The sequence below is a fragment of the Barbus barbus genome, assembly GCF_936440315.1.
Source record: "Barbus barbus genome assembly, chromosome: 45".
Lineage (NCBI taxonomy): Eukaryota > Metazoa > Chordata > Actinopteri > Cypriniformes > Cyprinidae > Barbus > Barbus barbus.
In genome coordinates this window covers 9,037,665-9,181,843 of record NC_136723.1, presented here as the reverse complement: position 1 = coordinate 9,181,843, position 144,179 = coordinate 9,037,665, and the positions used below count along the sequence as shown (strand labels likewise).

The 144,179-nt window shown below is 37.3% G+C and overlaps 4 protein-coding genes across 5 annotated transcripts in view; 2 read left to right on the top strand and 2 right to left on the bottom strand.

Annotated features, from left to right (window-relative positions):
* Nucleotides 1-51,757: 51,757 nt before the first annotated feature.
* LOC306864380 (pannexin-3-like) lies at nt 51,758-61,056 on the bottom strand. Its single transcript, XM_079408383.1, has 5 exons — nt 60,983-61,056; nt 59,768-59,959; nt 56,216-56,358; nt 54,859-55,073; nt 51,758-54,760 (listed from the first exon to the last, which is right to left on the bottom strand). The coding sequence occupies exons 2-5, from the start codon at nt 59,949-59,951 to the stop codon at nt 53,929-53,931; spliced, it is 1,374 nt and encodes a 457-aa protein (XP_079264509.1). The 5' UTR covers nt 59,952-59,959; nt 60,983-61,056; the 3' UTR covers nt 51,758-53,928.
* Nucleotides 61,057-64,212: 3,156 nt separating this feature from the next.
* Nucleotides 64,213-131,605, bottom strand: LOC306864238 (homeobox protein PKNOX2-like). The gene is made up of 12 exons (XM_079408090.1): nt 131,551-131,605; nt 114,173-114,244; nt 85,958-86,066; nt 83,822-83,958; nt 72,541-72,712; nt 70,735-70,920; nt 69,489-69,624; nt 68,973-69,070; nt 66,815-66,934; nt 66,515-66,591; nt 66,169-66,347; nt 64,213-65,531 (listed from the first exon to the last, which is right to left on the bottom strand). Exons 3-12 carry the CDS (start codon nt 86,042-86,044, stop codon nt 65,290-65,292), a joined length of 1,434 nt encoding a protein of 477 aa, XP_079264216.1. The 5' UTR covers nt 86,045-86,066; nt 114,173-114,244; nt 131,551-131,605; the 3' UTR covers nt 64,213-65,289.
* A 909-nt stretch (nt 131,606-132,514) lies between these two features.
* LOC306864073 (transmembrane protein 218-like) lies at nt 132,515-135,878 on the top strand. 2 transcript variants are annotated; one of them, XM_079407781.1, is made up of 4 exons: nt 132,515-132,682; nt 132,916-133,114; nt 133,205-133,307; nt 135,381-135,878. In XM_079407781.1, the coding sequence occupies exons 2-4, from the start codon at nt 133,005-133,007 to the stop codon at nt 135,513-135,515; spliced, it is 348 nt and encodes a 115-aa protein (XP_079263907.1). In that variant the 5' UTR covers nt 132,515-132,682; nt 132,916-133,004; the 3' UTR covers nt 135,516-135,878. The 2 variants fall into 2 exon arrangements, with proteins under 2 accessions (XP_079263907.1, XP_079263906.1); XM_079407780.1 differs by having other exon boundaries at nt 132,534-132,682; nt 132,981-133,114.
* A 7,948-nt stretch (nt 135,879-143,826) lies between these two features.
* The window catches only part of LOC306863721 (roundabout homolog 4-like), a 14,047-nt gene continuing 13,694 nt past the window's right edge, over nt 143,827-144,179 (top strand). Inside the window, exon 1 of the mRNA XM_079407233.1 lies at nt 143,827-144,063. Coding sequence (XP_079263359.1) covers nt 143,994-144,063 — 70 coding nt within the window. The 5' untranslated portion in view covers nt 143,827-143,993. The remainder of the gene's footprint in view (nt 144,064-144,179) is intronic.

The window sequence follows — 144,179 nt, the reverse complement described above, 5'->3', positions numbered from 1 at the left end:
GATGCAAAATCAATCAAATAGGCTAAAAGTTTAATTACAACGCTTATAATTACAAAAAACTCCAACTTCAGCAAGAAAATTGTCTTAATGATTTGTAATGAGCATCGAGTCTAACAAAATCAAACCATTGGGCCTCCCAAACCTTTGGAAATATATTATGTCATTTGGGAATTGAAAGACAAATTGAAAATTACTTTTTAAACTTGTTACAGGTATTTGAAGGTTCTGTGGAAGGAGCAGCTAAGCCTGCTGACAGGGAGACAGATGAGGCCTTCGTATCGAGCTGTAATGACATTTTCTGCTTGCTTAGTTTGCTCCCTGTTGGCAAAAGTTCATCATGCCCACCCGGTGGGGAAGCTGTCATCCAATTTAGAAGAACATCCCAAGTAGAACAATTATATTTATAAGAACATGCGGAAAAGATTATCAAGTTTAACAAATCAAGCTGTGGATATGTAATAGTCCCAAACAATATTATAGACAAGAACATTTGGCTATGCCAAAGTCATCCTGTGTGTCAGACAGGTACATAATTTGTTATCTAGATGGAAACTTGTAACTTCAGGCTGTGAATTGTATCTGTCTGCACAGTCAAACCCCTTTTGAGAAGTTTAATTCAAACCTCTTCGTTTTTACTTGTCAGAATTTTTTAAGGGTGCAATTGCCTCAAAGCAATTTTTGCAAGAACGTGTGTTTTATAGCAAGAACTCGGTGCAATTATGAATGCTGTGCACTGCAAGAAACATAAAAATGCCTTGAATCAGAGCTTGTTATAAAAATGTGTTTTTTTACTCTGCACAAGATATGTGATCCTTTAACCTGAATTAACATGCCTGTCTTCAAGAGTTTGTTTGTGCATTAAAAAAGTCAGTGAGCATCAACTCTGCAAACTAACATTAAAAAAATAGGTCACTATTTCATTAACGCTGGCACATGATTGACAGACCAATTAGCACTTGTGTTCAAGGACATATAACAAATGAAAGTAAAAAAACAAACATCGCAGTAATAACGGTAACACTGATAATGACATTACTTATGATTAATAAGGCACAAACGTGAAGCTGCTGTGTCAGTGAAAGGTCTGCGAAACAATCAACTTCCATTTTCCAGGACCAACAAAACACCCAAACACAAAATGCTATTACTGCAAGATATCATCTACTGTCATTCTCTTGAGAAATCTCACCTAATTTTCTGGACATGCGAACAGAAATGAAACAACAGAGAATTTAATTCAGTTGGCTATAGATTGGTTGACACTAACAGAGAGGTGTTATTGGTAGAACTGATGCTTGTCCTCTGGAGAAGAGGAGCTAAAAAAAAAGAGGAGCTGAAAACAAGAAAATTATTACAAGCTGCAGTATGTGTCTGAGCAAAACAAGATGCTCTTTTGGTCACATTCAGGTGAGCGGTAACACTTTAGAATACTGTTTCTTACTTACTGCATAACTTATAAGGAATTATTGAAGAACTAACAGGTAATTATTCATTACTTAACTCACTACTGTTAACTACTAAGGAAGATGTGTTAACTACTCAGTATGAAATATAATTTTATGATTGTGTTAAGGAACAGTTAGCTAATCAATAACTAATGTATTCTGCCATATCTCCTGAAGAACTACTATTAATTATCTACTAGTTAAGGTTCAAGAAAAATAACTATGAAGTAACTACTAATGAACAGTCATACACAATTACATTGAGTTGTTTCCCTTTCATATAAATATTATTAGCAGTATTAATAAATGGGGACATGCAGACCCCAAAAAGACCCAAACTTAATGTGCACAATACAATTATGTAATAATAAAAAAATGAAATCCCCATTCACACCAAGAAGAATAACTATATGTCCACATATTGTTCTGTTTATTATAGCCATGCACAAGTTTTGTCATCTGCCACTTCAAATGCTCAAGCTCATTAAAAGTCGTGGATTTCGATTGGCTGCCATTGTTTTTATCTGTTTTCAGCTGGAAAATATTGTTTTGAAAGTGATTCCAACAATATTATATTACTCTGTTATAGTAATTGTCCTTGGTCTGAACAAGCCTGCCCTTATGGAAAGAAAATATATTTTTATTATATATGAACAGTCAATATATTAAAGAATTTTCAATATATTGGTAATTATATAGAATAATACATTGTGGTATTATTCATTGAGGAATTCCCGTTTTCCATATGTTGGTGAATATGTCAACATTTATGGTGCTCATATAGTCACATTTATATGGGAAATTGTATTAGCAATATATGAACGCAATTCAAGGTAATTTTTTATTTTCATATATGGAATTATATATTTGTAAATATAAATATTGGCTACACATAGAATTTAACATATATGCAGTATAATAATGCCATATATGTGAACATGCATGCAAAATATATGTATCCAAATATGAGCAAATTTATTGTCTCATGTATGTGTGAATATATATATATATGAAGAATTATAAATATTAAAATTATATATTTAATTTTTAAAAAACGATAAGTGCCACTTTAAAAAAAAAAAGGATTGCCGTGCATTATTCTCCACACGTTCACGTTTTACTGCAGAAGCCGACATTTCCCTTGTTTTTGATCAGAAGCTGATAAGTCCATTTTAGCGAATCAGCGTGCTGTATTCAGGTCAGGTGACAAGGCTACTTTCACTTTGAAAAGACCTGCTACCTGAGAGGAGTTTCGTCAAAGCTGACTAAAAGTGATCGAGGATGATAATTTCGATGAACCTGTGATATCTTCTTTAGGGTGAAAAAGAAAAATAAAAGCTGAAACTTTTTCACTGAGCCTTGCATAAGCGACGCATTATAATGGTGAGGGAAAAGCTCTGTGTATTGTGTGTAATCACATCCATAAATCTATGATCACAACAACAATGTTTGTCAGGCATCTACATTGTCATCTGAGGAAATTACAAAGATAAAACAAGTGTTTTTTTAAACTCTAAAATATCAAATGTGCTTTTGCCAAAAAACAAACTTCTAATATGTTAAATCATTCTTTCAATGAACTTTAATTTTGTAATTTTTTTTAAAGTTATTATTACTTAATCAAAACAACCCAACTGCAGTTTGATTAACATTACTTGGAATGCACAATAAAAAAATAAAAAAAAAGGTTTTTGCAAATTAACTCTTCACATACATACATATACACATATATATATATATATATATATGTCACAGAGTCACCACAGTCACCACTAACGACACTCACCAGATCCCAATCCCCTGATTTCTAATCACCGCCACCTGTCAGCACTCATCAACAGCACTATATCCCTGTACTCCTCCCGTTCACTCACTGTCTGGTCTCAAACTTTCCATGTTGACTAACCTGACCCACTTACCCTTTTGTCTACCTACCAGTTGCTCCAGTGTTCCTATACCCGTTTTCCACTGCTCCAGTTCTCCACCGTCTCCATGCTCCACTGTTACCTCCGGATCCCCTGGAAAAGGAAAAAGGACATTCACACTCAGATAAGCCCCTAGAGATATTCCCATTCCCCGCCTGCTAACCTGGACATTCTGCTCATCTCTTTCCCCACTGCTACTACTCAATAAGCCTGTTGATTGTATTAAACTTACCTCTGTGTCTTGTGTCTATGTGCTGACAGAAGACCAGACCAGAACCGACAACCAGAGATGGAGTTCCCGAGTGGATGAAACGAGGTAGCGCTACTCACTGCTTATCGTCAGGGCTTGGATCCACAGATCAGAGCGCAGATGGCGATCTATGATCTGGAGTTCCTTGTGTGGATGGAACGAGGTAGCGCTACTCACTGCTTATCGTCAGGGCTTGGATCCACAGATCAGAGCCCAGATGGCGATCTATGATCTGGAGAGCTTTATGCAGAAGGCCGTTAACGTCTCACAGCTTGTCAGCCGGACATAACTGCTCATTCTCCGTCCTTACCAGCTGCCTGTCCTCCGGTACCAGAACCTATGCAAATAGATACTAATCGCCTCTCACGCACGGAGCATGCTCGACGTCTCGCCACGGGGCTGTGCCTCTACTGTGGAGTTCCGGGGCACTTCATTCGGGTGTGCCTCTCTCGCCAGTAGATCAGCAGTTTTTGAAATACTCAGACCAGCCCGTCTGGCACCAACAACCATTCCATGTTCAAAGTCACTTAAATCCCCTTTCTTCCCCATTCTGATGCTCGGTTTGAACTTCAAGTCCTCTTCACCACATCTAGATGCCTAAATGCATTGAGTTGCTGCCATGTGATTGGCTGATTGGCAATTTGTGTTTTAAAAAAAACCAAGCAATTGGACAGGTGTACCTAATAAAGTGGCCGGTGAGTGTGTGTGATTATTTATTTATATATATATATATATATATATACAGTGCCCTCCAAAAGTATTGGAACAGTAAAGACATAATTGCTCTGTTGGCTGTGGAGTCAAGACATTTACAAATATGATTAAAAGATGAATATGAGACAAAACTACAGAATGTCACATTTTATTATTGGGTGATTCAACACATAGATGTTTTACCAGCTAAGAAGTTCAGCACTTTTAGAGTTTCATCCCTCTATCTGATGTGAGCATAAGTATTGGAACAGTTGCCTCACAGGTCTTTCTAAGTGATCAGCTGTGTCCTGTTGCATTAATTCTTCAGATATTAAAAGCAGGGAATGTGTCGTATCAGTTATATCCAGAACTTCTGTATTCTGAATCTTGCATTCGATGATGACACACACAAACCAGGATGAAGATGAGGGAGATGACTTTGAGAGAAAAGCAAACAATTTGGATGCAAAAAAAAAAGGGGAATTCAATTAGAGCTATAGCAAAAACAAAGGGCATGGAGAAATCAAGAGTTTGGAAACCACCAGCAACCAACAATGACCTGATCGGCTGAGAAAACAACAGTAGTTGATGACAGACAAATCATAAAAGCTGTGAAAATGAACCCTAAAAGATGTGTCTGTAAAATCACCAACAACTTCCAGAAAGCTGGAGTGATGCTCTGACAATCTACTGTCCTCAGGAGACTTTGACACAGAATTACAGATGCTACACAGCAAGATGCAAACCTCTGACCAGCACCAAAAATAGAAAGGCAAGAGTAGAGTTTGCCAAAAAGCACAAAGGTGAGCCTGAAGAGTTTTGGAACTGTGTTTATGGACCGATGAGACAAAGATGAACCTTTATCTAAGTGATGGGAAAGCAAAAATGTGGAGAAAAAAAGGGAACTGCAATGATCTCTAGCATACAGCCTCATCTGTAAAGCATGGTAGAGGTGGTGTCGTGGCATGGACATGCATGGCTGCCTCTGGAACAGGCCCTCTCAACTTTACTGATGACTTAATGTATGATGACGGTAGCAGAATGAATTTGGAAGGGTACAAAACCATCTTGCCTACCAATATTCAAGAAAATTCCACCAGATTCATTGGGAAGTGCTTCATATTGCATCAGGACAATGACCCAAAACACCCTGCCAGTTCAGTCAAGGAATTTATAAGGGCAAATAAAAAGTCTTAGATTGCCCAAGTCAATCTCCAGATTTATATCCGATTGAACATGAATTTCACCAGCTGAAGAGGAGAGTAAAGGCAGAAACTCCCCAAAACAAGCAACGATTGGAATTGGCTGCATTAAAGGCTGGGAAAAGCATTTCAAAGGATGAGACAAAGAGTCTGGTGATGTCTATGGGTCACAGACTCACTGCTGTGATTGTGCGCAAGGGATCTGCAACTAAATAATAGCTTTTAATCTTTTATATCTGCCTTATGTTCCAATACTTATGCTCACATCAATGAGTGGGATGAACTCTAAAAGTGCTGTTCTTTTTATTTGGTAAAACATGTATGTGTTGAAACGGCTAATAATAAAATGTGACATTCTGTAGTTTTGTCTCATATTCATCTTTTAATCATATTTGCAAATGTCTTGACTCCACAGCCAACTGAGCAATTTTGTCATTACTGTTCCAATACTCATGGAGGGCACTGTATATATATATACTATACTGCCAAAAGTATTGGGTCACCCCCTTCTAATGAACAGGTTTGACTACTTTAGTGATTTGCTTCTAATTTTATTGCAACAGTTTGGACAGGGCCCTTTTCTATTCTAACATGACAGTGCCTCCGTGTATAAGGCAAGGTTCAAAAATAAATGATTGATTCAGTGAGTGTGGAAGAACTTGACTGGTCTGCATAAAGCAAAGTCCTGTTGCAATAAAATTAGAAGCACACAATTCCCTACAATATCATTATATGCTTAAACATTAAGGTTTGTACTCATGGAAATGACTAACGTAATCAAACCTGTTCATTAGAAGGGGGTGACCCAATACTTTTGGCAATATAGTGTGTGTGTATAATATATATATATATATATATATATATATATATATATATATATATTATACACACACACATATAGCTTGCTACGTGTACTGCATTAGGCTAACCGAGACTTGTCACAGCACTTGGTTTGGTTTGATTGCTATTGTCCTCATTTAAGTTGCTTTGGATAAAAGTGTCTGCTGAATGATTAAATGTGGACGTTAATTTGCCTGAAACTGTATAGAACTGGGGACCTTTGTAGGCATATTGGAAATGTATTTTTGGGACATTTAATTTTGTTTGTAAACCCATGTGTTAATAAAAAGGAATGAGTGTTTCAATAAAGCTATGTAGTAGTATATTGTTTCTGTCTTATTGCTAAATATATATTTAATATGTATCAATATATGGTTCATGCATATATTGCAGAATATTGAAAAATATAAGCACTAGAGTCCCATATATTAAAATATATAATTTCATATATCACATTATATCTTCCAATATATTCACATATATTTTTGTTTCATAAGGGTGCTGCATCACAAATGCTGTTAACGTTAACACACGTCCAAATTATACAACTTACCAGAAACTATGGCTCTGTTTCCCATCTCTTACGCCAACAAAAAAATAAATAACTTGGCTAAAGAGCCAAGGCCCAATAATGCTACGGTTCCAGTCTGTTGCTGTGTGAAATATCATGACGCCTAGCATGGCTTGTGTCCAACATTGTTTTTTTTTTTGTTTTTTTTTACAGCTGCTGGGTGATTGAGGAAATTCCGTTAGTATAACATTCACACTAGTAAATTTGCTGAAATGAAGTGGGGCGGGTGGAGGAAAAGCAGTGAGATATAGAGAGAGGCATTGGAAATTGTATAGTCATTCCAAGTTGGAAAACAAAATTGTATTCTTGGGTGTTTTTCTCAGTTTCTGCACAGCTGGTTGATTGGGATTCAGTTTTTTTGTGGCACATTTCCTCTTATATGCATAATTCACAAATAAATTTGCTCAGTTGTTCAGCCCTACAGTTTTGGGTCACTATCTGCTCTGACTCTCTCCAGATGAGCTTGGTGACATGCCACACATGCTCATTGACACCTGAGAGAGAGATGGTACTTCACTTTGTGTCAAAATGGTTGATTTATTACCCTCATAAAAATTCCACCCCCCCCTCCCATAACTGGACATCTGTTTGGACACCTGTTTGTACACCCCTAGCCCCCACCCTCTCTAAGCGGCCATTTTATTGACCTTATGGTGAACTTAAGAATTTATGACTGTGTGTGTGTATGTGTGTGTGTGGGGGCGATGTTATGTGGTTTAAACTTTAAATGATGAATTTGTGTTAAATGGGGTAAAGGGAAGTTTTTATTAAAGTGTTTTCACATACACATCAAGAAAAAAAAAAACATCAAACATGTGTGTAAAACGTACAAAGACTGTTTATTTCCCTACAAGTGTAGACTTAAAACAGGAAAAACGTAGAAAATAAAACAAAAAAGCATTAGATACACTATCTTAAAACTAGTTGTTTGACAACGTTAAATAGAAGAAGTGAGCGCGTTCGTTTAAACCTATTTTGCGGTTTTAAAAAGTTGTGACTTTAAAACAGATACAAAGTTAAATAATATAGATTCGTTTTTATCTTACGATGGTACGTGTGTTTTTCCCTTACAAGTGGACACTAGTGTTGTTAAAACAGTTTTAGGAAAAACTAAAACAAATAAAAAAGCATTAGATACGCTATTTTTCCTATCATTAGAATTTAAAACTAGATCGTTTGACAAAGTTAAATAAATAGAAGAGTTGCGAGCGCGTTCGTTTATCTATAACAAAAAAGAATCGGATGCGTTAGTTAAAACAATAAGATATTTATCAAAAAAACTATGTCTTGCTTTTTTTTTTTAAAGTTTGACTTTATAACAGACATAAAGTTAAATAATATAGAGACGAGTTCTCTTACCGTGAAGTGAAATAAAAAATATCAGACCGTTAAAACACCAGCATAAGATAGCTGTAAAAATCTTCTCGCATTACAATTGAAAACCTAGTCTTTGTCCCAACTTAGAAAAGTTAAACAAATGTCTATCTTACGCAGCGTCCGTTTACACAACCTCACGCTACGGTGTCAAAACTGAGAATGAGCTCCGGGCCGCTGTCAGGACACACCCACAGTACCGCCCTCTAACGCTGTAAGGAGAGACCGGTCTGAAGATTTGCATGTTAAAGAAATTAAAGTAATGTTTTAACATTAGAACAAAGTTATTTTATAAATATTTTACATTTCTCAATTAATGAAACCGTTCACCATTCATCATAAAACTTTTCACTTTAAAAGGTTACATAACCTTCTTGTAAACAAACGCCCCACAGGGGAAAAATGTTGTTTGTTTGTCTTATTTTATTTTAGTTATTCACACTTAACACCTTTTATTTATTCACTCTTTGATATTGTCAATCTTAAAACTTCTAGTGTGCTGCGTCGGTTAAAATACACGTGCGGGAAGAAACTGAAATGATAACAAATGTTTTGGATTTTCAGTCATAATTAGAGGGGTGGTAAACTTTTTTTTTTTTTCTACAACATCTTACGAATGTAAATGTATGTCTCACGCAGAGCGACCGAATGAGAAAGTTTGCTGCGCGTCTGGTCGCACGGGCACTGAAACGGTGTTATCTGATCAACGTTGTAAAATAACTAAAGTTTCTGGGATTCAACTCATTTGCAATCTAATGAGTTTTGAGGGGATCTGGTATCATAAACATCGTTAGAACGCGGTCCATTGATTAAAACAGATGGTGTTTCTAACATGTTCAACGATCAAAGGATATCCGCTTTAAGCATTTATGAGGCACGCCTGGGTGGTTGTGTGTCTGTGCGTCTCTGTCGAAGGTTTAGACAAAACTACCCAACCCGGTCAAAGGAAACTTTTTATGACACACGTCTGGCGAAGTTAGACGTAGTTGAGAATCGTGTATTTATAATGAATTTATAATCTATTCGAATACGACTTTAAAGTAACCTTTAGGACGTGATGAGATAGTCAAAGAAGGTGGTAACCACAAACTTAAATACATGTCCCACAAAGACGACGGCGTATGCTGCAGGAAAATAATATTTAATTTACTTCATTTTACCTAGTTTTATTTCTTCCCAACATAAGAATTAAATCAGTCCCTGCTTCAAACGTGTATTTGAACGGATGGGTCACATCATACGAGATCAATAAACAGATATTCTGAGATTTTGATGGTTAAAACCTCTCGTCGAATTTAAACACTTCTAGATAAGGAAAGAACAGGGTCTACACGCGAGGATAAGGCGAACTAATTATCTTGTAAAGAAAAAAAGAAAGATCTAAAATCCGTTTCAACCCATCTCCAACAGAGTTCAGTAAACTGATGAAGACCAGACGGGTAACTGCGGGTGATGAATTTGAGCGGGACTGTTTTGATTTATTACAAAAGTCAGAATCTTTTTTTTACGATAACGGTTTACGATACAATTGCTGAAAACGTCACACTCCCTGAAACGTTAAAAAACCACAGTCTATTACATCTTCATTATCTGTAAACTCTGTTTCTCCCACGACAACAAAATACCTCACCGACCTAAGGACAATGGCTAACAATTACAACGGTAAGTCTGTGTTTTGTTCACAGATGATATTTATGATGATATTTTTGTTTAAAATGAATATTTTAATGTATATTTGTTTAACACTATGTTATTATCTTCAGATACTTTCGAGAATATCGAATTTGACGAGGGTTTGGAACAAATCCTTGAAGATATATGTAAGTCTTTACATCTGACTATTGAACAGTTTAACAACTAATAACCGCCCATAATAGGGTAATAACAATCCTTATCATTTATACAGTTGATGAAGCACAACTATTTATACATGGTGACGAAGCGGGGCTTAATGGTGAGTTATACAGATTTTTTCTTAACATCTTAAAAAAGTTCCAGGGTCTCAAACGGTCTCTAATTATTTGACAGCCGAAGGGGATGATGACGTCGCGGTCGCGGCAGAGGAGGTTGTGGTGAGAACGGATTTACGTCACGAACCAGATAATGTCACACAGTCCGAGCCCTCCCACGGTGACTGCTCAACAGAAAGAGTTCACACGCTTACCGGCTGTGAGAGTGGACGCAGGACAGAGACCGGTTCTCCCAGCCAGCCAATATATGGTTGCGGTCAAGGCGTAAAACGTCTGAGATTACCGGAACAGGACGCTGATGCGCCGAGCACTAGTCGTTTAAGGAGTTCAGAAAATAATGGTATGTATTAAAACAGAAAATCAGATTATTCTTATGTTCCGTTTTTATCTAATAAATTAATAAAAGCATTATTGTTATTCTTTTGTTTTCAGAACAAGGTCATGACGAAGGAAGCCTAACAGCCTGGACTGATTCCATGATTAATGCTTGGGATCAGGGTTCGTTCGCTGATACGGAAACGGAGGAGGAGGACGATTTACCCCAGGAACTGTTCCGTGAATGTGATTTAAATAGGAGACTTGATCGCGAGGCGCTGAACCGTCTTAACCGATACTTTGAGAGACTCTTCGACCTGGCTGGACAGCCCTTATCATACCGGGAAGTAGAAGAGATTGCATCTAACAGTCAAGGTGATGTAATTTCGATTTTAAGAAACGTAATCGAATGCCAGCAACAACATACAGACGCCTTAAGACACGCAGCTGAATTCTGGAGAAACTGTCACGAACAGTTGTATAATCAATTCAGAGAGTTTCAACGCGCTATGATTCATGTACCGGATTCTGTCCGTGAACATCAAGTGGAATTATCTCTTACTGTTAACGCCTTATCATTGTTATCTGAACGTTTGAATCTTTTACAAAGAATGTTAGTAGAATTGCATGATCGAATGATGGGAGGAAGATAAAAAAAAAAAATATATATATATATATATATATATATATATATATATATATATATATATATATATATATATATTTTATATATCTTACATTATTTGTATGTTACAGGTATTGATTTTTCATACAATTATTAGTATTTGTCATTGACAACGGATTATTATTGTTTTATTCGTGTTATTAGTAGCTAGTTCATGGTGAAATGTATCGGATTTTTCATACAAACATCACCATTTGTTATTGACAACGGATTATCGTTGTTTTATTTGTGTTATTAGCATGTATGACAATTTCTTCTCATCATTGATTGTTTGATTTATATCATCAACATTTCATATGTATTGATTTGTATTTGGTTATTATTATCTGTTTCTGATTCATTTTACAACCGGTTGACATATCTGCTTACGCTATGTTGTGAACCATTGTGATGTTTTCAAGAGGGTGCGTTTGTCTTTAAGGTTGGACTGTTTTTGTATTTACTGATTTAAAAATAAATTTTCAAAATGACCAGTAAAAGGTGTCACGACGATTTACATAACCATGAGTCAGAGGAGGAACAGAGAACATCGAGACCCAGACGCGATTTTCAAAATAATGCAGGTCAATTACGCGATCTGATTCGTAATCAGTTACAGATGTTACAACCAGATTCGCTTAACACGATCGAAAGATTACACGAACTCGTAGATATTCAACATGAATGGCTAGGGATGTCTATAAACGACTGTGAACAAACCGGGGCGGGTCCGTCTAACGACGACTCCTCAGGTTATGATCGGTTTGCTCCAGAAATGGGTCTCAGTCAAAACTTTAGAGACAGACTAATAAATGAAGGAGGACGTGTTGGTGATTTTACAATTATTTCTAGACCGAAATTTAACGGGTTAGAAATTCGTAGGACTTTAAATTTCCGTGAAATTGACACTGATGATTACGCCGCGTATAATATCTTTTTGCAAGATATTTTGAACGAGATCGTTGATTTTTCACGACTGATGGGTGGTGAAGACGGATTTATGAACGTGTCTCTGCAAGGAGAGAGTCTCCCCACATCAATTAATGCGGTTCTAACACCGGATAATAACCACGACGTCGCTACGTTTCTGGATCAAATCGAACGAGCCGCTCAAAGCAACGCGGACGTGGGGACCGATTCTGCACTACAGTTATGCGTATCAGTGGCGAGGAATAACCGAGGAGGGGGTCGTAGAAAATTAACCGATTTGGCACATAACATGGTCATCCAAAAAAATAAGATGAACCTTTTCATCCCAAAAAATATATCAGACAATATGTGTTTCAGTATATGTCTAGCCCGTTTTTTAAACCCGCATACTCCTGACCAGGAGTTGTACAGAATAGCCGACGACATACACACAACGTTGGGTTATGGGGTGCAAGATAAAATCGCCTTTCATGACGTATATAAATTCGAAATGATGTTAGACTTGAAAATAGTAATCTTTCACAGACCGTGTTCAGGTAAATTGGATGTGTATAAAAACACAAATGAAACCCATCAAAACACCGTGCATTTATATCTACACGACGACCATTACTACATGATAAAAAATTTGAAAGCATTCTTAGGATACGGGTATGTCTGCCAGTACTGCTATCAAGGCTTTAACAATCCTAACTTACATTATTGCAAATTTACATGTAACACGTGTAAAACCCCTCAATGCTTCACGCAGGGTAAGAAATGGTCGCAATGTGAGGACTGCATGAAATATTGCAGATCTGACTTCTGTTATCAAATGCATAAACAACCGCAAATCGACGGTGGGCGATCTAGGTGTGACCTCCTGAAATACTGCGATAAGTGTTGCAGACAATACAGAACAAAATGGTCAGGCGATAATCTATTACCACATGTCTGCGCGCCGTCCAAATGTACGAATTGCAACGAGATTCTGGTAGATGAAGGGCATCACGCCTGTTATATACAACCCCTAAAACCTGACGAGCATAGTGAAAAGTATATCTATTATGATTTTGAGACAATGTACGAAAATGGTAAACATGTAGCAAATTACGTGTGTGCCATTTCGCAAGACGGTGAGGAGTTTACTGCTGGAGGTATGGACTGTATAGACAAGCTGATTAAACATTTCAGAAGGGCAAAATATGCTGACTTTACATTTATAGCTCACAACGCATCGGGGTTCGATTCTTATATATTGCTCGAGTATTTTACAAATCAGGGGTTGACGCCAAAAATCATACTGCAAGGATGTAGACTGTCCTATATGTACGATCACGTATTTAAACAGCGATATATTGACAGCTACAATTTTTTGTCTATGAAATTGTCCAAAATGACAGCCGCTCTAAACCTAAACACAGACGAAAAAGGTTTCTTTCCCCATCATTTTAATCGTTTGCAAAATGCAGATTATGTAGGTGTGTATCCGCCTAAAGAATATTACGGATATAGTACGATGTCTGGTTCTGATCAGATAAAATTCGACAGCTGGTACCAGAGCGTGGTAGGGCAGGTGTTTGACTTCAAAAAACAACTCGCAATGTATTGCAAGAACGATGTTGTTTTGTTGCGAGAGGGCTGTATGAAATACAGAAGGGAATTTATCGAATGCACAAACGTGGATCCCTTCGGCTGTGTAACGCTTGCCGGTTGTGCAATGAAGGTGTTTAAAACCCTTTTTTTACCCAAAGACACCGTAGCCTTAACTCACAGAAAGGCGTATCTTAACCAGTACAAAGCTTTTTCTACCCCGTCCATCCAGTGGTTGGAATACCTTAAAGCGACCAAAAATGTTGATATTCATCATGCCTTAAATCACGGAGAAGTAGGATTTGGTGCTTATCATGTGGACGGATACTATGAGATTAACGGAGATAGAATAGCTTTGGAATTCCTGGGTTGTTTCTGGCACGGTCATTGTTGCCGTTTCAACCCTAACGAGTTAAATCCTGTATCAAAAATACCCTACGGTGTACTCAGAAGACAGTCTGATAATAAAATGGAGGTCTTACGTAAAACTTACAATCTCAAAGTTCGCACTATATGGGAATGCCAGTGGGAGAAAGCCAAACAAAACGACCCTGATGTTATGGCTTTTATGAGTAATTACACAGCTCCTGAACGACTGAACCCTCGGGAATCGCTTTTCGGTGGCCGGACGAATGCCCTAAAACTTTATCATAAAACCGCAGAGGGCGAACGCGTTTCATATCTGGACTTTACGTCGCTGTATCCTTTCGTACAGTCGCGTAAAACTTACCCGATCGGTCATCCTGAAATAATTTTAAAAGATTTTGAACCGATCGAGTCTTATTTCGGACTTATTAAATGTACTGTACTACCCCCACATAAACTGCTTCATCCTCTCATTCCCTTTAAATCGTCACAGGGGAAACTATTGTTTGCTCTGTGTCGCACATGCGCAGAGCAGCAACTACAGGAGCGCTGTCAACACAGAGAAGAAGAGCGTGCGTTTTCAGGGGTTTGGACGAGCGTAGAACTCACACACGCCGTGGTTAAAGGATATAAGGTTGTCAAAATTGTGGAAGTGTGGCATTTTCCGCAGACCTCAGACAGTTTATTCACCGATTACGTTAAGACGTTTCTCAAATTCAAACAAGAGGCTTCAGGTTTTCCTCCGCACGTGGTGACAGATGACGAAAAACAGTGCTACGTCAAAGCCTATTTTGAGAAGGAGGGTGTTCATCTGGACATCGACAAAATCGCCCTTAACCCCGCCCGTAGATCTATAAATAAATATTTGTTAAATGCTCTTTGGGGGAGATTCGGGCTTAGGTGTAATTTACCAACAAGTGAACTTTTAACTGAACCTGAAGATTTCAGCCGTTATATATTTGGAAACAGTCACGACATTAAACATTTCTCATTCGTGTCAGACACGGTGGCCCTGGTGCAATGGTGTTGTGCAGAGACGGACCCCGCCCCCGCGAACGATGTTAACGTGTTTATCGCTTCATTCACCACCGCTTACGGTCGTTTGGAATTATACGATCTTATGGACAGATTAGGATCTCGTGTTTTTTACGTAGATACAGACAGCGTTATCTTTTCAACAAAAGAAGGCGAATGGATGCCTCAAACAGGATCATATCTAGGTGAGCTGACTAACGAGCTTGACGTAGATGACAGCATCGTTGAATTCGCCGCGACCGGCCCGAAATCGTATGGTTTTAAAACTGCGAAAAATAAAGTCACCCTTAAAGCTAAAGGCGTGACCTTGCATTTTTCGAACGCCCAAATCGTTACCTTAGAAAGTATGATTTGTCTGGTACATGGTTATGTGACATCACGTGACACGACACACCTGCTCACACGGACAGAGACCATTGTGCGTGATAAAAGAAAATTCACATTGCATAATAGATCAGTTTTGAAAAGGTTCAAAGTGGTTTATGACAAACGGGTTCTTTTGACCGACTACACAACTTTACCTTACGGATATTAACAACATGTCTGGATCACACCATGTGTATGTTGAAGAACGTTTTGATTTTCGTTTTCAATTTCCTTTTTCCGCAGTGATCTCCGGACCCTCCGGCAGCGGAAAGACTGTCTTTGTAAAAAATTTGTTGTGTAATGCAGATAAGCTGATTGATGTAAAATTGGATAATATTGTGTTTTTATACAGCTGTTGGCAACCTTTGTATGATGAACTCTTGTCATTGTTTGATATTAAATTTATTGAAGGTATTCCAAAATCTTTAACGGATGAAAATTTATTACCTCCTAATAAGAAATCTATTTTATTTTGTGATGATTTAATGGAATCAGCATATTCGAACGATGAGCTCTCACGTGCATTCACGAAATATGTCCATCATAAATCATTTTCCATTATATTGATAACTCAGAATCTGTTTTTTCAAGGTAAAACCAGCAGAACTATTACACTGAACACGCACTATATTATTTTGTACAAAAGCCCGAGAGATTCCATGCAAATAATGGTTTTAGGTCGTCAGATTTTTCCAGGGAATACCAAATATTTTATGGAATGTTATCAGGATGCGACCAATCAACCCTTTGGTTTCCTTTTGATCGACTTTAAAGCTAAAACGCCCGAGCGCTTTCGTCTCAGATCAGGTCTGTTTTCAGATCAGCAGGTGGTGTACGTGCAGAAAAGAACGCGGTAAACTTTGGTGGAAATAAGAAAGAAAATGAGCGAGAGGCTTTGTAAAAACCTACCTCTTTTAAAACTGTTATATAAAGCCTCACCAAGGCAGCGACGTGTCATTTTACATACGGCATCGGATCAACTGATTTTATCCTTGTGCGAGATAGCTCTTAACGTACTCCGCGGTACCATACCTCTAAACACGGTGCAGTTCCGAAGATTAAAAAAGAGAAAAGATGAAATCAAATACGCTGCGAATAAAAAGATTAGCGTCATAAGAAAAAAACGACTGATTAATCAGAGAGGCGGTTTTCTTGTACCCCTGTTAAGCGTGGCCATACCATTTATCACAAGTTTAATAACATCCAGACAACATTAGGAATGGAATATGCTGAAAAGCATTACGTGATTCCTCAGAACCAGTTGGATAAATTAAGGTCCGGGAATATTCGCGAGACGATCCAAGAAGTTGTGGAGAACAATTTGGACGAGGCTATAAGAAAAATATTACAAAGAACCGATTTAGATCCACACGGGAAAGCTAAACTTTACGCCAACGTTCTGCAGAGGTATTTAACTATAGTAAAACAGGGCGATTTGGAGAGCGGTGGTTTAACTCTCACGCTCCCGAAACAGGACACCCCACGTCCCGACGCACCTGCTGAACCACCTGTCACGCCGAGTACTAACGCACCTGCCCCGGGGTCTAATAACGGTGATGGAGAGGATCAAATCGTCGACGAGATCTTAAACAACGTACCACGAAGGAGTTTAAAAAACATTAAATTCATTTTGAATAAAATGTCTAATGCTAAGCAATTGTCTTCATGGACAGAATCTGGAGAGTTTGTGTTTAAAGGACGTGTAATCTCCGGATCACACATATTGGATTTGGTTAAAAGTATAACAGCCCCTCACACGATCCGTGATGAATACAGACCTCGCGGTTGGAACGAATTTCTGGACGCCTTCGCCCTTTTAAACATACCATTTTCAACTATAAGCAATACGCAAGTTAAACGAGCTGTCGAGAGCCTGAAAAGAAAATCACCCACACAGACCCACCAGATGTCGCCAAAGACACCCTCTCCGTTGAAACAACTGAGAGGTAAAAAGAAGTCTGCGGTTACGTCACAACCCAATACCCCCATCGGACCCGCTTTTAATTCGCCGGCTCTTGATGCTACCGCCTGGTTGTCTTTTTAACATAATTTCTTTGTAAACATGATTGAAATGTTTGTATTAAACCTGCGCTGAATTATCAACATGACTGATTACGTATGTCTTTTATTTATACACAGACTCACGCACACACACACACACACACACACACACACACACACAGATACATTTGTGATTACATCTTTTTATTTATTAATCACATCTTTCATTTATACAGTACGTGTGTTAATACATTGTCTTTTAGTTATTAAACATGAAATTATAGAAACGTTCTAGATGATTTACAGAGATTTACAGATCTGGACGCACTGATTACAGTTAAATGTCTCGCAGAGTCTAGGTTTCAGTCTCTTTACAAAACGAACAACCATGTCATCATTTTTAATCGAATCATCATAATACATTTTAACAATATTTTCATAATCGACCCCTTTTGATATGTGATACAGAAAAAACACACAATGTTGTCCACAGACGTCTGATGCAATGTTTTGAACCTGTTTGTTAGAGTATCGTACGCAAATAGAATTGTTTTTTAAAAAGTCTTGGACGGTCTTTGGAAAACGCTGATCTTTAGGGTTTCCACCGAAGCTGTCAAAAAAACAGCTAATGCGATCGTTGTTTATGTAGATGGCTACCCAGTGTTGACCCGGTTCTGTGGATGGATCCGTGTTAAAAATAAGCATGACAGGTAAATTCTTTAAAGGTGATTTGGGGAGGTGATCGGACGGAAGCACTCCTAAAAAATACGTGTTGTGTGCGATTTTATCCATGACTGCCGTTAGTTGAACCGTATTCATTTCAACTCTCAGTAATAATCGACCAGCACCTGTCTTCGATTGGATATTTCGACGATCGAATCAAAAATCGCATATACGATGATGGTTATGGATTGTCTGAGAGGTTGTCTGAATCGGGCTTCCAGTCTGATGTTCCCCGATCTGATTAGAGAGACGTGATTCGAACAATCTTCATCGGGCGCTAAATTAAACCCGTAGAGGGTGTATCCGTTGAGAAAATCCTGACGATCTATCGCCAGAGGATGATTTTTAAGATGTCTACCGGTAGATAATACCAGTTGATAAAAGTCCCTCACGGCAGATCCTCTCTCATACTCCGGTTGCAGGGGTTTGGATGGGATTTGGACACCGTCACGATATAAAGCCAAAAATTCCAGATTAAAATGTTTAAAAGCAAAGGGGTTTTTGTCGTATGCACCTGAAAAAGCTGAATTTTCCGTCATTGCTAAAATGATGGATTTCGGCAGCGTTCCGAGAAAAAGATTTTCTTGATTAGACACGCGAGATCCTACAGGGATAGAGAAATTCTTCAGACACACGCGTTCTATAGGGTATTTAGCGGTGGTCGATAAAAGAGCTTGCGCGTGTCCTAGCCGTACACCCGGCGAAACCGAAACTTTTTTCACAAAAAGAGATGCTGATATAATATTGAGTTTATAAGCGGTGCCGTCATCACGCATCAGACAGAACTCGTCTTTACCTCGCGTCATCCGTATTTTTATATCTACACCGTTCAACATTAATTTTTCTTGAAAGAATATGTCGCTATGGATGGGTGCTAGTAACTCTACAACGTTGCTAGCGTTGGTAAACGCGGCTCGTTTCATTAAACCCGCATTCTCTCCAGCAGGGTCTGTAGCGTCCATGTGACCCGCTGTATCTCTGTAAAACAATCCTGCTGAAAAGACGCTTTCGAGGGTATCTTTTCCGAAATTTATCAACGCTTCGATCAAACACCTATAAGGATAAGTGCTAGAGCTCTGCGTTATCAGACGATCGCCTAGAGAAACGTCCACCTGTGAGAATATACACGCACCCGGGTAATTTATTAACCCGACGGGTGCACCGTCTGCAATATCGCTGCCGTCCGGCCTGGTTATTTTGATCCGTGTATATAACAGAGTGTTATTTAGATCGACGTAATCTTCGCCTGTCCCCGCAATAAAAAATTCTAGCGGGGATGAGTCCGTTATCGCGGATAGCGGTGGTATTTCGACGTATGTATTTTTTTCGATAGATGTCTGAGTCATAGGAACGGTAAATAAATCCAATTCGGATTTAATACACTCCTCCGACATATTGTGAAATAGAGACATGGTTTAGAAAATAGTGTTGAGCGGTCTTTTGCGCCGGACAGTTTTCTTTACACGTTTCGCACGGGAACGTCTTGAGCGTTTTGCGACCGTACGTTTCTTACTAGCCGGTTTACCCTTCTTCACCCGGCCACTCCCCCTACGCATTCGCACTCCGGGCGGTTTAAAAGACCCGCGTGACATAACCATTAATCCGTTACCGTTTTGGACGTCGTTGTTATTATCGTTATACGATCTCGATAGAGCTGTGGTTACTACGTCGCTAGCTATATTTCTCGCAGCGGCTTTTAGATGCGGTTTTGCTATACTAAAACCTCTTTTCAACAGAGGTAGGGCTGTTCTGAAAAGCGCTTTGAAAATACCACCTATACCGGAACCGTACATGACAGAGCCACCGGCGTAGCCGGGTAATCCGTTACCCGCTTGGTTACGGTAGTAAGCGATATAGCGTTCGGGATCCATAGTCGTATAGTTTCGTTAAACAAAACAAAAAACAACTATTTCACGGGTCTAAAGTGGAGTTTAGCCACAACTTTGCCGTAAGTGAAACGGACGTGTTTGTTCTGATCGTCTTTGACTTCGATGCAAATGTCTGTAATATTAGACTTATTCACAGGTGCGTAATGCGGCTTATCGAATCTAACACTAATGATATCGTTAGCCGCGCCCTCTATATGTACAGTTCTCAGTAGCGGTACATACGAATCACCGACTGATTGATATTCAATCATGTCTGTGTATATATACATACTATAAAACCCTCCTCTTATGTCGGCCTGATGCGGGGCGTACGTCACGACAGGTGCGTCATCAGTACGATCTTTGCGAGGTTGATTTACAGAACCTAGAGATGCGCCAGGTTTTAAACCTAAAATAATAGCCAACTTTCCATAAAATATCAAAGATGTGTTCGTCGGTGCTTTTAGAAATATCCTGTTTTTGACGTGATCGTAACCGAGGGTCACTCTAGGAGGTAGATTCACATTTATTTCTCTAACCAGAAACAACACATCCTCATAATATCCCGGTTTTAAGGCATTACACACTTTAGATATGTTTTGAAGGTTTTTTTCTTTAATATAGATAATCATGCCCTCAGTCTCTTCGTGACGATCCTCATGATACCCCAGTATACCGGGTGTCGTGTTGATAACAAACGCCGCATCCTCCTCATTAAACGTATACCAGGATATAGGATAATAAAATTCGATCAACCCCACCTCCCATTGACCTTTGAGGTCCATACTTCTGGCAAGTCTTGTTTTGTAATTAGAAATACGGTTGTCAGGATACACGTCCATTGACGCATTGCAAGGAAGCGTAACGTAAAATCCGCCTTCGCTCATGATATAGATTATCACGAATGATGCTCATGATCGTGTCATTGTCACTTTAAGGATTTTTCCGTATGTCCAAGATGTCCCGTTCTGCCAACCACGAGGAAAATTTAGTCGGCCATCCCCACCATTTCACGAGACAGAACACCTGTTTCCCTCTCTTTTTTCGATCTAAAATCTTTTCTATTTTAAACGATTTATCTTGATTCACAATAATTTTTTGTATTTCTTTTTCATAAAAACATCCTTCGATAATATCACCGTCATAGTCTTGTAGCCTGTACACCGGCGGGGTCCGGGGTATACAGGCTGCTATAGTGAAAAACTCTTCCGTGTAATTCTGGGCATACCCCTTAGAAAACACATTTCTGACTTTAGACACTCTAACCACATCACCGATTTTATACCTAAAGACAGGTGCATCTTTACGCATGCTTCCGTACAGATTATTAAACACCACCGCTTCGTTTTCTTTATGAACGTCCAGAGGTCGCATTTTAATACTTTTGTGATAACTCGCGTTATACCCATCTATAAGATCTTGTAAGATGTCATAATAACGCTTTGAATTGACAGCTGTTAAAAATCGTGACATTCTTCCGCGAAGCGTTCGATTAAAACGTTCAATCACAGACGCCTTAACGTCGCTCGCCGTAGCAAAATGATGTATGTTATGCTTTTTCATCAATTGTTGGAAATGTCTGTTAAAAAATTCGGTGCCTTTATCAGTTTGTAATTTTTGCGGTATGCGGTTTTCTTTGAGTATAGATTCGAACGCTTTGGTAACCTCCTTCCCCGTCTTATTTTTCAGCGGTCGAGCCCATGCGTACTTACTAAAGATATCTATACACGTTAGTAAAAATTTTATATTATCGTTTTCTTTCGAATAAGCAGACATATCAACCAGGTCTGCTTGAAACTGCGCATCTTTTCCGTACACCACTACCCTATTGCGCTTGTATTTGACAGGTGCGGTTCTGTGTAACGTATAGGCGTCCTGAGATGCTAACCAATCCGTCACTTCTTTATCCTTCAGAGCTACTCCGTATTCCTGTAACACTCCGCGTTTTAACCGTGCTTTACCCCCCAAAGATCCTGGATCTGAAGGATTGTAGTACACTTTTTTCATTAATTCAGACATCTTACCCCCGTGTTTTTCAGAAAATAATGACAAACGCTGTTAGTGTCATGGATTTTTATTTACAACAGTTGTAGAAGTCATAATCAAACAATAAATATGATTGGTTACACAACATCTAGATATTGAAGGAATTTCACACACATTACAATATTTTTCTCAATCATATATTCAGTTAATACATCGATAATTTCAAACACATCCGTTGCTTCTTTTCTTGACAAGGTCATCACACACACATCGGTTACATAAGTACAAAGACACAAAATGTTACCAATTTTAAGACTTTCTTCATATTCAGACATATTTTCAAGAATGTTTTTAACAGTCGTCTGGATATCGTAACCCTTTGCAATACATTGACGCAGCATAATGTTCCACTCAGCCGACATACGCCGTACAATACTCATTTGATTTTTTAATTTCGTTAAACGTTTATTATCCACATAACAATCAGCCTCATCATCGATAATCTTATACAATAAATGTATTATTTCTCTCTTAATGTGTCGTTTAAATAAGAGTTTTGTCAGACAGACTGTGTTGCAGAGGTTTCCCATGTTCCCAGTTAGTCGGAACCTGCCGGAGCGCTTTTCTTCCAGTTGTCAACAGCGTCGTAAACAGCCTGTTCACAGGTTTCGTTCACAAGTGTTGTCCTGAGTTCAGCCAATCCTCCGACTATGAACATTTCATCCCTGAGCTCGCACAGTACAGCATCGACAACACCCTGAATCCTTTGGAGGTGTGGGGTTAAACCAAACAGTTTCAATGTTCGGGCCAGAATGTGTTTTAGGTCAGGTTTACACACTTTATCCCTTAGTTCTTCAAAACACCCGAGAAAATAGTACGCAGGAGCCTCATAGAGACATGAATGTTGGGTTTGCGATGGATGATCCGTCGTACAGCCATAACAATCTTTCTTTAACTGTCTGTCTACCAGATGTTCCAGAATGATCCCGACAACAGCTTTAATGATTTTATGCCCGGTTACACCGATACATCCGTCGACGTTGTCCGTGACGGTATCAGAGGTTGTACCATCGCCCGCCGTAGATTGAGACGGTCCGTACTTCGCCAAGAATGCGAGGTTATGGTAACCCAGTTCTTTACAAAATTTGTCCAACCAGACGATGTTATCCGTAGACGTCCATGCGGCACACGCATTGTCATCACCTGCAGAACTAGGTGCGGTTGAAACGTTTTCTTGGGACATGTTGCCACAGTTAGCGATCGAAGTTTATTACCTCTGAGTCCTGTTGGGGAGGTCTGTATTTAATGGTTATAGAATGTGGGCGGTGCTACGTGCGCGCCTCTCCGACTGGTCACACACCATTCAGGGTGAAACAATTTCACTTTTATGTTGTTGTATCTGTCAAACGCGTCGCACCACTTAAACAATTTGTCAATCTTTCCGAATATGTCTTCTAATGCAGGCACGTCTTTCCATTGAAACAAGAATTTAATGCTGTAGTATTTGAGATGATCCTCTTCAGATATCGGCCAAACACGTTCGGGCAGACCTTCTGTGGTATCGCTACAAAGTATGTAGATGTAATCATCGCTGTGTTTATTAACCTGATCCCCTAACACTCTGTAACGCATTCCAGGCGTAACACCGTTCCATTCCCCTATGAATAGAGGGTCATCGCATCCGTCTTTTAAATCACGCCAAACGTGGTTGTAAAATAAACACCAGTCTTTTACTGTGAAAAACAGTTCGGGGTCTTCGTTGGTGTCGTACGTGATTCTTTCATCGGCGTCCACGGTGCTCAGCCTGACCTCCCTGTTGGTCTTGTCAAAGTTGTAACCGCATATGCGATTACCGGATAAATGAAAGTCGCGCTTAACGTCATCCAAAGCTTCGTGGAGGAAATTGGTCAAACACGGACCATGTTTCATCTTCCTAGGTGCTAGAGTGAGATCATCCATAGCATCCACGACGGGCTTCTCGGGGGTTTTAGGTATTGACGCCTCAGCCATTGTAGAATAATTTTCTGTTTTTCCAATTTCGCAAAAGCTACGTACGTATTTTACGTCTAGGTGAAGATAAGTTATCCTCAACATCGGTTTTTAAACACGACGTTACAACAGGGGAGCTATCGCTACGCCCACATTAGGACGGTACTGTGGGTGTGTCCTGACAGCGGCCCGGAGCTCATTCTCAGTTTTGACACCGAAGCGTGAGGTTGTGTAAACGGACGCTGCGTAAGATAGACATTTGTTTAACTTTTCTAAGTTGGGACAAAGACTAGGTTTTCAATTGTAATGCGAGAAGATTTTTACAGCTATCTTATGCTGGTGTTTTAACGGTCTGATATTTTTTATTTCACTTCACGGTAAGAGAACTCGTCTCTATATTATTTAACTTTATGTCTGTTATAAAGTCAAACTTTAAAAAAAAAAAGCAAGACATAGTTTTTTTGATAAATATCTTATTGTTTTAACTAACGCATCCGATTCTTTTTTGTTATAGATAAACGAACGCGCTCGCAACTCTTCTATTTATTTAACTTTGTCAAACGATCTAGTTTTAAATTCTAATGATAGGAAAAATAGCGTATCTAATGCTTTTTTATTTGTTTTAGTTTTTCCTAAAACTGTTTTAACAACACTAGTGTCCACTTGTAAGGGAAAAACACACGTACCATCGTAAGATAAAAACGAATCTATATTATTTAACTTTGTATCTGTTTTAAAGTCACAACTTTTTAAAACCGCAAAATAGGTTTAAACGAACGCGCTCACTTCTTCTATTTAACGTTGTCAAACAACTAGTTTTAAGATAGTGTATCTAATGCTTTTTTGTTTTATTTTCTACGTTTTTCCTGTTTTAAGTCTACACTTGTAGGGAAATAAACAGTCTTTGTACGTTTTACACACATGTTTGATGTTTTTTTTTTTCTTGATGTGTATGTGAAAACACTTTAATAAAAACTTCCCTTTACCCCATTTAACACAAATTCATCATTTAAAGTTTAAACCACATAACATCGCCCCCACACACACACATACACACACACAGTCATAAATTCTTAAGTTCACCATAAGGTCAATAAAATGGCCGCTTAGAGAGGGTGGGGGCTAGGGGTGTACAAACAGGTGTCCAAACAGATGTCCAGTTATGGGAGGGGGGGTGGAATTTTTATGAGGGTAATAAATCAACCATTTTGACACAAAGTGAAGTACCATCTCTCTCCTGAGCACACCCAGCGGCTGTCCAAATCAGCGCTACCTCGGATGAATCATGAATGCGCTGAGCCATTCAGCTAAAACCCAACACTAAGATCAACTTCACAGTGTCATTCATCAGTCTTTTGGTATTGAATATAATCTGTATGAACACTCGAGGATTTGGGGGAGGAGACTGAAGCAGTGTGACAAACTCAATTCCTCTGAAGTTTTCTCTGGTTGAAGTATCTGCAAGTCTGAGCTAGCGGAAAGAAAAGCAGAAAGTGTGATGCCCCCAATGGTTGGGTTTGCTCAATGGTACACCAGCACAGAGACGTGTGACATTATGCTTTCAGGTTGGACAGATATAATCAACGGTGTCTAACCTACTAATTAAGCGCACAATGGGCAAACCTAAGAGTGTGGTGTGCTTACAATGAATGTCACTTTGAGTAAAAGGGGGCTCAAATAATCATGTGTTCCATGCTACCAAAGCAGCAATGAATAGTAAGAACACAAGCGCACACAGGAGACCCCCCATAAACTTAGCACCGCTAATAGATTTTTCACCATGTGTTATGTAGAAAACTCCTGCTGTAAAATATCTAATGTACCATAACTAACTTGCTGTGCCGTTAAAGCGCCTTTTTGCCACTGGGGAACATGGTACGCTTTGGTGAATCAAAGGCAATGAAAAGAGTGATAATCCAAAAAAAGGACCATTTTAAAACATGTGTACAAATGGCCTTCACAAGCAATAGTTTATATTAATGCAATGTCACATGAGGTGGCCCTGTCCACACTGAAACCTCATTGGAACAAAATCCTGCTGCTCATATTTATAACTTAATCATCAAATTAGGATGAAGAGATATAGACTGTATAAAGTTGAGAAACATTGCATAATAAAACAAAAATATCAGGTCCACTGACAAATAACCTGTCTGTCAGATGCTATAAAATGTTTAACACTCAAATATCCAACAACAGTTGTTTAAAGCAATTAAATAATACCTGTTTTTAGGTTTAATGGGAGTTAAAATTGCAAACATGTGGCCTACATGCAAAAATGTATGCTAAATCAAATTTAGCAAAGTATTTCTAATATTTTACCATTTAAATATTAGAATAATATTATATATTATATAAATATTAGAAATATTAGAAATACCTTGCTAAATTTGATTTAGCATACATTTTTACATGTAGGCATTCTTTGGATGGCTGAAATTAAGATCAACCTGTACCAGAATTACAGGAAGAAAAAAGTATGGAGAAGGCTTGAAACAGCTCATGATCCAAAGCATACAACATCATCTGTGAAACATGGTGGAGCAGTGTAATGGCATGAGCATGCATGCATGTTTCTTGATGACATGGCAGAGGACAGAAGCAGCCGGATGAATTCTGAAGTGTATAGGGATATACTGTCTGCCCAGATTCAGCTAAATGCAGCAAAGTTGATCAGATGGCACTTCATAGTACAAATGCACAATGACCCCAAACATAAAGCAAAAGCAACCCGGGAGTTTTTGGAAGGAAAAAAAGTAGATTTTTTATGCAATGGTCAAGTCAATCTGCTGATCTCAACATGATTGAGCATGCATTTCACTTACTGAAGACACAACTAAAGGCAGAAAGACCTACAAACAAACAACAACTGAAGTCAGCTCCAGTAAAGGCCTGGCAAAGCATCATAAAGGAGGAAACCCAGTCTCTGGTGATGTCCATGAGTTCCATGAGTGACTTAAGGCAGTCATTGCATGCAAAAGATTCTCAACAAAATATTTAAAATGAACATTTTATTCATGATTATATTTATTTGTCCAGTTACATTTGATCCCCTGAAAATGGGGGGACGGTGTATAAAAATGGTTGTAATTCCGAAGCATTTTATGTTATATTTTTAACCCCTTGATTTAAAGCTTAAAGTCTGAACTTAAATTTCATCTTGATTATTTAATTTTAATTCTATTCTGGTGGCATACAGAGGCAAAATTATGAAAATTGTGTCAGTGTCCAAATATATATGGAACTAACTGTGTGTGTGTGTGTGTGTGTGTGTGTACATATATACACAGGGGCATCTCAAAAAATTTGAATATCGTGAAACATTTCAAAAAGGGGCGAAACGTTCATAAATTTAAGATTCATTAAATGTAAATTAAAACCTTTCAAAAGTTTTTTTTTGTTTTAATTTTGATGATTAGATATTACAGCTCATGAAAGTCAAAAATCCAGTCTCTCAAAATATTAGAATGTTTCCTAAGAGCAATCAAAAAGAGGATTTGCAAAACAGAAAAGTTAAAGTTCTTTAAAGGGGTCATATGACGTTGCTAACAAAGAACATTATTTTGTGTATTTGGTGTAATGTAATGTGTTTATGCGGTAAGTTTAAAAAAATGCATTATTTTCTACATACTGTACATTATTGTTGCTCCTCTATGCCCCGCCTTTCTAAAACACGTCGATTTTTAAAAAAGCTCATCATTCTGAAAAAGCGAGGCCTGCTCTGATTGGCCAGCTATCCAGTGCATTGTGTTTGGCTGAATACCTCAAGCGTGAGACAGGCATGTTACGCCCCTCCCCGTATTGTGATGCCGTGTCCCAGCGCGACGACACAAAAACAATAAAACCCACTATAAACGAGGCATTTGTTGCATCCAGTTGGGACATAATTACTGATTATAATGACTTCTACTGTTTTTTTACGTGTCGCGTTACATCGTGCCGCATAAACGTTACCATGTCTGCATTTGTGATCGAAGGAACGACAAACAACAAGCACTACTCTACACTCCTCAAAACTCACGTTTGAATTGTCAGTAGCAGAAACGCTGAGAGTCATAAGCGCCAGATTGTCCTTGCAAAGTTGGAATTGCCCCACTTTATAGAAACAGCCTTTGTGCAAGCCAGCATTATAGGCTACTCTTCCAAGTTCAGCAAATAGTCCTCCATAAAATGCGCTGCACACACTCTAATATTTGGGTTAAACTGTTCTAGAACAGTGTTGTAAATACAACTGAACCACTGATTTCTAGTTGTGTCCTCTTTTGGAAGCCCAAACAAAGTACTTTCGCTTTCACAACAAAACACAGTGTCTCCAGGACATGGCGCCGATGGCAGCAACGATACTACAGTGAGAATAAAAGTTACACCCTCTTTCATTATGTGTACGTTTGGGTGGTGTTTTGAAAATCTTCCCACACCGTGACGTAGACATGGGGGGCGTGCATAAATGAGCCATTTTAGGAGGGCGTGGTCGAGTCTTAACTTTTATAAAGAGCATCTCTTTGGTTTTGAGACTTTAGTCTTTGCAACTTCAGGGATCTTGAAATCGCATCATATGACCCCTTTAAAGTATGTTCATTTATGCACTCAATACTTGGTCGGGGCTCCTTTAGCACAAATTCCAGCATCAGTGAGGTGTGGCATGGAAGCGATCAGCCTGCGGCACTGCTGAGGCACTGTTGAGCCTTCAGCTCGTCTGGATTGTTGGAATGACTGTTTCTCATCTTTCTCTTGAAAATATCCCATAGATTCCATATGGGGTTCAGGTCAGGCATGTTGGCTGGCCAATCAAGCACAATAATATCATGTTCAGCAAACCACTTAGAAGTGGTTTTGGCACTGTGGGCAGGTGCTAAAGTCCTGCTGGAAAAGAAAATCAGCATCTCCATAAAGCTTGTCAGCAGATGGAAGCATAAAGTGCTCCAAAATCTTCTGGTAGACGGCTGCATTGACTTTGGACTTGATAAAACACAATGGACCAACACCAGCAGATGTCACAGTACCCCAAATCATCGTTGACTTTGGAAACTTCACATTGAACTTCAAGGAGCTTGGATTCTGTGCCTCTCCAGTCTTCCTTCAGACCTTGATTTCCAAATGAAATGCAGAATTTACTTGTATTTACTTTGGAGGACTTTGGACCACTGAGCAACAATCCAGTTCTTTTTCTTTTTAGCCCAGGTAAGATGCTTCTGACATTGTTTCTGTTTCAGAAGTGGCTTGGAAACCCTTTTCCTGAAGATGTCTGAGCGTGGTGACACTTGATGCACTGACTCCAGCTTCAGTCCACTCCTTGTATCCTTGAATCAGCTTTGCTTGACAGTATTCTCAAGCTTGCGGTCATCCCTGTTGCTTGTGCATCTTTTCCTATCCAATTTCTTCCATCAAGTCAACTTTGCATTCAATATGCTTTGATACAGCACTCTGTAAATAGCCACACCTTTCAGTAATGACCTTCTGTGACTTACCCTCTTTGTGGAAGGTGTCAATGTTTGTCTTCTGGACCATTGACAAGTCAGAAGTCTTCCCCATTATTGTGGTTCCAAAGAACAAGAGATACCCGGAATTTATACTGTAGAGATGGTCATTTAATGAAACTCAAATGTAAATATTCTAATATTTTGAGATACTGATTTTTGACTATCATAGCTGTAAGCTCTAATCATCAAAATTAAAACAAAAAACTTTTGAAATGTTTTACTTTGCATGCAATGGATCTAAAATATGAAACTTTCACTTTTTGAAAGTTACAAGAAAAAATGAACTTTTTCACGATATTCAAATTTTTTTAGATGCACCTACACTCACCTAAACGATTATTAGGAACACCATACTAATACTGTGTTTGACCCCCTTTCGCCTTCAGAACTGCCTTAATTCTACGTGGCATTGATTAAAACAAGGTGCTGAAAGCATTCTTTAGAAATGTTGGCCCATATTGATAGGATAGCATCTTGCAGTTGATGGAGATTTGTGGGATGCACATCCAGGGCACGAAGCTCCCGTTCCACCACATCCCAAAGATGCTCTATTGGGTTGAGATCTGGTGACTGTGGGGGCCATTTTAGTACAGTGAACTCATTGTCATGTTCAAGAGACCAATTTGAAATGATTCGAGCTTTGTGACATGGTGCATTATCCTGCTGGAAGTAGCCATCAGAGGATGGGTACATGGTGGTCATAAAGGGATGGACATGGTCAGAAACAATGCTCAGGTAGGCCGTGGCATTTAAACGATGCCCAAATGGCACTAAGGGGCCTAAAGTGTGCCAAGAAAACATCCCCCACACCATTACACCACCACCACCAGCCTGCACAGTGCTAACAAGGCATGATGGATCCATGTTCTCATTCTGTTTACGCCAAATTCTGACTCTACCATCTGAATGTCTCAACAGAAATCGAGACTCATCAGACCAGGAAACATTTTTCCAGTCTTCAACCGTCCAATTTTGGTGAGCTCGTGCAAATTGTAGCCTCTTTTTCATATTTGTAGTGGAGATGAGTGGTACCCGGTGGGGTCTTCTGCTGTTGTAGCCCATCTGCCTCAAGGTTGTGTGTGTTGTGGCTTCACAAATGCTTTGCTGCATACCTCGGTTGTAACGAGTGGTTATTTCAGTCAAAGTTGCTCTTCTATCAGCTTGAATCAGTCGGCCCATTCTCCTCTGACCTCTAGCATCAACAAGGCATTTTCGCCCACAGGACTGCCGCATACTGGATGTTTTTCCCTTTTCACACCATTCTTTGTAAACCCTAGAAATGGTTGTGCGTGAAAATCCCAGTAACTGAGCAGATTGTGAAATACTCAGACCGGCCCGTCTGGCACCAACAACCATGCCATGCTCAAAATTGCTTAAATCACCTTTCTTTCCCATTTTGACATTCAGTTTGGAGTTCAGGAGATTGTCTTGACCAGGACCACACCCCTAAATGCATTGAAGCAACTGCCATGTGATTGGTTGATTAGATAATTGCATTAATGAGAAATTGAACAGGTGTTCCTAATAATCCTTTAGGTGAGTGTATATACAGTGCCGTTTTAACCATTGGGCTAGACGAGGCTGAAGCCCCGGGACCGAGTAAGGAAGTGGCCCGTGATTGGCTGTGGGGTAGATTGACTGGCGCAACGATCGCCACAGCCACCACGCCCCCCACTTATTAGCGCTGTTATTTAGTCAAGCTTTTCCGTAAATTCCATGCATTACCATTTGAGATTGAAGCGTAAAGTCTGAATTTGGTTTACTAATCAAATGCATTTATTCTATATTTGACTTTTCAACGATATGTGCAAGTATCTATCAGGTGATCACTGCCCAGTATGTCTCCATTCACCTCCACACTTCACTTTGCTCTGGAGTAATATGGAAATGGTCGCGCAAAGAACAATATTCGAGAAGTAAAAATGTCAGCAATTCTGATAGAGAGGGGCTCAAAAAAATGTAAAACTCCAAATACAAAAATACAAAGAACATAAAAAAAAAAAAAAAACTCAAGTTAGTCAGTAAAATCCCCAGCTATCGGGTAATTTTACTAAAGTTGATGATGGAGTGGAAGTTGTTGGAACAGTGAGTGGACCACGCACATGGAGCAGAAAGAAAAAAACCACAGCGTCATCGTCCACACAGACTTTAGGTTAGTTTTATTATTAACTGGACGTATATTGGTTTTGTGTTTGAACAAACTCAAACTAACGGTTTCAGCCCGATTTCGCACGGTGCGCACCTGCTGGTATTGCGACTGAAACTTTTCGCTCCTTGTGCTTAAACATTCAAATACACAGTTATGTGTCAAAAATTATCATCTTTGCAAGTATCCTTGTAAAAACAGTTATTTGTGTCATTAATATTTAAAGATAAAGCATGTGTAGTGTTAGATATGAGATCCTGAATTAGCCTGTATGATGAGATCTTAAAAGGATAGTTCACCCAAAAATGAAGATACTGTCATCATATACTTAAACTCAAATTGTTCTAAACCTCTATGAATTTCTTTGTTCTCCTCAACATAAAAGAAGATACTTTGAAAAATGATCGCAACCAGTTTCTGATCCCCATTGACTCCAATTATAGTGTATTTTTTTCATTCTGTGGAAGTCATGGGGGCCCAGCAACTGTCTGATTACCAGTATTGTTCCAAATATATTATTTTGCATTAAACATCAGAAGGAATCTCATACAGGTTTAGAGCAACAACAGAATTTTCATTTTGGGGTGAACTATTCCTCTAAAGCAGCTTAATATACCTGCTGTTGCCATTTGTGTCAATAATGTAAATCAAACATCAGAAAGAAAATCACTTACCTTCCTTGACTGAATCACTTTTGTAAAATAAATAAGAATGAATGTATATTGAATATATTGTCAGTCCTCTGTCGTCGTGTGTTCCCACCTCATGTTTCCATATTTAGTTTGTTTCCTGTCCTTGTTAAATGTGATCATTAGTTAATTCTTGTCCAGCTGTGTTTGTCTCGTTATCTATGATTATCCTGTGTATTTATAGTCCTGTCTATTCAGTTTGATTTCGTCTGGTCTACTCGTTACTCCCCGGTGTTCCTCTCTGTGGCAGCCTTGCCTTGTCTTGCCCTGCCGAGATGTCGTCATTAAAGATTGCATTTTGCGTTACATCCTCGTCTGCGTGTTCCTTGTTCCTCCCTGCTGTGTGCACTGTGACATATATACAGTGGACACCATTTCTTATGATTTTTGTTGTGTTGTAGCCTAATTTGTTAGTTTACTTGTCTTCAGTAAGCTTATTTTTACATAGGCTAATATTATCTTTTGTGATATTAAAATTGGTAACAAAAATTATGAAATTTCAGTGCATCAAGAATTTTGATATGGGATAAAAATCCTATTTAAAGCTTTATATATATATCATTATTGTGATGGAGCCCTGCAGTAAGTCATAGCCTCGGGGCCCAGTGTAGTCTTAATGCGGCCCTGCCTGTGTGTACTTTATATCAAAAAAATAAATAAAAGAACGCTTTGAAAACACATCAGATCAAAATGGGGAACTATATCATGCTGCATATCTATACTTATATGGACTTTGTAATGTGTTAGGAACGAAAGGATGCCACATCGTTTGATGGAAATGAAAATGATCAACCTACAGAGGGCTGAATTCAAAGACACCCCAAAAATCAAAGTGAAAAAAATGATGCAACAGGCTAGTCCATTTTGCTGAAACTTCATTGCAGCAACTCAAAATGGTACTCAGTATTTTGTATGGCCCCCACGTGCTTGTATGCATGCCTGACAACATCAGGGCATGCTCCTAATGAGACAACGAATGGTGTCCTGGGGTATTTTCTCCCAGATATAGACCAGGGCATCACTGAGCTCCTGGACAGTCTGAGGTCCAACCTGGCGGAGTTGGATGGACCAAAACATAATGTCCCAGAGGTGTTCTATTGGATTTAGGTCAGGCAAGCGTGGGGGCCATTCTATGGTATCAATTCCTTCATCCTCCAGGAAATGCCTGCATACTCTTGCCACATGAGGCCTGGCATTGTCGTGCACCAGGAGGAACAAAGGACCCACTGCATCAGCATAGGGTCTGACAATGGGTCCAAGGATTTTATCCTGATGCCTAATGGCAATCAGGGTGCCATTGTTTAGCCTGTAGAGGTCTGTGTGTCCCTCCATGGATATGCCTCCCCAGACCATCACTGACCCACCACCAAACCGGTCATGCTGAACTATGTTACAGGCAGGCACGGATTAACGCACGGGCCTACTGGGCACCTGCCCAGGGCACTGAACCAGAGGGGGGCCCAGCCGAAATACCGCTACTCCCAGATCGCGATTTCAACCATGTTATCCCTCAGATTTTTGAGGCAAGTGGATTTTGAATGCAGCATCCAAAAGACAAAAAAAAAAATAGCCAAATAATATTTTTTATATTTAATAAACGATCACACCAGTGTGATTAGATCATTCAGTGCGGCACATCATCAGCTGCTAAATTAAAATATCCGTTCGCTCAACTTCGCTGGCTGGCAGCCAGAAACTAGAGCCCTGCATGGGCCTCAAATTTAGGCCCTAGCCAGGCCCTGGCCCAAGACGCTCAGACCCTAGCCCGGCCCACGTCCAACAGTTTATCAGAATTACCGACCCGAGCCCGTCTTTTTTTCCCCCTTCTCCCAAAATAGTTTAAACTACTGTTTCGGCTATTAAAATAGTTCAGTTTGTATGTAATGGCAAAATTATTATATTTCGTTTCGTTTTTTTAAGTTAATTTAAAGAAAAGTTTGGAACATTTTTGTTCGTTAAATATAGTAATAAGTCCTAAGTTTATGTTTTTTAAAGTAACGACCAAGTGACCAAGTGGCCAGCGGCAGACAGTGAGCTGATCATAGCCTATGTTTAATCAATTTAGCCTTCTCAAATCATCACGACTTGCCTAAAATAAAATCTATTGATATACTAAAACAGTTCAAGTATATAACAATGTTTAAACATTAAACTTGCGCTATAATAATAACGGAGTGTCTATTTACACTAAGTGCAAATAGCCCATCTTGTTGGCAAAGGCTATTTACACTAACTCCGCCCACTAACATGTGATTGGGTTAGTCAACAATTAAAAAAGAAGTTAGTTCAACATCAGTTTCAGTGGCGTAGATAGTAAGGTGCATGCTTTTTGACGCGATCGACCCGAGTTCGAGCCCACCTTTTGCCAAAAAAATTTGTCTCCCTTTTCAAATCTCATATCGCATCAGAAAGGCATTTATTTTCAATAAAAATAAAGGAAATAATCAAAAAGTTGAAAATAAAGTATCGGGTAGGGTTAGGGTAGGTGTAGGGAGGGCTTTATTGTCCCAATAAGGTGGCATCCATTTAATAAATTTGAATTAAAATGATAATTTACACTCATTTTATAATTTATAATTTATTATTGCGTACTGTTTTATAATGTACTACAATACTGAGGTGCAGATAATTGCCACTATTTGCAATAAGTAGCCTAGTATAAATTGCAGAAAATCTTGCTATTTTAACATAGTGTAAATAGAATCCATCGCTATTTGCACTTAGTGTAAATAGCATATCGTTAAAACATACTGCTATTTTCACTTAGTGTAAATAGAATCCATCGCTATTTGCACTTGGTGTAAATAGCATCTAATTGCTATTTACACCGAGTGTAAATAGCATCTATTGCTATTTGCACTTAGTGTAAATAGCGTCTATCACTTAGTGCAAATAGCCGCTGCCTAATAATAATGTGCGCTAGCCTATATCTGAGTTTGTGTGGAGAGTGGAATCTAAAGCGCGCTCTGCAGGACATGGAGGCACCAGCGCAAACACTTGGATTTTTTTCAGTGGAAACAAATTAAAATATCCTATGACATAATTTTTTTTTTGATAAAGGTAAGAGTAATACATCATTCGGAACTGTAAAGGGTCGACTTGTAGGCCTATTTGTGTGCACTCACAATATCAACAAAACTTTTTATAAAACAAAGAAAACAAACATAATGCGCTTTCTGCCGTCTTTAACAGGAACGCTTCACAAAAATGAACTGAAGCTGAGCGAATACATGCCTCACAGACATGATAAATGTATCTATAGAAAACTTTAAATTATCACTTAACTAAATAAAAAAATTTAAAACAAAAACTATTTTATAATCTTGATCATAATCAATAAAGATGCATTTCTCTCTAAAGGCGCTTCTATGAGGAGACGGGGAGTCAGGATCAGCAACTTCATCCTTGAACTCTGGACTCAGAAAACCTAGTATATTAGTTAATAATTCAAATATCCCCTTAATATTTCGTGCGGACACATTCATGGTTATGTTTGCTGGTGTTTTTCAGCAAGCTTTAGCCTATTGCGTGCATTTGAACGCAGAACTATTCCACTGCGCTGAAGTCACTTGCGCTCGCTGCTGCTGCTGCAGGACACTAAACACCATCGAGCTGCTCTCAGTCGCAGCACGGTCTCGTGTTGTCTCCACCAGCGCTGCAATGTTTTTCATCACTAATTGATGGATGTCTAAAATATGGATTGATGGTGTAATTGATGGATGTCTGAACTATGACGCGAAAATCGTCCTTTTGCCGAACTTTATTTCTCCCTTTTCAAATCTCATATCACATCGCAAAGGCATTTATTTTTAATAAAAATTTAAGAAATAACCGAAAAGTTGAAAATAAAGTATCGGGTAGGGTTAGGTGTAGGGAGGGCTTTATTATCAATAAGGTGGCATCCATTTAATAATCTGAATTAAAATTATAATTTACACTCAATACGTTATTATAGCATAGCCTACTGTTTTATAATGTAATACAACACTGAAGTGCAGATAATTGCCACTATTTTGCAACAAGTATAATCTATAGCTATTTGCACTTAGTGTAAATAACATATTGCTAAAAATACTGCTGTTTTCACTTAGGGTAGATATTTGACACTAAGTGTCAAATACCATTGCTATTTGAACTTTGAAAATGACCGCGATTTCAACTGAGGGGGGCCTATAATCAGTCCGTGTCCAAGGCACCTCTGCGTCATGATCCATCCCTGGTTACAGGCAGCATAACGTTCTCCACGGCTTCTCCAGATCCTGTCACGTCTGTCACATGTGCTCAGGGTGAACCTGCTCTCATCTGTGAAAAGCACAGGGAGCCAATGGCAGACCTGCCAATTCTGGTGTTAAATGGCAAATGCCAATCGAGCTCCACAGTGCCGGGCAGTGAGCACAGGGCCCACTAGAGGACGTCGGGCCCTCAGGCCACCCTCATGAAGTCTGTTTCTGGTTGCTTGGTCAGAGACATTCACACCAGTGGCATGCTGGAGGTCATTTTGTAGGGCTCTGCCAGTGCTCATCCTGTTCCTCCTTGCACAAAGGAGCAGATACCGGTCCAGCTGATAGGTTAAGGACCTTCTACGGCCCTGTTCAGCTCTCCTAGAGTAACTGCCTGTCTCCTAGAATCTCCTCCATGCTCTTGAGACTCTGCTGGGAGATACAGCAAACCATCTGGCAATGGCACGTACTGATGTGCCATCCTGGAGGAGTTGGACTGTCTGTGAAACCTCTGTAGGGTCCGGATAGCGCCTCATGCTACCAGTAGTGACACTGACCCTAGACAAATGTGAAACTATTGAAAAACTGTCAGAAAAGATGAGTAGGGAAAAAAATGTCAGTGGCCTCCACCTGTAAAAACATTCCTGTTTTGGGGGTCGTCTCATTGTTTCCCATCTAGTGCACCTGTTGTTCATTTCATTAACACCAAAGCAGCTGAAACTGATTAACAACCCCCTCTGCTACTTAGGCTGGCCACACACTAGACAATTTTAAGCCCGATTTGCACCCCCGAACGATCAGAGAATGTGGCCCGATTCGCGGCTTGTCGTAAGTGATTTTTTTGTCCAAAAAAATCCTCTATTGTGTGGTGTCATTATGATTATTGAACTGCTCCCGATCGAGACGGAGCATCCCCGAACTTAAATCGTAAATATCAAACATGTTTGATATTTACGACTCTTGATCGGGCTACCTCTGATATGATACCGCAATAGCCAATGAGAGCGAGCAAGCATCCCCTACCGGATTGTTGCGTGCTTCTATAGCAGCCACAAACATGCTATGAAAGCAGAGAACATCACCCATATTCTTTTCCATACTTTGTTTTTCACTGTGAAACAGAACGCGCACCAGGAAAGCCAGCTGACAACTCACGTGTCACTGTGAAATCGTTCCTACAATCGACAAGTGTGTGGTCTCACTGTCTGGTCGAATCATATAGTGTGTGCGTTCAGAGCATTATAAGGCTAAAAATCTAATGACTAGTCATGTGCGTCAAAACATACATTTCACTGCTGGTTATACTCTGTATAATTGTGTATGTGACGAATAAAAAAATAATAATCTTGAATCTAGTCATGGACATATGGCAACACAAACTACCAACTTTTAAATGTCTACTAATTAAAACAGCCTGATGTCATATTTGTAGTTTTCCTCCAACTTTTAGGACTCAAAATAGTGCTGATGCTGGGAAAATAAAAAAAAAGAAAGAAAACTATGGCTTTTCCAGTTGACCTTGTTTTATGTTTATTCTGCTTCATTAGGAAACTAGACTTTTTTACACAGCAGTGACTTTAAATGCTAACTGAATTTGCAAACTTAGTTTAATGGTTGTTGGGCTGATATTAGCATACCTGTCAATGAAACGGCAATGAATGTGTTAGTCCCACAGATGAGCTATTGATTTAAATTAATGCCAGTACTTTTGGGAACGAACCATAAAACAACCCATTACAGAAGGTAATTGCTCATTAAAAATGTTAGATTTCTATCCTGTGGCCAGCACAAACATATCTGTAATACATTCGAGACTCAGAATTGATGAACAGCACAGCAAGCCAAAAGTCTTCCAGGGTGATAGCGTGAATTAAAGAGCCATTTGCACATTGAATTATACACAGGAAAACCTGCTCAAACGTACTGTTTTATGAAAGCTAGAGTCAGTGGGAGTTTTACATATTTCAACTAAAGCCAACTGTCTTTCTTTCTCTTAAGTCCATCTTAAAGTTGAAGTGGGGTTTTCAGTCTCTTTAACATCACAAAATGATTTTAAAACTGAGCCAGTGTTGAATCATTCCTGATAGGGATGCTCAAACAAAACCTCTATGACTTATTTATTTCTGTTAAACACAAAAGGAGTCAGTTAAATTAATCTGGTTGGGTAAATTCATTAAATTTGCAGGAAAGACTATAATGCTTAATAAAGCATACAAAAGTTTCAGCAAAAAGTGCATTCAGCTCGCTAATCATTTTCCAAGTGAAAGAGATCATTGCTATGTCTTCTATGGTGTTTTGAGCATTTGCTATAGGCAACTTTATAAAGTAGGTGTTCTAAGGTTTGCTAGGGCATGTCTAGGTATCTGATGTTCACGCTGGCTGCTAAGGTGTTACTATAAATAAAATAAAATAATACACAATACATAATAAAACAAGAAATCCTAATATTCCACCCAACCACCGCTTTTGGCTAATATGCAGCACAGTAAACAGAACAAATAATTATTAAGTTTTGGGGAGGGTCTGAACATTCAACCAGCCAATTTTGGCATCAGCCTCTGAAACTGCCCAAACAACCAACACTTTAAAGTTTGACATTCTGCTAGGATTGATCAGGTATAATCGATTTTTGTACAGATTAAAGCAACATTAAAGACACAGACTTACCTTGAAGATGCCAAATACAAGAGAGAGACTACAGGTGGTAGATCAGACAGACAGTCTCGGCTCGTCACTTTCCAGAAATGAAAGTTTTGCAGCATGCAGTTAAGGCACTCCTGAAATCACTTTCTAAAACCCCAAAAAAAGATAGATGGAGAAAAAAAAGAAGAAAATATTAACAGTCAGAAAAAAATGCATGCCAACTGTCACAAAAGAAAAATCCCATTCTCCAATACCTGGAAGGATTTGTTAGTGAGTGTTCCACTTGTTTGTAATGAAAAAAAATTATATTACTGAAGTTATATGTAATTTTTTAGGCTTGGAAATCACAGTATTGATACTATGATGATCACTTTCCTGATATTTCCAGGTTTTTCATGTCACATTTCTACTTCCGTTTGAAAGTTAAATCAGTTTTTTTTCTATTCTATTCAATCACCACAATATGATTGGCCAGAACAAATACAGAAAAATCTGTGCACAAATTCAATGTAGTGCAGGGTAAAACTAATGGAATTGATGACCATGCATTTCATCCACTTACTCGTTAAAAAAACGTCATTAATGATTACGCTGCATGGCTGGCTCTTTTTGTTATTACTTTTCGACGTTTCATAGCATAAGAAAATCAGTTCACATTTACATTGATTATGGAATATTTTCTTGAGAGCCCTGGCACAAAAAAAACCCCACTAAACAAATTGACTGAGAAACAAATTGAAACAGCCTATGCTGTTCTGCCCCACTGAGCACAGTCTGGTGTTTTTGTGAACCATACACAGAAGATCCTAGCTTCTGTACATTCACTCCAAAGATGATATATGCTTATAAAACGCAGTGATAAATCAGTGTTTCCCAACCTTTTTTGTCGTATACAGCCCCATAACTCCATCAGTAAATCTCAAGTATTGTTCTTAATCACATTCAAGCTGAAAACAATCAATGGGGTGAAAAACAAGATTCACAAAGCAGCTTCTTCTAAGACTGACCGAGTTTGAAGAACATAGAATCTGCCATATAAATCCATAACCACATGTAATCGGCAATTTAACTTTATATTTTACACTGACACTGATTGGAATGGTTGAGACAACTGATTAAATGAAAAAAGGAAGAAAAACACTGCAAGGTTTATGAAGAAGTGCAAATGACATGCCTGCCTTTGCACAAATGCTCTGCTACAGGTGTGATCCTGACTTCCGAACTCAACACTTATATCTTATATTATTTTGTTTTCTTAAGAAGGTGTTGAATGTGTTAACCTGAATGTGTAAATTGGGTTATATTAAATCTTATGAAAGCCCTAATGTTCATTTACATATATTTTCATTTCAAGGGTTTATAAAATAAAATAGAAATCACTCCTGGTAGCGAATCACGGCCCTGCAGTTTCATCGTAATACACTGAAACTGACACAACATTAAAAAAATAACTGCATTTTGATTTTGACAGCATTTATGAATAAATTTGAATTGTCATACAATAGCTACACTGTGCTACTTGACGCGGCCTTGCCGTCTCACCTACTTTCCCTGTTTTCCTAATATGGATCTCAGTCAGGTCCTCATCTAGAATGTCTGCTCACTGTTACCAAGGAGACTGCACACCCACATCCTATTGTATTTTTGGGAGCAATTAACGTACCAAAGACTGATTATCCTGTTTTTGTTTTTTTTCCCTGTCTCATCTTTTTTATTTTCTACATGATTTGATGTGTTTACCGTGGGAGCGAAAGGTCTCAAACAATGAAGACTCAATGAGACACAATTCTTTTATCTACAAATTAAATAATCCATACAAGTTTCCCCACCATTTCCACTATCTATGCAAAAAAACAACAACAACATGATGTCTTAGCAAGAACACCTTCATTTGAGCAACTGCTCTGTCTGGTGGTTATTTTAAGTATTACAAGTGAAGATCAGCCTGTTAGGATATTTAAAGAGTGACCTAATGAGAGCGTAATGAATTGTTTTAGAGAGGTTGACAGAGTATGTCTATCTTTATTCTTTATCTGCATTAAGTCACGAACACACACACTCAGATATCCACACACAACTCCACAGGCACTAGAAGTATATGCCAAGCCTTATCTAACATGAGTGTGACACGTTTGACCTGCTTGACTGCGTTTGGCCAGTCTGGGATTACCGCTTCGAGCAAAACTCAAATTTATATTTATGAATCCGTGTAGATAGTCAGTAAACAGTTTAAGGCCATAATAATGGAATCCATGCATTCACTTCTTCTAGATATACTGAATTTTCAATGACATTATCCTAAACCATTTCCGACTCTAGAGAAAAAAAAAAACTAGCTTTTTGCCTAATTTAAAATGCCACTTCAGGGAACTATTATTATCAAAGGACATCAAAGCATGACATGCAGGTGCTTCTCTGCAGTTGCTGTGGTCTACTGGCCAATGCTTTATAAGCGGAACTGCTTCAAGGGCTGCTTCATACTGGGATTGTCGATTCAATCCTTAAAGAATTAGTTCACCTAAAAATGAAATGTTGTCATCATTTACTCATCCTAATAATTAGTAAGGTAGTTGTTAAATTTAGGTATTGGGTAGGATTAGTGATGTAAAATACAGTCATGCAGAATATGTGCTTTATAAGTACTAATAAACAGACAATATGTTAATAATAGGCATGCTAATAAGCAACTAGTTAATGATGAGAATTGGTCCCTATACTAAAGTGTTATGCGGTTATATATTTTTTTGTAGAGCATAAAATTAACATTTATTTTTAAATATTTTTTTTATACAATATTAGTTGAAAGTAATCATGGGCTAAGACAAAAACAAAACAAAAAGTTGTCTGTATTACTTGTGCACATTATTGTAAGTCTTCTAAAAGTCATACAAGTTTGTTTGAGAAATAATACATGTTAAGCCGTTCTTTTCATAAGTCATAAAATCGTAAACTCTATTAAATAAACATCACCATTCAAGAGTCATTATTTCATTCAATTATTAAATGCATTTATTTATTTTATTGATATTTTTATTCAGCAAGGTCTCATTAAACTGATCTAAAGACAAATTACATTACACATTACAAACGATTTCTATAAATAAATGCTTATCTTTTGACCTTTTCATTAAATAATCATAAACTGTTAGACAGCACAACTGTTAACATTAATATTAATAAGAAATGTTTCTTGAGCAGCAAATCAGCATATTAGAATGAAAAGATCATCTGACACTGAAGACTGTTTTGCCAGCACAGGAAATTACATTTTATATTAAATAGATTTTGTGTTAAATTATATGTTAAAATAGAAAGCAGCTATTTTAAATTGCAATATTTCACAATATTACTGTTTTATTATATATATGGTCATATAAATCTTACTTATCCTAAACTTTTGAAATATTTTAACAGAAATTTTCTTCTTTTGTGTATGATACACAGGACAGTATTATTTGATTTTTATTATTATTATTATTATTATTATTATTATTATTAACAACAATTAAAGTAAGAACAATCTTGTTTTGTGCAAAAGAAAACAAACAAAAAAAGATTTCTGTGCTTGTTTTGACTGCATTTTAACCCTGAAAACCTTATAGCTAAAAGGAGGACAAGATATAAATTATGTGTAATTTCAGAATTTGTGCTTTTGGTGATGACAGCTGTTCACCACTTGTTGATTTTTCCCCAGCTGTACAGCGCAAGGTTTTGCAAACGTGTTTTGTAAATCACAAGTGTGCGCTTCTGAGCCCAGAGCAGCTGCTTTCTTCCAGGTATCAGCGGGATACCACAACATAAATATTCAACATATATATATTTACATTCATGCACATAAGCACATAGTCATTTGCAGAATCTCTTTGGGAACTATTGTGATTGCTGCGAGTCGGGCACGTGGCCAGTCTCTCAACATGCACACTGCATCAGATCAACATCCTGTAGCTCTTGCAAAGTCGTCAGTTTAATTTCTGTTCTGCTTTTGCAGCAAAACTGTGATAGAGGGCGAATAAGGAGAAATTACAAACTTTAAAGCATAACGAATGTGTGGTTCACTTCACATGGTTTGAAAAATTATAAGAGTATATGTAACATCTGCTTATTGCCTGCATTAATGCATTTGAACTTCAAAACTTCATTGCTCTATAAAGTGCATAGTATTCTCATCAAACTTCTATTATACATAATTAAACTTGCAATACAAAGGCAACATGTATTCCTAAAATTTGAATAATAATGTGTTTATTCTCAAGGGCATATATTAAAATCATTGGCCAGGATATTTGTCCTTAGTAATATCCTTATTGTAGTACTCTTCATCACTGAGATAACATCCCAAAACCTGCTAAAGTCTAACATACGTGACAGGCTATATACTTTAATAAATGTTGCAATAATGTTCTGTATGTTCAAATTGTTTCATTAAACAGTTACTGTAATATTGATTAATGTTACTTTATAAAAAACAAAACAAAAAAAACAATAGTTTATGTAGAAATGAAAATCAGCAAAGATTAGCCCATTATGTACCAGGGCTATTAAAGTTAACTAAAACTAAAATGGAAACTAAAACCGAAACCGAAACCAAAATTAAATTTAAAAAATATATATATATTTTTTTTTTTAAATATAAATGCTAATTGATTTTTTGATTAAAACCTTTTTATTTCAGCATTTCTCATTTTAATTTAGTTTACTTCACGTACAAAATTACCAAAATTGGGGAAAAAAATATTATTCAAAACTCTAATAAAACTAAAAGTTAAACTAAAATAACACTGCTAGACAACATTGTTGTAAAATGTTAATTTTTATTAGTTAACAAATAATATAAACTGAAATTAAAATACTTCATTCATAAAATATCGAAATATATTTTAGTTTAATAAATAAATAATGTAATAGTTTAATAAATATCCTTCACTATATACTTTCACATACTTAATTAGGCTATTTTATGCTCCATAAAAATATAAATTAAAAAAAAAGAACAATAGTTTTTAAAAACAATACAAGATTATTATTTTTTGTGCATGAAAAAAAATCTAAATCAATTTTAATTCAAACTAAAAATGTTAATTATAGAAATTAATTACATGAATGTTTTATTATTATTAATTAGTATATCTGGACACCAAAAATGAGCATCATATCAATAACTCTGATCTAAACCTGGATGGTACACCGATTTACCACACCATACCTGTAGACACTAAATTGTGTAGATAGAATAGGGTCTGTTGGGACCCCGATCATGCATTTTCAGCGGTTCTCAGTGATTACCCAACCTTGCTCTTTCCTCTAGCTCTCACACATGAGTCGTGTATACAGGTGTTCCTCTTCCCTGCCTATTATCAGCCTCCACACAGATGTGAAGCCGCTGGGAATAAACAGGGAATATCTTCACTTCGTACACCGCTCTAAGCGGGCTGTCATTCACCTTCACTTCTGTTTTGTTGAATGACTGCAAGGTCAGCTTCTTCCCCCATACAGGTTGACATTACACCGCTCAGATAACACGCATTCTCTGCGCTGTCACGGCTCAGAGGCTGGAATACAACGTTAATGTGCTCAGACTAAAAAAATGACTCTGAGTTTGAATCAAACTGGCATTTCCTTTTAAGCTTTGACGAGGGCATCTGAACTGCGATACCTGAAAAGATACTTGGTATAGGCATATTTATAGAGACTGTTTTCTTTAATCTGTGCAACCTTAAAGCAGCAGTTCTTTAAAAACAAGGTCTGAGATATCGATCTTGTCATCAGCTCATGCAGAGACCCAATAATGTACGTCGTGCCACGGTCTAGATACTTTTCACCTTCTATTTCAGCTGTGGCGAGCAGCTTTTAACAACAGTAATCAAGGTTTCCCAGGCAGCAGCAGAGCATGACAAACGTCCTTGCTTATTGTTTTCCTCTCTGCCTCTTTTTCCCCTACAGCTCTCCTCTCTCAATAAGATTAGAGATCCATTACTGAATCATGTTGGGCCTAAGCAAACAGTCCCGGTTTCCAGCTCATCCCACTTGGCACACGCAGCATCCATCATCACACCAGTTCACTTCCCTTGATACCAGCACAAAAAGCCCACATCTGTCTTAATTGGACATTAGCTGGAAATCACTGGCTATGCTCAACTTTTGCTTCGGTACGACAACAACAGATACAAAGGAAACAAACGAGTTGACGAGAGGAATAATTGGCTGTCGTTTTCCATTCCACCGTTTGTTCTCACCAAGCTCTCTAGAGAGGAGGAAAAAAATATCAGGAACTAATGTCAGTAGATCACAAACGCAATGAGCGAGAAAGATGGGAATTTGAAAGCAGCATCGGGGCTTAATTGGATAATGGGTATGAATCACTCAAGAAAGGTTTCAAATAAATGATTGCGACTCTTGAGAAACTCTGTGTAATTAAAAATGGAGCACCACTTGTCTTCCGTTTGAAAAGAGTATAGGGAACTTGTACCCGATTCTATTCTATTTTAACGGAAGCGTTAATGTGTTCCTAATCATTTATACTTCATCATTAAGTGCAAGCACCACTAGCGCCACCAAACACAATGGGAAAATATAGCTGCAAACAGCAGCAATGACGGGGCCAAGCACATCAGCGGCAAAATTATGAGCTAAGCATAGTACGGAGCATCAGAACAACTGCAGAAATTAGTAATTGAAGCCATTTTAAGATTATTGCAGTCCAAATGAGTGAAAAATCATCTAAAACTACTAGTAATATGATTGCATGACTTTTAACTTTTGACCAACAGGTGGCACCGTTATCAAATCGATGTGGTGTGTTCTGTGTGAGGTGACAATGGCACACACAATGTTTGGTGTCAATATGCCAAAGCATTGCAGAGATACGGCCTCAAGTGTCATTTTGGCATCATGCCTCAAATTTGTTGTTGTGGTATGTGAAAACCGTTTTTTCTATCAACATGAAATAACATGACTTTTTGTCAGCATGGTCTGAAGATGATATGATTCGATTTTGGTGAAAATCAGACCAACGGTCTAGGAGGAGTTCGAAAAAGTATGTTTTTAAAGAAAATCAAAAGGGCAGAGAGGAAGTTTGGCTGACTATGGCAACATTGGTATCACTGTTCTCAGCATGACCCAATGAATCTATTAATACCAGTCTCATTACAATAGTCAAAATTCACAGAAAGATATAAGCAGTTATTTGAAATTTCATTATGACTTTTGACCACAAGGTGACACTGTTTCAAAACCTTTTGAGTACTTTCAGGTCATGGTCTCCATGGTACATATAAAGTTTCGTAATGGTATACCAATGCATTCATAAAATATAGCATTTTTAAACATAATACCCCATTATTGTCCATGGCAATTTCATGTTTTGTTCAATTATAGCGCCAACAAAAGGCACAATCCCACCTATTTTTTTGCATGTCCTTAGAGTGTGCTCATACATATGTGTCAAATTTGGTGAAAATATCTAATTTTGTTTTGGAGTTATAGACATATTTGTGTGTAAGTAGATAAAAAATGACTGACTGTTGACTTTGTTTACATTTTTGTGCCACTTGCTATCAAAATTTTGACAATTGGGCATTAAAGCTCAGCCGGGATGCTATGTTTCCGAACTTATCACGGTGGTTTCATATCGGTCGGAGTAATTGTTCTAAGATATTGGCAAATGTTTTTTAAGTGCTTAAAATGCAACTTAGCACAAACCATAAGGCAAAATCGGGCAAGTTTGGTAAAAATAAGTCAACCCCACCCAAAGTTATAAGCATTTGAATATTTGATTTGTTTCGACTACTTCTCAGGCTCCTTCAGGGCATCGTGCTGATGACCCATACAAAGTTTCGTGATGATACGTTAATGCGTTCGTAAAATATAGCATTTTACTACAAAATTAAACATGGCCGACGCCTAAAATGACTGACATGGGAAAATTGGATATGGTTGGACTCGGCATGATGCACCGAATCTAAAGAGACCATTTTTATGATGATTTGGCAAAACCATTTACAATTTTTCATATCTCCTGACCACTAGGTGGCACAGCACCGAAACACTGCAGGTAGCCTCGGGTCATGCTTGTTATAACACATACCAAGTTTCGTGTTGTTACGTCTTGAGACGTATTGTGTATATGTCTTGCTTTGCTGGTCCTTTCTCTCTCTCTCTCTCTCTCTCTCTCTTTCTCTTTTGTCCCACCCTTTCTTTCATAGGATTGGATCCTACCAAAGTGATCTCCAGATCTGATTGGTGCTAATGGGACCAAGGAGAGGCAATAAAAGCATCTGCAGTACCTGAGGGGGAGCTCTGCTCAACTTGTGATTTCCTGTTGTTGTATTACACATGTGCTATTGTGTGTTTGCTACAGTGTGTTGCTGCTGTTAGCTTGCCTGTTGATCTGCCTGTTGTGTGCAGTGTGAATTTTGGTTTTGAGTTGATGAGTTGTTGTCAATCTCATTTCCATTTTTGTATATTTTGTAAAGTATTGTAAATACTCTTAATCACACTTGAAAGCTGTAGGGGCTGAGTGCCATTTTCTTTGTAAATGTTTTCTCCTGTTTTTTATTAGATAGGGAGTAAGGGTAACATTGTATTTTTATTTTGTTTTCCTTTTGTTAGGGAATTTAGTCTTTTCTGTTAGGAGCTAGCTTGGTGTTTGTTTGTTGTTTTGGCCTTTGCTCACCCCTGAAGTTGTGCTTTCACTTGCAGTTCTGTAAGTAAATGTATAAAGGATCTTTGATTGTTGATTCCAGTTTATGTTGTGGCCTTTTTGCCTAGACAGGGTCGTAACAGTGTCAATACGCCAAACCTTTCCGGAGATATAGCCTCAGATCCATTTTTGCGTGCTTTTTGGCAAATTCGTTAGTGTGGTATTCGAGAACGCTTGGACGAATCGACTTGATTTCCATAACTTTTTGCCACCATGGTCTGTAGATGATCTGAACCAATTTTGGTGAGAATCGGATGAACCGTCTAGGACGAGTTCGACAAAGTAGGTTTTACGAACAATGGAAGATGGCGAAATAACTAAACCTTAAGATTTTTGAATTTTGGACTTACCACAGTGCTTTACAAAGGTTCAAGAAAATCTAAAGATTAAACCATTACTCCATTAATATAGTTCACTTGAATGAGTAAATGAAACGAGTGAGTGAATTCAGACACTGATTGTGTTCGAAATCACCCCTCGTACCCTTATATGGTGTACTACTTGAGCGTAAAGCCATTTGTAGTGGTGTCCAAAACCATTTAAATAGTACACTATATATATTAGGATATAGTCGCAATTTTGCAGTAGCCCCTCACTGCAGAACAAAGATCCAGGTGGCGGGGTTGGATCCACATCTAGGGGGTGGAGATGGGTAGATTTAGGGGTGGGGATGGGTGGGTTTAAGGATCAGGGGGTGGAGATGGGTAGATTTAGGGGTGGGGATGGGTGGGTTTAAGGATCAGGGGGTGGAGATGGGTAGGTTCAGTTATATGTAAGGTGGGAGGAGTTGGATCTAGATCCAACCACGCTCCCTGGATCTTGTGTTCTGCGGTGAGGACCATCTCCTATTTTGGGCACTAACAAAAAATTTCCCCCCAAGCAGGTTTCCAAGACACTCCACTTTTCTGCCATTGGATAAAGAAGGCATAGTCCCGCCCCAAACTCAGGGGCAAATTCCAATGTTGTGAAGGTGAGCTAAAAGTCATGCACATTTCTAGTTGAGCAGGCTTAGTATTTACAACAGTTATTATCTTTGAATTAAACAGTAAGGCAATTAGGTTTCCAAGTGCAACTTGTGGTAAATGTAGTATGGTGATGTATGAACTAACATATTCTTCCATGCTACTGTGAGGAAAAGCACGAATGCATCCGTGAGCAATGACAGATACACCGAACTGCAACTAAATTAAAAATTATAATGACATGCTTCGTCGTTAACTTATATGTAGCTTTTAGCTTATCAAGCTACAGTTTCAGAGTAGCTTCCCCAACACTGCTCATTTAATTATTGCATTAATCAATTCTAATGCAATAAACTTTTCAAGTGCAGTTTTCTTCCTCGTCTGTCACTTCCCTAAAATGTCTAAATAAGAAGATTTTGAACTGAGATTTCTGTTATAGCCTACACACTTCTAAATGTTATTTTTTATTTATTATATTATATTATTTATAGATATCATATGGGCCTATATTTGTCTTTAACAAACTAACTGTAGTACGACTTAGTAAACCCGCTTTAGGAGCTTCATGTGTCAAAACTAGCGATCAGAATAGCGACTGGAATCGGTTCTCATTTAGGCTATTAGAGCTGAGTATAAACCTACAGCCTAGTACAAAAATACAAATACACACCACACAAAAATGACAGTGCGTACATAACCATTAATTATTCAAAAACTCTATATACATGTAAAATAATTTAAGTCGTCTTTTACAAACCCGTTTTGCTGTATAGTTTTCTGAAAGAAATTGGACCCTGGTCATTTGTTCTCGTCTATGGGGAATGTAATCAATCCATAGACCTATGGCCTAAATGTTTTACAAGAAAAATAAATGTATAAATTAATTCATATTTAATATTTCATTGGAATAATACATATGTGTAACACATACCTGTACCTGTACGTAGGTAGTCATGTGGCCCTTTCCAATCCTGGTTTAATATCTATATAAATTAGGTTGTTACAGCCATAATTCAGATAATTTAATTATTTGTCATCTCAGTGGTGTCCCAATTTATTTACCTGAATTCACCCAAACGTCTTCTAAATTGCATACATTTATTCTACACTTCTTGTCTTTAAAAATTATATATAGGCCTATGTGCTAAATTAAATATATAACTAAATCCTGCCCTCATGTGGACATAGTCTGTATTTTTTAGTTTTCAAGTTATCTCTTAAAATCCCATTTAGAACAAACCAAATACAGAAAATCAACACCATCAAGGTCTTTTATGCTCTCCAGTCCTATCCGTTTCATATTCATGAATGGACTGCATACCTGTAGCATAAAGACCAAAGGCCTAATGACTTTCCAATTAGCGTTTCTGTTTTTGCCCTTTCCGGCTTCTCTTCTCTAGAGTTGATTTACTATTTGCTTTTCTGGTCTCACCTCTGAGAAGACCATTGTGAAATCATCTGGGCAGATCTCTGCTTCAGTACTCCATCAAACTAATTGAGTTTCTCGTGGCTTTTAGCAGGCTCATTAACTCAACTCTGATCACAGGGCAAACCGGTGTGTGTCACCAAAGATGGTATTAATGGTGTGTTACTCAAGTGACCCCTTCTCTCCATCGGTGCTACAGTAAATAACACCGCCTCAAACTGTCGTCCTTGTATATGACGCTGCAAGAAAGCGTATCAGTGTAGATCTTTGAAGTGTGTTGCTCTTGTTTAAGCAACTGCAAATATGCACAGATGTGACCCCCTTTCATGCCTGACTTGAAATTGTTTATTAGATTCAAACGACTAGCATCTAATTTACACTTGCTCAATAAGATCCAGACTGTTTTGCCTATTGCCCTCCTTGGGTTCTGTCTGTGGCCATACTGTGAGAATAAAGTGTCTTTGAGATCAAACATTGGTGCTGAGCAAATGGATCTCACGCAGAGAGGGCAGCAGATGGACTGGGCATGGGAACAAGGTAGCATCTCTCCAAACAGACTTTCAATGAGCCACAGCAAAAACAGGAAGAGGCCGATGATAGTAAATGATGTAAGGGACACTGGGCTTTTACTCCACTGAATACTTGGGGCTATATTTGAAAGTCAATGTCTGCTCCTTAAAGTGTGATAACTTGCCTCGACCTGATGTTTAATAACAATATTTAAGCAGATATAGTAAAACGTCACATTGAAGAAGGGGGAAAGTAACATATTTAAAACATAAGATACGGAGCCATGGTCTACTGATAGCTCTCATGGGAATAGAAACTTGAGAAAGTCTGGCAATTATGGGACAAGTTAATTCTCATAGGAGAATTACAGGAGGTACAGGAGATGAGTGCATAAGTCATGCTATTCTGTATGTATAAAAATGTAAAATATGCTCAGTTTATCTAGTCTTGTATTTCATTTAATGAAAAATATTTATTATGGAAAATATATAATACTGTTCAAAAGTTTGGGGTAGGTAAGACTTTTAATGTTTTTGAAAGAAGTCTCTTATGGTGACCAATGCTGCATTTATTTGGTAAAAATACAGTAACGACAGTAATATTGTGAAATATTGTTACAATTTAAAATAACTATTTTCTATTTTAATATATTTTAAAAATGTAATTTATTCCTGTGAAGGCAAAGCTGAATTTTCTGCAGTCACATGACTCATTATGCTGATTTGGTGCTCAAGAAACTATTATTATACAGTATAAAAACTAATGAGAGGAAAAACTGTTGTGCTGCTTGATATCTCTTTGGATATTTTTTTCTTCCAGATTCTTTGAAAAAATATTTTTCTTCTGACCTCAAACTTTTGAACATACTCATAATGTGGAAATTAACAAAGAAAGCACAAATACAAACACAGTTTATTTCTCTACACTTACAAAAGGCAATAAAACGTCAAGTAAAGCATCCAGTTTTCAAAGAAGTAAGGAATCCACAAACATCAGATAAGAATGAAAGAATAAATAAAGATATAACAATGTTCAAGTTTAAGAAAGCTATCTATTGGAGGCTTTTCAAATAGTCAGTACATACTTTGAGTTTTAATTCCTGAGGTGATTTGTGTAAGAAATCCATAAGAATGATTTTTAATCCAGATATTTGTTTGTGATTCTGGACTGTAATAGAGGAGTTCTATTAGATGTTCTAGTCTATGCTCATTTTTATTTCATCTCAGAGGTTTAGCTGTTCTACAGGGCCCTCTAGAGTCTGACAGTGCTGCTTCAGTCCATTGGCTGGTGCTTTAGGCAAAACAACATGTTGTAGTCTCCTTCAACTCATGGTACCCCTGGTTGTTAGGCTCTGTAAAGAGACAGAGAGTGCTGTTAGGGGCATAAATTTTGGGTGAAAACCTGATGTTAAGTGTGAAAAATAAAGTGCACAATGCGGCTGCTAGAACTTATGAAGAATTGTTTTTCTTTAAAGCCTCCTTTAAAACAGATCAAATTGTTTTATATATACATTTTTTGTAATATAGATGAATATTAGCAACGATTGCCTAGGCATCCAGAAAAGTTTGTATGAATTAGGCCTATTAGACTTTTTTTCACTGATTTTTAAATGTGGAATTCAATAAAAAAGGTTATGGAAATATGGTAAAAATAGTAGGCATATTTTTTAAAGAAGCAAAAACACAATGTGAGTTGAGAAGCAGATTCATATTTAAATGCTATATATGGGTCATTTTTTGCATATCTTAACACAAAATGATTTTCACACATACAGTAGGGACACAAATGATTTCCAACACCAGGGCCCGGCTTCACAGACAGGTCTTAGACTAAACCAGGATTAGGCCATAGTTCAATTAGGACATTTAAAGCTGCAGTCCATAACTTTTTTGGGTTAAAAAATGATCCGAAATCAATATTTGAGCAAGTACATAACCAGTCAGTATTCAAAACTATCGCCTTACTTGAGCCCGATTCACAACGGTTAGCTTATAATAATGTTTTTCTAATTTGAGTAGTATACGGGTAGGTTTCCGCGGGAAATTCGAGCATGGCACTCCGTCACTACGTCACGTCGCATGTTAGGATCCTGCAGGTGGCAGATCGTTTAGCCTTTTCTCACAGAAGCTAGAATAATTAAATGTATAATTTTGATGGCGGTTTGTAATCCAGAAAGTATTATGTGTTTATGAAACACATGTGAGTGTAATTAAATTATATTCCAGTTTTAAATATGCTTCTGATAAGAGATAGCCTGGGATTACACAGGATTTCTATTTTAAAGAAAATCAGTTCGAAGGGAGCATAGTTTGCTTTTTGGGTTAAAATAATTTCTTAATATGAAATTCGAATGGTATGACAATTAGATATAAGACTGAACAGAAATTGATATCTACATGCTAATACACACTATACTCATTGCCACGCAATGCTGATCCTGTTAACATTAATAATTTGAGAATAAAGTATAACAATAATAATAATTTGCACGGTTTGATGTGATATGAGCTAACCGATCGTTAGATGCTTTTTTCCTCAGTTGGTCAGAACAAACGTGGCAGACAAGTCAAGTTTGCTTTATTGTCAATAAAGCAGACTTGTTACTTACTTGTTCAGATGGCAATATATGGTGAAAATTCTTATTTGGGTCATATATTCCAAGACGTAGGCTAGAATCTGTGATTCCTGAGTACAGTAGCCACACCGGTGCGGTGACTGACAGCTACACATTCACCTCAAAACATTAGATTCATCCACGCTGGAGCCATGCCAACACAGGATCACAACCCCGCGCACAGAAGATAATTCCGCACTGAGCTGCAATTCCAGGTTTTCAAACATAGATGGCAACAAAGAGGTAAAACTTACGGACTGCAGCTTTAAGTAATTTTTATAAATGTGCTTAGGAAAAAACATTACTGGTGTGCATCTTGAGATAAACCAAAGGCACTGATATATTTTAAGATCAGACATGGCAAGTTTCTTTCAGTTGAAACAGCTCAGACTAACATTTTAGTCTAGGACTAGGCTTAAGCCTTGTCTGTGAAACCAGGGGCATATATCATAAATTTAAGTCACTTTGATGATTTTCTGAACGTCCCATATGACAGCCACGAAAACGCCAATGAGCAGGATGCGTTTAAGTATATAGATGAGAGTAACTGTACCAAGCGTCATGTCTTGTTCCACAAGAGGGCGCTGCTCTGGACAGTTCACTGCATTTCCTCTAGCTGCTCCCAGCACAGTCATGATGTCTACTAGATTGAGTTTGCCCTCCTCTCTAGCCTCTCTAATCTCCTCCTCAAGCTCCTCAGCGGCCTCGGCGGCCTCCTCGGCCTGCTCCGCCATCAGCGTGCCCTTAGCACCCTTCAGCCGAGGAGGCGCGAGGGAGCAAACGGCCCTCAGGCGGCTGTACGATCGCAGCTGCGCTACGTTGGCACGCAGGAAGAGGAGCAGCACGTTGAGATCGTTAAGCGGGCAGCCCAGTTTCTGACCGCTCATGAGCCCCAATCCGGGCAGCACCTCGTAAAGGGAGAGGAAGGTTGTGTCCCAACAGAACAAACGCAGCAGGCTAAAGAGAACAATAGGAGCTAGCAACACATAGACAGCACCGTTAGCTACGCTAATGACCTGGAACACAAGTAGGCCAGTCATTTTACACTGAACTAGCTCAGGCACCCGGGGCTGGTCACGGAGGACGCCCGTGCGCACGAAGCAGCTGAATTCGTCTTGTAGAAAGGCGGAGAGGTGGAAGTAGATGAGGTATAGGCACGAGGTGGACATGAAGGTCAGGAGCAGGAAGCCTCGCAGGAAGAGCATGCTGACCAGGAAGTAGGAGCCATGCTTGCACTGCATGTATCTCTCCAACAGGGGGTACTCAAAGTAACGCTTGCGCTTGGCTCTAAATAAACAAAAATAAAACAATTTCATGTATAATATGTGAAAAACAAAAAACTATTTTTGAAAATAAAATGTAAAAAGGTTCAGATTTGCATGTACCTCTCAAGCTCAGCCTGAAACTGCAGTGGGTTTTCTGATTGCTGTTTTAGGTCTAGGATGCTTTGAGCCAGGCGGACAGAGCGGTTGTAAGACTTGTCCAGCTCGTCGATGATGAAGAACAGGTCAGAGGTCAGGCTGGGAACGGCCAGATACCGCCAGATCAGAGCCGGCAGGTACATCATCATGACCATGACCAATAAGGAGTATGGAAACATCTGCACAAGCAAGACCAAAACCAGTTCCATCATGAGAAGAACAGTTTACTGCAGATTTTTACCACAGAGTACAATAGTAACAAGTATGTATGTTTTTATTTATTTATTTTATGTATTTTTTCATTCATTCATTTAAATGTGTTTACTTACTAAAATAGAACTTATAATATTTGTATTAATATGTAATAACATTTGTGTATGATTTAATATATGTTTATAATATGTGACTCTGGACCACAAAACCAGACATACGGGTAAATTTGAAATTGAGATTTATACATAAATAAGCTTTCCGTTGATGAATGGTTTGTTAGGACAATATTTGGCTAAGATACAACTATTTAAAAATCTGGAATCTGAGGTTGCAAAAAAATCTAAATATTGAGAAAATCACCTTTAAAGTTGTCCAAATTAAGTTCTTAGCAATGCATATTACTAATCACAAATTAAGTTTTGATATATTTACAGTAGAAAATTTACAAAATATCTTCATGGAACATGATCTTTTTCTTAATATCCTAATGATTTTTGGCATAAAAGAAAAATGGATAATTTTGACCCATACAATGTATTGTTGGCTATTGCCACAAATATCCCTGTGCTACTTATGACTGGTTTTGTGGTCCATGGTCACATATTAATGTTTGTTTACTTATTTTATTACTTGTTCAATTTTATAATTTTTTACTCATTTATTTATTTATTTATTTATTTATAATATTAATATTATTTAATTATTCAGTAAAAACTATATGATTTATGTATTTATTTTAATATTAATATTTATTCATCTATTTATTATTTGTATTATTATTTATCTATGATATTACTATTGATTTGCTTATTCAATAAAATAATACATTTATTTATAAAACTTATAAGTATTAATCTCTCAGATAAATGTACGATATAATTAAAATGGACACAAATGAGATAACTGTTGAAAAAGTAAAAGTCAGAGCTATAAAATTCAGATTTTTCATAGTTCATATTCAGGTTCATATGTAAACGTAGCTTTAGAATCTAAAATCTAAAATCTCTGTTTCCAATTGCTGTCTATTTTATGACACTGTCTAGGAAAAAGAGCTTTTTTTAAAAAAAAAAAGTCATTTGTCATGTATTTTCTAAATGTTTTTACTCACTTTATGTACCCACAGTGAACGTTCTTCTAAGTTCCCATCTGTGTCAAACCCATGGTGCATGAGAGAGTCCCAGCAGTACGTATCCACATATGCTGCCTGCTTTACTGTGAAGTTGTTGGGTGGAAAGCAGCTAATCTGTGGGCCTGGGAGGAGAAACAGAGAAAATGAACACGCTGAGCCTGAGACATAAATGACAGTATTCTAGCATCACTTGATGCTGTATAAGTGCAGAATCTGGGTGGCATGTCTGGAATAGCACTAGGTCTTTTCCAGGGATACAGAGGGTGAAACCACCAAGGCAGGCGGGAAACACCCTTCTGTGGAGAGTTTTGCTGCCTGGGCGAGAGGGTGTGACCCAGCTGCTGAGAGGAGGCCAAGCATAAACATCTGTCTCACCCTCCAAAACCTACAGTCAGCCTCCAATTTACTGACTGAACACAACATGCCCCAACCCACGGCTATTATGGATAACTGAGCTCCACCGAACATCTCTGCAAATTATATGATACCAAACTAGGAAAGATATTCATAGACATCTGAGTTTCTTAATCTTAATCTATTTATGACAGTAAATATACAGTGGGCTCAAAAACTTTGAGACCACACTGAAAAATCAATATAAAATGTAATATATATATATTTTGTTTTAATTTTTTTTATATTGATTAATACAAATTAATGGCTAAAGATTTTGCAGGATTATGAAGCAAATGAAGATGTTATTAAATTAATAAGAAAATCACCAGGATATATATTAACAGACATCTGCTTTTCTAATTAGTTTCAATTTTAATCCATTTATGAAAATTCATTTAAACCTGGAAATTAAAATGTATATACTATGAAAACTATGAAATTATATGTAATACAATTATTAGTATTATATATTATATAATAATAGTTAATTCTAAATTATATATAAATATATAATCTAAATGTTATCTACCTATCTATCTATCTGAATGTTATACATATATTATACAGTATATAATACATATATAGTCATGGCCAAAATATCGGCACCCTTGGTAAATATGATCAAAGAAGGCTGTGAAAATTAATCTGCATTGTTAATCCTTTTGATCTTTTATTTAATAAATTCACAAAAATCTAACCTTTCATTGGAGAATAATAATTTAAAATGAGAGAAATATCATAATGAAATAAATGTTTTTCTCTAATACACATTGGCCACAATTAACGGCACCCTTTTATTCAATACTTTTTGAAACCTCCATTGGCCAGTTTAACAGCTCTAACTTTTCTCCTATAATGCCTGATGAGGTTAGAGAACACCTGACAAGAGATCAGAGACCATTCCTTCATCCAGAATCACTCCAGATCCTTTAGATTCACAGCTCCATGACGGTGCTTCTTCTCTTCAGTTCACCTCACTCATTTTCTACAGGGTTCAGGTCAGAGGACTGGAATGGCCAGCAGAAGCTTGGTTTTGTGCTCAGTGACCCATTTTTGTGTTGTTTTTGAGATTTGTGTTTGGATTATTGTACGGTTGGAAGATCCAAACATGGCCCATGATAAGATTTCTAACAGAGTCAGTCACTTGTTGATTTTTTATCTGTTGGTATTTGATAGAATCCATGATGCCATGATGTCTAAACAAGATCCAGGACCTCCAGCAGAAATATAGGCCCACAACATCAAAAATACAGCAGTATATTTCATTGTACACATGGGGTACTTTTTATCCCTGTGTTCACCAAACCCATCTTGAGTGTTTACTGCTAAAAACTCATTTTTTAGTTTCATCTGACCATAGAAGCCAGTCCCAGTTGAAGTTCCAGTCGTGTCTGATAACTGAATATGCTGGAGTTTGTTTTTGGAAGAGTGGGGAGAATTTTTCTTGAAACCCTCCCAAACAACATGTAGTGATGAAGGTGCTGTTTGACAAATTCTTTTTGACCCCGAGGTTTTCTGACCCCGAGACTCAACTATTTTATGCAATTCTCCAGCTGTGGTCCTTGAGAGTCTTTAGCCACTCTCCTTCTCACGTGCATTAGGACAATAGACACACGTCCTCTTCCAGGCAGTTTCTTAACATTTTATATTGATTGGAAATTCTTAATTATTGCCCTGATGGTGGAAATGGGAATTTCTACTTCTCTAGCTCTTTTCTTAAAGCCACTTCACTAATTTGTGAAGCTCAATTATCTTTTGCTGCACATCAGAAATATATTCTTTGGTTTTTCTCATTGTGGTGGATGATTAAGGGAATTTGGGCTTTTTGTTTATATTTCTGTGAAAGCCATGGCTGGATAATTTCATGTTCATAATTACCCTGGAGTGCTCAAAATTGTGTATATGAATGGGAATATACTTCAGAGATATTTTACTCATAATAATTTCTAGGGGTGCCAATAATTGTGTCCAACGTGTATTTGAGAAAAACATTTATTTCATAATATTTCCCCCCATTTTAAATTCTTATCCAATGAAATGTTCGATTTTGTGAATTTTTCAAGTAAAAGATCAAAAGGATTAACAATGCAGATTAATTTTCACAGCAGATTTTCTTTGATCATATGTACCAAGGGTGCCGATATTTTTGGCCATGACTGTATTAATATTACATATTAGTATTTATTGAAAATAAAAATAACTATTAACTAACTATAAATATATTAAACATCAAAATACATAAATTATATATAAATATAAAATTAAATTTTAGCTAAATTAATTCATTTGTAATATTTGGACATGTGATCATGTGAACTACTTTGGTCATGGTTTTCAAAATGCCTTTCGGATTATACTAAAGTTTTGCTTAGATAACATGATCATGTTTTTTTTTAAGGTTGATAATATATAATAAAAAAAAATTATTAACTGCATTAGCATGTGACACAATTTTCCTTCCACTGTAAAGTTTGTGTTGATGTATCCTAACAATAACCTTAGTGTTGTCAGACCACTATCAGAAGCAGGGAGAATCGGTCTGCTTGCCTTGCACGGCTCATTTTAATTAGCATATCTTCTCGTTAGTCTGAAATAGAGAGCTGGGAAAGAGCAGACTGACTGTAATTACAGACCCTTGTCATCTTTACACGTCTCTCTTAATCATCCTCATGCCAATTAACATCTGTGTGAGCTGATTGCAGACCAGCTCCAGAGGAACTGATTGCAACCTAAAAGTCAACTGCCTACACAAAACAGACAGTTCTCTCCAATGCACTGTTGGCAGGGAAGCTCAAGTTAGTGGCATTTAAAGCCAGCAATTGGCACCCATACCAGTCACAAAAGACTTCTCCCCAGAAGGCAACTCTAGTTGGTTTGCGATGTCAAATAATTTGCTAATAATCATTAGCAGATGCTTAATTCTCATATTTCACCACAGCTTTCCTTCCTAAGCAGTGCAGATAGCGCTGCCACCTCAGATGAACACTAATTACATCCAGCGTTCCATCAGCCCAGCCCTCAAGCTAATGGTCAGTCAATTAACTCAAGGGTTTGTGAAATTACTGCAGTGCCAGTGCCGCTCTGATGTCCTGTGATTCTCGCACAGACACTAGGGAGAAGAAAAGGGCTGCTAACCGATAGAAATCTCTCTGGCAAAGGCCATGGACACCAGAAGGAGCGGCAGGCCCACAGAAACGAACTTGATGACTTTATCCAATGGCAAATCCAGCTCCAGGTGTCGAATGCGATTGTCCCCATTACTGTCCCTCAGCAGGGCATCAGAGAGCATTGCCTGGGCGGCCGTGTTGGCGATAGACATGCTGGCAACTGTGGATGGCAACAGAAAAGACTAAATATATTTTTCTGGTTAAAAGTTTTTGTGGTTTAATCATCCGTGCTGTCATTCATATAGACATTTTACACAAAATATGTCCATTAACATCAATATGAATGTATAAGGGACAACTTAACTTATCAAATATTACTTTGATGATGTGGTTTAATAGCAAGCGATACAAGAATACATATAATTAATGATTAGTCTTGATTAGCAAGATAAAGTATCAAATTATGCCTTCCATGAAATTATTCCATTAAACAGTAATTATGTCTTCCATTAAATATGTTAGCAGCAATCTGAGTTTGCATTAACCAAACCATTGATATACTGCCACAAGTTTGATTATTATATAGCACAATATTGTGCTTTTTATACACTGCGTACCAATAAGATATCTCTTGTCTTTTTTAACCCCGGGTTAAGAAAAGTTTCACTCTGTTTTAACGTTTTTAACCCTGGAATACCCTGAAACGATTCTCTGTACATCCAACAACCAATCAAAAATAAAAAAGCGTTTGCCTCATTAAATATTCATAAGTTTTGTACAGTCAACTTTCACGTACTTTGAAGTCGGGAAACGAATGTCAAACATAAAAAGACATTAATTGGAGTGACGAAGAGTTTTGTTCTTACAATTCTGGTCCGAAAATTTAACAAAGACAAATTAGTAAGGAAGGAATTTAAGCCTGACAACAGCGACACATGCCGTTGATGTATTTGTCAAATCAAAATGCAAATAAGTATTTAATAAATGTATTCTAATGTTAAACAGGTAGCGTACTGTAATCTTCCAATTCAGTGCTACTGACACCACGTTTATATATATATAAACGTGCAAAACATACACATAAAAACGTTAACCTGTTGTTTACAAATGTACAGTAGCCTGGTTTAAGGCTGTAAAATACAAAGCTTTTTCATTTTAATCTATGGTTTAGATTAGAATGATGCATGGTTAATATATAAAGTGTGAAGAAGGAAAAAAACTTATTTGTGCTCAATTACAGTACCTTATGAATTCCTTGTCCAGTAGAGGAATGTATTGTGGATCAATCCAGCAGTAAACTGGTCCTGAGGCTGGAGAGGAGAGGGATGCTGGCGTGGATCTTAAGTACTGGAGGAGGTCTGAGCGAAATGAGAGGCTGTACTGGGCTGGTTTACAGGGTAATTAAAAGAGTTAGAGAGGACTTTTAAGCCTGCTGGGGCAAAAGCAGAGAGAGCAAGAGGGTGGAGATGGACTGCAGATCTACTGAATTCCCTAACATACTCATCAGCCCCGTGGCACCAATCCACTTCAAATGTACCCAGCTATGTGGCTTTTCTTGCCTCTGTCATTTCCCAGGTTATTTATATTCTCCAGCCCTGCCTGTGCAGCCATGCTCAAGAGTGCATGTACAAGAATCCACAAACACTGTTATTTCAGATGCATACAGGTCTTCACAAAGTTTACAGCTACTTAGATTGTTGTTTAACCCATTCATGCCCAGAAGATGTTTATTTGAATACTTTTAATAGCTTTTAGGCATATCTTTTATGGAAACCTATGCAAACATTCAGACTGAGGAGAGTGCAATCTGAGTAAGCATCCAGAAATGAATTAAACACCTACACATGACACCATATCCAGTGAGTTGTCTACTCGTATGAAGGTGTTTTATAACATCTAAAATCACCTAAAAATATTGACAGACGGAAAAAGAGTGGAGACTTCACTTAAGCAACTGGTGTTGCCAGTGGCCTTGAATAGGTTTAAAAAAAAAATCCTTGCAGGAAATCATGAGGCTTTATCTTTATTCACAGCTAGAGCTTTTTATGAAGCCTAACTTTCTTTATAGTTAAGTTACAAAAATTATGACCAGAGTAACATTGTGGTTTTAGTAATTGCCCAGGCCTTGGGTTTATAAATACTGATATTGCAATAGTGTTGCCCCTAAACATATATATATAAAAACATGATAACATAATAATAATTTTTTTTTTGAAAATTATCTGTTTTTGAAAATAAACTCTTCATATATATATATATATACACAGTGGGGAAAAATGATTTGATCCCCTGCTGATTTTGTACATTTGCTCACTGACAAAGAAATGATCAGTCTATAATTTTAGTGGTAGGCTTATTTGAACAGTGAGAGACAGAATAACAACAAAACAATTCAGAAAAACGCATTTCAAAAAAGTTATAAATTGATTTGGATTTGAATTAGTCAAATAAGTATTTGACCCCTTCACCATGATTTAGTATTTGGTGGCAAAACCCTTGTTGGCAATCACAGAGGTCAGACGTTTCTTTTAGTTGGCCACCAGGTTTATCTCAGGAGGGAGTTTGTCCCACTCCTCTTTGCAGATCCTCTCCGAGTCATTAAGTTTCGAGGTTGATGTTTGGCAGCTCAAACCTTCAGCTCCCTCCACATATTTTCTATGGGATTAAGGTCTGGAGACCAGCTAGGCCACTCCAGGACCTTAATGTGCTTCTTCTTGAGCCACTCCTTTGTTGCCTTGGCTGTGTGTTTTGGGTCACTGTCATGCTGGAACACCCATCCACGACACATTTTCAATGCTCTGGCTTCAATGCCCTGGCCCTGACGGCACATGGCCCCATCCATCGTCCCTTTGATGCGATGCAGTTGTCCTGTCCCCTTAGCAGAAAAACACCCCCAAAGCATAATGTTTCCACCTCCGTGTTTGACGGTGGGGATGGTGTTCTTGGGGTCACAGACAGCATTCCTCCTCCTCCTCTAAACACGGCGAGTTGAGCTGATGCCAAAGAGCTGGATTTTGGTCTCATCTGACCAACACTTTCACCCAGTTCTCCTCTGAATCATTGGCAAACTTCAGACTGGCCTGTACATGTGCTTTCGTGAGCAGGGGGACTTTGCGGGCGCTGCAGGATTTCAGTCCTTCACGGCGTAGTGTGTTACCAATTGTTTTCTAGGTGACTATGGTCCTAGCTGCCTTGAGATCATTGACAAGATCCTCTCGTGTAGTTCTGGGCTGATTCCTCACCGTTCTCATGATCATTGAAACTCCACGAGGTGAGATCTTGCATGGAGCCCCAGACCGAAGGAGATTGATAGTTATTTTGTGTTCCTTCCATTTACGAATAATCACACCAACTGTTGTCACCTTCTCACCAAGCTGCTTGGCGATGGTCTTGTAGCCCATTCCAGCCTTGTGTAGGTCTACAATCTTGTCCCTGACATCCTTGGACAGCTCTTTGGTCTTGGCCATGGTGGACAGTTTGGAATCTGATAAATTGATTGCTTCTGTGGACAGGTGTCACGTTAAGAGCGTGCTCCTAATCTCAACTCCTTACCTGTGTAAAAGACACCTGGGAGCCAGAAATCTTGCTGATTGATAAGGGATCAAATACTTATTTCACTCATTAAAATGCAAATCAATTTATAACTTTTTTGAAATGTGTTTTTCTGGATTTTTTTGTTGTTATTCTGTCACTCACTGTTCAAATAAACCTACCAAAAGCCTACCAAATTATAGGCTGATCATTTCTTTGACGTATAAAATACAGTGGGGGAAAAAATATTTGATCCCCTGCTGATTATATAAACACAGACACATACACACACACACAACACACAGACAAATATACACATAGAAACACAAATACAGATTTTTTAATTATTGTACACTGCCAGGAACACTCATCCATTTAAATACAAAATTGGTAAAATGCTTTTTGTTACTGAAAGAAGACTCTTTTGCTCACCAAGTCTGTATTTGCTGGATCAGAAATAAAGTATAAAAATGTAATATTGCAAAATATTATTATAATTACTAAAACAACTGTTTTCTATTTTAATGTATATTACAAGGTAATTTGTTTTTGTTATTTAAAAGCTGAATTTTCATCAGCCATTACTCCAGTCACATGACCCTTCAGAAATCATTCTAGTATGCTGAACATTTATTAATATTACCAATGTTGAAAACAGTTGTGCTGCTTTTTCACATCTTGAATTATTAGGTTTTATTATAGCTATTTCAATTTTTATTTGATTTAATTTTTTATTTCAGTTTTAGTTTAGCTTTTAATTTTTTTTGCCATCTAATATTATTTTTATTTTTTTATTTTATCTTAATGGAAATGAAGCCATTTTTTATTAGATTTAGTTAACAATAACAATCCTGCAACAAAATGGTGATCATTTGATCATTTAGCAACAAGTTGCATGTATTTGTGGTAGCTATATATTAGTTTGCAAAATGACACCCAGGTCCACTAGAGTCATAGTTTTTAATTATCAAAAATGATCTACTGAAACACAATAGATTATGACAACAATGTATACAAACAAATAATTAAAAAGCTCCCCTATCATCACTTGCTCTGGAAGAACCATTTAAAAAAAAAACAACCAAGAAAAGGATAATGAGAAACATGTACTTCACAAAGACCAACTGCAATAACATTCAGAAACATCCTGTCTTTTCCAAACATCACATCAGAAACAGGTGATTAAATCTGTAGACACAGTAAGCCGAAAAGCTCAGAAATATCTTCACAGTTTTTGTTTCGTCCTTCACATAAAATAAAGAGGGGCGTTTCAGGGTGTGATACGCACCTGTAAGTATGTCTCTCTTTTTTCCTGCAGTGTTCTTCAGTAAACGTCATTTGTAGGTCCTGCGGTTTCAGAAGGGCACGAGAGTTTTGTTCCGTACGTGTAAGAGATGCTTGGCACTCTGCGTCGAGTCTCCCAACATGCATTTGTTTTGAACGAGGCTGATGTTTTTTCAGCGGACAGCATCCTTGTTGATTGTGCCACTGCCTTTTGACAGTTTGGAAAATAAATATGAAGTGTCTAGGTAAAATGCATAACTATCAAATGTACATACATTGTGCTGTCAGGCATTTAGATTGTTTCTTTTTTTTAATCTTCAAAGACTGAATATTTTGTTAACTCTACAAAAAGAAAAAGAAAGAAACATGCCTAAAACATTCACTCATTGCATGGTTATCAATATGACTGTAAGAGGGTAGACATTATGTCATGCTAAGACACCTGAGAACCAAAGAGACATATTAAACAAAGTAAGGCTTAAATGGATTATATGCATGAGAGTAGCATGAGCGCTTGGCTAACGGCCCAATATACAGTACAATGTTCTTCTGTCCTCCTTCCAATTCTCATTTTAACATGAATTTTATTCATTCATCGAGTCCCTCCTCTTCATTCTGATTGGATGTTCCACGGCACTTAGTGTCCACTGGAAACCTACAGGCGTTGTCGAGATGTGTTGCCATGGGGATGAGTAGGAGTTAAATCAATTTTGACATTTTCGTCTATCTAATCCTTTATTCAAGTCCTTCGTTGTGGTTGAGGCCCAGATCTCTCCGAGCCATCTGTCTGCCTCCTTCGATTTCTTCATCTTCTTCTTCGTCTTCCTCCTCGTCGATTCCCTCCTCTTCCTCCTCTTCGTCGTCGTCCTCCTCTGTGCCGTCCATGGAATCCTCAGTTCCTCCCAGCATGGCTTGCTGAATCGCCAGTGTGGCGGAGTCTGAGGACAGAGACTGCAGGCCGTCCATGCCAAGAGAATCTGACAAACATACACACAGAAACACAAATACAGATTTTTTAACTAACAGGTATTATTGTACACTGCCAGGAACACTCATCCACTTAAAAACAATATTGGTAAAATGCTTTTTGTTATTGAAAGAAGACTCTTTTGCTCACCAAGTCTGTATTTGCTGGATAATAAAATCATTACAAACCCAAATTTTTGAATATTAGTGTGTGTGTGTGTGTGTATATATATATATGATAAATATAATTTATTATATGTAAAATATAATGTATTGTTTAATGTGTTCACTGCATATGCTATAATACCCATTCTATTTCAAGCCTAAAAAAAGTGACAATGTATTAAAATCACATATATAAAAATATAGTATATATTTAACTTTGATAGAAGAGTAATTGATTGTTTAAAATCTCTAAATTAATGATTTAATAATTAGCATTCTGTATGTCAGTACCATCTGCAATTAAAAAACAGAATTAAACTGAACTACAGTCTTCTGTAGAACTTTGTATTGCAGAATTCTAAATTTGTCTCATATTTGATGAAGTTTGCATTATTGATACTCTTATTTTCCTTGTTTATTAAACAATGTGTATTATATAAAGCACAAAAAAACTTGACTAGAGATTGTGTTCATATTACATACTGTCTGAATTGTTTGTGGAGTGGGATCCGTGTGTCTGCAGGACTCCAGCTACAATGGAGTCGGGCCAGAAGCGCTGCGTGGGTCTGTGCTGAGATTTCATCTTCTTGGCTTTGGGAGCAGGGTCAGGATTACTGGCATCCAGCATGGGCTGCAGTATACGCCTGCGGGCATTGATAAACCTTTCAAAAAACAGGAAAGTGTTAGAAAAATGACGCGGATAAGACACATACCAGGATTTCTGCTGGATACTATGTGTAACGCATATACAAGTTCTGTGATTTTGTTTGTGGCCATTAGATGGCACCATTTTGCTGTGAATTACACTAAAAACACCAGTCATTCTTACCAGTTGTTCACCTGTAATAAGGTAAGATTTGTTTGTGCTGCAATCTGTCTTTTCTCATCTTCTGTAGGATAAGGATGCTGGAAACCAAACAAATAAACGATAAGGTATTATTTAAAAGGTATATCTTTATTATTAGTCTTTTTAAGTAAATGTACATGTTTGTATTTATCTATGTTTAAGTTCTAAGGAAATTCAGAACCAGATATGATTAAAATGAAGTGCATTTTATACTCCCTAAGCCACTCTGTTTGTAGGTTTGTAGGGCAACAATGTAAGAAGAAAACACTTCCTTTTTCTCACCATGAGATGCTGGAAGAGCCAGGAACGCATAATGTTTGTGGCATGTTTGGGAAGGACGCCTCTTTTGTTTTTTGATTTCTTGTCATCGCCGTCCAAGAGTGAGGACAAGTCCAGGTTCACCTTGGAAGGAAGAGAGATGAGAAAGTGAGCGGGGGAGAGGGAGGGGTAGTTGCCACAGAAACAAAGAGTCGCCAGTCACCATTTCTTTGGCAGGGGCAGGAATGCCTTCGGTCACCATAGCAACGCAATGGAAGTAATGATACCTCAAATTAAAGCCAAGGAGGGTACGTTTACTGAAGCCTTTCATCAAGTAAAAGAGCTGCGGAAAATGCAGTAAATTTTTCTCTTTTCATCAAACTTATTATACGCTCTGAAGTGCGATTAATGTATAAGGCGAACAGAAATGCAAAAGAGTTTTAACGGATGCGTGCTAAATTAACTATTTATTTTCTTTCGGTTTACGCCATTCTGAGACTGGCATATTAACATTTCAGAGAAGTTTAAGATGCATAATCTGCGAGAGCTCCGTGTGCAAATAAATAAATTAATAAAAGAAAAAAAAGGAAAAATTAACATTTTCACTTTGAAAATAAGGATAATTAATTTCATGCTACCATTGCCACTGAAAGCCATAAAAAGCAGCAGCTCCCCACTGATTTTAATTTTTTTAAATAAATAAATAATAATCAAGCTCTAAAAACAACCTCCTCATTACATTTGCAGCTGGGTGTCATGTGGCTCTTTCCCCATTCCTCTACATACACAAACACACACACACACACACATAGTGTGTAAGTGTGTGATTCAGGAAGCAGGGTGAATTAATTGGAGGCTTCATGCAGGGGTATTATTACTGAAAGCTTGTCGGAGATGTAGCTACGGGCGGAACTCTATTCCCAGCCTGCGTGTAGTGAAGCGCCTCGGCCCAAAGTTGGGTATCCACACAGGCTCCAGCTGTCTATCAAACCCCCTCACCTGACTCATAGATGAGGTATTAAAATACAAACTAACAGTTCTAGAATTCCTAAATAACTTGCATCCTGTACACACTTGAAGTGAGCAAAAACATAATGATCTTACCTACACGACAAGCATTAATGTGGAATACCAGTCAGCTTGAACTTTGACTTCATCAATAAAAAAAAGCGAGTAATAAAACAGGAGCAAAAGCAATTCATAGTATTTGTACATATAAATTCAGATATATATCATTTTAAATAACTTGTTTCTTTTATTTAACAATAAAGAAAATATGATATAAGTATAATTAATTAATTGAATTTATGTAATAGAATGTATATTATGTATATAAAAAAAAAAAAAGATTTAAAAAAAAAAACTAGAAATGTCATAGGAAGAGAGAGAGAGAGAGAGAGAGAGAGAGAGAGAGACAGAGAGAGAGAATTCAGATAATATATATATATATATATATATATATTATTTAATAATGACAATTTAGAATTTTCTTATAATTTATATATTTTCCCCATTTTTGGATTTTATGAAACAAATCCAAAAATGAAAAAAAAAAAAAAATGTAAGGCAAGCAAAAATGCAAAAGAGATTTAATGGATGCATGCTAAATTCAATATTTTCTTTTGTTTTACACCATTCTGGGGGTTTAAGATGTTTAATCTGCAAGAGCTCAATATGCGAATAAATAAATTCATAAATAAATATATTAATTAAATTAACATGAATTAATAAAAAAAAAAATCCATCTTAAATGTGTAAAACCATTCTTACATGAATAGTTACATTCACTAAATGGGGCAATTAATGCATGAATGTATTTATTAATTATTTACACAGAAATTTGTTCATGAATAGGCCAGTGCTGCTCTAAATTAATAGGCCTCAAAAAGAGTCATCATTAGCAGTGTCATTAGCATATATAAAAGTGTCTGAAGCCATGTAAATGCATAAAAAATAACATATATATACTATGTATATTTTTAAATATTTAATATAGACAGAAAATATAAAGTGGATGGATAGAATGTCAGAAAACTTCTTTTGCTACTTTGCAACAGCAGTGATTCAATGTTGTAGACATGGTGCTGTAGTCTAGAAATAATTCAACAGATTTCTAGAGTTTCATTAGCTGTGAAGATACAGCCCTGTGAGCATGTGTCGTCTGTCGAGTGGTTACCCTCACCTGATTGTTTTGGATTTGGATGGTTCCCTGTGGTAACCCCTGGGTCAACACCTGCCCCTGTGAGGTAACCATTGCCACCGGCTGATACAGTGTCCCACCTGTGGGAATCAGTCACAGACACAGGAGCGTGGTTATCACACACTTTACCTGCCTGTTGAAAACATACTGTAATTACCCTGCAGCACAAAAACAAACCATTTCACCTCCCTTTTACTGCGCCAAAATAAAACAAAAGAGTAATCGGAGCGGCTTAAGAGGAGAACAAGGAGTTCTTGTTTTCACGCTAATTAGCTTGATTTCACAGTAATTAGACATTCTTTATTCACAATGTGAAAGTATTGTTCTGTGTAAAGAGAGTAAATTAGTAAAGAAAGAGCTATATAAATGTTGATAATGTACATGGAAGTCCGCATTTGCTTCCATTAGATGTCATGAATTTGGAAAGAAAAGCTGCTGTGAAAGCTGAGATCTCTGAATTTATAGCAAGCAAAAGGAACTGATGATTGGCCTCCTCACCTGAGACCACCTGAGAGTTGATAGTGGTCATGGCAACGTTGTTCTGTTGCAGCGAACCGGCAGGGACCACGATCCCAGAGGGGTTTATCGTGCTGGAGACAGAGGTGAGGGATGGCGATGAGTTCTGAAGCAGGTCCTGAAGAGGAGGACGAAACGCTGGTTAGTGTCCACATTTCAGTTTCTTGGGAAAATAAAATTTGGTAAAAAATGATGGCTGCCAATTTAACACGTTAGTTTAGCATTATTAAAAAATTATTAATTGCTAAAAACTATTTTAAAAAGACAACAAAAATTAGCACAATAAAAAAATAATTAGGGTTGACAAATTAATGTTAGTGTTTAGTACAATTAAAAATAATAAATTGTAAAAAAAAAAATAATAATAATAAAATTAATAAATAAAAACAATTAACAATAAAGTTATATGTATACACACGCACACACACACACACACACATATATATATATGGTATCAATAAATAAAACTTAAAATAAAATAAAATTAACCCTATATATATATATATATATATATATATATATATATATATAGAGAGAGAGAGAGAGAGAGAGAGAGAGAGAGAGAGAGAGATCAATAAATAATAAGAGATCAATAAATAAAACAATAAACAACAAAAAATGAATAAACAAAATATAATGGTTTAAATGTTTATTTGTTTTTTCTCAAATTCACTACCATTAAAAATTTTGGGGCCAGTAAGATTTTGCAGCTTCAGAAGGAAATCTCTCAATTATTCAAATTTTATGCTTAAGAAACATTTCTTATTACTATCAATAATGAAAATATTTGTGCTGCTTAATATTTTTGCAATACATTCTTTCAGGATTTTATGATGGATGAAATGTTTATTAATTTAAAGTGTCCTTATTGAATAAAATAAAACAAATCTTATTGAACTCAAACTTTTGAACAGTAAAGTATATGTGGTTAATTCTGATTAATCTGATCATTTGATGCATTTTAATTCAATTATAATCGATTTCTACATGAAAAGTCCAAAAGTGTGTACTTTGAGTCTTCTCACGCAGAGGTCAGCAAAGTTCAGCAGGAACAGCGAGGGCAACCAGATGTGACCTTTTGCATCCCCGGGAGAGGAGCTTGTGTTCGTGCAAGTGTAAATGTTACTGGTGTGAGAGTCTGTGCATTCATATGACACTGTGTTTATGTGTTAGAAACAACCTTTAGTCTTTAGACTGAAGGTCTAGGGAGATTGTATTTGTGAGTGACCTGCTGCAGGCCGAGGTTGGTCTGTGATGGTGAATACGGGCCGCCCAGGTCGTTCCGTAGCAGATTGTCACTGTGCATCTTGGTCTTGAGGCAGGTGATGTAACGGTTGCAGAAGTCTTTACAGAGCTCGTTCACCTTCTCCAGCTCCAGCAGGTGAATCCGCAACACCTGGATTGCCTTCACCATCTACATAAGTAGAGACAGGAATCAGTTTAGGAAAAAATCTTGCATTAGAGTGGTCTTAACCAGTGTTTTTTTTTGTGGTCTTATTTATATACCTATTTTGAATCATCTTTTATTTTTTATAGTTTTTATGTGCTTTTGTCTTTTTAATCTACCTGAAAAAAAATAAAGCTAAAACTGAAATAATAATGTGTGTGTGTGTGTGTGTGTGTGTGCGAGGCAAAGTTTTTAGGTTTTACATCTACAATTTATATATCATATTTTATTTCAACCTTGTTTAAATGACCAGAAATTATATTTAGTAGTTTTATTGCTAATAACTAATAACAAAACTGACCTAAACAATAATTTTGAAAAAAAAAATGAAATTAAAAATACAACATTAAAACTGAAAAAAAGAACAAAGTGAGAAAATACAGTCAGTAAAATACTCATTGGCATAAATAAATAATTAAAAAAATTAATTCCAATATGATTGTTTTAGGGAACCATTTTTAAAGATATTATTTTACATTTATTAATTTATTAATTTTCATCAGGTCCTCACACTAAACTATAATATGAATTTTGAAGACCTATATATTGTGCACCTTTTATTATATTTTCATGATGCTTTTTTATCATTAATTGTATGAAAAAGAGCAGCCAGGCCATTCTGGAAAATAACTCAATTTGTGGAAGAATATTATATGGATCTGAAACTACATTAGTGTGAGTAAATAATATTATTAATAAAAAAAATCATTTGTAAATGAATTATTCCTTTAAATAAACTAAATTCACTTTACTCAAAAGAAAAGCAGAAGTGTTTTTCTCACTTTCTTTCCCACAATTATTTGAGGTTACCTAGCCCTGTCACTATTTGCCTGGTTGTGCATTATTCAATGCTACAAACACTTTCGAGTTCTGTTCTGCTGATACAGTTGGACACGATTGAACTTTCCGTTCCAGCTACCCATTCAAACGGTCACCGCCCAAAGTCAGCACTCAAGGACGATCAAATGGGCTAAAAAATGCTTTGCCAAGGAGGAGATAAATCTGCCAATTACTGCAGCTCGTTTAATCAGGGCTCAGTGCCATCTCTCTGAGGCGAGAAGGAAGCGCAGCGCGGGCGCTATAACTGTCGCAGTGAAGAGTTAGTGAACGGAAGACCCATGTGTGACCAGTGTGTCATAAAGCACACAGATGCAGAGTTAATTGACTAAGCAGCACTAGTCGGCCGAGCGCCCCGGTAATGATGAACAGTGACCTTTTTCCTCCTCCTTCCCTTAATTTCTAATTACTGTTAACTGTCTTGCAGGGCACAGAAGAGGAGAGATGATGAATATGAGGAGGAGAGATAAAGCAAAGAGAACAATAGAGGTGGTGGACGATAGGTGGCCGAGTGTCATTGTGACTAATACAACTGACTGTTATTTTCAATAAAATGTTACTTAATGTCATATTTCTAGGCTGTTTAATTATTAAAGTACCTCAAAAGACGTATAAAGTGCAAATGTGTCAGCAGAGGGCAGTGCACATGTCACATTTCGACATAAAGGAAGTAAACAGGTTTTTAAGAGCTGAAATTAGAAGCACGGCAGGTGATACAAATGAAGCAACAAGAGCCTAATGAGTGCTTACCAGGTTGTCTAGTTCAGGGTCCTCGCTGAAGAAAGGCTTGTGGTCCTGTTCTTGCTGGTGGACGAAGTTCTCAATGTCGACGTCAAAGCTGGCAGAGGTGATGCATTCTGATCCCTGCGTGGCCTGTTCACACTTCTCAAACAGCAATGCCAGAAGAGGAAAAAGAGGATGCCTGCAGGACAGAGATGGCTATTATTATTTTTATAGCATGTAGTATGTACAGTATGCTGTGCGCAGTATGCAAATGTAAAAAGTCCTAGATGACTTGCTAAAATGAGAGCTGTACAACTAGAACACACTGTATCCCATAATACTATGCGCTTGACTCATCCTTTCATTTTAAAATAACGGAATGAAGCCAGAAGAAAAAAACAAGTGGTTTTTGACACTCCCTATTGACTCAGCAATTGATCAAACTGAACTTGAATATTTTAATCATTTTTACACAAATTTGGGTTCCAAATTCAAAATAACTTTTTAATTGTAAAGAAATGAATAGATTTCTGTATGCAATAGACACAATTCAACATATCTACATCAACAGGTTGTGTATTATACTACTTTTTGAAACATACATTAAAAAGTGATCAAACACTTTTACATTGATACAAAACAATTCTATTTCAGATATATGGTTTTCTGTTCAACTTTCTATTCATGAAAGAAACCTGAAAAAATAAAGCACCATAGTTTCAACAAACATATTAAGCAGGACAACTTTTTCAACATTGATATAAGAAGAAATGCAACAAATCAGCAAATTAGAATGATTTCTGAAGGATCATGTGACACTGAAGACTGGAGTAATGATGCTGAAAATTCAGCTTCGCCACCACAGGAATAAATTATATTTTAAAATATATTAAAATACGAAACAGTTATTTTAAATTAAAAAACACTAATAAAAAATACTGTACATTTGATCAAATAAATGCAGTATTGGTGAACATAAGATACTCTTTTCATAAACATTTAAAAAATCTTACCAACTCCAAACTTTTAAATGATAGTGTATATCCTTTCATACACCATAATGTTTCACATATTCTGCAGGAAGTTGAGTATATATTGCGCAGTATGCAATAAGCAGTATTTATTATGTTAACTAGAAAATAACCAGTTTCTTTGCTGCAGGCAGGACAGATGACAATACCCAGCAGCTGAATATATAATCTGTGTCATCTTCATCTGATTGTAGGCATAAGCTCTGTCTAAAGGTTTCTTCTAGCAAGTTGACATTTGTCATGTTAACAGCATTAACATTTCCTGTATCATCAGAGAATGAATATGTTTGCACTGGTTTAAGTCTGTCTAGAGAGAGGCTTCTGCTGAAGAGCAAACCTAATGAAAGCTAAAATTCACTCAGCTCAGCTTCTTGAAAGCTAAGCCTAGCCTGACATGCAGAATTTAATTAATAAGAAAACAATATCACTACAAATGATTAAGGGTCATGCTTTTCCATTAAGAATGTCCTATGCTATCATCAGGCATCATATCCAAACTGCAACAAAAATAAGGAGCAGTAAGATCATAAATTGACAATTTTAGGGGTCATAAATTGAAAATTGATTAATGATCAAAACTTGCTGAAAACAGAGCTGATTTTGACAGGGTAAAAAGGGTGTTGTTTTACACTACTATTGAGAAATTTTAACCAAAGTATATTATAGACGTTTCATTAAGACCCTAAAGAATCATATCAACTTGTGGAAAATGGGCATCTGATTACCCCTTTAAGCGAAAAATACAAAACAAACAGTAACATTGTTTTATTTGAATGATTTTACTTTTACTTACTTTTACTTTTGTCATTTAGCAGACGCTTTTGTCCAAAGCGACTTACAAATAAGAAAAAGTAACTAAAACTAAAAAGTTACAACTCTATAAATACTATCTACCCACATATTTAAGAAAATAAAGAAATTAAATAAAATTAACACATGCATATAACAACAACATTTCAATAATAAACATATCAATGAAAAAATTAAATAAAAAGCTACTACTAACGTTATCCCTTGCCGGTGTCCCTGCCCGGTGGAGTCGCACGGTAGAGTCGATGGTCTTTACACTCTTTGGTCTTCACACTAGGAGGGCTTCACACGACGACTGCCGCGACCGCTGCCGCGGTATAATAACCTTTATTATACCAATCTAACAAATGATCATTTCAATTCAGCTGGACCCACTTTCCTGTTTATCAACTACAAATGGCCAAGCAAGTGCACACACTGACAAGATACACGATACAGTACGAGACCAAACGCGATTTCAGCAACTCTCATCCTAGTGAGACTTTTAAAAGCCATTACTCCAGTATACAGTGTCACAAGATCCTTTTATTCTATTATTTTTATTATTTGAATATGCTGTTTAATACAACACATAATAATTTGGTGTTCATTATCAAAGTTAACAGCTGTGGTGTTTTCCAAGATTCCTTAATGAATAGAAAGTTCAAACTAAAATCAATTATTTGAAATATTTTCTAAGAATGTAAGAGTTGTTACTGCCACTTTTGATCAATTCAATGTGTCCTTGGTAAAAATACATGGGGAAAAAAGTACAAATAAATGTTGACTCCCCAACTTTTGAATGGGAGCGTATGTTTCTTTAGTCACAAATAACAATTACTGGTACATTTTGAATCTGTTTAATGAGAAGTCAGTTGCAAACTCAGTAATGACACTGAATAATTCACTGAATGAGTGAATCTTTTAATTGACTCATTAAAAAGATCCTGTTCATAACAGTCGTTTGTTCCCAGATCGGACACATTAGCTTGTGCTGAGTTTGTTGTTGCATGCAAGAAACACTGTCAAAATAGTATCCAAAGTAGTGCCCTATCCTATCCTTTCCTATCCTATCCTATCCTATCCTATGTGGGTTCCTGTGTGTATATATGTATTGTTTTTTTTCTTGAGGAGCCTGTTTGAGAGACTGAGAAAGGCTGTGAGACTGGGAGAGGGGCCCAGGCTCCGGCTGTAACCCACCACTCTCATTTGCAGCCTTTAATAGCTGGCTATATTAGACTCTAATCTGCCTGATCCCAATTTAATGCCGCTCCCTCCAGCTGATGTGACAGGAATACTAAACAGGCTCGCAGTGCTGAGCAGCGAGGCGATCTGCGCTCCCTCCGGGCTCGTCCCGCTCCCCTCCGCCGTGCCAGCCCCTCTTCCTCTCTCCCCTCCCCAGTCACACTAAATCCTGGAGGGCATGGCTGGGTTATCTCTCCCCTTCTCTCTCTTCGCAGGCCTGGATCACAACCCGGACACAGCCCTAAAGGCCCAAAGCCAAAGGATGCTATCAATTTAGCTCTCCGAGGATTTGGCAAGTAGGCTGAGGAACAAACTACCCAGAAATTAGAGCATAAAATCGAATTGGAAAGTTAAGCCACTAGGCACAGGTTCATCCGAACACTCACATTCCCTGGAGTGATTCTAATAATGCTGCATTATCTTCATTAGGAGGTTATATTTCATAACATTCATCTGCAGCAGAAATTACGTCCGTTTTTTGGAAACTTCAGTCATGCCATGCATACAGATGCGATGATGGACATGAAGCAGCTCTAATTCTGAACATAACATTTCTGATTGCACAGAAATGTTATGATTGATCTCAGACGACATAACAAGCGCAGGAAAATCTTTGTTACTAAAGATGGCCAGATAATACAGATCAAGACGTGTACAAAAAAGTGTGCTAGTGTAATTCAAATCACAAACAAATCATTCCAAAGAGCAGGTTACTGCAATGAATACAGTTTGGTTCTGACTGACTTCCAATGTATGGACTGAAATACAATGGAAGTTAATGGAAACATTCTTGATTTTATTTTTTTCCCCTGCAGAAAGAAAGTCATATGGGTTTGGAAAGACATGAGGGTGAGTAAATAATGACAGAATTTTCATTTTTGGATGGACTACCCCTTTAAGGTTTGAGAAAGCAAACAAAACACATAAGAAAATCAAACTTTAGTCACTTTGAATTCACAGTGACTTGTATGAGCAGGTTCTTGTAATGAAAAGACTTGTCTGATTGAATCAATGAATCTGTCAGCGAGTAGTAAATGAATTAACACCAGACTCACTTACTGAACTGCAGCATGGCTTTAAAATGAACACAGAACTGTGTAATGTTGGTTTTAAATTATGATGAAAAAAGTTCCAAAAACAAACACACCAGTAGTTCATATCACAAACAAATGACTTATGAGCAGGTGATTTTAATGAAATGAAACTTGGACGAAGACTCACAAACTCCAGACTTATAATAAATAATTGTGTATATAATATTTTGAAAAAGAAAGAAAGAAAAAAAACACCACTTGAATTCATGACACGTCTATTTTTCTACATATTTATTTTTTCTTTTTGCTGGCTAAACATAAACTATTGTAATTCAATTCACAAATAAAGGATTTTTATGAGTAGGTCCTTGTAATGAAATTAATTCTTCAAAGACTTCAGAGTTGTCAAATTGAATCTGTGGTAATCAAATTATCATTCGACTCACTCACTGAACTGCAATTCGGCATCAAAACAGAGAACTGTGTACTTCATGTTGTTAAAAATATGAAATTTAAATTATGCATGAAAAAGTTTCAAAAACAAACAGTAGTAGTCCAAATTCACGGGTTCATGAAATAATGAATTGTTAATGAAAACTTACAAACTTGAGACAAAAAATAATCAATTGTGTACTTAAGGTTAAAAAAAAACCAAAATAACAGAGAAAATAGTAAATAATAATAAAAATAATAAAAAAATAGTAAAAATATGAATTACATAATATTTTTAAAAAGAAACATGCGGGAAACACTAGATTTAAATAATCATTTTACAATGATAATCCTGCACTTTATGTTGATACAGTCATCTCATAGCACTGCGTCGTACGCTCCTGAAACTACATAAGGTACAGAGCTGGTAAGGTGCCAGAACAGCGAGACGTTATCTGCAGTGCAGAGGTCTCAGGACGGAGGGAGCTGGGGAACTATTAACCCATAAAAGTGTCATTTACTGAGATAAGAGTCAGCAGAACTGATCCAGCGAACTGACGAATGAAGTCAGACATGGCGTTTTTATTTCCATTCGACCAATACTAGGTTTAATCATGTCAGATAATGAAAAACTTAAAGCTTAACCTAACTGGGTTTACCTGTTTTTTTTTTATTTCAAGCTGAATTTGTCATGAATATTTCAGTGTAGAGGTCTTCAAGTTAGAAACCAAAGCCCTCGAAGATTAAAAAAATAAGTAAACTGCCAATAAATAAATCTTTTCTAAGAAAATGAAAAGCACATTTAAGCAATTCCGAGTCGAAAAATAAAGCTGGACGTATTTTCATGCTAGCTTGAGCTGCATTTGTTTTGGTAGCGTGGTGGGCCACCCACGGGCTGCTGGGGAGATGGGGGTGTGCGCTCTGTGTGCTCACCCGGTATGTTTGCCATCCTAATCAGGGCGAGCCAGTGGCTGCTGCCTTTATTAAACCCAGTCTGGGGTGCCCTCACGCTGAGAGCGCTCACACACACATTCACATGAACACACACTCCCTCCTCCAGGCTACATGTCTGGAGCTCAACCTGTATGGGGGGGCGAACGCACACACGCACACACACACACACACCACTTGCCATCAGGGTTTATATGGGACCCCTACTGCTGCATTTCAATGAGCGGTGGTGCTCTTTTTCAATGCTGTTTTTACCGCTCTCTCCTTCACCTGTGGGGTAAAGGCTAGCTGTGGCCTCTTGTGATACACAGGCGGCTCTTATCATTGGACCACAGGTGTGAATTTAGAGGTTAAATACTAGGGGTCTATCGGTACACGTATTCATACAGAAAATTTTGGGGTCTTTCGGTATTGAATGCATGTGTACCGAACAAATACAGAATTGTTTTAACCACTGCACAAGAGGAAATTCACTGGAAACGTCCAGTTTTTTATATTGCTACTTTTGATTAGAAACAAAGTCTCATCTTTCAAATTATGTCAATCTTTTTCAGGAAATTCAAACAATAAATGCCATTTTGACGCTCTTTGACGAGGCGTGACAGATCGCTGTATAAACGCCTCAGTTCAAATGGCATCCCTTCCTCTGTACTACTAGATTTAATGTGAAATAAACATGAATGAACATCTCATGCCTTACGTAATCGCTCAATCAGTGTTTCAACCATGGAAAGACGTCAATAAAACAGCTTGTAAACAAAATGTCACGTAGCATTTCATTTACCTCAAGTCATCAGAAATGAAGAAAAGCATTTCATGAAATATTAGACTATATACTCATATTTTACTTTACCTGTTAATGATGTCTTAGTTATTTACTGTATGTTTAAATAATTCTGTTATGAGATATGACAGATATGACAGCCACTGTGTAAATGAATATATTTCAACAACAAATAGAAATTGTATAATTTAGAGGCTAATTTAAAAACTGCATTGTTTGCATATAATTTTTTTGCATTCAAAAGTTGAGTGTTGATTATTATATTCAAAAATAAATAGCAATTGTATTTAAGTTCGGGCTCTGTTGTTAATTGTAACCTTACAATGTAAAAGAGCTCACTTTAGTTAAGAGCATAAACTGAGGTAGATTACAAATGTTTAATAATAATTGAATTTATTTAAAGAAAGATCAATTTGTTCAGTAAACCACTGTTTAATAAAAAAATATATATATTTTTATTTTTTTCCCCCTACTGTACCAAAACCATACCGAATCATGATGTCAAAACCGAGGTACCGAACTGGCATATTTGTGTATACCGTTACATCCCTATTAAATGCAGAGATGCCACATAAATCAATCAGAAAAATTTAAATGAGAAAGAGTCACCCCCATGACGTGCTACATAGTTGCTAAGGTGTTCAAATTGGTTTGTGTTGCAATATAGCTGCTATGGTGTTCCGGGTAGTTTCTAGAGTGTTGGTATGTGGTTGTCAGGGTGTTATTATACGGCTGCTATGGTTCTCAGTATTTTTTTTTTTGTGGTTGTTAGGGTATTTTGTGTGGTTTCTAGGGCACTGCTACTGTATGCATTTCTTAGCTAGCCTGGATGTTTTGTCAAATGTTATGTGGATGTTTTGGGTATTTTTATAGCACTGCTATACTGATCTGGGTGGTTGTTAGGAAATTGCTACTGTATGCAGTTGCTAGGCTGGTCAGGGTGTTTTTTAGATCAATGCTATGTGGTTGCTAAGGTGTTCTTGGTGGTTGCTAAGTCTCTATGAAATAATGTTCAAAAGATATAGAGATTTGAGCAGCCCTGAGCAATAATACTGCCTAAGCAAGCATCGCTAACAAGTATTAGATACATTCACAGACTTGAGCAGCTCCTGCTAACACGAACACACAGGTTCAATCTTCAGACAGTCAGTCTGTGAAGTTCAGAATATTCTGCACCCTGGAGACACAAGACAGGATGAAACAGAATAAAACTCGACGTCTACAGTTTTAAATTGAGGAACAAAATCTTACTCAGATATAAATGTGCCCTCAGAGATTTCCTTTGAGTACTATTTACCATAACCTGCCATAACAATCTCATATATACATCCTCATGATCAGGACCGACTCGCTTTCAGGATGAATCTATGGCTCAGATAAGATGACTCTTCTGTACGGTATAGAAATCTCAGCATATTATCATCTCAGAGTGAGAGAGAGAGTCGTTAAGATGTTGGGCACCAAATGACTGCAAGAGGTTCCCAACAGCGAATGTAAACAGAATTTATGGTGCATTACAGCTGCTGGGGAGAACTGGCTCACCATTTCCTCTCTGGCTGTCAAATTAAAAGCACTCCTGTTGGGACTGATATGCGCTGCTGCTACTGCTGGGTCTACTAAAGCTGTTCTCTAACTCTTTCCTTTTCCTTTTCTTCTTTTCTGTTTGGTATTCCATCTTTTTCCCTCCATCTCTCTCTCTCTCTGTCAGTCTAAGACACTCCTGATCCACTGGAGCTCAATGAAGACAGCATGACTGTGCACCATGAGACCGAAATCCAGTATCAATGCAAATCCACTCAGCACCCGCCAATCTGAGTCACGGTGAGAAGGGAAAGACATATATAAACCCATTCAGACGTTTCAATACTCTAATATAAGCACACCTTCAGGGGTCTGAATGCTATACATAAACACAAATGCTTCAAAAGACGGAGGCTGAGAGGCGCGAAGCATCAGGAAACAATTCTGTACACACAAAACAGCTTTGTCTAAATTTGAAGGATTTAATATGGATTATAATGGACACATATATTGGTTACATTAGATTTGCTTGTAGTAAAAGTCTAATTTATTTCACTTTGATATTATAATAATTAGAGATGAAGTAATAATTAATTTGCCTTAAGAATGAAGGATTGAAAAACATTTTAAAAGCTTGGCTATATATACACATGCGCTAGGTTTCTTTATTCAGTTCACTCATCAAACTCTTCCCACCTGAGTTTCCTTTCCGTTTCACTCTTATCATTGTGGAATAGTGCTGAATTTTTCACCCTCAGGAACTTCTTCGGATACATATTACAATTTCATCTCCTGGATGCTGGGTGCTTTTTATTGGACCTAATTTTGGATATGTCGCAAGTACCCCGCAGAAAAGAGACCCCCTGCCATGTTTCTAATAAGAAGAGAAGGTCTCGGATGCTTTAAAAGAGAGTGCAGTAACTCGTTAAGATAATTACTGTATCGCACATTTATTCCACTGTTAATAATTAAGCAACACACGCCAGAGCATAGACTCCATAACTCAAACTCGCAATACCGGCAATTAGAGAAACAAGAGGTGCAGAAATAAACACCAACCTGCCAAATTTAATCAAAACAATACAGGAGGATACACTATAAACAAACAGATACACACAAAAAAGTCTGCTCTGTTAAATACCCACAATAGTTTTGGAGGTGAGATACCATGTTGCTTTTTACTCTACAAAACAAATGCAGAGAAAATCTACTGTAAAAAACATACACAAAACGATATTTTAATGCTCACCAAGGATGCATGATCAAGAAAACAGCCATATTGTGAAATATTATTACAATTTAAAATACCTGTTTTCTATTTAAACATTTTTTAAAATATAATTTATTTTTGGGACAGCAAAGGTGAATTTTCAGCAGCCATTGCTCTAGTCTTCAGTGTCACATGATCCTTCAGAAATCCTTCTAATATGCATTTTTCAACAAATATTATATCAATACTGAAGACAGTTGTGTAGTAGAAAGTAATAGAAAGTAAAAACAAAACAAGCAAAAAACCCAGCATTTTTTAAATATTTTTTGTTATTATGTAAATGTTACAATGTAAAAGTTTTTATTGTCAATTGGGATCAATTTAATGCATTTAATGAAATTATAAATTTATTTAAAAAAAACAAAAAAACTTTTGAATGGAAGTGTATAATGCAAAGTCAGCTTCATGCTCTCCATTTATTTTGCTACAACAATTGAATATATAAACAGTTTTATTTATTTTTTTCTTGTTCCCACTATAGATTCAACATGTACATGGTTGCTTGGCCAATATAACACTGACTCGTCAATTCTGAGAAATTATAATGCATATAATAGCATACATTATGAAGCAACTAAATAAATACTTATTTTTAAGTAGTAACATTTACTTTTAATAAACAATACATTTCTTCTTTATACACAATAAACTTAAATTATATTAAATTGCATTATTGAATATTTGCACTTTAATTGCATTAGACACCTGACAGCACGAGATGTCAAATCTAATACAATTCTCCTTGGTTTCTACCTCACCTGTGCACTTTCATTGTGCCGGTGTGCGTTTGGATGAGAATCTGAACAAGTTATGAGTGAAGGCTCTCTGCTGCGCCTTTGAATATTTAGAGCACTTAAGATGTGTCATGTAGGATGAAACCAGAAATCTGCGTGTGTGTGTGTGTGTGTGTGAGAGAGAGAGAGAGAGAGAAGGTGGTTAGATATATACGCCGAGTGAGAAGCTGAGTCCGTGCTTGAGTATATGTGACTAGGAACGAGGGGGAAGTAGGAGCAGACACTGTGTGTTTGTGTGTGTGTGTGTGTGTGTGTGTGTATGTGTGTGAATGTAGGCTGAGTCTAGGCTTTTTTTTTTCACACCGCCTGCAGGCCGCCTCCGGCTGGCTGCTCACATCAAAGGCAGCTTTCTCTCTCTGAGGAGCTGAGAGCCTGAGCCCCAGGCCTGCCCAGGCCTTCACAGACCTGCCTCAGGGGTTAGCGTGAAACCACGGGCCTCTGCCACGCCACTGTGAGACACCGTTAATCATAACCAGCGCTGCAGCCGGTCGAACGAGCCCTCGCGGCTGCCTTCAGACAGGAACCGACGATGCTACGATATGCATGCGGCTCGCAAACAGCCGCGCTGTAATCAACCAGGGAGGAGAGGTTTGGGAATGAGGCTTTAAGTATTTAAAGTGTCAGTGTGCCATGTATTATTTACTTCATGAATAAACGAGGAAAATATGACTTATGCAGGCGTGTTGCTATCCAAATCAAGCGTCTAGTCTGTATGCTTGTATTCAGATCAATATGTTATGAGCGTTTCAAATGACTATAAAACTGCATTATTTATTTCTGATGGAACAATGGTGTACAGGTACCTGCATAATATTCACTGGGAAAATATGGAGGAACACAAAACTTTTATACTTTGGAAATATAAATACACACTACTGTTTCAAAGTTGAATTTTTTATTTATTTTTATAATTTTATTTTCCATTCACCAATGAATCCTGCATGTAAAATGCATCATGTTTCCACTAAAATATTAAGCAGAACAATTATTTTCAACACTAATAATAATAAGAAAAATTTTAATTATATCTGAAAGGTTCAAGTGACAGACGACTGGTGTAATGGCTGCTGAAAATTTAGCTTTGCCATTACAGTAAGAAAGTTACATTTTAAAATATATTAAAATAGAAAACTATTTTAATACTATCTCACAATATTACTTTTTTCCTGTATTTTTGCAGACTTTTTCAAACATGAAACATTAAAAAACTAAATCTTACAGACCCTAAACTTTTGAATGGCAATGTATTTTTGTTTATGCATTTTTACTTGTCCAGTAAGCAACCACCTTGCAGTGCCCTAGTGACCAACCAAAACAACTTAGCAACCACACAGCATCCTTGCATCATGTTTTGCATTTGTAAACACTGCTCACATTGTCTTCAGAGAAAGGAAAAATCTAGATTTACTTATAAATGATGTCCTTAATAAGAAGCTGCATTAGTGCATACTACTCACCTGTAAACGGCTCGTTTGTCTGACTCCAGTTGGGCTTGGGGGTCAAGGGTCACGCTGACCTGTGTGGCCCCTGCCCCTGAGGCTGCAGAGAGGTGGACATGCTGGGCCTTTGAGTTTTGCTGCGTAGTGCCTGTCATCTGAAGAAATACAGAATACAAAATAACTACAGATCTGCAGTCTAGACCATATTACACCAAAATATTTAAATAGACTACTTTTACAGTACTTTTTGTCCATTTTGTTGCTTAACTAATCCATCTGCTAGCACTGATTGCTTATGTATTAAATATCAATGTAGTAATGTCTATTCATGGATAATCCAGTGATTCAAATACTCTAGAAATGAAAGGTACTTCATTATAATCATTTGGGATTATTTTCTGTTTTATTTGAAACTTTATGGACAATAACCAAAATAATAAGAACCAGGAGTCGGCCGATATGTGTTTTTCAGGGTTGATGCTGATACCGATTATTACAGATCAAGTCGACCGATAACTGATATTTTGACCGATGTATATGAGTGGTGTAAAAATGAAAATGAATGTCAAAATTAAGAATAACAAGGGCTCTGACCATTTTTTTTCTTAAATTCTTTTAAATTATTGTATCGGCAAATCGTTTAAAAAAAAAAAAGTTATAATTTAAAATTCAATCAAACTTCGCATTTCTTGGCAACCATAAACAATATTTCCTTATATGTTCAATGGATGACCAACAAAAAAAAAACATAACACAAGTTTGCCAGATCATTAAAGTGAGTAAATGAAGATCATGTTCCTATTTAAACCTATTAAACTATTCTTTTTATATCAGAATTAATCAGATTCTCTCTTTTTTATCAAATGAATTGTGTCCTTTCCAGACGTTTTTTTTTTTTTTTTTATGTAAAAACAGCTAATAATTGCTGACAGATAACTGAAGCTAAAAAAAAATGTTTGAAGATGGCGCAAACCCATCCTGCTTTTACCCCCTCTGCAACAGTGGGCCAAGGATGCAGTTCAAGATCATCTTGCTCATGTGCATGTTATTGGTGGCTCACAGCCAGGCACTGTCGTCTTATCAGATTTACTTTATGCACGCTTCACTTTTGTGTTTTTTAATGGGTTATGATGCTTTTTTTAAGGAGCTATAAGAGCAGAAATGTGCGCATAGTAGTCTGGTTTCTTATCTTTTCCGCGACAGAGGAAAAACGGCACGTGTCCAGATAAAGTTCTAGAAAAACTTGAGACAAAAGCTAGCAAGGAAACATGTTTTTTTTTCTTTTTTTTTTCCAGCATACATATTCAGGAAGGCTCTTCCACTGTCTCTGACAACGCAAGACAATGCAGCATATGGTCTCATTAAAATCTGGAATCTAAATTGAGGCACTTGACCCCTAAAATATTACATAGGTCACCTTCTGCAGAAAAACGTTCCACCTAGTCATCAAATAAAACTCTGGCAGTCGAGGTGGGCAGAGGTCTCGCCCTTTAGCAATCGAAACACTGTCAAGATGAACAAATACCCTGTTTAGGATGCATAAGTGGGAGAGAGAGTACAACTTGTCTTTTGTCTATGCTTCCCTGTCTCTCCTGCCCTGTTTTTCTCTTTTGTGATGCTGCTTTGAAAGCAAGCCTCCTCCTGTCTCCCTCCCCAGAACAAAAATGGTTTAAGGGAGGAAGCTGGAAGTCTTAATCCCAGCCTCAAATAGGAAATAAATTAGCTTCTTCACACTTAACTAGCTCTCATTTGCATGTCTCCACCAGCGCGCTGCTCTTCTCCCCAGCCTCTAATCCTCAGGGCGGAGGGAGACAGCAGCCGGACAGGGAGAGGGGGCTCTGGGACAAAAACGCTGCTCTGTGTCCCTCTGATTAACTCAGGACAAGCACAATGAAGATATGACATTGCACAGAACTACAGATGTACCTTTCTGACAGCCACAATTTGAGACAAAGCCACAGTTTACTGTAATAACTTTGCTGAAAAATTAAATAAAAAAGCTTAAACAGTATACATTTTATTTCTTATTTTTTTGATATGGAACTACTGAGGTGAGTGAATGTATTTTTATTTTTCTAATGAATGGTAATATTACAATAATAATCAGTATTATAATATATATATATTTTTTTAACGGTTTGTTTGTTAACTGACCTGTTGGCTCTCCTGGTACGATGGTGGAGGGACGCTCTGTGTGGCCATCATGGTCAATGCTGGTGCTGGAGACACATGTTGCATCATGGGATAGCTTCACATGCAGATCCTGAAGGAAACAAAACAGTTACATGAAAAATTATGTACAGTCCTGTCTCATGACCAAATGCATATCTACTGGCCTACTTGCCAGAGGGACAATAATTGTGCTTTTTATCTTTTATAGCAGATTGCATAATTTGTATTGATAACACTGATGAAAATATATAAAGAAATATATAATTGCAGCTTTCCTCAGTTCTTCACCGAAACAATTCCACGACACACCACTAGGTGCTGCTGTACTTAAACTCACAAAAAAACTTTCATACAATGTTGTAGTTCAAAAAATAATAAAATAAAATAAAAACCTTTCTGAGGCCAGGGAACACATCAAGGTCTGCATACAAAGGCTATTTGTAGTTTGTAGTCCTATGGATTGACCATTTAATGCAATTCTGTACACAAATATTCTTACATAATATTAGAATTAACAAATAATGTCACTAAATCCAAAACATTAGCAACAAGTTCAAGCAAGACAATCTAATGCATCGCCGACAACCCAGTAAAAACTGTTAGCACTACATCTGTCCAGAAAACCAAATAAGCACCTTGAGGTGCAGATATATGATGAGCTAGTGTTTTCTAAGGTAAACATGACAACCCTAGCAGGCCAATCAGGGGCTCATTAGTTCTGTTGTCAGAAGAGTAACTGACACTGAGCAAGGGAATGGTGGACTCCAGAGACGGTGCACTGTGGGAAACTCTGACTACAGATAATTGGCCCCATGTCACTGCACATGGACCCCGGAACCCCATTTCTAAGTGAAGCTGTCATAAGCTGTGAAAATATCATAGAATTTGCACTTTTTTCCAAAGAACAGTTTTCTTGTTTGAATTTTTAAATAAATAAATGCAACATTTCTTTTCAAGTTATATATGCTCTTACCAAGTCTATTACCTTAAACATCTTTGAATGTTGGATATTGTCTCCCCCATACTGATTTTCCCATCAGTCTAAGTGCATTCAAAATAAGATTTAGTGCCAGCCAAACACAAGAAGACAGCTGTAAGCATATCAAATTATATTCAACTTGCTGAGTCTTTCGTAAAATTTTAATTACAGAACCTCATTGAAATCACTCCCAAATTAAAATGATCATTTCAGACAGTTTGACCCCCCCCCCCCCCCCCCCCCCCCCCCCCCCCCCCCAAAACACGGTCTTCAATCCACCATTGAGCTCCAGGCTTTTAGTAGCAGCCCACAGATGTAAGAAGCAGAAGCTAACAATGGTAAAGAATACTAAAAATACATAAAAATAAGCAATCATATATAATTACTCTGAAAGAACAGTACAATCACATCTGCCGAGTTAATGTGGGTGGGACCTCTTCTCCGTTCGGTAATTACACAAGACATAAATCACTCATTTAAAACGTGACCTATAAAATTCTTTCTGCGCTTTAGTAGTAGTAATTTTGTCTCTTGAGAACAGCTTGTTAGCTCTGTCTATGTCTTAGCAGATTGAAATCAGGCATAGAATCGTGTTTATGCACATTTTCCTATTGTTTGCATCAAAGTTTGCAGCAATAATTCTGTGGACAGCAGGACAAGTGAATTGTCAAGAGGATTGTGGGAAAATCAAGGAGACACAGAGCAGAATCCAGTACAGAAGCCAAGTCTCTCAGACAGCGGACAGGATGTAACCTTCCTCAGACAGCAGACAGACAACAGTTAGAGCGGGAAAACAGGAAAGATAATTTTTTTCCCTCGCAGCTCATCTTCAGGTTGGCAGGAGTGTGTGGAAAATGGTCGAAGGGACCAAGACAAACCAAACAGCTATTTTAAGGAGATCGCACAGACACACACACAGTTTTGGGTTATCATGATCATAAACACCATCAACACCTCTGCGCTCAGATCGTTTCATGTTAGACTTCGTGGAAACATGAGGAATTTTCCAAGCACAAATTAGATTCTGGCTTGGCGTTCCATATTTTATGAAGCTCGTCCAAATCATACAAATTGAGAACGTTGTGTTTGTGTGTGATTTGTATACTGATTACACACAACGCCTGTGTTCTCATTCCAAGTGCTATCAGCCGAAAGGCATCTTTGCTGTTATCTCGCCTCATTTTAATTGCAAATTTTGTGAGCGAGTTGGTAATTAAATGGAAAATTGCACATTAATTGATGAGACTAAAGATAAAGCAATTCCAATTATTGCACGGTATTTTAAGGGGACCTCTCAAGTCTCGGTCCCTGGAGTGGCGTGGTACCCACAGCAGCATCATAATAATAATGCATACACACCGTGTACACTGGGTAACAGCTCTATCCACAAACCTGTGTTTACAGACATGGACACACACACACACACGTACTTTATAATGAGCAAAGAAACCTCCTAAGTCTTGACGGGTGAAAGGCGTGCACTGATTAAGCCTTCCGGCTTGCTCTTTTAAAACACATCATCACACCTTCTGACTTAACATACCGGGTATTGATTTCAAAGTATCGGTCGATGCAAACACATCGATCCGTTTATTGATATACAGTCAGAAATTTTTTCTCTGTCATGCACCCGATGGCCTAAACAGCTGCATATATGTTAGGACATGCAGTAAATTTTACAGTAATACAGGAAAGCAATAAGAAAGGAATGAAACCTTTGTATAAGATATCAGGATGTTATTGGGAAAAAAAAGTTGGGAAGCAACAAAATTTTCAGTCACAAATGGCCATTTCAATCATTTAATCCATTAATCAAAAACAAAATAAATATATACATAGAAAAAATTGTCACGTTGCTAGACTCTTGTATACAAAAATCAAATGACTAAATGAAGATATTAAAGTAAACTATAGGTAAAATTTACACTACAATACAAAATGGGTTGGTGGAATTTTTAAATGTTTTTGACATAGTCATTTAAAATGACTATTTTCTCATTTTAAATGTAAATGTATTTTAAAAAGTGTAACTTCAGACTTCAGTGTCACATGAACCTTCAGAAATATATATATTCTAATATGCTAATTTGGTGCTCAAGAAACATTATCAATGCTGAAAACAGTAGTGCTGCTTAATATTTTTCTAGAAACATTTTTGTGGTCATACATTTTTTTTAGGATTATTTCATGAATGGAAAGTTCAAAAGAACAGCATCTAATTTTAATTGTAATTTTTGATCAGTTTAATGCATCCTCACTGAATATAAGTATACATTTCCTTCATTAAAAAAATTATGTATGTAATTGCATAAGTCTCAAAAACTAGAAGCTATAGCTCCTTTGGGTATTAGTGTATTCATAAAGAATGTTTTCCCATTAAATAATACATTAAAGATTGTTACAGCCTAAAAAAGTATTGTAGTGACACCAAAAAAAACAAAACAAATACAAAAACAGATGAAATCACTTTAAAGTTATAGCTTTAATCACAGAATTTATAGCGAACAAAAATAATTTAAATTTTTGTTCAATGAAATATATTTTCAGAAGTGCATGAATCCTAGAAAAGATTCAAGAAAATGTACTTTTAATATAACAATATTCTTAAAGCAGAAAATAAATAGAACAAACTTAATTGCCAAATAGTAAATAGTATAAAGTTATTTAATTACAGTGTTTCATGAGAAACCATAATAGATGTAAATGAGACATACAATGCAGCAGCCTGTAACTTCATGGCTTGAGCTCATAATTACAGCTGGCAGGGAGAGCGTTTTAAAGGCTGGGGAAATGGAAAGTAAAGTGGGGATGTATTGAACATGTCTGGTGTGTGTCTGGGAAAAAGGGAGAGTTCGAATGTTAGCCCTTTTCCTATCGATACTGCTCCGCCAGACCCTCACCCACAATCGTTTGACTGTTTGATCACAGTCGATAATTAACGTAGCCACCTGACGGAAAGCTACTGACGAGGCTAATAGAACAATGTCAGAGACGTTGTTTAGTAATGACAAAGCCTGCATGTTAATTTGGAAACTGAAAGTATATACGCATCTGCAACTACTCTCGCTATCAGCTACAAACAAATGATGGAGAATGGCCATGTATTGAATCTCTCAGTCCGAGACACGCATCCTTGTGCACAATGCCGAAGGATCAAAGATGAGTGTGTGGGCAATGACTTCCTGTTAGTTAGAAACATCCTTTGTGGACGGGCCGCAGAGAGCTCCGCGTGCGAGCCGGTGCTGAAAAAGAGCAGCAGGTTTTTTCCCCGTTAAGCAGAAACAGGTGAGCTCTGAAGTACAGGAGGAAGTGGTTCGTGGTTTATAGACCCCATTCATCATCATCCACATAGTCTCCCTCTGCGTCTCACAGCTAGCCCTCACATCTGGGAAGAGGGTGTTTTATATATCTGTTTACCAGGCAAGCTGGCAGGCTGAAGAAACAACAGACCTTTACTTTCTCTTGAGACACTTCCAACGTGGCACACTGCTGGACGTTGTTTCAAAAACTGAAAACAACTACATAAATCATTTTATTTATAGGTGAAGTGTGTTTCTGTGTCACTAATGTCACAAACAAAATATACACATAGTTTTATTTTGTGAGGAAAAAAATCCTTTAAACTAAATCAATATGTCATCAGTTCATATCCATCCTATTTCTATGTAATAAAATTTCTATGAAAATCCTGTATATGCTCACCAAGGATGCATTTATTTGATCAAAAATAAAGTAAACATTTTAATATTGTGAAATATTAGTTTAAAATAATCTTTTTGTCCAATTTAAAATGCAATTTATCACCCTCATGTCGTTTCAAACCCGTAAGACCTTTATCTTCCGAACACAAATTAAGTTATTGTTGATGAAATCCGAGAGCTTTCTGACCCTGCATAAACAGCAATGCAACTACCACATTCAAGGCCCAGAAAGTTAGTAAGAACATCGTTAAAGTAGTCCATGTGACATCACTGGTTCAATTTTATGAAGCTGTGAGAATGCTTTTTGTGTGCAAAAAAAATAAATTATCTTCTGTGTCAGAATTTGACGCACGTTCATGACAGTACCAGTGTTCCAAAGTTGACAGGTTACGAAAGACATGAGGGTTTGGGCTTACGGGTTGGAACAACATGAGGGCGAATAATTAATGACAGAATTTTAATTTCTGGGTGAACTATCCCTTTAATATCAGTGTTATATTTTTCCTGTCATAATTTCAATAGTATTTTTTTTTAACTAATTAACTGCCACAATTCTCTGGAGCAAGGAAACGGGGAGGCAAGGAACTCTTCAAATAACAATATTTATTAATCCAATCGCTAGAACATAGGAGGAGTCGCAGGAGACACAGAACACAAGGAATGACGTATAACAGCTGACACCAGACCCAGGGAACACAGGGCTTATAAACAGAGGAGTAAACTAGATAATTAATAACACACGGCTGGGGACTAATAAACTGATAAGCAAAACAAGGACAGGAACAGGTACTAACCATATATGGGCACGAAAGGAAGGGAAACACAAGACACAGGAAGACAGGACTGACATGCGCATTGTTCATCTTAAAAAAAGTAAAATTTTCGTTAGTAATTTTGTCAATCAAAGTGAGAGCCTCGACCTATGATCACACCATTGGCTCAATGTTGCTGTTGTCGGGCTCTAACAAACAATGTTTTGAAAATACTACAGTGTTTATACTTCTCAAGGGGAATCAACCTGTGAAAGTTACAGTTGTTTTAGCATATTAAACTGGGATTGAAAGAATTTAACCACCAAACAAACAAAAAAAAGACACACTTCAGCTGTAAAATGAATTATTAGTATGAATCAACAGTGAAAGACTTCGTGGCAAACTCCAGCACTGGCCTCTGTGCCTAACCTGAGGAATTGTTGATCTTCAAAGCGAGAACGTGTGCTGCTGCCAAAAGTGTATCTGATTGTGATTTACCAGGCTCCTTTTCAATGTATCCTGTGCGGAAGTTTGTCATTCACAGATGCTGCGGGGAATGCAATGAATAATTTTAAACAGTGCGCGTGTCACAAATGCCCAAATATCATGAATCTTAATGTCCTGAGTCAGGGCTTCTCCAAAGTGAATACATAAAACCGGCCCACCTGAATACATTTACTACATTAGAGGTCCTTCCGTGGGCAGATTTGCAATGCATTGTGAGCACGTCCCGATGCGCGCTGGGAGAGGAAAAGGACGGCGATGTGAGGTTTGATTAATGAAGAAGGGAAAGGGCAGTATGTCAGAGCAGAACCCCTGCATGGGGACGGAAAAATCCAGACCAGGTTTTCAGGCCAAACACAAGCGCATTTAGACGTGCAAACATGCACCCCAGGGCTACACACCTTCAGGCAACATACTGCCTTCATATACAAACACACACACACACCAGTGTAAAACAGCTTGAGAGACTCAGTGTCCCAGCACTGCTCATTAACCTGTAGGAACCACAGGTGGAGGATTAATCTCTGATATTCATGAGCTCAAATTTCTCTATGTGTGTGTCTCTCTCTTTCAACTGCTCTCTCAATGTTCAAATTATGGCTTTTCGTTTGGTTTAAAGAGATAGTTAACCCAAAAATGAAACTTCTGTCATTATTTACAGACCTTGATTTTCTTTCTTCTGCAAAACACAAAAGAAGACATTTTGAAAAATGTCTTAGTTTTTCTGTCCATACAATGTTTGTTTGGACCCCATTGTACGGTGGCCAAGAGAGCTCAACGCGCTGCAAATAGAAAAAAACACCTGCAAATTAAGAAAACAACTTCATCAAATTGACAACACACGCGCTGCAAATGCTCACAACACAAACAAATACAGAAACGCACTGCAAATACTCAAAACATGCGCTGCAAATAAAATTCTTTATTTGGTTGTGTTGTGAGCATTTGCAGTGCGTTTCTTTATTTGTATACAGTATTCCACACAGTCTGCGCTGCTTGTACATTAGCAATTTTGCAAAATTTAAAAGGTTATCTAGAGAAATGCTCCAAGAAAATCTGCATTCTGTGCACACTATGCATACTGTATGTGTCTGAGACATTCAGAATCTTCATTCACCATTCATCCAATCTATCTGAAATTTCACTTGCCTTTGTATTTATGCTAATGATTGTTTGGATATGGTAGATCTAGAAATAATTCCAAAGTGTCCTGCTTTTTAAAATTAGATTAAAGTCTTTGCTGAAATGGGTGTTGCAGAAACTTACTGTGTGGTGAAATTTTGATATTCCCAGAGGCCCGATGGTTCGTATGCAAATTACCTCATTACCATAGCTAAAAGCTTTTATTATAATTAGCATTTTCTCAATAGACTGCACAAGTATGGAAGGAATGGATCCTAAAAGATTTGCACGTTCAAAATTGCATGATTTCTAAAATACAGACATGACTTTTGTATAACTTTGAGACTTCAGAAACCTGCATCAACTGTGGCCTAAAATCAGTCTAATGCTGGTGATACAGTATGGAACTGCAAAGGATATCCTTTGGCTTATTTTCAGTACACTTCCTGGTAAGCAGCTGAGATAAAGGAGAGGTGTGCATGTACAACACGTAGACTGGTTCGACTGTATGACAAGCTAAGAGGGCAAAAAGCTAATAGCTCTCTTTAGAACAGAATTCAATGCTGCTTGGCCCCATCCATTAAACATAATACACTGGCAATCTTTAGAAAATGCACCAAAAGCTTCATTTCAAGTACCCTTAGATTATTCTAACTTTTATGTGCTTGTGTGGGTGTGTGAACGGTGTGTATCATTCTGTCACCGTGTTGCAATCGCATCTTGATGTCATTAGTGCACACAAGAGCGAGCGGCCGTTCCTGCCGATGACACGCCATGGTTGCATTTCCCCACTGCACTGATAAAAATCGGAATATTGAACGCTGGAATTCCGCCGAAATTGGAACTCCTGAGCTCATAGAGAAGGAAGGTAATCTTCAAGAGCTTGCTGTCAAATCGGTTTGGTTGCTCTCATGTTGAGCAGAGATACGGGTAAGGGGACAGTGTGTGCGTTATCTCGCTTTCCCAATCTGCAGGGCTGTTTAAATGGATACCTCCTAATCTTACCACGAGGCATCCAGCTCTGTCGCTTGGTGAAACTTTGAGTGGATGCGGCAAAAAAACAGACAACCCCTGCTTGTGATAAATGTGTCGTGAGATCAGAAAGCAGTTTGTGCTAATACATCATTCTGTAGGAGACGTTTCAGCAGACGCTTGTTGAGTGATTCTTTGACCGATGGAAACGGTGGCCACTTACGCCCGTTTTTAACCCATTTAGCACGTCATCCATCAATTTCCACTCAGCTGCTGTTAATGGAATAGTGTGACATGCCTTGGAAACAGGCCTGTTTTAGGAAGCCTTCGAGCATAAAAGAAAACTCTGAAATCAATCATAACAGTTTTTACTCACAAGCTCTGAACTAACAAACAAACTAAATAAATAAATAAATAAATATTATTATTATAAATTTTGATTATTATATTCATTGTGTGTTTATATGTATACAATTACAATATACTACATAATATTAATAATATTAATGATTATTTCAAATATATGAACATATTTAAATATATATTTTATAAATTTTAAATACATTGTATTTTTATTTTTTAACACATTTACAAATTAATTGTTTATTTTATTATCACACACACACACACCATTTACACAAATGTAAAATATGTTTATTAATAATATATTTAAACAGTTAATAAATGTATGAATTATATATGTTTATTATTTATTGTCAGTATTTTCCTAAAGTAACATGTTAGAAGTTTCTGTGTATAATTTATAGCAATAAAGAGAATTTATTGCATGTGTTTATAACGCTCAAACACAATGAACATTATAAGTCAAAGCTTGTGAATTGGAAAGCAATCAAACTGAGAAATGTCGATTGACACTCAAAATAAAAATAAAAAATGGCAGCAAAATAGAAAGAACTGCAATATACAAACACACACATACACACACGCACACACACACACACACACACACACACACACACACACATACATATATGTATATATATATACATAAAATAATAAAACTAAGTAAAACAAGAGTGCATTGTTTGGTTTGATATAACTCCAGCGATGAGGATAATAAATAAGGTGCTATGCATGTGTTATGCCACAAAAGAGACACAGAGCATGAGATGGCCTTGCCAAAAATGTGGCAGTAGGATTAGGGCAAGGGTGATCAGCATGCGGAGGATTCAGACCCCCTCCATCCTTCCCTAAAAAAAGAGAAAACCTCAGGAGCAAGTGTGTGCACTCACAGAGAGCCACGGGGGGTTAACGAGAGGGGGGATTATCACACACACTCTCTGACTGCTCTGATTGTCAGCAGATTCCTAATGAAGAGTTTAAGTTTCAGAAGAGGCCGCAAGGAGACTCTGCGGCAGGCACGTATGTTCGGACTTGCCAACAGAGCCCGGCGGGGAGGGTCAAATGATCGGCGCACGCTGGACACTGATGAGACATATGGCTAAACTGTTAGAGTCATAATCTATCAGCTCCGGTGAAATTTCACAGTATCTTACCGAACACAGAGGTTTGAGAACGGAGTGCAGCTGTTTAAATCTAAACAATTCATACGGGATCTGTAAGTGCAAGGTAAAGACAAGCCACTGAGGTAATGTTAACCCAATAACAAGATGTTTTACTTGGCAAGAGGAAGCTGAAGAGGATAGGTCAATAAAAGCCATGATGGAGAGAGAGAAAGATACAAGGTATTTTATTATAATTGCTAATATTACTTGTTGAAAAACAGACATTTCTATCTATCTATCTATCTATCTATCTATCTATCTATCTATCTATCTATCTGTTTGCCTATATTTCATGCCCTACACTTCTTCCTGCATGGAAAGAAACAGGGAAGAACATCTGGAACACCAAAATGCCCAATGCCAAAATTTCCAGAATCCAACCAAAAAGAATTCTAGAACATTTCATAAACTACATAACATGCTTCTTTAAAATGTTTATAAAACTCTTTCTACACTTTCTGATTTTGACAGGAGCAGAGACATCCTGAAGAGCAGGTTTAACAGGGAGAACGAATCACTTAGAAGAGAGCATGAGACGAGACCAGTGGAGAAAAAATGAGCATGGTGGGATAATGAGGCGATGTTTGCTGCTCTTGGCCGCAACAGCTGATGTTTGTCTTTGCGTAGTGCCCGGAGCTACGCCGAATGGAATCCTTGGAAACTCCAAACAATCCAATATTAAATTTCCTCTGCAATGCCACAGGGAGAGAGAATCATGCGTGGGGGGAAAGAAAGGCAACGGGGAGATGAGAGGAGTGAGAGAAAGAGCGACAGAGAAAGAGAGAGCGAGACAAAATACACTCATAGAGGGTGAGAAGATGAGATGTCAGGGGGGTACGGAGAAATTGAAAGAATGAACAAGAGAGACCAAGAATATTCAGGGATAAAATGACAGGCTATATTGAATGGAAAGTCTTTCTGGCCATCTCAAGGTCTGAGCCAAGTTTCGAACCCGCAGGTGCATCAACAACTGTGGCGGGCCGATGGCTTCCATCAGATATAGTGTTACCATGAAAGCTTCCATGTGCGCCTCAGGGAGACAGACACATTCCTCGGTGTATCTATAACATTTCAAATAACCCTCAGTCCAATTTCTGACTGTTTATTTTACTAAAATGGTAGCGTTCTTCTATCCAAAGGGGCCATTATCTAAATCAACGGTGCTGGTATGCCATGACTAGATCCACATGGAATATCTGCAAGAAACTAAATTTTTCCTTAAATTCAGAACCACAATTCATGAAGTTGTTTGAATCCCTCATCCCCAATTTGATTATGCTTTCAGTTAATAAGAGTATAAATTTTACCATATTTAAATCCACCCCCTGAAGATTGGGTGTGAGAGTGCTTTAAAACTTTACTTTCTCCCATGTACGTCACTTCTACTTCCTATTTGCATCCTTTACTGTGGGAAAACAACAACAGATGAGATTTGAAATCCAGTCATTTCAATAAGAATCCACGCAACTAGACGTTTCTCATGAGTGCGTAGTTTCCCATGCAGATTTTCACTCATGTTCACATTGGTCAGAACATGGTTTAGTTTACATATGGCCGTTTCCTCCGAGGAGGCAAGGAAAGCAGCGCCTCCTCAAACTATAGCATAAGAAAAAAATGTAGTACAAAAATAATACAATGGCAGTATTACAAAATATAACACTAAAAAGTGTATAAATCACTCGTTTTTCCACACAAAAAAAGCATTGTCTTGTTCTCAAGGAATTTGTTTGTTCCTTCTAGATACTGAATATTTTGAGATGAAAGCATGATTTAAACAACTACTACAACACTTATTCACACGCAATCGCTCTCTCAATAATGGATTCAAACAAATGTAATCTTTCATCTGTATCCGATTTCAAATGAGCAGCAATCTGTAAGAAATGCATCGATCCGTTGGTAAAATAATTAACGAAAACGTACTGATATTTTCATCAAAAAAATAAATAAAAATTGCACACTAGTGTTCCAATAAGCCACGTTGAAACAATCTTTTATTTATTTAATTTTTTAATATAGGCCTATGAACAGAACTGTGATACTGAAATACTTTAGCCGCGGTGCAAAGGCAGAGCGGTGTTTCTGATTTCAGTGAGCGTGGAGTGGAGTGGAGCGGGAAATGGTGAATCCAGAGCAGAGTTATTAAATGCCCGGAGCGCGGAGGTCCTACCACAGGATTTGACACAGAGTAACAGCTCACAGTTACAAAAGACACTGTAACAATATGTCACAGGGAATTCTAGTTGCATTTTTCATCAATTAATTTCTTAAATTATCCTTTGACTATGTTCTGGCCCGCCATCTAGTGGCAAAATATTTTTTTGGCCCGATGCCAAACTTACTTGCCGACCCCTGGTGTAAGTAATGTTTATTTAACCAAGAAACTGTGACTGGGACATGAATTTACATTCGATTTGTGTGTGTGTGTGTGTGTGTGTGTGTGTAAATAATATAATATAATATAATATATTATATTATATTATATTATATACCAGAATTGTATTATTGTTGCATCCCTAACTTTGAATTATCCATTATAAAATGACAGAAATTACAGTTAATGCAACGACTGTAAAATCATAACCTCTGGAGCAACTCCTGTGGATATGTTGATTCCTTATGAACCCCTACTATACTTCTATATGAGGCTAATAAAGGTGTTTTTGTATGACACATAGTAAGAGAATGTGTGTTATGCACATACGCCGAGCTCAGCAAACACACTCCAGTGGAACCCCACGGTCAGGACGTCTCCTCTCTAACGTACACACACCGCAGCTATGCAGACAGATCGCCCTGCGCTCTCGCTCGGCCTGGAGGTGTACAGAGAGGCCCTGGCCGGCCCCAGCGCTCTGCCCTGGCCATCTGGAGTACATTAGGGCTGGAGGGATATTGGATCCCCCTGCCTTGGCCGGCTGGATGGGTGGCCCGGCCCAGCGCAGCCCTTTTCAGCAGCCCAGCATGATTGATAGGAGGCCTCACTCACTGACTCCCGCTGCAGTCACCACACACTGTGACCAGAACACACACGCTACTACAAGCACTAGCTCCAAAACTATGACACGTGTACACCAAACTGTGACACGCTGCCGCCTGAGGAGATCAGCATAAGCAGACACGCTAAAATGGGTGGTACTGTATAAAGTTTTATACCTCGAGATTACATAACAGCACTTCATAACACCAGACCTGGGCTGCGAAACACAACAGATGTCGTCAATAAAACATGAAAGTTCATCACACGCAATAAATCAGAGTACTGGCTACAAAACTAAGGATTAACCTGACAAATTGGCAGCAAAGTGAGCTGTAGTACATTTATATTCTGCTTGTATAGCTTGGTTATACTCATAAAAGCAAATAATCTCTCTGAAAGCGAAGAGTACTTCCTAAGAAATGATCAACACAACAAACATGTTCCAAAATGAGTAAATTAATTAATTAAATTTGTTAACCCCACCATTAATTATTGCGTTTGACATGATAGATGTTTGAATGATACAACAGTGTTTTAGTATCATGTTAAAAGCAAATCTCAAATGTCATACCCTGACAATAATTATATTGTAATAATACTTGAATTATTCTCTCTTTTAGTGCCATGTTAAAATAGAACTAAACAAATAGAATAAAGTTCTCATACCATTATGAGACCAAAAAAATGTTAAATTAAATTAAATAACATTTAATTACAGTAATTAACATTAAGTTACAGTAAAATTAACATTGTGTGAATAAAACAATATTTTGAGGGAAAAAAAAACAATACTATGCAAATAAATGTGATTATCACAACATAAACAAGGTGCATTATTTTATCTTCAAAATATTACAAATATATTCCTGTAAAATATCTTATATTATTATTATATTATACATATTTTAATATTACTTTCAAAACATTATAACTCATTTCATGACTTTTTATGACTGAAAATGTATGACATAATTTTCAAAATATTACAAATTTATTTCTGTAAAAAGCCTATTATGAGATTACAGAGAGAATACTTTAGATCAAGGAACACATATTCACTATTAACTAAGAGTTTTCCCTCATTAACTCCTAATTTGCTGCTTACTAATAGTTAGTAAGGTAGTTGTTAAGTTTAGGTATTGGGCTGGGTTAAGGGATCTAGAAATGGTATTTCAACAACTAATAAGTACTAATAAACAGCCAATTTGCTAGTAATGAGCATGCTAGTTAATAGTGAGAATTGGACCTTAAAATAAAGTGTTACCAAAATTACTCTAACAACTTTTTTAAATGTTAAGCACAAAAACATTGTTGTAGTATGATAATAATTTTTCAATGTTTTTGGCAGACTGAAACATTGTAACCTATTGACCTAAAGCGTCTATGCACTTGGTATGTAATGAAGCTGCACAAACTTCAACTTCATGCAGCAATGCAAGAACCTGTGATGAAACATCTAGAATCTCTTAAGAACCATATGACCAACTCACTCACCTTGAACAGTTAAAAAAATAATAAATAAATATACTATATATTTTTTGGAAGAAGATTTTATTGAACTTAAATGCTGCACAGATCCATTAAATATATATATATATATATTTAGGAGTGAAAAAAAAAGGTTAGTACAAGAAAATGTAAATGAAGTTTGCATGACTAATTGCTTGAGATTATAAATATAGCCTATCATAAAAGTTCCTTCAAGTGCTCCAAAAATATAGCAAGAACTATTTCTAAAAGCAAGTTAAAGAAAAGTAATCTTCACCCACAAAGTTGGCTAATAAATTGTCTTATGTCTGTGATGCATACCTACACGGCACACACCTCAGGTTAATCCCCATCTCATAAACGACAAGAAGAGAGGAAGAAAATTAGTGAACGTGGCAGAGACGAGGAAATTTAAAAAAAAGAAAGAAACAGGCGACATTTCGAGTAAATGGCATCCAAAACCCACTCCAATTATCTTTGGCAGCCATGCCAGGGAGGCTGACTTAATTAAAGTGAGTGGAAAGGGAAGGGGGGGGGGGGGGGGGGGGGGGGGGGGGTGATTGAGGGGGCAGAAGAGTGCGTATCAGCACCAAGCACAAAGCTGAGCACCACTGCCGTCCACCACTCTTTCTCTTTTCAATTTCACTTCAAAGGACCAAGGCAAGAAATCATAAAAAGGGAGAGCGAGACGTTTTTTAAGCAATATAATTGCACTATTCATTTCCAGTGTTTTTATCGTCATTCAGATAGGACAAAAAAATACATAAAAAGGGAATAAAAAATGATTTTACTCGTCGGTAAATCCCCAATAATCCTCTTGTGCTTTTCCAAGTCTGCCTTTGACGTTGACCTTTTCGCAGGAATCCTGTTGCCATGGAAACTCTCGCTGCGCTCCCCCCGAATGCACATCATTCTGTACATATTTCCGTCATCGCTCTGACAGAATACTCACGGTTGTTTAAGCGCAAATGTAGCTTGTTTTGCCCCTAAACTCTTGACTAATCATATTAGTATTCATAGAGACTAACTGACCGCGTTTGCGTACGTGATTAACAGCGCACGCTAACTCGCGAGTGATGTTTACAACATCTAAACAACTTCCATTAGCACTCAAATTAATATTAATACACTAACTTCTGCTGTCAATCTGATGCTAGCTGAACTTTTTCATGCCTGGTCGACCCAGCTAGCGTGATATGGTGTATCTCTCCTTAGTTCATCAACACTTCGTCAGCTCCTCATGTAAATGAAATCTTGAGTATGAAATATATAGACAATGCCAAACAGGAGGCAGCTGGTCGCTGAGGGCCGTCCAGAAGGACTGTGGGTGGCAGATTTATAAATTCAGCTATAATGTGTGACTTCAAAAATAAACAGCTTTTAACAGAGTACAATGGCTGTTTCATAACTGCAAGATGATGTGAGATGCTGTGATTTCAAAGCAACTTTTTATTGCTGTGAAGATGCTATAAAGTACTTGATGTATAAAAAGAAAAAAAATACACATTTTATACTACAGGGGATATGACAATAGACTTTAGATTAGGGACCACATATTCAGTATTAACTAAGAGTTTTCCCTCAGTAAACTCCTAATTTGCTGCTTATTGATAAGTAAGTAAGGTGGTTGTTGTAGTAGAACCCGAATTCCGGAAATGTTGGGACGTTTTTTAAATTTGAATAAAATTAAAAATAAAAGACTTTCAAATCACATGAGTCAATATTTTATTAACAATAGAACATGGATTAAACAGAGAAATGTTACACTTTTATCCACTAAATGAGCTCATTTCAAATTTGATGCCTGCTACAGGTCTCAAAAAAGCTGAAAAAGCAAGACATTTTTAAAAGATTCAGCTGGGAGAACATCTAGCAACTAATTAATTTAATTGACATCAGGTCTGTAACATGATTAGCTATAAAAGGGATGTCTTAGAGAGGCAGAGTCTCTCAGAAGTAAAGATGGGCTCTCCAATCTGTGAAAGAGTGCGTACAAATATTCTGGAGTACTTTAAAAACAATGTTCCTCAATGTTAAATTGCAAAGGCTTTGCCAATCTTATCATCTACAGTGCATAACATCATCAAAAGTTTCAGAGAAACTGAAGAAATCTCTGTTCGTAAGGGACAAGGCCGAAGACCTTTGTTGGATGCCCATCGTCTTTCTTTTTCAGAATCGGCATGTTTCTGTCATTGACATTACTAAATGGGCCCAGGAATACTTCCAGATACCACTATAGGTAAACACAATCCACTGTACCATCTGCAGATGCCAACTAAAGCCATTTGTGAACATGGTCCAGAAGCGCCGTCGTGTCCTGTGGGGCAAGGCTCATTTAAAATTGATTATTTCAAAGTGGGAAAGTGTTCTATGGTCAGACGAGTCCAAATTTGACATTCTTGTTGGAAATCATGGACGCCGTGTCCTCCGGGCTAAAGAGGAGGGAGACCTTCCAGCATGTCATCAGGACATTTCAAACTGTTTTGAAAAGAAGAGATGCTACACCATGGTAAACATGCCCCCATTCCAACTAGTTTGAGACCTGTAGCAGGCATCAAATTTGAAATGAGCTCATTTTGTGCATAAACATTTGTGTTTAAACATTTGTTATGTTATCTATGTTCTATTGTGAATAAAATATTGGCTCATGTGATTTGAAAGCTTTTTTTTCATTTTATTCAAATAAAAAAAACTTACACTCACGCTTCAGGTTGGTCTTGCTGTGGGAGCGTGCGGTCTCGAGTTCGCTCGGGCCGTGCACCCCTCTGTCCGTGTGTTTTGTGTTTTGTTCGGCATGCGGTTCAGGTCCGGCCACGTCCTTTTTCGTTGTCTTGTTTTGTCTTGTTCTGAGTGGCACGTAGCTTGTTTTTCACTGGCTGCGTGGTTTCATGTTTGTCATGTTTTGTGTGAACACGCGTCTTGTGAGTATTCTCATTAGCTGCATGTTCGTGTCCTGTTTTGCACATGGCTGGTGATTTTGTTTTGCTGGCCATGTGCTTGTGTTTTTGTTTTGTGTGATGTCAATTGTCTTGACCCCACCCATCTTGTTACCTGATTATTGGTTCATTTGCCCCACCTGTGTTTTCCTCGTTACCCTCCTCATTTGCTCCCTTTATAATCGCCAAAATGTGTTTGTAGTCCTGGGCGAGTTTGTTGTCTAATGTGGTCGGTGATCCCCTTGTCCAGCCTGTTTTCCCCTACGGGTAGTTTTTGTTTGTTTGTTTATTTTATTTTTGTGTTATTAAAGCCCTTTTTCATCCTGCAATTGAGTCCTCGTTCTATCCCCACACCCGCACCCTGACAAAATAAGGCTTTATAAGTTAATATGTGCTATAAAAGTACTAATAAACAGCCAATATGCTATATGCATGCTAATAAGCAACTAGTGAATAGTGCTCATTAATCTAAAGTTTCTCACAAATTTCTATACAAAAACAGAAACAGTTGTAGATGATACATATTTCACTGCAGCCTCTGACTGATACCAATAAGGTGATAATAATAAATAAAAATAAATATTAAATAATGAAAACAAAAGGCTGATTCTATATGACTTTTTTTCTAAAATAAATAAGTAAATAATCTAAATTATTAATTTAAAATCAATTTAGGCATCACAACATTGTAATGTACAGTATAAAAAATGTATATTCATTTTGATACTGGCTAAATATTACAATTAATAGCATTATTATCAATGTTTTGTTTTTTGTTTTTTTAAATAAGCAAAGTAAATTTTTCACATTTTCAAGCATTAGATTTGTCAAAGGTAATATTATTGTAAAAAGGGGGAAATCAGCATCCAATTGAATATCCAACATCAAATCATTTAACAAAAACAAAATTAAAAAAAGAATAACAATAATAATAAAAACACTGCACAGTGCTATTTCAGTACATTTAGTAGCTGATTAAGTTTTTTTTTCACTGAAATTTTGTGTGCAAAAATGCCAGAACTGTTCGCCCCATTGTGTTTTTTAAAATGAGCATTGCAGGTTTTGTGTCTGTTTGGATACCTGTTTAATATATTTAATATCATTGTGGATGCTGCAGAATGATTTTTTTAATGAAGCTTCAGATTTAAAACGATGTTTGCAGGCTGAGCGCTGAGAGAGGCTCTATGGGCCAGACTGCTGTGGGCTGAGCTGGAGCCAGGAGATAAGACCGACTCCAGCCGGCTTGCTTTAGGGGACAGCAAAAGACCTGGTAACTTGACAACCACTATTCTGTTTGGCTGAGATCATATTGGTATATTTTTTTCTTTCTCTTTCTCAGACCAGACCACTTTTTTCAGTCTAACTTCCAACATTTAACCCCTTCTGTGTCTCAATTACTTTTCACTTCTACTTCATGTCTTCTCATGTTCTATCCTTTTTTCCTCTTTTATTATACAGTGCCATGAAAAAGATTTTGTCCCCTTCCTTTTTTAATTTTTTTTGGCATATTTGCCACACTTAAAAGTTTCAGATCATCAAACAAATGTTAATATTACACAAAGATAATGCAAGTAAATACAAAATGAAGTTTTTAAATTATGATTTCATTTATTAAGGGAAAAAAGCTATCCAAACCTACCTGGCCCTACGTGAAAAATTAATTGCCCCTGCTGTTAAATCATGAAAGAACTGTGATTAACCACATTATTTTGGAAACCTGAGTTAAATTTCACTCGCCAAACCCAAGCTTGATTACTGCCAGACCTGTTGAATCAAGAAATCACTTAAATAGAACCTGTCTGACAAAGTGAAGCATGCTTAAAGAGCAACACATCATGCAGCGATCTAAAGAAATTCAAGAACAGATGAGAAACAAAATAGTTGACACAAAATGTATCAGTCTGGAAAGGGTTATAAAGCCTAAGGCTTTCTAAGGCTTTGGGACTCCAGCGAACCACGGTCAGAGCCATAATCCACAAATGGAGAAATACGGTAGCAAATACGGTAGCCATGGGAGAGTTCCAATGCGAAATCCACTGCTGACCAAAAAGAACATAAAGGCTCGTCTCACGTTTGCCAAAAAAATATCTTGATTATCCCCAAGACTTTTGGACAAATATTCTGTAGACTGATGAGACAAAAGTTGAACTTTTTGGAAGGTGCATGTCCCGTTATATCTGGCATAAAACCAACACAGCATTTCATAAAAAGAACATCATACCAACAGTCAAATATGGTGGTGGTAGTGTGATGGTCTGGGGCTGCTTTGCGTAATTAATCCTGGACCACTTGCCTTAATTGATGGAACCATGAATTCTGCACTCTATCACAAAATCCTGATGGAGAATGTCCGGCCATCAGTTTGTGACCTCAAGCTCAAGCACACTTGGTTTATGCAGCAGGACAATGATCCCAAATACCAGCAATTCCACCTCTGAATGGCTCAAGAAAAACAAAATTAAGGTTTTGGAGTGGCCAAGTCAAAGTCCAGACTTAAATCTGCCTGAGATGCTGTGGCATGACCTTAAACAGTCCTTTCATGCTTGAAAACCCTCCAATGTGGCTGAATTAAAACAATTCTGCAAAGAAGAGTGGACCAAAATTCCTCCACAGCGATGTGAAAGACTCATTGGCAATTATTGCAAATGCTTGATTGCAGTTGTTGCTGCAAAGGGTGGCACAACCAGTTATTAGATTTAGGGGCAATTACTTTTTCACGTACGGCCAGGCAAGTTTGGACAGCTTTTTTCCCTAAATAAATTAAATCTTTTATATTTATTTTACGTTAATGTCAATTCCACTGAAGGGTGACTGTTGCTTTCTTGACACCTCTCGCTCTCCCATTTCACTCTCTCTCTTTACCTCATCTCTGTCTCCATCCCTCACCCTCTGCTCCATTTTCCCTCTCTTGGTGCAGAACATTCCGGTGTGTTGAGCTCAGAGCACAGTGCTCGGCTCTCAGAGGCAGGATTGTTCTTGCCGCACAGGCCCAAAGCCCGTTGCCACGGATACCGCCATACCACAGATCTGACCCTGGAGAATTGAGCTGCTCACCCTCAGCAGGAGCCACTGGCAGCTGCAACACAGCTGTTGGTGCCGGGACAGGGTTACTTTCTTTCTTCCTCGCTCTGACTCACCCGTTGGTTCAGTCACCCGCTCTCTCATTTCTTTATCAACAGCTACAAAAAAATATATCCATGGGAGCAGAGAATTCAACCTAAGACCCTCTGTTTCTTGTTAAAGACAACATAAAAGCAAAATTGACCCCATTTACTTTCTTAATGAAAATGTTGCCGCTATTATTGTGCATGATTCATCAGTGCATGTTACTTTACAGACCAAAAACGCTTGCTTTCATAAAGTTTCATCAAAAATGTATAACTTTTTCTGCTGATGTAACCAAGGGGTAAGGGGAAAAATAATATTAAGACAGTATTATTGCTCTTCTCCCTGGAATACTTGATTCTGATCTCAGTGTTCTGTAGTCAAATATTTGAAAATAATGACTGCTATACTACTATTTAATTGACCGTTGCCCCTGGCAAACAATTATATAGCTGTGCTAGTTTTTTCTCTCTCATATTATTCCATTGTCTCTTATAAAAAAAATTAATAAAATAATTACTTTATCATTTTGTGGAACATCTATAGCATCAAAGCCGCTCTTTTTCACATAATGAAAGTAAATGGCGTTTTAATGTTAATGTTTTGTCTGTTTTAAAACATTATGGTTTATAATCATTTCATTTTGTGTTCCATGGAAGAAGTTGAAGATATACAGAGTGAGAAATTTATGAATTAATATTTTGCTGTGATAATCCCTTTAATGTCAGTATGGTCCATTTATGTGTTTATTTATTACTGGTTATAGAATATAATTTTAAATGCTAAAACTATCTAAAGCTACCCTGGTTGGGAATTTCACTGATCTGGTAAGTTCATAAATAAAAGAATATGGGTCTATTTATTTACCTTTTTTGTGATCATGACTGTACTGACTGTACATTATACCTCACATATTATAAGCTTAACATCCACAAATCCAACCAAGTTGTGATTATCTGAAAGCAAGTTTTTTTTTGTTGTTGTCGTTTTTTTAACCACTGACTATTTTATTTCATTTGATAATGTCATATCAATCTCTTTCATTCACTCATTTACTTGCTTTTCACCAAACTCTCACATTCACTCTTACTCTTTCCCTGAAAAATTCCCTGGCAAACTCTTTCAAAAAACCAGAGCGGTGACTCAAGTCTCCCATCCACATCAATCACGAACATCCCACGGTTCTTCACTCTATCCATAGCATGATCCATTAAACCGTCATTATCCGACATTCAAATCAAAACAGATGTTCCCCTCTAAAATCTAAAATTACAGTAAATAAATAAAGAAACATAGGATGACAAAATCAGAGACCTATTTTTCACATTGCCAGAGCCTATCCGATGTCATATTATGGTTAGATGTTATGGCTGGAAGCTATGCCTTTTATCTAATCAGGGCTTAGATTTTCCTCTCTTTTCCACCTCAGAGATAACCCGATTACACGGTAATACTGTCTCTGAATCAGTTTAGCAGCTGCCCTGTGGTTGAACACATAGATCCGTATGCAGCGGTGACAGGTAGAGCTAAACTGCTGCTAAACTCATATAGAATAGTATTTGCTCTGTCTTAAGATTTGCTTTGTCTTCTATGTAAATCAACCTTTTTATTTTTTAAATTACATAATTGTTACAATTGAATTCAGCCTCATAGAGAATACTAATAAACATGGCCTAAATGCCATAAAACTTTATTTCATGGGGTCCTAGAATAGAAATACTGTAAAAAAAAAAATAATAATAATAATACAAAATACAGTATTTCTGCTCTAAAAAAAAATATTATCATTCTGCACTAATCAGATTTTGTCCAATCGAATGTCTCTATTAAGAGAATGTCATGCCCACAAGTAGCAAATGATGTTCATGGCTGTGACTTGGCAATTAGAAAATGATGAACCTGTCAATATGTTCTGCCCAAACATCCTGTTTAAGTAAAAAACATCTGCATTTATCAAACTATTTTATGTGATCTTGAATTAGGGAACAAAAAAATAATAAAATAAAAAACATTTCTACTTATATAAATTATATTGTGCATACAAATAAGAGTTTATGATCATATTTGAATTATCTAAAGTGGCATATTTAAAGTAAAACCATAAAACCTTATGAAAAACATTACAATAAAAATTAAGCATGGTAAACGACAAAAGCAAGTGTGCACAGCTAGTGTTCAGAAAGTTAGAAGAGCATCTGTTCTCAGTAAACATGCTATAGAGCCAAACCCTGAAAACACTAACAGAGCAGTGCGTTTGTTTTAAGCAGAACAGCATGACAAAAGACAGTTAAATCACCCACTAAGGAAATGCTATCTATGTCAGGTTGTTTCTATTAGTATTAGCGCTCCAAAAAGACTTCCTGTCTCTGTCTTACACACAGATATAAATCTGCTCAAATGAGAGAGATAAACAAGGTTTAAAACGAAAACACACTTCAGTGTTTTATGGGTTAGCTTTGAATGAACATTAAATCTTTCCTCTGACGTTGATTTGAAGAGCTATTTAACATCTATATGACATCCAGTCAGACGTGATGCCGTTTTGCATCTTTCATCATATGTAAACAGTCTACTTGTGAAAAACTAACAACTGAAATTTGGGAAATGGGATTTTTTTTTGTCAGATTGCTGCCAAGCAAATGCTCTTTTCAGCTAGAAGTGATGCACACTTTAAAGCGCAAAGTTTGGCACTCGATTTATGTTATCTAATAAATCAGTGTAATCAGATTGACATGGACAGATTATCACAAAATCTTCACTGTAATTCCATCTCTTTCATGTTTTAAAGCATGCACGTTAAGTTGAATTTTAATGCGTTTGTATGTGTATCTATCAGTTATATGCACATGGATGTTTGTTTAGCAGAGCGCATATGTTTTGCGTGTGTCTGTGCATTTGAGAGATGCAAGTGTGTGTGTCTGTATTTCTACCGGTAAAACAGTAGGGTTGCGCATTCTTGTCCGACATAACTTAAGACAAGCAGACACAGAGGAAAACGCCTATAAAACTCTCTCAGCCTCTTCTCCTCCATCTGTTTTGTTTTCCTTCCATCTCTCCTTTTTGATGAGCTGGGTCTTCAGTCCCCCCAATAAAATCCCATTAGCTCTTAATGAAGTCGAGCTCGCTGCCTCGCGCCTTCACCTCATTTAGCACAATTGTCTGGCAGCCATTAGCACGGAGGCAATTACAGCCGAACGGCGAGAGTAATTGGAAATGCCGACAGGGACCCCAAGAAAACGGGTATAAAAAAAAATAAAAATATTCCACCTAATAAGCCTCCGTTGGGTTGGTGGGGGCTGCTAGGCTAAATCAACATAATGCTAATCGAGGCTGATGAGGAACAGACTCGGGGTGAAGGCCAGGGGTGGTGGAGATGATGATGATGATGATGATGAGGTTCAGATTGTTATAGAAAGAGCAAAAGGAATCATACTAATCAACTGCTCAATGACACAAGGTACTGTACTGTTAATGCCCACCTAAACTGATGCTATACGGAAAAGAAAAAAAAAATTATATCCACTATTAAACAGCAACATGAAATCAAAATGGACCACATTTACTACGTCCTAGGTCCAAATGTGCACAATTCATAAGAAAATAATATAAATCACAAAAATAAAACCATTAGATAAAATAAAGTGCTGCCTTACATGATGTTTGACACAGAAATTGGGAAGTTAAATGTTTTGCAAATGCTCTTTCAGCTGCCATAATAATAAATTAACAACATTAATAATAATAAATGCAGGATTCACACAACTTTTCACCAATAAATTTCCAGATTTTTTTCATGTTTTTCCTCAGTATTTTACTCATAAAGTGATTAAATATTGTATATCTAAGTGTAGCTAGAAAAATATATATTCATTATAACAATGTCCATGGCTTTTTCATGAATTATAATGCTTTTCCAAGAACCGAAATTACAATTCTAAAATTCCACGATACTATATTTATGGAAATAATACGTTTTTAGTATTAGAATCTGCTGAAATTAAATGTTTTCTATGATTTGAAGTCAACTGACAGGTTGATTTTAGTTCAATGTACCTTCATAATGCCAAAAACACATTGTAATGTGGCATAAATAATGTAGGTGGGACTTTGATTATAAAAACATTAAGCTATAATATTATTAGTTAGTATATTTTGCCACAGCCTTGATTATTTCAGCAGAAAACTGATTGCGTGGAGACATGGATAAAATTATAACATTTTAAAGAAAAAATAATGAAGTCTATACATTTTTTCCTTTTTGATTAACGTGCTCTGATGCATTGTGCATGGCTTGTTTTGATTTCATGTTTTAAATGGAGCTTTCTGGAAATCAAATAAACAATGGTTATATTCCATGCAAAGAACGCTTTGTCAAGGCAGTCCTGTAATAATGAACAGTCACACGGGGATCTAGGTGTTGTGTGTGGTCTGCTTTTTCCAGAAGCCAGGACATCTCCCTTGACTCCTCACCCTACTTACTCACATCCAATTGGCCAACGGGTGGCAGAAACCTGATCAGAGGGGGTAAAATCAGAGGGCACCTTTCACAAGAGCTGGGCAGACTGCCCAACGGTCCACAGGAGGGGGCAAAGAATTGGTTGGAATGGTGTGTGTCTGTGATGTGTGTGTGAAGGCGTCTTGGCACTAGCTTTCCGGAGTCGGCACGGGAAACAGAAGGTCGAGTCCCACAATAGTCTCCCATGGGCATCCACAATACCAGCTCAATGACCGCAGTCAACAATACTTTCAAGGCCTTTTATTCAGAGAGTTCAATAGACCAAACACACCCAGCGGCACTTTACTACACAAAACAAGATCATGGCACACACACACACATACATACATATTCATACAACCTTATATAAATGACAATATTGCTTCTATAAAAGAGGCTTTCAGTTGTGGATCTGTCTAGAATCACTACTATTTCACAGTACAGGGGACGCTGCATTAAAACTTAGCCATAAAGGTTAGTTAGCCATGGTTCAAATTCATTTTAGGTGAGTGTGTTTGATTACTACATCAGTTTGCGCAATTTCAAATCTGCTTATACAAAACAATATTACAAAAAACAACACTACTTCTTGTTGGAAAAAGTGGCTTATAATTAAAAAAACAAATCAGTTTTGAAGGTGGCAGAGCTTCTGTTACGCTACTACAAAGTTAATAGCATCACTACATTTATATGGTTGCTCCCAGCTAAGATTTGACATAATGTACAATAAGTTAATTCACTTCATCTTAGCTGTAATATGAGACCTGAGGAACTAGTATTGATCACTTGAGAAGATAAAAAATGAGGTGAAAAGACATTAAGCAAAGCGTAGTGAGTGTAGCACAGGGCTGCTACCGCAAAAATGAAAAGATGTAGGCTCCTACCATCTCTCTTGTGCTGTGCTTTCGCTCCCAAAATGTTTATTTGTCTAAGAAGATCTACAAACAATCACTTCACTCGACAGGAGAGAGAGCTTTCAAGTCAGGAGGAGATTTAATTAGGGAAATCTCATTAGGTTTAACAAAATTAAGCGTAAAACAATCCTCGGCAGGACTCCCGAGAGTGAGGGGGAGAGAAAGAAAGGGGGAATTTGGGGTTATGAGCGATTAGAGTCAGGAGGATATTGAGATAGTCAATTCCATGCTGCTGTGGGGTAAAATGGCTGTAGATACCCAGCTGTTTTCCCACTCAATTAAAGAGACTTGCCTGGCTTTTACCCCCTCTGAAAAGCAAAGAGTTACCCTTTCTGCATATTGCGACACACACAAATGTATCCCTCAGACTCGGCCTCTCTCACTCATCCACAATAATTCCACCCTGAGCCCACGAACCATTAAAGACACAAATTGTGTTTTTGAACAAATTCGCACTCTATAAGGACATAACAAAAATTGCTATTAAAGTGAGGAAACAAACTCTTAAACAACACAGCCAGGGTGATTGCAGACAAACAGCAAGTGCTGGAAAATTCATTTCGGAAATCATCTGTAAAGGCCCAATTCTGACTAAACCAGCAAGGAATAACTCAGTGACTCCAGAAGAGCAATATCACTGCAGAGAAATCACAGGTTTGTATATTCTAGGCGGCTCGATAGGTGACACTGCATATTTATCAGTCATCTTCAAAAGCATGTATTTTATGTGCTATCAATGCCAAAAAACAAACAAAAACAAAAAACTCTATAGAAATAGTATGATTATGAGAGACTACACTTAATGCATGACTACAAAAGCTGTTTGGCGCATTTGTGAAAACAACCTTGGTTTACCTTTCTCACTTTAAAATGGAAGAAAATAATCTGGCGACAATCATGGCTCTGTTCCAACACCTAGTGAGTTCCCTTGCTGTCTGCTGCCTACATAAGCAGCTGCTAGCATCCTAAAATGAAACTGAACCTCATAAATGGTGAACTGAGAATGAAACCTGAGGCAGCAAATAATAAATAAGTGCCATCGCACAAAATAGCATTTTTCACATTAAAGGATTAGTTCACTTTTAAAAAAACTTTTGCTGATAATTTACTCAACCCCATGTCATCCAAGATGTCTATGTCTTTCTTTCTTCAGTCGAAAAGAAATTAAGGTTTTTGATGAAAACATTTCTCCATATAATGAACTTCAATGGGGCCCAAACGGTTCAAGGTCAAAATGACAGTTTCAGTGCAGCTTCAAAGGGCTTTAAACGATACCAGACGATGAATAAGGGTCTTATCTAGCGAAACGATCGGTCATTTCAAAAATAAATAAAAAAGTTTACGTTTTATAAGCACAAATGCTCGCCTTGCTCTGTTCTGTGATGCGCGTTCGTGACGTCACGTAATACGCAATGACGTTGAAAAGGTCACGGTTGACTTAGGCGGAAGTACCGAGTCAGTGTTTACAAATGTGCGGAAGGAGGACTATATACACATATTCAAATGTCTTTGTGTCAGTTTATCGTTTAAAATGCCCATTTTGTGTGCGTATCCTGGGTGTTTTAATATTAAAAAGCCTACTGACTCGGTACTTCTGCCTAAGTCAACCGTGACCTTTTCAACGTAATTGCGTATTACGTGACGTCACGAACGCGCATCACAGAACAGAGCAAGGCGAGCATTTGTGCTTATAAAACTTTTTTATTTATTTTTGAAATGACCGATCGTTTCGCTAGATAACACCCCTATTCATCGTCTGGTATCGTTTAAAGCCCTTTGAAGCTGCACTGAAACTGTCATTTTGACATTGAACCGTTTGGGCCCCATTGAAGTTCATTATATGGAGAAATGTTTTCATCAAAAACCTTAAACAGCAAAAGTGTTTTTAAAAGTGAACTAATCCTTTAAGTGCATAGTTTACAATGAATTTCTATGGAGTTTGTTGTTAGCATGTTGCTAAGCTAACTCTAATAAGCATAAGATATTAACAGCTCAGACAAACATTTGTGTAAAATAGCAGTTTTGTATTTAGATTTAAGTACTTTGTTCTTTTCAGTATTAAATTAATAGAGTTAAATGAATGAATGAATGAATGAATATCTAGATAGATATAGAATAAAGAAGAGAATGATAGAACAAACAATACAGAGACAGAACAAATGATAGAAACATAGACAAAATGACAGAACCGACTCAGACTGATAGAATGATGAACGAAAAACAGAACAAATTATAGAACAAATGACAGAACAAACAACTGAAAAAATATAAACTAAACAAAACAGTGATATGATGAACAATATATAGAATAATTGAATGATATAACGAAGAAAGATAAAACAGAGTAATGGATAGAGTGAAAGATAAAATGATAGAATGATAGATAAAATGATAGAATGATAGATAGAATGATAGATAGAATGACAGACAGACAGACAGACAGACAGACAGACAGACAGACAGACAGACAGACAGACAGACAGACAGACAGACAGACAGACAGACAGACAGACAGACAGACAGACAGACAGACAGACAGACAGACAGATAGATAGATAGATAGATTTTTTTAGAGAATTTTGCCCAACCCTGATCGTAGATAACCTACAACAACCTTTGCATTAGGGGCATGTCTACGATACTTAAAATACTGCCTACATAGGCAGCTTTGGAACAGAACACGTGTGCTTTTGAATGGACGTGGAAGTGTTGATTTAGGAACTTACAGTTTGCTTGTTCTCAGCATCGGAGCATCTGAAGTTGGAGTCGGTCCGACAGCGCACTGCCCTGCAGACAGTCTACAACACAAGAAAAGAAGCCTTCTGAGTACAGTTACATCTAACGGCCTGCGTTCTAAAAGCAAACCTGAGATCATTACTTCAGCCGCATTACAGCACAACTTGTAAAATGAGCAGAAATGTTGATTTAGGTATAAGCAACACCGCATGCTTAGGAAAATGGGGATCTTTTTTTTATTGACGCTGTGTGATACCCATGGGCCTGCTGACCCACAATTTGAAAAGTAATTTGATATTTTGCGTGAAAGTATATGTATGTGTGTGTCCTGCTGTTCTGGCTTAATAGAAGCTGTATGTATGTGTGTGAGCTTGGGTAGGTGGGCAAACAAAGATAAAGACAGAGGCGGGAATGGCGGCCAGCCCCCCACGCTTCAGTCTGTCAGTACAGGTTCGTGTGAAACCTTTCTCAGGTTTCTTTCAAACTACAAAGAAAACATTTTAGGTTTCTGTAATCCCTCCCGCAGCCTCCCAAAGCCCCAGAGCCCTCCACACACATCCATACAGTCCGCAGCCCACCTTCCTCTCCCCCTCATGAGACCTGATCTGCCTTCTTGTTGACGTCAAAGTGAATTAGAGCAAGGATAGCGCAGCGGCTCCCCCCGGGGGGCTGGAGGGCTAATCATGCTGTTCCTCACCGGCCTCAGAGGAAGCATTAGCGTTCCTGTTGCAGCAGACCACCACATCAACAGTACAGGGCCCCTTAACAAACAACCAGGACACCACACACACACAAACAGCTTATTTACAGAAATACACACTAATAGGTCCCTCATACACACCACAGTACCCTTCAAACAGTACCAGATGAACAGAAGATTTGTGCCTTGCCCTTTCCACCCCTCATTCAAACAGCCAGTGAAAGTTGAACTTTAGGGTAAACCTCTTTCTCTAATACACAGAGCACCTCTGTGAAGTGTGAAATACCTAATTCCAGACTCCCTCCATCTCCACACCGACCTCCTGCATTCCCTCCAGCCGCTCTGAATAATAATTCTACATATAGCGAAGGAGACAGTTGAGGTCTCATGTCTGATGGTCTCATGGTCTGACTCGGTGTTATTTTAGTCTTATTTCTATAGTATTTATTTAAGAACTTATTTTATATAAACATGTACTTATACATATTTTAAATTAGCTTTTATTTTTATATATTTTTTTATTTATATTTGTTTTGTTTTTATTTTATTTGCTTTTGTCATTTTGTTACACTTTATATATATATATATATATATATATATATATATATATATATATACACACACATGCATGTATATATTTAAGAAAAATGTTACATTCATAAATTAAATATATATATATATATATATATATATATATATATATAGATATATATATGATATAATTTATATGAATATAAATAGATACACATAAATACATGTAAATATTTTCCAAATATATGCTGTATGTGTGTCTTTATATACACATAATAAATATACACAGTACACACACATATTTTGTGTAAAAAAAAAAACTTTTATTTTGGATGCGATTAATTGCGATTACTCATTTGACAGCACTAATATATATATATATATATATATATATTTTAGTCATGACAACTCTCGGAGTGATAATTTCAACCAGCATTTATTGGCATGGGTATGAAATTTACATAAGCTTGATTTTGGCGGACGAGATCTGCTATGCTGCTGCTGCTGTAGAGCAAATACAATAATTAGTTCAGCTTAGTCAAAAATTATGAAGGATGGCTGCTTTAAGAAATGTAGAACCCCCCTAGCAGATCTCTACAGGTGGAGCTGGGGAGGAGGAGGAGTAACATAAGCTTTCTTAAGCGTGCATCATACCGAACACAGGCAAGGATACGCTATATATGCTTACGTGGATTAGGAAGTACTCCTGATAAGCTGGTGCTGTGGCGTATGAATGAACCAATTAGCGATTAGCTAGAGTTTGAACTATATATATCGAGGGGTGAGAACCAGAAGGGCATACGTGAAAGTTTTAGTGAAATGGAGATATATAGGCCTATTTCAGAAGATATATATACACATATATATCTTAATGAGCTCTTTCTACTGACAAAAGTAGTACTGTCATCCATGAGAATACAAATTTTTATTATAAACAATTGAAATCAGTACACAAAGTCAGATTAAACTATGGTAACATTTTTGTTTTGGATCTCCTGTAAAGTTGGTGAAATGTCACTTACGCCTTTCTGGTTCTCACCCCTCGAGATATATATTAGGGACGGGAAGATTCCAAAAAACAATTTATTTATATATAATTACTAGTGGATGTGCTATACTTTTATTATTTAGAAAGTGACTAATAATCTGTGACCAATATTTTATATGGTAATATAAAGTTCTATTTATAGTTATAATTCTTGGTGTGAACAGGTCTGTAAATTTATTTCATTTCCGTTAAATGAGAAGGCAACATTTTGAGTTTTACATGTAATATTTATATTCGTTATTTTTCTCACATAACACTTGGGAGGCTACTTGTGATTGTAAGTAAAATATCAATAAACAGGTTAGCTTTGGCACAGGTTTGAACATTGCATGCGGTGTTTACTACAAGCATTGATATTGCACCCTGCCATGGTGCATGGTGGAATGGTAGCAGGGGGACCAGTCAAGGTGGTTAACATCAAACTGGTTAGCATAGGTTTGTTAGGCACTGCTGGTTAATACCATAATACATCAAAAATCATCTTCCTTTTCTCACAGCATTTTAAAAGTACTGTTTACACCAACACGAATAGTCAGCACATTTACAGCATGAGATTGCGAATGTTCATTCAAATTCAAATAAACTGTTTATTGCATCGAACACTCAGCTTGGTGTGAACAGGCCTTTAGCTGTACTTTAACAAAATAAAACTTAGTGCATTTCATTATATTACAGTTTAGATATTTTACCAGTGCCGGATTGCTTTTTGGACAAAGAAAAGTTTTTGTGATGAATGTCAATGCTAATAGATAGCTTTCTCCAGTGTTACAGTATTACAGTACCCTCTTTATATTCTCTTGTCTGTTTGGTCTTGACTGTCCTATTAAAATAAATAGGTAACATTTTAGCATACTAACATATTGGCTGTTTATTAGTATTTTATAAAGCTCATATTCTGCATGACCCTATTCTACATCCAAAATTAGGAGTTTATTGAGGTAAAAGTTGTAGTTAATGGTTGTCAATAGCAAGAATTGGACCTAAAAATAAAGTGTGCCCAATAAATATGACTACACAGTCTACTGCAGTTATTAGATCAACACCATGACTCATCTCAAACTCTAAATCCTCTTGATTTTGACCCAAGAAATGCAAGGTTTAGGTGGTAATTACCCACAATGCTTTGCCACTAACAGCCCCCAGCTATTCAAAGACTGCGAGAACAACATTTGTTGCTGGGGGTTTAGAAGTTCCTGTTACTATGACAACCATGGAACAATTCATATCCCGTGTGTCTCTCCTCTAATAAAGTGTGTAACATTAGGGCGTAATTGTATTTCTGCACAATATATGAAAAAGCCCTTTGCAGCGAGAAACGCCTGATAGCAGTCGTCAAAAACATCTGCAAGCTTGACAACCTCTTTCTCTTTATAAGAAGATTGTGACTTGGCATCACAAAATTTTTAAAATTGGATAAAATAGTAACTTTTGAATATGGATGGCAAGCACAACTAACTCTAGTGCCAAAAACAGTGCATATAAAGATCCAAGATTCAATATTCAAAAAACTTTATTATCTATCAACCAGTGATAGAAATTTGTCTTAGGTAAAAGACACAACAATCAAACCAAAATTAATCCACAAAAAAACTCTAAAATGAATGATAACAAACCTAAGATACAAGATCCTGACAAATCTGCTTGGCCTTATTTAGAATAGACATTGCAGTAGGAATAAAATAATTACTATAAGCCTTACTTCTGGCCAAAGGAGTTATAAACCGACAACCTGATGGGAGAAGCTGAAAGAAATAATGCAAAGGATGAGAGGGGTCAGTAACTATAGAAGCTGCTTTCCTCTTTACAGCACACTTATAGAAATCTAAAAGTTGAGTCTATGGGTACCCAATAATTTTAGATTACTCTTGATAATTTTTTCTTGTTTTCAACTGAAAGAAAGTTAAACCAAGAAACAATATTAAAGGTTATAACTGATTCCACAAGTGTTAAGGTGTCCTATCTTACATTGAAGCCCTTTAACTCTCTCAAAAGAGATAATCGCTGTTGAGCTTTCTTATAGACACTATGTGCCTGCTGTGTGAAAGACTGATGCTTATCAATCTAAGTGCCCAAAAATTAAAAGGTCTCACCCTGCTCCACTACACCCCCCCCCAAGTATGAATGAAATGAATGAAACCTCCCACAACACAACTCTTCAGTCTTACTTATACTGTATTTAACTGCAGCAAACTCTCTAACTGAGGACCATGGAATCAACAAATTGCCTATCAGTAACCAGGGATTGCTCATCACTCATACAAGCCACCAAGGCCATGTCATCAGCATATTTCAAAAGTGACCAATGATATCACATCTGATTTTTTTCATATATATATAGAAAATAAAATAGGTGATAACACACAGCCCTGTGGAACCCCTTAATTCACAATAATGCTGTTAGATTTAAAGCCACACAGCCTGACAAATGTTGAGGTCTGTTTTTTTTTAATAGATATTATCAATAGATTTAAAAGACATCATGGCGGAGAATCTCTTTAAGATCACTTATATTAACTTATGGAAGTGTGGCAGCACCAAGGAGGTTGAGTGGAATGAAAGCAGAATTCCTGGGAATTAGAAGGGATTTAGTGGACAATAGCAGGTATTCCCACTAGTGTAACTAGACTCTAGTTGGCGTCACGAGAGGCTTAAACTTCACATTAAACCAGTGTGCAGCTGGCATAGGAGGCCGTGCTAGACACAACAAGAGGAATATGAGGCAACACGCAGACACATTAAGCTTATGTATATATATCTATATATACACACTGACAACAAAACAAACGCACATGCTGCATGAAGCAAAAGTTTATTTTTTTACCTTTTTAGACACACAAACTCACAAAACAATATTAGCGCTTAATGAAGTATATGCTGTGCTCTCCGTGTCAAAACAACACTTTCCCACTCAGTGCATAGCGCATTTCACTCCATCTGAATCTTGGAATATTTGCCGCAGTCTTCTCTACATTAGCGAGCTACAGAAATCCAAACAGGAGAACGACTTAACTGCTAAAAATATCTTCAGGCGTAGCAATGAGACAGGTAGATCCAGGCTCTTATCCGAAACAAATCCTTCTGAATCTTTTAAATGGCACATCACCTCACCATGAAATTTTTATTTTCCTCAGACTTTCAGAGAAGAGTTTATGGGAACTTCAAAACCTGTAAACCACCGACCTCTGAATGGAAGAATCACACATTTTTATAAAGCCCATGATGTCACAGCAGCACTAGATTGCATCATAACGGCTATATTTTAATAAATAAATGTAAACTGGTTGTTTCATGATTGTTTTCAGAAATACTGAATTTAAACTTTACTGATTTCTACTGTATTTTTCATCAAATAAATGCGGCCTTGATGAGCATAAGAGAGTATGTACACTACTCTCTTATACTAATCAAGGCCACATTTATTTGATGAAAAATATAGTAAAAGCAGCAAATTAGTGAAATACTGTATTTTTAACATTTAAATATATTTTAAAACATAATTTATTCTTGTTATGGCAAAAGTTTCGCTATTCCAGTTATTCCTCCAGTCTTCATTGTCACGTGATCCTTTAGAATTTAGATTTTTTTTTAAAAGTCTTATTTTGATCAATTTTGTTTCCTTATTATACATTCTTATTATTCATCCTATAATTTAAAAAAGTCTATAAGATTTTTGGTCACCTTGCTGTGTGGAATATGCATCCCTGAGCTCATATGCTGTTTCGTTTCTCTCCGCTCACCGGAGCTTCTCTGGCCCTCAGCCAAACTCCAGCTCCCATCTGCCCAAACCCAGACACTCTCTGAGGCCTGCAGCTCGCTCTGCTTCCTGTCCTGGGACTTCAGGAATGAGAGCTGGGACGCAGGAGAGTCAGGCACGGAGCTTTCAGCAGATTCCCTGGTTTAAGATGATTTTCATGAGTCTGTCGCTTACACACAAGATGAGACACACACGTGCAGGCTCATGGAAACACATATGTGCAGTCTAAGGCCAGAGAATCAAATATGCAAACATCAGTGCTAATACATTACAAGTGTGCAATACCATTGTACTTATATGCGTTCTTGCATTACTGAGGCGGTAACACACTTTAGTAATCTGTCGATATTATTACACCAGATGTGTTAGTCCCTTTCAGTTCACTCAGCAGTCATCTTGGTATTGTCCCCAGGAAGCTATTTTTTTATGTAGGTAATAGGCATACAAGTATTTTACATTTATGCACGTGGCAGATGCTTTTATCCAAAGCAGCACTGCATTCAAGGTACACATCAGTTATCAGTTCTTGCTTTCCCTGGGAATCAAACCCTTGACACTGGGATTGCTAGTGTCATGCTCTACTGTTTGAGTTAAAATAGAATACTTTTTGAGGAATAAATAAAAAAGAAATATCTAAAAAAAAAAAAAGTAAAAAAAATAGAAAAGTAAATGTTACCTTGTCGGTAAAAAACAAATTGTCAGTAAAATCTGCAATAAAATAAAAAGCAATAAAAATGTGTTTACTAACTTTTTAATTCACAAAATTAAAAAAATAATAAAATTAAATTAAATTTTACTCATAAACTTATCTTTACACAGTTGCTCCCCCTGGCAGTAGCTCAGTTTTCTTTAAAAAAAAAAAAATGAAGTACATATATGACAGTTTATGCTAATTCCCGCTTTGAGATTGCAACAGCTATTTTGTTCATTGTTTAACTCATTTCAGAAACAAAATCCTTTCACCACAATGACAATAATATCCTTTTCTTGATACTTAATCTAGCTTTTAATTTAGTCTAAAGTACCATTTATCAGGTTTTCCCCAGCCACTGAAGCTGTATAATACTTGTTTAGGAAGGACAGTGAGGAATTCCCCTACCCTATATGCATTCACCATGACCTATCACTCTGTTTTTCCACCCTCCTTTTCTAACGGGAAGGAAAAGGTTAACCCTTTCGCTCTTGCTCAGGCCAGTTGTGTTTATTGCTAAAGTCAGCTGAGCTAAAAGGTGCGATGAGCTGTATTAAGTGTCTATGGTGGTTTATAAATACCTCTGGAGCGCATATGACCAGAAGAATTGTGGACTGGAACATGACACAAATATAAAAGGCAGGTGTATGCCATATTTTGCATTACTGCCACCTTCTGTGCTTTGCTTCACACTTCTGTTCCAAATCCAGCAAGGATGTATTAGCCACCTGGGTGCACGGGCCCAACTACTCTCCCTAACGGTGAGGGCATTCGCTGTCCTCGCTCTTACCAAAAACTTGTGTCATCCTACCCTGTCTATGGAAGAGCGCCACATGCATGCGTCTACATTTCCCCCACACTCTGGGGCAGCAGCTGTTTATGTTTCACTTTTAGCTCAGAGCTGTCATCAGTCCTTTCTGAAGGGCAATGCTATAAAGTTCTAACAGTCAGGGAGCACAAGATTGTTTTCCACGCAATTGTGGTCGATAAATGGCTGATGCATCGCTGATCAGTCTCCTGGCTGTTATTGCACCCAGTGTTTTGCAGGCTCGCATTAATATCATCCCCCGTATGGCAAGTGATGATTTCTCCAAAGACCATCCGTTTCTAGAGTTTCACACAAAGCGGGGCACAATTTTCGTCTGCTATATTTATCTCCCTATAAGTTTTCAATTGAACAGTCACCAGAAGTCTCACGGCTAGCAGCTGGAGAAAACTGAAGTACAGGCATGTGTCTGTAAAATCATCAACTAGTCAATTCCGTAAGGTCACCTACACAGTAGAGTTTACACTGCATCAGAGCAGACTGAAAATCCATTCATTTCAATGGCGAAGGTGCAGTGCAAAGAAAAAGTGGAAAAACATGATGGCTTTTGATATAATATAATATAATATATACATTTTAAATTATATTAATTATATATATATATATATATATATATATATATATATATGTATATATATATATACATGTATGTATATATATATATATATATATATAAGTTAACATTACAGTATTTTATATTTTATATATATATATATATATATATATATATATATATATATATATGTAAAATATAAAATACTGTAATGTTAATAATATTAATATATGTATATATATATATATATATATATATATATATATATATATATATATATATATATATGTGTATGTATGCATGTGTGTATGTATGTATATACAGTCATGGCCAAAACTATCGGCACCCTTGGTTAATATGATCAAAGCAGGCTGTGAAAATTAATCTGCACTGCTAATCATTTTGATCTTTTATTTAAAAAATTCACAAAAATCTAACCTTTCATTGGATATATGAATTTAAAATGGGGGGAAATATTGTTATGAAATAAAGGTTTTTATCTGTGTAATATATATGTCTGTGTAATATTACGTGGAAAACAATTATTTAAATAAATAATGTTAATTATATTTTACAATATATTTTATATTTATTCTGTGTATAATGCATATACAGTTCATATTAATGATTGATTGATTGATTAATTAATTAATTAATATGTGTATGTATATGTATATATATTATTATTAAAAATAAATTATATTTATAATTAATAATAAATAATAACCAATATATTAATGTATTTAAAAATATATAATTAATGTTAATTATATTTTATAATATATTTTATACATCCACCACACACACACACACACACTTATCTAGGATGATCAGACCTTATTTGAAGTGATACTCGCATGTAAGACAAAATTAAAAATATGGATTTGCCTTCTAATAACATTAATTATAATTCAGGATGCTATCCAGGATAATACAAATGAAAAGAAAAACTTTTCTAGTTTGGTGTTGATGCAGAGGGCTTGCTGATGTGTGGGGGTACATAAGACCAAAATGGTTGGGAAACGCTGCAGTAATGTGCTAATTTATTTTGAAGTAACTGCTTTGGGAATAAAAGATTGTTTAATGTTCAGAGATATTTCCAAACACTACAGTCAGAACACACTCAGTCTGCAACCTTTTATATGTTTACACTCCACTTGAAAGGAAACAACTTTATGCCTTATGGGGCCCCTAAAAACAAACCCGAGCTAGAAGCAGCGATATGTGGTTTAGCATAGTTGGAACATCCATTAGAAAGCCAAAAATATGCTGTTGAAGCCTTTTGTTGGCGACTGCAACCTCCTCTTAAATCTGAAATGACATGAGGTTTTCCCAAAACTGTCGGCACATACAGTACGAACGCAATAAAGCAGCTGGTGTGTGCGAGCGTGTGTGTGAAATCTCTCATGAGCTCGAGGAAGGCAAAGCACCCCGCAGCCTAAAATTGTGCTGCTTATACTGATGTATCAAATATCACCCACCAGCAGCGCTAAACAGCACTGAGCTCTGAGGAATTCAGATATAATGATGAACACTCGCACTGTTGGACTGATAAAAACAAGTACATATATAAATAGATAAATAATAGACAAATTAGCAACTTTTCAACACTAAATTGCACAGCGATTGTGGAAATCACTTTTCACTTATTAGAATAAATCATTTAGGGACATTACAACACTTTACAAGATTATTCTGCAACCAGTGTGGTACAATAACAGTAAGAGCCTCCCTTGAGAAAAGTATGTTTTTGTTGATGCTATGAGAACTCCTGCGTCATTTTGATCATAGAGATATTTTGAGCTACAATATTAATACAGAAACGAATCTCCATTGAAATCAGAGCAGTCACTGTGAGCCAGCTTTCCACACATTCCCAAATCCATTCCCCCTAACTTATGGAAAACAATTTACTGCAGTTGTCTGCATTCTGCATTTTCCCCTCCTAAAAATACCTAAAAATGTTCCTGGTAGCCTTTTTGACCAGAGTGGAAGGGATGTCCACTCTGGTCCCCAGAGATTCCCCCAGAGATGTCCGAAGGGGAAGGGAAGCCTAAAATTCCTTACAACTTGGTGTTTTTTATTTCAGCAGCTATCAAAAATAAATACATAAATATTTTTTTTTAATTATAATTTTGAATAAAACTGAAAATACATGTTTTTTTCTTAAAATATCTGCAATCATTTCAGAGATTCTTATTAGCCATATTTTAAACATTATGAATAAATCAAGAAAGCTTTCTTCTTTGCAATGTAACCTGATTTGTCAAAGTTTTTCTTCTTCAAAAATGAGTCTAATTCAGAGTGTTTCTTTGTGATTGTTAGTGAAATGTACTAGCAATTTGTCAATGAAACTTGCAACAAAAATTTTTTTTCAGTGTATTAAAGGGGTCATATGACGTTGCTAAAAAGAGCATTATTTTGTGTATTTAGTGTAATGCAATGTGTTTATGTGGTTTAAGGTTAAAAAAAAACATTATTTTACACATACTCTACATTATTGTTGCTCCTCTATGCTTCACCTTTCTGAAACTTATCGATTTTTACAAATCTCATCGTTCTGAGAAGCGAGGTGTGCTCTAATTGGCCAGCTATCCGGTGCATTGTGATTGGCCGAATACCTCAAGCGTGTGACGGAAATGTTATGCCCCTTACCGTATTGTGATGCCGTGTCCCAGCGCGACGAGACCAAAACAATAAAACCCATTATAAACGAGGCATTTGTTGCATCCAGTGGGGACATAATTACTGCACTTAAAAAAAAAAAAAGTTGAGTCAACTTAAGTTTTCTCAACTTGCTGTTTTAGGTTTATACAACAAAAAGTTGAGAATCTCCTACAAAAAAAGAACTCAAAAATCTGCTTAAGCTGGTTGCCTTAAAATTTTAAGTTGACTCAACTTTTTTTTTTTTACAGTGTGATTATAATGACTTATACTGTCTTTTTACGCGTCGCGTTGCATCGCGCTGCGCAAACATTAGCATGTCTGCATTTGTGATCGGATATACGACAAACAACAAGCACTACTCTACACTCCTCAAAACTTGCGTTTGAATAGTCAGTGGCAAATTCTTTACATATGAAAACATACTTACAGGCTGTGAGTCAGAAGCGCCAGACTGTTCTCGCAAAATTGGAATCGCCCCACTTTATAGAAACAGCCCCTGTGCACAGCTGGTATTGTAGGCTACTCTTCCAGGTTCAGGAAATAGTCCTTGGTAAAATGCGCTGCACACACTCTAATATTTGGGTTGAACTGTTCTAGAACAGTGTTGTAAAAACAACTTAACCAGTGATTTCTAGTTGTGTCCTCTTTTGGAAGCCCAAACAAAGTACTTTTGCTTTCACAACGAAACACAGCGTCTCCAGGACATGGCAACAATACTACAGAGAGAATAAAAATCTTGAAAAATCAGGTGTTATGCAAATCTTCCCACACAGTGACGTAGACATGTGGGGGCATGTTTGAATGAGCCTTAACTTTGTGTGAATGAGCCTTATCTATGCACAAACAGCTTGTAACACTCCAAAGAGAAAGGAAAACTTGAAATCGCATCATATGACCCCTTTAAGGAAAATTTTGCAGTTCACGTGTTTAGTTGAGGGCTTTTGGGGATAAATATCACTAAGCACCAAGTGTTTTCTCAAAAATCTGAAAAAAATTAAATAAATAAAAAACATAATATTTTGTATGTATACAACATATATTATTCATAGATCTCTAGATGTTTAGCATTAAAGGATTATTCAAAGGATCAGTAGCCCCTAAAATATCCACACTAAACTGGAATTAGTGGTCTCAGTAGAAATAAACAGTTTCCAAGAAGAAAAACTTTTGCAAGCTGTAAATCAAAGACTACGGCTAAAGCCACCGGGAAGCCAGGTGCTTTATAACGTCCCAGAGGCTGCTCCATCCTAATGCATTTTATTAGAAAGCAAAAAAAAAATTGTTCCTAACGGTCTTTGCAAAGCAACAGGCCAATAAAACTAGCTAGACCACTTTGCAAATAAAACTCAGATCCATTTATCTGGATTGATGTGCATTAATAATTCTTTTAAAGCGAGTGAATTAGACGCTATTCAGGAGTCACTCACCATATCTATAAGGAAAACCATTCCAATGCATTAATAAAAGGAAGAATAACTCAGTCTTTGCTGTTAAGTGATTCTGTCATGTACTGACGCCATTACAGACATTTTGCACACATACAGCTAGCGATCAATGGCTTTCAGTGGCTCTAAGCTTGAAAGAGGATGATGGGAACGTGGGGGGGTTCTGTTCAAAACACAACAAAAGATGCACAAATAGATCAGCGGGAGAGGAAACTCCGATATAGCTCAGTGTCAAAGGTCCAAATGAAATCAGGTGGTTGGAATCAATGGTGGTCTGTGCTTGAATGCTCCAGAGGACAGAGCAGGAAGTGTGAATGGGAGAAAAACATGCCTTTACGAATGATGTCATTGAAACGGGACGGAGCGAGATGCCACTTTCGGAGAAGATGGCTTTTACAGTAATAGATGAGAATTCAATGCACTATTTCAGCTCTAATAAAAACGCCGCACTCCAAAAGCCAGGAGAGTGAAATGCACACAATGCACCGCTGAAGAACATCTATCTCTCTCCAGTCGCACCAAATGACACCAACATATGAAATGTGTAAAACATGTGAGAACTACAATTCTCATGCTCGCTCTAATAGAGAAAATATTAAACATCATTCTCTCTCAACCTTAGTCAAGCACTCTCCTGCCTCTAGCACATTATTTTAATTTGACTGGTTATTATACTCATGCATATATTTATATATTTGGGGGGGGGGGGGGGGGTCATGAATTGGTCTTGGGCAGGTTTTTTTTTCCTACTTTGATCTCAAACAGAATTCAAATAAAATATTTTCAACCTTTGTCTGTTTTGAGAAAGTACTCAGAAATATAATAAATTCAGGATTCGGTGGAAGTGTTCATGTTTCCCTCAGTAACGCTGAGTACATTTATTTGGATTATCAGCATTTCACTAGAGATAAGAACAAAGGCACTTGGAGGTTTACAGTCTTGTTCAAGGTTTTTAAATTCAGAATTAATAATAAGCTGCTGCTAATTTGACTCTGCTTTTGATCCCGGTAAAGTAATTATTTTTGTTCTTATGAACAACTTTGTCATTTGCATGAGATAATAATAATAATAATAATAATAGAAAAAACATATATACAGAAAAAAAAAAGTTACCTATGCTTTTTCTAAAGAAACATTGTTCTGGGTGGTTGTCAGGGCATTGGTTGCTAAGGTGTTGCTCAATACTCATTGGTCAAATTCAAAAGATCCCACCCACAAATCACATGATATTCTGGTTTCTAGAATAGGCTTGGCTCCCTCCCGCAATGTAAGTTTAGGAGATTTTGCAGGCTTTTTAAAATCAAACTGAGGGCTTTTATGATCTTTTTAAGATGTGCACAAAACAAAATTACTGTAAATGACTGTAAAAACAATGATTTAAACAACATTTATGACCAAATAATTCAAATATTGTGATTCTTGTTTTTTTTCCAAAATTTAAGATCTCTTAAAATGATAGATATGACTTTTCTTATACAATTTAGGATATTTAAGAGTTTTTATGACCTAAAATTTAACTTTTTAAGGACCCACATAGACCCTGTTTGATGAACTGCCAGGCTGGTTCATTATAGTTCAGTAAAACTAAAACCATAAAGAAAAAAATCTTTACCTGAAATAAAATAAACATTAAGTGAAATAAAATATAAACAACTTTTTTTTTTTTCAGCTTATTTCAACATTACTCATTTGAATTAACATTATGTATTAAAATAACTAAAACTAAAACTTTAACTAAACATAAAATATAAAAATAAAAACTGATTCAAATTTGTAATACAAACTATAAAAATATCTCAGTGATACTAAAATAACAACTAACTCACTTCTAACAATTTCAAGTACTGTACCACTCACGTGTGTAGTACAAATGGTGTGGGACAAATTACATGCTTTTTTATTTAAAATTTTGTTCAAGCTGTTTTAAATGCTGCAGATATAGACATGAATATACGGATAGTCAAGGGCTGATTTTCATCAAGTCAGTTGTCATTTGGCGACATCTATTTAAGTGCATGACAAGTGCTGACATGCACACCAAAGGACGACTTCATCACATTTGTAAACATCAGATCATTGCTTCTTTTTGGAGACTGGCGTTTTCACGTCTGTGTTTTCTCACAAATCAAATCAACGTCAGTTCCAACACATCATGCCACGTCTCTCTCCAAGGGTGACATGAAAACAGCACGGCCTGTGATGTGAGCACCAGGCTGCGGGTGACAGTTAAGTGCCTACACACGTGTAAATCAAGCAAATCTTCCCCTACCTCCAGATCCCAGGAGAGGAGTTTGACCGCCGTGCCTAGCGGTAGGAGAGCAGCATAGTGAGGTCATTTGGATGCACAGCCGTCCAATGGCAATAACAGGCCCACACTCCTCAGAGAGCCATCAGGATCAGCAAAGGCTTAGCAGAGGAAGCCTGTAACAACAGAGCTCTGTCTCTGTGCATCTAAGAAGAGCGAAGAACAATGTAGCCTCATATTGCTTCACCTTGAAAACACAAGACCCCAGCAGACTACAGGCTGATGAATAATTCTCATTTGAGCCTGCATTTTTTATTTTGCACAGATACAACGAGTATCTCATTAACTGTCAACAGACAAACAACATGTGTACGATCTGAAAATGAGACCTGTTGGCATCAAAAACGACAAATTAGAAGGGAAGACAATTTTCTAAATAGCTTTATGCAAGTCAAGAAACATCACAATTGGTTTACAATCTTCTTTTTTTCTCAGTTTACTTCCCTCATTTAGGGTGACTGAGTCATTTTATTAGTGATTAGACCAAAAGAGCTCCGGGTCCTGCAGTATTGAACCTCAGATTGTAATTTGCTCATAATGTGGAGAAGGGGAATATGCAAATAAAGTCGGAGTATTTTGTGTTTGCAGTTTTGCCCCTGGGCAGCTTGTCCCGCAACACAAATCATCAATTAAGATCCCAGCAGGGATCTCGGCATTTAAATTAGCCCCATCCAACAACTTTTATCTTCCAGACAAAACATTACAGCTCCATGATCGCTTGCACCATAGAAATAAAACAGCTGATTAAATGAGATTTGACTTTGGGCGGAAAATGGACATGCAATGTCACTCCTATGTTGTTCTCATGTATGTTAAACAGATGCTACAGCAAGTTTGTGTCATAATATTTCTATATTTGACACTAAAGAAATTAAAATCTGCACTTTGTTGAGGCTTGTAGCCTACTGGAAAGACTGATCCCATTTAAGTATTTGTAGAGAGTGTTATTTATTTAAACGTGTTAAGAAAATGTTTTATTAAAATGCATTCAGAATTTAGCACTTAGTTGTTTTCTGATTAGTATTGTGAAAGGTGTTAATGTATTCTTCAGGTAAATATTAAATGAAGACAGTCAGAAAAAAGGATTTGAGATTTATTTTCTCACCGTTTTTGCAGAGAATGGAACTCAACATCGTAAATGATCTAATTAATGTATCAATTATTAAACAGTGCTCAGTTATTCTAATATAAAGCATGTCTGAAGGATTATCTTGGATTTCCAGAAAGTGTAATAAATATAACTTTATACAACTTTGTCTTTACACAATTTTGAAAAAGAGTCGTCACCTGTTTCTTACTTTTTACAAAGAACTTTACAATGTTCCCTGTTTTTTCGGTTTCAGCTCTGCTATTTTATGAAGAGAATCCAAATTTACAGAAAAAAGGTTTAATGTCAGAAACAAAAGTGAAAGTCACTAAACTTTTACAAAAGAACAAGTCTATATCCAATGAGGAACTCCATGTAATGCTATCTCTGCCACTCAAAACGGAAAAATAAGCTTCATGTTTTACAAATCAGAGGACAAATCTAAGAATTCACAAGAGAGCAATAAATACTTTACTACATGATTTGCCATCCAAACTATAAAAAATACACACAGTATGAATAAGGCACACAGAAATAGCCATTAAAATTACACCTTTTTTAAAGTAATAGTTGAACTATAGCTGTACTAGAACCCACATATTTAATAGTATTTCTGATATTTTTTACATGTGTTTACTGTGGTCAATTGCCTACAAGCAACCAGAAGAAGAAGAATACATTTTGGGGAAAAGATGTAACATAATGCAAATGCCACAAGCAACATAATGTAAAATATAAAAAAGACGGGGGACCTTAAAAGTTCACAGAAGTTCTTTCAAACAACATTTTTAACCAAAAACTTATATTACAAGTTACTCAGAGTAGCCTAAGTATTTTCAACTGTCCTACATAGTCGCGAGGTGGTAACCATAGCAACAGTGCGCTGTTTTTAGTGCCAGTATCGGACGATTCATAAACAAAACGTAAAACATTTTATTGTTCATTAAATGTTTATTATAGATTCACATGCCACACAACATTTTAAAAATACGTTTAAAATGTTGTCATTACCGAAAAAAAAAAATCGCAAAATGTACCTGTATTCTTAAAAAAGTTGCCTCCCTGTATAAGTCATTGTAGGCTATAATTTGTATAATGCAGGCAAACTGTGATTTTATTTTCTTAAACACTACTCTGATAATGTGCGATAAACCGGCACAAGATCTGAATGCCATATAAACATTAACTAAGCAATATCTTGTTTCAAAACTGAACAGTCATAAACGAACACTAAAATACAAATAACTCATTCAAAGCCAACGAGACATAATAATAGCTCGAAACAAATCACTAGCGATATCAAAACACATCACAATTATAAATATGAATTTAGATGCGTAAGTTATATTTTTGCGCGTTATGAATATGACGCATCACTACGGAAAAGACAATAAAATGCCCTTTAAAACCCAACAAAAATGTCGACACAAAAATTACCACCACATTTCACAAGTCCCCAAACGCATCATCCACCAAACAAAATCATCCAGAAAGACTCCCCAAACTGCACGGCATCTTCTCTCGTCTTTCCTCTCGTCCTCCCTCCTTCTATCTCACTCGTTCTCTTCCTCCTCCTCCCTCCCGCTCACTCACTCTCTCTCTTTCCCTCACTTTCTCTCTCCCTCTCTCTCTCTGTCTATCATTCTCTCCCCTCAGCCCTCGGCCAGTCTGTATGAATAATGTCCTGCCTTTTGTAATGAGAGCGAGAGGGAAAAACACGCTGAGTGTTCGCTCTGACATTGAAAATGAATGACAGCTTACCTGAATGCCAATCTTCATCAGACTGACACCAGGCTGACAACACAGCCTATACTCCCCTACACAAGCCGTGACGTCTGCCATATCAGACCCCTCCCACCATCTCCCCCCTCGTACCCCTCGCTGCCGAGCGTACACCTCCGCGGTTCCTCTTCCACTGGCGTTATTCCGTGCCGAACACCCCGGGCCCTGCACGCGCATCTCCGGTTCGTTAGCAGCGGAGCCCGCTGGCCCCCTATCGGCATCAAACGAGACCTACAGTCGGCTGCAGGTCGCCTTGGCTGTTCGCCTAGACGGAAAGCAGAGGAAACCTATTTATTTGTGCCACAAGAAACGAGAAAAATCCCAAATGTATGTTTAGTTAGTTATATACAAACTTAACCCATATGCTACAAGCAGAGTCACGACTGAGAAAGACTAATCTAGATCAAATATGCTAGGGGTATTCTTTTTTTTTCTTTTCCTTTTTGATAGGACCCCGATATAAATCTAAAACGATTTATGTCTAAAATGTTCCTGTATACAGGCTCACAATGTGATATTACTAAAACTAAAACAACAGGTTATTAACATTAATTGTATTTTATATTGCCATTGTACTGTAGCCAAATAAAACCAAAATATTATATATTCAAATGAAGGTAGTAATAATAATGGATGTAGGCCTGCATTTGCACACACACACACACACATACACAGACAGACAGACAGACAGACAGACAGACAGACAGACAGACAGACAGACAGACAGACAGACAGACAGACAGACAGACAGATAGATACATAGATAGATAGATACATAGATAGATAGATACATAGATAGATAGATTTATACAACACTAATTTAATGTACAACACAATATAATATTATTATAATTGAGCTTGCACATACAACAAATGATTTATACTCACTACGTATGCTCAGTATTCACATAAACTACAACTCCCAGCATACTGTTCGCGAGATACTGCAACCTGATTGGTCTATTCGCGACACAGGAAGTGTGGAGGTAAACAGAAGCTACGGTGTTTCCATGGAAATATTTTATACTTTCTGCAGCGTGTATCTTGTCGCAAATCAGTATATTTTTTTTAGAACTACGCAGTTGGTTCCAGCATTCGTTTGTTTTATGAGGTAAATATACACACTGTTTAGAGTAGCCGTTAAAGGTCTACAAGGGATTAACGTTAGTTTGCTGGTTTAAGCATTCATTTTTGATTAACTGCACGCTTCCCATCGTTTACTTCCTAATTATGCTAACGTTAGTTGAATTGAGTTTAAAAAGCAGTAAGTGTCTAGGAATTGCAGCCAGATTAAGATAGACGCGCCACTTGGTTTGGGTTCATAACATCATCTTATACTTCCAGTGGATTTAGCGCATGCATCCATCACAACACGCTTCCTAAACACAAGAAATACATCTCTCGTCCAGCTACAGGCCGTGTGAGAGGTGAGGATGGCCGATGTGGTGTTAGGCGCTGGGACAGGTGTGTTTATCATCGCTTTAATCTGGATAGTGACTCTCGCGCTCACCATCGTTCTGTCGCGCGCAACCGACCCAACAAAGTGAGAGCATGCTTTCAGGTTTTCGACACATGCTCTGTCTGTAGTAGCGCTATTGTATCATGAATAATCACGATGTTATCGCCTCACCAGGTTAGGAATCATTCCTATATTTCTTCTGGCGCTCACCGTCACACTGGTTTTAGTGTTCTTCCCGCGCGCCCCTGAAGTTCCCTCTCTTGAGAAAGCAGTTCAGGTGAGTGCAGTAATATTTGCATAATGTGCTTTATTATAAAAATAAAGGAATTGTCCTAGCCTTGCCAAATTTACAGACAAACATATGAAAAGCTAAAGTACAAGTGATTTGATAAGTAGGCACTATTCTTTTGTTTTATTCAATTCTGATATTCATGCTTGAATAGAGAGTTAGGTGCACTGTACAGCTCTCTGTGTGAGTTATATTTGACAAAGACATGTGCTGGTTTATCTCTCCTCAACAGCAGACGAGCACAAACACAACAGCTTTTTTCCCAAAGTCTGTCTTTGCCAAAACCAGCGCTCTGAGCTGCCAACTCACCCACTTGTCTGCACAAACAAACCCAAACCATTTACCTTTCAGTCTTCAATAACACAACAGAAACATGTTGACTGAATCAAATGTTCCCCTGACTTCGACCTAAAATTATTAGATTACCCACTGGTACATTTGGTTTGATACATAGACTTGAAATCTCACAAGTTGCATAGTGTAGTTCTTTTAATATCTTGCAACAGATGTTCTCAGATTTACAACTCAAATTTTTGTTATCAGCAAGAGGTGTTAGGAAGACATGCAAAAACACCTTTTAGAAGTTGATACCATGTAGGTTAGTGCACAAAAGTTAGCTTTAATCAATTTAGGAATAAATAGAAGATCTGATATTGGAACAACAGAAAGATAAATTGCAAAAACAAAACAGCATGCAAGTCTCTCATTACTATAAGCACACATGTAGTACCGTACATTGTGCAATAGTCTCTCATTTGTGCATAGCCCCAAATCCATGTTACACCCGTTGCTGATTTGCTTGCAGCAGGTATGACTAGACAACAGTTTTTTTCTTGATAGGTGACGGTGTATTGTATGAGAAATGGGTAACCCCTCGCTGTTGTACAAAGGAATAATATCACAGTGCCAATTAGGCCAGCCCCAAACAGGAGCTCACTGCCACACATTCGATGCCACATTAATAAAACATGGCCTCTGCTCTGTGCTTCGCTAGCCGGCTAATTGGCAAATTAGAAAGTGAGCTGCGTTAAACGAGAGAACACTGCATTCGCCTGAGACCGAGCCCCCTCCCACATACACATGCACAGACACACACAAAGACATCTCTCTGTCTGTAGTTTAATGTAGGTTGTGGCCTCTCCCATGGTTTAGGCCTCATACTCTAGTTCAGGTCTGTAGGGACATAGAGTGTTGTTAGTATGCAACACTATCACCCTGTTCAGCATTAATTCATGGAGGAAAAACAGACAGCAGAGTAAGAAATAATAGCAAAAAATAAGTGATATTTTTCAGAAGTATGATAAATTAAAGGTAAATCCTGCTCTCTCTCTCTCTCTCTCTCTCTCTCTCTCTCTCTATATATATATATATATATATATATATATATATATATATATATATATAATTATTATAGTAATGTTTAGAATAATTAAGTTTAATAAAAAAAAACTATCATCCTTACCAAGGCAGCATTTGTTTAATCAGATACAGTAAAAAAAAAAAAACAGTAATACTGCAGATATTATTACAATTTAAAATAAGTTAAATAATAAATTATTTTAAATAATTTTAATATTTTAAAATTTTGCTTATTCCTGTGATGGTAAAGCCATTACTCCAATTTTCAGTGTCACATGATCCTTCAGAAATGATTCTAATTTTCTGATTAGCTTTTATTTGAAACAAATCTTTTGTAACAAATGTTTTCACCTTTAATCAGTGTGTCCTTGTTGAATGATAAAGTGTAAAAATGTAACCACTTCATATAAAGTGTGTGTGCGTGTGTGTATGTATGCATGCGTGTATATATATATATATATATACCCACACATGCACACACTTCATTAGTGTCTATGGTCTAGTGAGGTGTCTCAGGTTGCAGTTAAATTTCTCAAAAGAACCCTGCTGACCTCTAGTGGAGAAAAGCCCATTGTACTGAATGGATTTCCTGTTAATTAAAAATATTAATGGAAACATCAAAGCCCTCATGGCTTTAATTACTTTCCAGTAACTGTATAATATGTTAAATAATTCACACCGTAAGCCTGTGATGTTTTTCAGATAGTGGATATGTTCTTCATCGGCCGCTATGTGCTTCTGTCTTTGGTGAGCATGGTGTTCTTGGCAGCCCTGTTCATGTTGCTGCCCTTACATTTCCTGGAGCCCGTGTATGCCAAGCCCCTGAGAACACACTAGACCATGAGGCTTCATGTGCCAAACTCCTACAGATATCCCAAAGCGGGGTAGTCAACCTGGCAGCGCCGTCGATCAACGAGCCCCGCTTGAGATGAGAGGACAGCAGAAGGTTCCAGGGCTTTTGTCTTCTTGTCCAAATCAGAGATGTCCACATCTTTCCGAGAGCGCAGCACAGAGGGGTTTGAATGCAGCATGTGCAGTGCTAACGTTTTCAGAAGGGTGTGGTGGGATAAAGTTTTGTATGTCAGATATGTAATTGGAAAATTAAGTTTGTTTTTTGGAGCCTTTTATTTTTCCGTTTTGTCCATTTAAATGTAGTGTATTTTTACTGTTGAAAATAATTAATACATCTTATTTTATGTCAAACCTTTTTAGTATGTTTGTTTCTTTAATTAGTGTTGTTTGCTAAGGAGAGCATTAGGATTAGGGTTTTTTCACAGTGACCTAGTCAACGATTCCTTTAGACTGGTTTTGTGAACGATTTTGTCAATGAGTCAAACTCGATCACCAGTTAAGTCTGATTCATGAGTGACAACTTGATCAAATCATTCATTGAAATGATCAGATGCAAAACAAAAGATTAATTCCCCAATCCAACATAATAAGCATCATTATTGCTTACTATATCACTGTTTTTTTTTTTACTATTGCTCATATTTGGAGATGTGGAGTGTTTTTTTTCCCCAACTTTGACCCGTAACTCACCCGTAACCTGGCATCTCAAATTGTGTGGCTCATTGAGGAAAGGTGCTCTTTTACTTTTCGAAGTGATTAGACATACTTTTTTTCTTGTGGATGATAAAAAGGAAAATCCCATTTAATAATGCCAAATGTCGAGAGCACATTATTGTAGCGTACCTTCTTAAAAATGCTATTTATTGGCATTTAACATCTATGGAACCTCTCCGTTACACAAAAGGTTATTTAGCTTATTAAAATTTTCTTCGCACTAAGAAAAATGGTTATGAAATGTTCACTGAAATGTTCTTTAGGGAACTGAAAATCATTCTTCTATGGCATCAAACCCCTCTTTTGGAACCTTTATTTCTAAGAACATAAAATCCACAAACTCTTTAATATACAGTGCTCTCTTAAGACTTCTTAGGTGTTGCATGTGCATACTCAAACTGCGTCCTGTGTATTTGTCCATGCTTTTGCGATAGAATTTAATTATTTTCGCTCCTTGTAAAAGGTTTTCACAAGAGATCAATGAAAATACTACTTTTTACAAATTTTGTTGGTTGAGCGTGAACTACATCTGAAATTATTCACCAATCAAAAATGGATCTTTAATTTATTTACAATTAAATATCTTTTAAAAACATTATTTAAATGTATCATATAAATGTGCAGGAATGGGGTGATGGTTTTGACATAAATGACCTAGTCTACCTAATTGCTTCACAAAACCAGCAATTTTACACTGCAAAATGCACTTCAGTCATAATCACTGCATATTTTCAGTGCCTTTGCTGCATGAAATGACATTATAAAACCCCAGTCCATTAATTAGTTATCTGCAAACTCAAATTCAAACTCCATTTCACTCATTCAAAGCTAAAACCAGACAAATTTCATTTTCTTGGTCCCATATTGACATGCTAATTTTGGCCTTATGGAAGCATTCTTTAAGACATTGTCTCACTCTCCACACGATATAACAAAGACACAGGGAGCAAAGTTGGGCAGTCCAACAAAGCTTCAAGCTGCGCAAGTTGATTATTTTGTTCTTAACAAGGCGAATACTCTGTGTGGCTCCTTTGTTGTCTCAGACGTTTACTTTCATTTTCATAAATCTCTCTTGGAGGCAAACTTCACGGGAAGATGGAGGTCATTACTGCTTATTATTTTCACATGCATGTTGTACATGTGTGCTGTGATCCTTACAGCATGAAGACAATAAATAACAAGCTCCAAACTGGATATAAAACATGTTAGCTGCAGTTTCACCTGCTAAAAAGTCACAAGCAGCCATTCAAACGTGTGTGACAAATCCAACAAGACATTAATAGTCTAGAGCAGAATCTATACATTTGTCCATTACAAAGCAGCCTACTTAGTTTTGGTCATGCACAAAAACTTGGAATATCCGGGAACTCATCCCAAATACTCATATATCCGGAGGTTCTTACGCAGAGAGATTGTGGGAATGTGAGCAAGAAGCGAGGCGAGGCCATGTTTCAGTTGCGCTAGCTCTCACCCCTCAGGTCTTCGTGCGATTCTAATTTAAAAGTGGGGAGTCTGACGGGACGTGCAGTGAAATTCCAACCAGTGCGATGAAAGAGAATCTAATGAATCAAATCCAATCCTATTAGTTCCAGCCCACATCGCAACACTGAGGCCTTTCTGCTTGCTGATTGACGAAGATCTACCAGAGCTTGAGAAACAGGGTACCGGACGGATGGACTGGTACATGAAATGGGTTGTGTAATCGACCCAAAGGATCACAGACACATTGAACGGTGTCTATGTGTATGATATAATAAAATACAAAAGACAGTGACCTTGAGAAATTGATTTTTTTAGAAAAATAATCAGTTTGAATTTTTTTTAGGAGATATTCTAAAACGAGTATGTCTATGGAAGGTTTGCAAAAGAAAATCAGGTAGAAGTCAAGTAAATACTATCACATGATAATCAATGTTTTAGTTTTCATATAAAGTAAGGACAATAGAAATAAGGAAGCTCAGAGTTGTCGGCGAAGAGGAAGTTGCATAGCTGCTGAAGGTGGCTGAGAAATGCAATTTGCTAATGTACTGCTCTGTAATCCATGATTGCAAATACACTTGACTTATTTTTGTTTCCTTTCCATTTCTTCCTGTCCTTCTCTCTGTCATTTCCCTTATCCCTTCTTGCTGCCCGTGCTGGTAGTGACTCTCTCTCTCCAGGGAGTGGGAAAAATGGCAGAACAAAGCGTTGGAGGGAGCAGGGCTCATTGGGAGTCTGAGCTGGAGGCTTTGTAGGGCAGCCAGCTGGATATACAAAGAGAGTAAGAACGAGAGAGAGAGTGAAAGAAAGCAAAAGGGGGATGCAGAGCCGTAGAGGTATAAGCGCGACCCAGGATATGGGTGTGGGTGCTGCCGAGGCTTGCGGGAGAGGGGGAGGGATGAAGAGTGGAACAGCGTGAACACTTGATCCTGCTTTGTGATCCACTCATGCAGAACTTTTGCCCTCACGCCCCTGGCCTTCTATTCTCCAGCTCTGAGCTCTGCATGCCCACCCTTCACCCCTCGCACCCCCATCTCCATCCCTGAGAATGTTTAATCTAATCAGTGTTGGATAAATGTTACTCGTATCAATTGTTCCATTTAGAATCTGTAAAGGATTCCTAAATAGAATGGTGCAAGCATCAACAGAACTCCTGTTGGTTGTTGTTGGATGCAAAATGTCTGAGGTTGATTATAGGTGTGGGTTCAGGTAAGGGTCAAATGTGGGAGCTAAACTGATTTGATTTAACTGATTTTGATTTGAAACACTGCATTCCGATGGACCTATTCAGACCGAGGGAAAAATTTGCCCCAACAATATTTTAATTATTTTTATCCATATTTTATTTAAAGAGGGAAATATTTGTTGTGAATAATGACAGCTAACATTTTCCTGACTTCTTGTTTTGTTTTTTTATTTTATTTCATTCACACCAAGAGTGAGTATTTGTTATTTTGTATTTGTATTTGTAATACTGGCAGCAAAAAAGTTTTTTGTGTGTGTCTGTGTGTTTTGAAACACTGCATTCATCCAGCAATAGAACAGGGTTTTTTGAAAGTATTGCATTTTTGTTTTCTTTTCAACCAATGAAACTCACAGACCAAGATATAAGTTTTTTTGTTTTGCTTTGATTCCAGGGTTATCATTCTCTACTTATCCAATATCCTATCTTTCTTTATATGAGTCACATTTTTTTCTACCTACTTTTTTCTCTCCGTCTCTCTCTTGCTTTCTCTTTAGGAAGATTAGCGTGTTCTCCATCCTCCTGAGCTGAAGATTAAGGCACAGTTTAAGGGTCAGAGTGAGCTGGAATAGCCCTTTGGAGGTCCACCCAGACACCCCATGGAGGTCTGAAGCGTGGCCATTTTTGGGTCCTCACCAGGGTCGCTCAACATGACCTGCTACCTGGCAGGGGGTACAGTGAAAGAGCATTGAATGAACAAGTAACTAGTGTTTGAAATGCAAGGTCATGGCTTGCAAAATGGGTGGTCAGTGAAATCTAAAATACATTTGTTTTAGGAACTTGCTCCACATAAAATACATTGCTCATTCCTCAGAAACAGCTGAATGACATTTAAGTAAATATGTTTATTTTTAGGCACTTTTTTAAACACAAAAAGTGAGTTATGAATATTCTGGCCATTCTTTGCAATATAATCAAAGTGAATGGGGCTGTCAATCTCCAACATGACAAAACATCATAAAACAGACTCTGAAGTCTTCTGATGTCATGTGATAGCTTTATCAGAGGAACAAATTAAAATTAATTATTCACTAATAACTCTCCCTGGCACATTCATGAGATTAGTAGTAGTGATGTCTAATTAGTGAATTAATCATTCTTTTGAAGCAGATATTTAAAATAAATTGACTGACCTGATTCACAAAATTGGTCAGAATGATTCATTCACACATTAAACTGATGCAATGGTATGGTTGCACCAGTTAACATCTTGCTGGGAGGGAAGTTTATGAGTCAAAATTCTTGTCTGTTCAACACACAAACCTACTGTACATTATCAGAATATCTCAAATAGAGAGCACGTTGTTTGATACCTTTTTGAGAGACTGAAGGTACAAATTTTGCAGAAACAAGTTCACCCTGGTATTTGTGTAAGAACAATGCTATTGTACATCAGAGGTAATATTTCTAATCGCCTACATCTCTGCCTGTGGCTTACAGTCTTCGATGAATTGGGAGTTTTGTAGAATTAAACCCCGAACAGGTCAAGTCTGTTAACTCAGCATGTTTCTTCTGTGCTGAAGCAGCAGGGCTGGTGAGTGGAACACAAGACCAGACTGCATGAGACAAATTGCTTTTTCTGTCCCATTTGATTCAACCTCTGTGATGAGTGGGACACATACTGTGCATGAAGAAAGGTACAAATTTCTCCCTTTTTGCTTTTTACTTTGTGAACGGTCATAAATCAGTGAATGTATGTGAACCAAAAAAGAAGAAAGGAAGAGAAAAGGCCCGTGTCTTCCCTCATCCTCTTTGCTGCTCAGTAATCAAATTCAACTAGGTTTCTGTTGTCTGATAATTGAAATGTTTAAGTGTGAAAACCAAAATGATCTCCACTCCGAGTGCAACGTCTTCACGTCGACAAATGAGAACGTTCCAGTTGCATAAGTGATTCGGTCCGCTCACCTCTCCTCTCTGCATAAAATAGAAATTGTGTTGAGAAAGTGCGAATTTCCCCCAGACAAAAGCCGTTCCTTTCATGGCCGACAAGCAGCCAAAGCCATTGGAGAGGGTCAGTTTTGTTTGAAAACACTCCCTCTCATGCTTTTGAGAGAGTAGCTTGATGCAGAAATGAAGGGTGTCTACTTCTTTTGTGGTACGGGCCAATAGCAGTCAGGCAATGGGTTTTCAGCCGTTTGATGTTTTAAAGAGCGAGAGATTTTGTCATTCTGAAGGATTTGATCAGTCGACTAGTAGACACTTGATTAATGAAACTGATCCCTTTTGGTATGGGAGATTCCCTTCCGTCCCCTCCCCGTTCACTCCCGGGCCTTGTTTTCCATCTTTGGGACGTGCAGAACGAATGACACAGATGTTGTTGGAGGAGACAGTCCCCGTCCCTCTCCTCCTCTCCTGCGCTCCCAGCATGGGGCCTGAAACTTGTTTTTCAATCATTGTTTCTGCCAACTTCTTTCCCAAAAGAGAAAAGCCAGGCGAGAAAGAGGAGGGAGAGAGCGGAGGGTGCGCTAAATAAAAGAGGGAGGGAAAGTAAATACAAAGCATTTGTGGAATATAAAGAAAAAACATTCTTTATAACAATCTCCTGATAATTTAGCACCACAAGGACTGTGGGGAGAAGGGTGGATCGGTCTGAACTGCATTTGGGATGGTGTAGTGGAGGGTGCAGAGCCAGAGGAGAGGAGCTTTAAGCTGAAGATGCAGGTGTCAGCATGGCTGCTGTGGGTGGCATGGCTGTGTACCTGGACCGAGGCGGCACGCCAGTGTCAATGCCAGTGCGCATGCCCACCTGAGGAGCAGGTGGCGCAGAGATCAGAGAGGTCAGAAGGAAGAGGGCACCTTCGCCATCGCCTGGCGCACCAGCGGGCGACACACAGGGACAGGGCCCATCGCAGGAAAGGTAAAACAAATAGATTTTTTGGGGAATAGAGCACTGTTAAGAAAATTAATATCATAAATTATATTTGCCTTTTAATTAATTTTTTGGTGAAGAATAAGCACTCAAATAAATAATCAAAAAATTTGGAGAAAAAAAACAAAACATTTTTATCCAGGCCGAATGGTGATTTTATTCAGTTTTTTTTATTAACCTAATGGCTTCGGCAGCTGATTTCAGGCGTATCAGCATGGGGTCCAAAGCATGAAATCAGTAAGACAGTGATAACTTGATAAAGTCTTTTTCACTTCATGATTTTCACTTGTGGACACTCTTGATTTAATTTACATGTGAAGAATTTATTAAGTCAGTATGACGGTACCATAGCGCATTCCGTTTGCATGACTATTTGAAGTTTTACTGTTTAAAAAACTTTTGTTGGTGTAGTTTATAATATATTTGACCTTTTAGTGACTGGCTTTTGGAAACTGTAGGGAGTTGATTATCAGGGAAAAAGTTGCTGTTAAACCCAATTCCTCTTCCTTTGCTATATTCTTGGTATAATTTTTATTTATTTACTCATATGTTTTATTTATTTGTAATAAAAATCTTCCCAAATGGATGAAACTCTTATTTTTTATGACATGAAATATAAAATACATATTTCATTTTGTGTTTCAGCAGGGTACTATGAAGTTTTATTTCTGACATAATACAATTCTTGACCACTTGTTACTTATTAAAGCATGCATTATTCCTTACTTTAGTCAGTTTTGGTAAAAATAAAATAAAAATAGGCCTAAATAATGTTACGCTCAAACTCAGACATTGTTAAGGAATTCAAAGAGACTTATTTATGGGTAAAACGTGCTGAGAAGTTACTCTGGGCACTAAATCAGCCTGGAGTTCTTTTGCGGTGCTGCTTTAATTCTGTGTTGTGGTATGCAGCTCCATAGTCCCTCAACATCTTTTGTTAGTTGCTGAAAGCTGGTGATCCACAGGCCATCAAGGCACTGCTCTCTGGATCAATATATGTGTCCATCAGTGTGGTCTGCTCTTTTAGGCCACACAATGGACAGTTCTCTAAACAGCACTTTATTTATATGTGCCTTTCGAGAAAATGAACTGCTGCCGCCTCTGCTTTTCTCTCCTATCCTTTTCTTTTCGCTTTCGGTTTTCTCCTCTCTCCATCTCATCCCCTCAGCGACCGTATTTACACAGACTTAATAGTAACTGGAATTAGCAAGTGTTGCTCCTCAGTAGCAGCTGTCAACTTTTGTTTGCTCTTAACCTTTTTTCTGATCCTTTGGTTGTATTATTTGAGAAATGTATGGATCTACAGCACACGTTTTTGATATATTGGGAAAAGTTTGTCACTTGAACAGTACCGGTTCATGCCAATATTCTCTTCTTTTAAGTTTATCAACTTTTCTGATTTATGTGGGAATATTTCATTCAGATTTTTTAATGGCTCATATGGTTAGCATCAGTTTGTATTCACATATTAAGCAATTTGTGAAGCTTAGAAAGGACGTTTTTCTTGGCTGTGAGGTCTAATGCTTTCCTGTTTTGTGTATGCTGTCATCACAAACATTTAATAGAGGTCTTCAGATCACACATTAAATTACTAACTCAACTAAAAGTGAAATTCTTCATGACCATCACCACCATCGCCATGAGGTAACAATAAAAGTTGTATAGAAGTAGTAAAAAAATAAACAGTGGATGAAGTAGCTTATAGAAGAAAAAACAACATCTCCTTTTTCTCCCCTGCAGTATGTGTAAGTGTAACAAACACAGTTTGGCCCAAGTATGTCCCATTGTTTAAACTATGCCGTCTTGAATTCAAACCAAAACATAAACAGAGGGCAAAACCGCGACTTCAGGAAACTTTAGGTCACACATGTGTAGTTTACCTCACCAGTTGTTGGAGTAGTTAGTTAGCGCTGGCTCGTCAGTCATCGGAGGTCATCAGCTCCTGCTGCTCGGGGCGGGTCTCCATCCGGATGGCGCTCTGTTCAACACTCATACTGACTGAGACCACAGAGACATGACTGTGAAACCTGTAGATCTCAACTGAAATGCCATTCCGTTACATAACCTGTGAAACTATTCATTTTCGTCGCGGTTTTGTAACGCCGATAGTCTGACAGAACAGCGATGCGTTTGTTTATCTTCGTAGATTGAATTCGACATGACACTTAAAATGACGAGACACTTTATCAAGCTTTGTTGGGTTTTTGGGATTATTTATAAAACTGAAGGTAAGAACAAATTAAAGCCGAATGAACTGAAACCCTGTAGCCTAATTCAGACTGACTATTTATTTATTTATTTAACAAAAAAGTTATTTCAATCCATAAAATGATTAGGCTATTCT

Bases quoted from the DNA above. Each gene is read 5' to 3' on its own strand.
- LOC306864380 (XM_079408383.1), bottom strand. From the start codon at position 59,951: ATGTCTATCGCCAACACGGCCGCCCAGGCAATGCTCTCTGATGCCCTG. The intron at 56,359-59,767 runs GTTAGCAGCCCT...TTCTCCTCCCAG, and splicing joins TGCCAGAGAGATTTCTATCG to GCCCACAGATTAGCTGCTTT. The intron at 54,761-54,858 runs GTACATGCAAAT...TTGTTTATTTAG, and splicing joins TTTCAGGCTGAGCTTGAGAG to AGCCAAGCGCAAGCGTTACT.
- LOC306864238 (XM_079408090.1), bottom strand. From the start codon at position 86,044: ATGATGCAACATGTGTCTCCAGCACCAGCATTGACCATGATGGCCACA. The intron at 83,959-85,957 runs GTCAGTTAACAA...GTATTTCTTCAG, and splicing joins CGTACCAGGAGAGCCAACAG to ATGACAGGCACTACGCAGCA. The intron at 66,592-66,814 runs GTGAGAAAAAGG...TTTGGTTTCCAG, and splicing joins GGCTCTTCCAGCATCTCATG to CATCCTTATCCTACAGAAGA.
- LOC306864073 (XM_079407781.1), top strand. From the start codon at position 133,005: ATGGCCGATGTGGTGTTAGGCGCTGGGACAGGTGTGTTTATCATCGCT. The intron at 133,115-133,204 runs GTGAGAGCATGC...TCGCCTCACCAG, and splicing joins CGCGCAACCGACCCAACAAA to GTTAGGAATCATTCCTATAT. The intron at 133,308-135,380 runs GTGAGTGCAGTA...GATGTTTTTCAG, and splicing joins CTCTTGAGAAAGCAGTTCAG to ATAGTGGATATGTTCTTCAT.